This window comes from Coffea eugenioides, unplaced genomic scaffold, assembly GCF_003713205.1.
Source record: "Coffea eugenioides isolate CCC68of unplaced genomic scaffold, Ceug_1.0 ScVebR1_78;HRSCAF=398, whole genome shotgun sequence".
Lineage (NCBI taxonomy): Eukaryota > Viridiplantae > Streptophyta > Magnoliopsida > Gentianales > Rubiaceae > Coffea > Coffea eugenioides.
Genome location: NW_020864659.1, coordinates 27536 through 150720, shown reverse-complemented (window position 1 = coordinate 150720; position 123185 = coordinate 27536). Strand labels below are relative to the sequence as shown.

The window sequence follows — 123185 nt, the reverse complement described above, 5'->3', positions numbered from 1 at the left end:
CAGATGCAGCTCACCAAAGAGTTGAAGGCCAAAATGCAAATCCATCCATCATACTACATGAATAACTTGCTACAGAATCATGGTGCTTATTCCTCAATCCAAAAATATGTAGCATTCTAGATGCATTTTTCCAAACCAGATAGAGAAAAATAAAATATGCATTAGATTTTCCTTGGTTTATTATACATGGAAATAACATTGAAAATCTAAGGGCAAATTCGACGTTACCCTCCTGTGGTTTAGTATTTTTTACATAACTCCCGTATAATTTCAAAATCTATACATAATTCCTTTATAATTTGGATTAAAGTGTCAAAGTGACGAAAATGATCATTCGTAACGGCGTCACCTAAAATATAAAAAATATCCTTATGTAAAGTTAAAAATTATTTATTAATCAAGGGGGTTATGTGTATATTAAATTATATTTTGAAAATTATAAGGAAGTTATATGGGAAAGTATTAAATTATAAGGGGATTATATGTTAAAATATAAAAATCATACATGATTAGTGTGTCATGTATTTATAAGCGTAATTGCGACATTTTTAGAAGTTCCGTTATGAATGACTATTTTGGTTACTTTAACACTTTAATCGAAACTATGATAAAGTTATATATAACTTTTGAAACCATAGGGTCGTATAAAAAACTAAACCACAGAGAATAAAATATAATTTGCCCAAAATCTAAATACTCTATATGATGATCCAATAGTTAAGTATCCTTCTATTTCTGTCCTAAAATATTTTAGTAACAAAAAATTAAATGGCGTTCTCGTCATTTTGCCCTCAACGAAAGCTATCCTCTTTCTTGATTTTTTCTTCAAATAAAACTGGATTGCCTAGAACCCCTGCACCCTTCTCTCACTGGAAGTTCTAACTAGTTCATTTTGTGAGCAACATTACTGATTCATCACCAATTGGTATTTTTTCATGGTTCAAGGGAACCAAAAACGATACCAACTCCAAACCCGCGACCCAAAAATCCGAACCGGTTAAAACCCAATCCGCTTCTGAAGTTCCCGGCATGAACGGAGCAGTGGAGGTCCGACGGCCCGGCCCACTACCAGCTGATATCACTGTTTTCGAATTCGGTTCCGTTGCCGCTTCTTCCGATAAGGTCACCCTCGCCGGCTTCTGATCTTTTTCCAACGAGCTCGAACCTTGCCGCTGGGAGATTCTGCCGGCTCAAGGCTCCGACGCCCCTCAATTTCGCGTAGTCTTTTGACGGAAAAATAATTGGCAAAAAAGAAAAGGAGAATTTTCAGCTTAGCTTTTGAGGAAATGGTGAGGAGGAGTAAAATCCCAATCCTGAGTAGAGTTTCTTCAGTTCATAGGGGTTTTTATCTATATTAAAAAAAAAAAAAGCTTGTATCTTTTTTTCTCTTTCATTTTTGAAGTTTCTTTGTAATTTAGCTCTGTTTGACACTTTGATTAGAATATGATAAAGACCTTTACTGCACTTGTTTTTCCCTTTTTTTTGGTTGGATCCAAATTTGGGTACTATTGGCTTGAAAACATGAGGAGGAAGAGGAAGAAGTAAATTTGTTGTGATAGATTGGTTATTGCGTTGTTGGATGATAGATGCACATTGTCTTCTGTTTCCTGCAATTTGCTGTAGAATTATTATGGAAAAGGGCACCCTTGAAGCCCTAATCAATAAAGGGTTCAGGTTTTTAGGCCAAATGTGAAGGGCATTTGGACTGACGTTTGTACAAAATGTACCAGTATGTGTACACGAAAATACATTTCACGCATGGAGGTCTTCTATAGATAGCCGAACATTGTGCTTTCTTTGTCAAATAAGGTTCCAAGCATGCCCTGTTCTTGAAATTTTCCCTGTTATTAACTGGACTTGACAGAGTGGAGAAGCTGTAGATTTGTTGGAGTCCTTTTATCTTGTTTTACAATGTAAGAACTGGGCTTTTCTTTGCTTAAGAGTGTTTCAAGGAAGGATGAGATGGCGTGAGGGCTTTTATAGACTCTTTGTCTATTAGTTTAGATCTGCTCTGTGGTTGTGAGGGGGATGGAGGATGGGGAGTGTATGTGTTCGTGTATTGTATATGTAAGTGTATAACTATGTCTATGTGACAGGCGTCAAACCTGTGCAATAATAAATACCTGCTTAAATAAAATACAAATTCTGTATATAGCGGTAAGCAGGGTCGAATCCACAGGGACTGGGGATAATTTAATTTCTTCTCAAGTTCCAGATATGGGGGGTTTGAAAATGATAGTAACTAAATTACTTGGAATAAATTAATTAAAATAAAATAACTACAACTCAAATAACTAATTATCACAATAAAAATAATAATGGACGAACTCTAGCCAAGAGACAACTTCGGAGATGGTTCACTTAATTCGATCACAGATGCAAGGATTATTCCAGTTACTATCTGATAAATTAGTTATAGTTGTCATACACGCGATAAACAACCAACTCTTCCTCAATTTGTCGATAGCCAAGGTACGACCGTTGACTATTTCTCTAATCAGGAAATAACCCTAGGTACGACCATAGAAGTTCAATTCCCTAATTGCATGAATAATTAGAAAAGCCTAATTCTAACCAATCAACACGCTACGAGGGTCTCTTTAAGTTAGCCTGTCTATCTCCCTGACACAAATCCAATCATGCCAGTTGCCACCAGTTTAGAATAATTAAACAATTACGGATTTAACTACCCTAATTGGCTTCAGGTTATTGAATTAATCTAGAATCCGGGCCCTGGATAATCGAATAATAAAACAACCATATGAACATAAAGCAGAAGATAGACAAATACCAGTGAATAATGGGAATAAATAAAAACTACTTCGATCTCACAAATTTAGTAGAACCAAATCCTCCGTTGTTCTTGACTAGACAAATTTAGCCACGCCTCATGAGAAAATCTTCAAGTAATTTAATTGAGGTCCAGGCCATCAAAGGAAAGAATAAAACTAAACTATGCTAAAAACTAAGCTAAAACTATTGATTGATCCGAGTTCTCTGCACGTTTGTCCCCCTTTTTAAAGCCAAAAGGAAGTCTAATGCTATCTCTAGTGGTCCCCACACCAAATTCAAAGTCTTGTACGTTTCTTTTCCTAGAGTCCAGATGACTCATGCTTCTTATCCGTGGTCCCCGCACATGTGGACAAAGCCTCCCAAGTACTTGTTGTTCCAAGTCTCTCTACGTTGCTTTCTTTGAAAAACCCAAATGACTAAATGCCTTGCACTAGCTTGTGGTCCCCACCAACTCAAGGACCTAAAGGTTGAAGCCCTTAGAAGTCTGCATTTTTCCATACAAGTCCCTCCTTTTTGGTAATTTTCTGCTTCACTCCTGAAATTGATTCCAAATACCAAATATGAGTAAATATCAGCAATTAACACAATATTTGTCAGGGATAGAAGGGGAAATCAATAATAAATTTACTAACAAATTATACCCTATCAATTCCCCCCACACCTAAATCATGCTTGCCCTCAAGCATAAGAACAGCAATTGAACACCAAAATTTGACAATGGCTATTGCTCTAACTATCATATTGCCAAGATACCCAGAAAAACTTATATCAAGCATCACAGTTAAGATCCAAGAAAAATCACTCCGGTTAGCTTCCCAACCACCAATTTTTCCAATTTAAAGCAAACTAATCTAAGAAAAAGGAATGGTTGCTCACATTTATCAGCAAATGGTCCAACTATTAACCAAAATCTCGACATTAAAATCACAAACTGGCAAGCTGACTTATTCACATACTAACCCAATCTTTATTTTATTTTTTCCTTTTTTTTTTTGAATAACAAAAGACTTAGTCTATAGCCCTTAGAGCCTTTTGACGCGAACTCCAACATTTGATAGATGGAGGAGCCCGGTTACTCAGCTCTAATTGCTACGGGACCACGCACTCATAGTAACTACTACCTTTTGACGCGAGAATCGACACTTTAGGTGAAGATCCCCGGTTACTCAGTAGTAACAACTAGTGGAGTACAGTCACCTCTTATTTACGATAACATACCACAATAACTAGAAAATATCACAAAGATAACAGCAGCCAGCCTCAAATTTCCAAACATGGAGAACTAAAATTAATAATTGGACCAATTCACATGAAAAATGCCCACAATCATTCCCTATGCCTAGAGAAGTTAACCAAAAATTGGAAAAGTTAAGCAATCATTGACATACACCAAAGAGATGTTCCTGAACTCAACCACATCAACTTGATACCCTTTTATTAATAACACTTGGCAATAGCAGAATTAGAGACAACAATCCAGTATCAAACTTGGTATTCATATGAAGACTGACCACTAGAAAAAGAAAAGAAAAGAAAACAAACGAAAAAGGAGATAAATATCAAACTAAAACAAAGGAAAAACCTCTAGAAACTAAAAACAAAAAATACTAGCACCCCAACTGATCCCCCCACACCTAATTCACACATTGCCCTCAATGTGATAAATAAACAATAATAGTAAGCAAAAGAGCAACGGTACTTCCCTGAAATCACGGGGACCATGGCGGGGCCACAGCAGTGAGTGAGGCGGGGAATGGTTGAGTTGGGTTGGAGTAGGCTAAGGTCAAGAGATTCTGGACCTAGAAGAGAACATTGATCTCACTATTGCCGCTAACAAGTAACCCAATCAATAGAAACAAAATTGCCAACATATAGAGGAACAAGTAAATGCAGATCAGTAGAAATCCATATCCTCTAATGAAGTCAACAATCAACCCAATAAGCACAGGTATCTCCCAATTCAAAAGGGTAGTGCATAATAAATGGCTCACCAAATTAGCAATTTAAATCCCTGAGCAATTTAAACCCAACAAGTCAATCAGTACCAGAAAACCACTCCAAACAATGTAACAGTTAAACTCCACAGGCAAAGGACGTCCAACCAATTTCACTCAAGCAAACTAGGAGCAATGCGACTGATTAAACAAAGCAACGAATTTCAGCAAATGGACTCATAGCCACCCAAAATCCCAACAAATGCCCTAAAGATTTAGCAATTGAAATCAATAGGTAAAATACTCCAGCAAGTCAATTAGACGCCACCAACAGCAATAAGCAATGGAAGTGGCACAGTAGCCTTCCAATTCAACAAACAAATGAAGAAAATACCCAACCAAAGGCATTTCAAGGGACGCAAGACAGAAATCAGCAAAGTAGAACTCAAGTGATACCAAAAATAACCTCGACAAAGCAGTGAATTCAACCAATTTGAATACGTAGAATACGGTCAGAAATGCCTCCCAAAGATCAACAGAGAGCGACAAAAATTGCCCACCCAAAATCTGTCCAAATGGTTCCAATTGGATAAGAAATTACACAACTCAACCAACCGAAATTAGCAAATGAGCCAAGAAACCGTCAAAACCAGCAATAGTAGTTCAAATTTTGGACTACAACTAAATCAAAATGTTTGGCAGTTTTCGATCAAGTAGCCCACCAACTAGAACCAAGTGGCAACAAATGTAGTTATAATACCCCAACCAGTACCACTGGTGCATCCCACAGATAATGAAGCAACATAAACGGCCACCCCAATCAAGAAAATGGAAACTTCAGGCACCTAAGGACTAGGCGAAAGTCTCAACAAAGCAGCTATTACAAACAATAAGCAGTGGTGGTCCGAATATTAGTCAATGCAGAAATCATGCAACTCAAAATCTCGGCAAGTGCTCCAATGAGCTTAGCAATTGAAATCACAAAACCGAATACTCCCCAAACAAGGTACTTAGAGTCAACCAATGGCAATACTAATTCAACAAACCAACCCAGAAAATTACTCAACTAAGGGTGCAATAGGGGTCTCCGAACACAGCTCCAAACACCAACAATTGAACAAATAGAAACTAAACAGCCCAAAAATCAATTAAGTAGATAAACACATAAAAACTTCACTCAAAAACTAATTAAACATGGAAACAATGAAATTTTCCCCAAATTACTTCAGATTCCACCCCAAAATTGGACAAATAGTGTCAACCAACCACAGATGATATCACAGCACTCAAATCAACCATAAAAATGTCTGGCCTCAGCTAACAATTCAAAAATCTGTCCTCAGCTAATTAGAACTAATAATCTGGCCTCAGCTAATTAGTGACAGTAAATGAGAGAGAGATATCACCGGAGAAAAATTTTTCAGCTCATTTGACAGGTTGAGGAGGGACGCGCGTGGCCTGCGATGGTGGTCTTTGAGATCGCGCGCAATGACTGCTGGAGCTCGCGCGCTTGGCTGCTGGAGATGCGCGCGCCTGGCGTCGTGCTGCTGCTGTGCGGTGGGGAGTGGCGCGCGAGCTGGTGGACTGTGCGGGGGATGCGCGGCTGGAGCTCTGGCTGAGCTCGCACGGGCGCTGGGCTGCGTCGCGCGCAGGGGCGAGGTCGTTCGAGGCTGGGCGAGGTCGCGCGAGACTGGTGGCGTGCGGCGCTGCAAGTGGCGGCGCGCAGCTGGGCAGCAGGCGTGGTGGGCGGCGCTGCAAGTGGCGGCGCGGAGGGCGGCGCTCCGGGCTGAAACTTGGTGGACGGCGGCGGGCAAGGAGAAAAGAAGAAAGAAGAAGAAGAAGAAAAAGAAAGAAAAGGAAGAAGAAAGAAGAAAGAAAAAAAAGAAAGGAAGAAAAGAAGAAGTAGGTCTACGGAAGTTTTTTTTTTTTTTTTTTTTAATAATAAGGGCAATTTCGTCTTTTCGCCGCCCTTTTTTTTTTTTTTTTTTTTTTTTTGCTTGAACGTGACCACCTGGCGTGGGCACGCTCAACTGCTATGAAACCCGCAGAACCTGAACGAAAATTTCTTTCCCTCAGGCGTGACCATCTGGCGTGGGCACGTCTAACTACTATGGAGGTCGCAGAACCTGAGCGAAAAGTTCTTTCCTTCAGGCGTGACCGCCTGGCGTGGGCACGCCTAACTGCTAATTCCCCTGCCACCAAACATCAAACCATTACTTGACACTAACACTTAACTAAAACTTCAAAAATGCATGAAAACTGAAACAAATAGTTTTAGGTTGCCTCCCAAGTAGCGCATTTCTTTAATGTTTTTGGCTAGACATGCTATGCTTTGCTCATGGAGGATAAAATCTTGTGGCTCGTTTCAGTATTTCATCTTCTATGTGATCCTGATAGCCCTCGTAAATAGAGTAATTCTTGAGCACACGAGCTACGGTCTTCCATGAACCAGTAGATTGCGCCGAACAACCAAGTAATGACCTTAAATCTTCATTCACTCCTCCATCACAAGCACCTACTGGTTTGAGATATTTTGCCATCGTGACTCTTAACTTGTTCCTGTCATGAAACTCAAAATTTTCTGGTATAATAAAATCAATCTCACTAACAGAAATTAAAGAATAAGAGTCAGGAAAATATTGATCAAGAAATGGAGGAGATGTCACCGCATTTGGAGATTGTTCACTGGATTCATTCACTTGAACCATTTGATGTTGGGGTCTTAATTCTTGCGCTTCAACTTTCTTTTCAACTGCATCTTTAGATTCTTCTTCTTGAGACCCTTGCAATACCATGTCCTTTGTCAGAATAATTGCACTCTCATCTTCCTCATGGTCGATAATAGTCGGTGAGGACAATTCTTCATAAACTGGAGAAATCAATTTGCTCGTTTCAAATGCCCATTCAAGCCTTGCTTTTTTCATCTCTTCACTCATCTTTTGTGTCTCCTGTTGAATTTGATGTACCTCCTGTTGAATTTTATATGTGTTAGTAGCTATTAATTCAACCATTTCTTCAAGAGACATACCTGACATGGATGACGGTTCTTGAGACTCTAGCTGTTGAAAATCTAGTGGCCCTGTTGTATAATTATAACTGGAGTTATCCCACCATCCTTGATCATACCCGTTTGGATTAGATGGCGTGAGGGCTTTTATAGACTCTCTGTCTATTAGTTTAGATCTGCTCTGTGGTTGTGAGGGGGATGGAGGATGGGGAGTGTATGTGTTCGTGTATTGTATATGTAAGTGTATAACTATGTCTATGTGACAGGCGTCAAACCTGTGCAATAATAAATACCTGCTTAAATAAAATACAAATTCTGTATATAGCGGTAAGCAGGGTCGAATCCACAGGGACTGGGGATAATTTAATTTCTTCTCAAGTTCCAGATATGGGGGGTTTGAAAATGATAGTAACTAAATTACTTGGAATAAATTAATTAAAATAAAATAACTACAACTCAAATAACTAATTATCACAATAAAAATAATAATGGACGAACTCTAGCCAAGAGACAACTTCGGAGATGGTTCACTTAATTCGATCACAGATGCAAGGATTATTCCAGTTACTATCTGATAAATTAGTTATAGTTGTCATACACGCGATAAACAACCAACTCTTCCTCAATTTGTCGATAGCCAAGGTACGACCGTTGACTATTTCTCTAATCAGGAAATAACCCTAGGTACGACCATAGAAGTTCAATTCCCTAATTGCATGAATAATTAGAAAAGCCTAATTCTAACCAATCAACACGCTACGAGGGTCTCTTTAAGTTAGCCTGTCTATCTCCCTGACACAAATCCAATCATGCCAGTTGCCACCAGTTTAGAATAATTAAACAATTACGGATTTAACTACCCTAATTGGCTTCAGGTTATTGAATTAATCTAGAATCCGGGCCCTGGATAATCGAATAATAAAACAACCATATGAACATAAAGCAGAAGATAGACAAATACCAGTGAATAATGGGAATAAATAAAAACTACTTCGATCTCACAAATTTAGTAGAACCAAATCCTCCGTTGTTCTTGACTAGACAAATTTAGCCACGCCTCATGAGAAAATCTTCAAGTAATTTAATTGAGGTCCAGGCCATCAAAGGAAAGAATAAAACTAAACTATGCTAAAAACTAAGCTAAAACTATTGATTGATCCGAGTTCTCTGCACGTTTGTCCCCCTTTTTAAAGCCAAAAGGAAGTCTAATGCTATCTCTAGTGGTCCCCACACCAAATTCAAAGTCTTGTACGTTTCTTTTCCTAGAGTCCAGATGACTCATGCTTCTTATCCGTGGTCCCCGCACATGTGGACAAAGCCTCCCAAGTACTTGTTGTTCCAAGTCTCTCTACGTTGCTTTCTTTGAAAAACCCAAATGACTAAATGCCTTGCACTAGCTTGTGGTCCCCACCAACTCAAGGACCTAAAGGTTGAAGCCCTTAGAAGTCTGCATTTTTCCATACAAGTCCCTCCTTTTTGGTAATTTTCTGCTTCACTCCTGAAATTGATTCCAAATACCAAATATGAGTAAATATCAGCAATTAACACAATATTTGTCAGGGATAGAAGGGGAAATCAATAATAAATTTACTAACAAATTATACCCTATCAATTCCCCCCACACCTAAATCATGCTTGCCCTCAAGCATAAGAACAGCAATTGAACACCAAAATTTGACAATGGCTATTGCTCTAACTATCATATTGCCAAGATACCCAGAAAAACTTATATCAAGCATCACAGTTAAGATCCAAGAAAAATCACTCCGGTTAGCTTCCCAACCACCAATTTTTCCAATTTAAAGCAAACTAATCTAAGAAAAAGGAATGGTTGCTCACATTTATCAGCAAATGGTCCAACTATTAACCAAAATCTCGACATTAAAATCACAAACTGGCAAGCTGACTTATTCACATACTAACCCAATCTTTATTTTATTTTTTCCTTTTTTTTTTTGAATAACAAAAGACTTAGTCTATAGCCCTTAGAGCCTTTTGACGCGAACTCCAACATTTGATAGATGGAGGAGCCCGGTTACTCAGCTCTAATTGCTACGGGACCACGCACTCATAGTAACTACTACCTTTTGACGCGAGAATCGACACTTTAGGTGAAGATCCCCGGTTACTCAGTAGTAACAACTAGTGGAGTACAGTCACCTCTTATTTACGATAACATACCACAATAACTAGAAAATATCACAAAGATAACAGCAGCCAGCCTCAAATTTCCAAACATGGAGAACTAAAATTAATAATTGGACCAATTCACATGAAAAATGCCCACAATCATTCCCTATGCCTAGAGAAGTTAACCAAAAATTGGAAAAGTTAAGCAATCATTGACATACACCAAAGAGATGTTCCTGAACTCAACCACATCAACTTGATACCCTTTTATTAATAACACTTGGCAATAGCAGAATTAGAGACAACAATCCAGTATCAAACTTGGTATTCATATGAAGACTGACCACTAGAAAAAGAAAAGAAAAGAAAACAAACGAAAAAGGAGATAAATATCAAACTAAAACAAAGGAAAAACCTCTAGAAACTAAAAACAAAAAATACTAGCACCCCAACTGATCCCCCCACACCTAATTCACACATTGCCCTCAATGTGATAAATAAACAATAATAGTAAGCAAAAGAGCAACGGTACTTCCCTGAAATCACGGGGACCATGGCGGGGCCACAGCAGTGAGTGAGGCGGGGAATGGTTGAGTTGGGTTGGAGTAGGCTAAGGTCAAGAGATTCTGGACCTAGAAGAGAACATTGATCTCACTATTGCCGCTAACAAGTAACCCAATCAATAGAAACAAAATTGCCAACATATAGAGGAACAAGTAAATGCAGATCAGTAGAAATCCATATCCTCTAATGAAGTCAACAATCAACCCAATAAGCACAGGTATCTCCCAATTCAAAAGGGTAGTGCATAATAAATGGCTCACCAAATTAGCAATTTAAATCCCTGAGCAATTTAAACCCAACAAGTCAATCAGTACCAGAAAACCACTCCAAACAATGTAACAGTTAAACTCCACAGGCAAAGGACGTCCAACCAATTTCACTCAAGCAAACTAGGAGCAATGCGACTGATTAAACAAAGCAACGAATTTCAGCAAATGGACTCATAGCCACCCAAAATCCCAACAAATGCCCTAAAGATTTAGCAATTGAAATCAATAGGTAAAATACTCCAGCAAGTCAATTAGACGCCACCAACAGCAATAAGCAATGGAAGTGGCACAGTAGCCTTCCAATTCAACAAACAAATGAAGAAAATACCCAACCAAAGGCATTTCAAGGGACGCAAGACAGAAATCAGCAAAGTAGAACTCAAGTGATACCAAAAATAACCTCGACAAAGCAGTGAATTCAACCAATTTGAATACGTAGAATACGGTCAGAAATGCCTCCCAAAGATCAACAGAGAGCGACAAAAATTGCCCACCCAAAATCTGTCCAAATGGTTCCAATTGGATAAGAAATTACACAACTCAACCAACCGAAATTAGCAAATGAGCCAAGAAACCGTCAAAACCAGCAATAGTAGTTCAAATTTTGGACTACAACTAAATCAAAATGTTTGGCAGTTTTCGATCAAGTAGCCCACCAACTAGAACCAAGTGGCAACAAATGTAGTTATAATACCCCAACCAGTACCACTGGTGCATCCCACAGATAATGAAGCAACATAAACGGCCACCCCAATCAAGAAAATGGAAACTTCAGGCACCTAAGGACTAGGCGAAAGTCTCAACAAAGCAGCTATTACAAACAATAAGCAGTGGTGGTCCGAATATTAGTCAATGCAGAAATCATGCAACTCAAAATCTCGGCAAGTGCTCCAATGAGCTTAGCAATTGAAATCACAAAACCGAATACTCCCCAAACAAGGTACTTAGAGTCAACCAATGGCAATACTAATTCAACAAACCAACCCAGAAAATTACTCAACTAAGGGTGCAATAGGGGTCTCCGAACACAGCTCCAAACACCAACAATTGAACAAATAGAAACTAAACAGCCCAAAAATCAATTAAGTAGATAAACACATAAAAACTTCACTCAAAAACTAATTAAACATGGAAACAATGAAATTTTCCCCAAATTACTTCAGATTCCACCCCAAAATTGGACAAATAGTGTCAACCAACCACAGATGATATCACAGCACTCAAATCAACCATAAAAATGTCTGGCCTCAGCTAACAATTCAAAAATCTGTCCTCAGCTAATTAGAACTAATAATCTGGCCTCAGCTAATTAGTGACAGTAAATGAGAGAGAGATATCACCGGAGAAAAATTTTTCAGCTCATTTGACAGGTTGAGGAGGGACGCGCGTGGCCTGCGATGGTGGTCTTTGAGATCGCGCGCAATGACTGCTGGAGCTCGCGCGCTTGGCTGCTGGAGATGCGCGCGCCTGGCGTCGTGCTGCTGCTGTGCGGTGGGGAGTGGCGCGCGAGCTGGTGGACTGTGCGGGGGATGCGCGGCTGGAGCTCTGGCTGAGCTCGCACGGGCGCTGGGCTGCGTCGCGCGCAGGGGCGAGGTCGTTCGAGGCTGGGCGAGGTCGCGCGAGACTGGTGGCGTGCGGCGCTGCAAGTGGCGGCGCGCAGCTGGGCAGCAGGCGTGGTGGGCGGCGCTGCAAGTGGCGGCGCGGAGGGCGGCGCTCCGGGCTGAAACTTGGTGGACAGCGGCGGGCAAGGAGAAAAGAAGAAAGAAGAAGAAGAAGAAAAAGAAAGAAAAGGAAGAAGAAAGAAGAAAGAAAGAAAAAAAAGAAAGGAAGAAAAGAAGAAGTAGGTCTACGGAAGTTTTTTTTTTTTTTTTTTTTAATAATAAGGGCAATTTCGTCTTTTCGCCGCCCTTTTTTTTTTTTTTTTTTTTTTTTTTTTTTTTTTTTTGCTTGAACGTGACCACCTGGCGTGGGCACGCTCAACTGCTATGAAACCCGCAGAACCTGAACGAAAATTTCTTTCCCTCAGGCGTGACCATCTGGCGTGGGCACGTCTAACTACTATGGAGGTCGCAGAACCTGAGCGAAAAGTTCTTTCCTTCAGGCGTGACCGCCTGGCGTGGGCACGCCTAACTGCTAATTCCCCTGCCACCAAACATCAAACCATTACTTGACACTAACACTTAACTAAAACTTCAAAAATGCATGAAAACTGAAACAAATAGTTTTAGGTTGCCTCCCAAGTAGCGCATTTCTTTAATGTTTTTGGCTAGACATGCTATGCTTTGCTCATGGAGGATAAAATCTTGTGGCTCGTTTCAGTATTTCATCTTCTATGTGATCCTGATAGCCCTCGTAAATAGAGTAATTCTTGAGCACACGAGCTACGGTCTTCCATGAACCAGTAGATTGCGCCGAACAACCAAGTAATGACCTTAAATCTTCATTCACTCCTCCATCACAAGCACCTACTGGTTTGAGATATTTTGCCATCGTGACTCTTAACTTGTTCCTGTCATGAAACTCAAAATTTTCTGGTATAATAAAATCAATCTCACTAACAGAAATTAAAGAATAAGAGTCAGGAAAATATTGATCAAGAAATGGAGGAGATGTCACCGCATTTGGAGATTGTTCACTGGATTCATTCACTTGAACCATTTGATGTTGGGGTCTCAATTCTTGCGCTTCAACTTTCTTTTCAACTGCATCTTTAGATTCTTCTTCTTGAGACCCTTGCAATACCATGTCCTTTGTCAGAATAATTGCACTCTCATCTTCCTCATGGTCGATAATAGTCGGTGAGGACAATTCTTCATAAACTGGAGAAATCAATTCGCTCGTTTTAAATGCCCATTCAAGCCTTGCTTCTTTCATCTCTTCACTCATTTTTTGTACCTCCTGTTGAATTTGATATATGTTAGTAGCTATTAATTCAACCATTTCTTCAAGAGACATACCTGACATGGATGACGGTTCTTGAGACTCTAGCTGTTGAAAATCTAGTGGCCCTGTTGTATAATTATAACTGGAGTTATCCCACCATCCTTGATCATACCCGTTTGGATTAGGGTTATACCACGTTTGAGACCATGGTGAAAAATCTCCATAATTATTGAGTGGGACACTCAGATTATCTTGATATTCGGGGCACATACTGGTTGAATGATCCCTGGCATAACAAATTTTACAGGTTGCAGCAGCCATTCTTTCTCTAATAGAGTTTACTGCCTCTTTATATGCAAACTTAGCAAAAAAACTAGTCTCATCGCCTTCCCCGGAAACAAAATCCAGTCTATCACCAAAATACGAAGTGTTAGAAGCCATAAACTATAATAAAAAAAATAAGAGAAAAATAAATAAAAAAATAAAAAATAAAAACAAGATGAACTCAAAAAGAAACAAATTAATCTGGCACCAGTCCCCGGCAACGGCGCCAAAAATTGACAGGCGTCAAACCTGTGCAATAATAAATACCTGCTTAAATAAAATACAAATTCTGTATATAGCGGTAAGCAGGATCGAATCCACAGAGATTGGGGATAATTTAATTTCTTCTCAAGTTCCAGATATGGGGGGTTTGAAAATGATAGTAACTAAATTACTTGGAATAAATTAATTAAAATAAAATAACTACAACTCAAATAACTAATTATCACAATAAAAATAATAATGGACGAACTCTAGCCAAGAGACAACTTCGGAGATGGTTCACTTAATTCGATCACAGATGCAAGGATTATTCCAGTTACTATCTGATAAATTAGTTATAGTTGTCATACACGCGATAAACAACCAACTCTTCCTCAATTTGTCGATAGCCAAGGTACGACCGTTGACTATTTCTCTAATCAGGAAATAACCCTAAGTACGACCATAGAAGTTCAATTCCCTAATTGCATGAATAATTAGAAAAGCCTAATTCTAACCAATCAACACGCTACGAGGGTCTCTTTAAGTTAGCCTGTCTATCTCCCTGACACAAATCCAATCATGCCAGTTGCCACCAGTTTAGAATAATTAAACAATTACGGATTTAACTACCCTAATTGGCTTCAGGTTATTGAATTAATCTAGAATCCGGGCCCTGGATAATCGAATAATAAAACAACCATATGAACATAAAGCAGAAGATAGACAAATACCAGTGAATAATGGGAATAAATAAAAACTACTTCGATCTCACAAATTTAGTAGAACCAAATCCTCCGTTGTTCTTGACTAGACAAATTTAGCCACGCCTCATGAGAAAATCTTCAAGTAATTTAATTGAGGTCCAGGCCATCAAAGGAAAGAATAAAACTAAACTATGCTAAAAACTAAGCTAAAACTATTGATTGATCCGAGTTCTCTGCACGTTTGTCCCCCTTTTTAAAGCCAAAAGGAAGTCTAATGCTATCTCTAGTGGTCCCCACACCAAATTCAAAGTCTTGTACGTTTCTTTTCCTAGAGTCCAGATGACTCATGCTTCTTATCCGTGGTCCCCGCACATGTGGACAAAGCCTCCCAAGTACTTGTTGTTCCAAGTCTCTCTACGTTGCTTTCTTTGAAAAGCCCAAATGACTAAATGCCTTGCACTAGCTTGTGGTCCCCACCAACTCAAGGACCTAAAGGTTGAAGCCCTTAGAAGTCTGCATTTTTCCATACAAGTCCCTCCTTTTTGGTAATTTTCTGCTTCACTCCTGAAATTGATTCCAAATACCAAATATGAGTAAATATCAGCAATTAACACAATATTTGTCAGGGATAGAAGGGGAAATCAATAATAAATTTACTAACAAATTATACCCTATCACTATGTCAATAAGGATGAGCTTATATGAATTGGTGTCCCGTGTAGAGCATATATCAAGTCATGTTTATGTAGTGTTTTCATCCATTCTACTTTTCAAATCAGTCCTTGAAAACTTCTACTTGGTACCTAATATTAACCAAAAGCTTCTAAAGAGGGTGTGTAGATGGTGTGTAGTTGCCTGTTTCTTTGGAAAATTCAGCTATGGAACAACGCATAGAGGGCGTGATAATTACAACGTTAAGTTTTCAGATTTTATTTGGTTTGTCAATCATGTCCCCCCCCCCTTAATCATAGCATTTGCTTCTAGAAGTTCATAGTTCAAATTTGCTGCAACTGATTGTAGATACTTTTAAAATGTTATCATGCTAATAAGTGTAGTATAAGCTATCAGTTATCATCATTCCTCTAGTACATGTTCCAAATGTCGTGTCTAGACTTGCACTTAAGTAGTGGTAGCTGGGGCTATCTTCGTGGTGTCATTGTAGTTACACGAAGGTTCATGAAGATATGTATTCTCAATATTCAGCTAAACTTGGTTGAAACAGAAAAAAGAATTAAGCATAAAGAGGACACAGTTCAATCCTTATTTGTTAAAGGTAGATGGATCTTTTTGCTTGTAATGATGTTGGTGGAACCAAAACATTGAAAGTTTTCCATGCTTTGTCTTGGCTACCAATGAACACTGATGTGTTTGTAATACAGCATTCTGGTCAACTTCTGTTCCCTGGTTACAAATTGCCTGCCTTCAGGAGTAGCTCTGATATTATCGCAACCTTGTACATTTGACACTGACAGCAAGTGTGGTGTCTGATGCGGTATATGACCTTAATGGCGAGATTGTTTAATGTGCAACTCAGGTATTCATTCACTGAAAAAATATCCACTCTTGTATTTACAAAGCACAAAATGAGAGGCAATGCTCAGCAATCAAGAAAAAGGCAACTTCTACGTTTTCCGCACAATGGAAAAGTTGAAATTTTTAAAGAGAGTCGCGTTCAAAGGATGCTATAACCATCATCTTCGCTCATTCCAATGAAACACACGATTGCTAGAACAAATGTGAAAAAGGATGAGAGCTCCATTGCCATTGCCCCCCAGCCAATTACTCCAGCATGCTTTAAGATGATTGGTATTGCTATGCTACCAACAGCTGAAGCTCCAGTTAAGAATTTGGTCACGTCTGCCCAGCTGTTGCCACATTGTTCATGAAAACCAAATAAGGCCAAAAAAATCCATATAAATGAACTTGAATAAAAGCATCTCATCAGAGAAACAGTGCGGAAGGAAAAACAAAAAAACCTTACCCACTTTGAGATTCAGAGAAGAGAGATGAAGTATCCGAGCCAGCCAAAAAAATTAAGGGCATAGGTAGAACCACATACATTATTACTGCAAGCAGACAATGCAATCGTATAATCGTCAGACACTAACGAAAGTTGTTGTACCATTTTGAGAAGGCATTGATGTAACAAAATTAACTAATTCTGAACTAGAAAGGGCTTCTTGGATTAGTTTGCAGATCAGTGCAGACACTCATCTTTTGAGACAACATGCTTAACTGTTAATCTGGTTGCCACATTAAATATGCCCCAAAGAGCAAGTTGCACGAAGCTAGATTCCTATTTAATCAAAATGGCAGGAGAATTCCAAGATATCACAAAGTGTTTGGATACCACAATTATTCCAAATAATATTTCGCTTACATCACAAACACATTTCCCAACCTACCTTTTTATATTCTCAATCACCTTTTTATCTCACATACATCATATCACAAAAAGTACTACATTAATTATTTCAAATAATATTTCAAATAATACACTATCCAAACAAATCATTACACGTAATTGTTGTACAAAGCACATGCCTGCAGCAAAAGTCAAAGCGATAATAAGAAGCAATGACCATGAAATAAAGGCCACAAGGCATCTTGCAGCTTCCTTATCATAGAACACGTAATAGATATAATTATATAACTAACGCTGCAATCAACACTAAACTTACCAATATCTGCAATACAATCCCCCCTGACTTTATGATATTAATTGGTATTTGATTGAGTTAAAAAAGAAACTTAAATTTTCCCTATGCAGTTAAAAAAGATGGCTGCAAAGATGATATAAATGAGACATTAAATTAATTGACAAAGTGAAGGGCAATAGAAATAAGCCACGTCATGATTGAGTGGTACAGCTATTCCAACAAATTTGTAATCCTTAATTGTAAAGAAAATGATTATTTTTAATTTACTCCTTACCTTTTTCTGCAATTCCTTTTTTTTTTGTTGCTAAATTTGCATGCTGTTCATAGACCTCTAAATCAATACAGTTCACATTTCTTTGATATTACAAATACTAATTGGTCAGCAGAAATTAGTTCCATAGAGTAAGGTTTTTATTTCTTCGTCAATGAAATCAATAATGTCCTTGAACCAACAGTCTTCTTTTTTTTCTTTTTGTCACATGTCATCATCTACGTCTACATCTACTCCTAATCCTAATCTATCCTACACTAGAGGAGGTGACCCAACATGGTCACGAAAAATCGATGGGGACTAAACCACCATCGAATCATATGAATGCAAAACACTCACATGGATCTTAAGCACAACCACGTTAGATAGCCACTTTTGATGAAAAGCAAGAGTTGAACCCTTGAACTTCCACCTTACACTAAAAGTGATGGCCAACTCAACCAAAGGGAGTTGGTTAAAAAAGCCCACAATCGAACGATGCTCCTTTTTGTCTTTATCCGACCAAGGGACCTACGGTTGAAAGAAGGTCCTGAAGACATGTGCAAGAGTCTTCTTAATAGCTTCCATGACTTTGTATTGTGGAAGATAAGGCAGCTTCCCCTGCCCCCCCTCCTCTCCTCCTCCCGTCCCCGTCCAGCTTCCCTGACAGGCTAATAAAAATGTATTATATAATTTTATTATTATTAAATTTTAATAAATAATTAAGTATTAAAATATTAATACATCACTAAATTATTATTTATTATAATTTTACAATTGAAACTTATAAAAATAATCAAACAAAAATTATTTGAATACAATCTAATATGATGAAATAAATATAATTAAAGTAGTTAAATTTTTACTTTTGACAGAAATACAATCACTAATTCATTATGGTACTTCTGTTTTTTTTTTGAGAAAAAAATATTATTATATTAAATATAATTAGAGATTTAGTATAAATATATTAGTAAATTTAATATAATTAATTAATAATTTCTATTAGTATATACATATAACTAATATAATACTTATCATAAGTTTATAACTAATTAAATTAAATATTTTATAAGTAATTATATATTTATTTATTTATTTTTTTAACTAGCTGGTGGGGCGGCGGTAGCCTCCTGCGGGCCACCCTGTTGCCAGCCTTAGTCTTGACTCTTGAGTTGCTTTTTCTGTTCCACTTCGAAGAAATTCACTTTCCTATGCAACATGTTCCTGGAAAACTCATAGCTGGCTTCCATTTGATTCGGAACTGTCAATTTTCTTTTGGGGTGGGGTTTTCTTTATTTAAAGTGGATTCTCATTCTCATGTGCTCTTTGAAAACAATAATATATATAGATTAATAAGAGAAGGAGTTCCTTTAACAAGAGCTACTAGAAGCTAAGGAGCAAGAGTCTCTGTAGTGGCTACGGCCAGGGGTGCTAGTCCCATAACTAGGACTGTAAATTTCGTCAACAACGCGTTGGACTGGCTTGTTTCTTGATATTCCATCCGTTTTTATTACAAATACTAGTTGGTCCAAAGGGTCCAAAGAAAAAAAAAGCAGAAATTAGTTCCATAGAAGGAGGAGCTTATATATGTCATAATGTCAGCAGAAGGGGCAAAGCAGTAGTTTTATTTCTTCGTCAAAGAAATCAATAATAATATGTCCAGTCTTCTTAATAGCTTCCATGATTTTGTATTGTGGCACGTAAGGCAGCTTCGTCTTTCACAATCATTTTTCCTGCTTAAGTTTCTTCTAATTGGTTAATTTTTTCTTTTTCTGTTTGACGCGGATTTTCTTCGTGATAAATACTGCACCGAAGAACATCAGCTTATGAATCCAATAACTTCCTCTTCCTTCTTCCTTTCAAGATATTACAACTGGACTGTCCTATCCTATAAACCAGAAGCCGCCATCCCCGACATTCTTAGGTTAAAAAGAAAGACTGGAAATGGCAGCAACTGTTCTCTCTTTTGTTTCAAATCATCTCGCAACCGTACTCCGAGAGGAGGGAAGCCTATTGGGAGGGCTTCGACAAGAGGTCCAACTCATCAAGGATGAGTTGGGGCATATGAAAGCTTTCCTCAAAGTGGCTGAAGCAAAAGAAGATGATGATCCCAGGCTCCAAGAATGGATCAAGCAAGTGCGCGAAGCTGCTTATGACATTGAAGATGTTCTCGATGAATTTGTACTTCGCTTTGCTGGCTACCGACATCATGGATTCGGTGGCTCTGTTCAGAGAATTCTCAAAGCCATTAAGAGCTTGCGAGCTCGTCATCAGGTTGCCAGTGAAATTCAAAGCATAAAGTCCAGGATCAAAAATATTTCAGGAGGACGTCAGAGATACCAAGTTGAATTTGGCATCGATGACCGTGTCACTGGATCTTCAACCATGAACGACTCATGGCGCTATAGCAGAGATGACGCACTTCTAGTGGAGGAAGCAAAATTGGTTGGCATTGACCAGCCCAAACAACATCTGATTTCTAAGCTTCTCGAGGGGCACGATCACCAACTCAAAGTTGTTTCAGTGGTTGGAATGGGAGGACTCGGGAAAACTACCCTAGTCAAAAAGGTCCATGAAGATCCAGATGTTAGAAAGAATTTCCCAGTTCGTGCCTGGGTAACCGTCTCTCAAACATGCGACTTTCCAAAGCTCCTGAGAGACTTGATTTGGCAGTTACACAAGGACTTGGACAAATCAGTCCCACAATTCATCGAGTCTATATCTACCGCTGAGCTGAAAGAATTTGTCAAAGATTTTCTTCAACAAGCTGGAAGGTATGCAATTGTGTTCGATGACGTATGGGACGTGGAATTTTGGAATGAAATCAAATTTGCACTGCCTGAGGGTAACTACGGCAATCGTGTCATGCTAACAACACGAAATGCCGATGTAGCCTCTGCCTCTTGCACAGAATCTCAGGATTATGTCTACAAAAAGGAGCCACTATCAATTGAGGATTCGTGGACCCTATTTTGTAACAAGATCTTTAAAGGAAATCGTTGCCCCGCCCACCTGATGGATGTTGCAAAAGCTGTATTGGACAAATGTGACGGTTTGCCTTTGGCGATTGTTGCGATCGGTGGGCTCTTGGCTTCGAAGGACGTGAGCAGAATAGATGAATGGGAGATGCTTCAACAGAGTTTTGGGGGTGAATTAGATGGCACCGGTGAGCTAGAGAGAGTTAAAAGGATACTTTCTCTGAGTTACAATTATCTGCCTTCGCATCTCAAACCCTGTTTGTTGTATTTAAGCATTTATCCGGAGGATTATCTAATAAAATGCAAAAGACTGATGCTCTTATGGATTGCTGAAAGATTTGTAAAATGGAGAGAAGGAATGAGTATTGAAGATGTAGCCTGGGCTTATCTCAGAGAACTCATCAGCAGAAGCCTAATTCAAGTAACTGAAATGTTTTATCAAGGATCACCCTGCATATGTCAAATCCATGACCTAATGAGAGAAGTTATTCTCATCAAGGCAAGGGAACAAAACATGGTTACAATTACTACTGGACAACCAATGACGTGGCCATCTGAGAAGGTACGCCGTCTAGTGGTCCATAGTAGTAGTAACAGCAGCATCATCCCACACCACCAACAAAGACAATTTTATTCCTTTGAACACCTTCGATCATTCATCACAGTTAGTTCCACCAACCCATTACTATCCAAAACTTTCCTATCTGAAGTTTTAAGGAGTAGTAAGTTGCTAAAGGTTTTGGAATTGGGAGGGGAAAAGATCGAGGAAACACCAACTGAGATTTTCAACTTGTTGCACCTCACATATCTGTGCCTATTTGATACAAAAGTGAAAAGAGTCCCGAAAGCCATTGGAAAGCTTCAACATTTGGAATATCTGAATTTGGGGAACACTGGAGTTAGGGAATTACCCGTGGAAATCCTAAAGCTGCTAAAGCTTCGGAAGCTCATTGTATTCCAACAAGTTGATCTCTCCGATATGGATTATGGATTTCATGGGTTTAAAGGTCCATCAAAATTGGGAGGGCTTCTCGCCCTACAAGTGTTAGACACCATCGATGCAAGTAGTGGGTCTGTAATAGTTAAAGAGATAGGAAAATTGACCCAATTAAGAGAGTTATATATTACACAGTTGAGAAGAGAAGATGGAAAGGAGCTCTGCTCCTCCCTTGTCAACCTCACCAGTCTTCAGGATTTAGGTGTTGATTCAGTTGGAAAAGGTGATGATTATGAGATAATCGATCTAAATCATCATCAACATTCTCTTTCTTCTTCTTCTTCTTGTTCGTTTCTTCAATCTCTTCGTGTGCTAATTATGCGTGGCTGCTTAGAAATGATGCCAGTATGGATAACTCATCTTCAAAACTTGGTAAGAATAGATTTGTACACGAGTGGGTTAAGGCCTGAGGAGGATCCGCTTGAATTCCTCCACCATTTGCCCAATTTGGGTGAAATTACTTTCTGTGGATCTTACCAGGGAGAAAGGTTGTGTTTCAAGGCTGGAGGGTTCCTAAAGATGAAAGGGTTGTGGCTAAGGAGAATGGAAGGATTGAGAAAGATGACAATCGAGGAGGGTGCATGCCCTCATCTCCAAAGACTAATTCTGAAACAGCTTCCATTACTAGAGGACTTACCTTCCGGAATTCAGCACCTGACCCATCTTCAAGAGCTGTGTTTGTATGAGATGAGTTCTCGAATGATGGAAAAGGTGGGGAATCAAAAGGAAGACAGTGAAGATTACAGAAGAATAGCACACATTCCTGAAATTGTCATTGGTTTCTATGCCGATGATGGGGAATGGAGAATCCGCCGGCTATGGGGGAAGGAGAAGAAAACAATTCTTGCCTAGCACTAGTAGCATCCCGTGGCTTTCCTTTCTCTTTGTTTGCTTTCCCTCCCTGTTGTTGACGACACTGCTTTCCATGTTCTTCTGTTTTTCTGAGAAGTTTCTGATGTTTTCTATCTTCTCCACTACGTGTAGTATGTTGCATTGCATCATCATCTTGTCCATATGCTGCATTTTGTTAATGTATTTTTTTAACTGTTTTTCTTTAATTTTAACTTCAGCAAATGCAGCATTCTTACCTACCTCCCCAAATAAGCGCTTGTGAGATCATGAGCTCAATGATGACTAAGTACAGGAATCAATCTGCCCACAAGTCTACATAAAGATTGCAATGCATAACAAAAGGGTCTGATCCCAATTTTGATTTGCCAATTTTTTAGGAGCATAAAAATGGGATTTAAGAAGCTCCTAAACAAATAAAGGGTGATTTACAGCTGATGCAGCTCACCAAAGAGTTGAAGGCCAAAATGCAAAATCCATCCATCATACTACATGAATAACTTGCCACAAAATCATGGTGTTTATTCCTCAATCCAAAAATATACAGGGAAATAACATTGAAAATCTAAATACTCTATATGATGATCTAATAGCTAAATATCCTTCTATTTCTGTCCTAAAATATGATAGCAACAAAAATTAAATGGCATTCTCGTCATTTTGCCCTCAACGAAAGCTATCCTCTTTCGGAAGTTCTAATAACTAGTTCTTTTTGTGAGCAACATAACTGATTCACCACCAATGGGTATTTTTTCATGGTTTAAGGGAACCAAAAACGATACCAACTCCAAACCCGTGACCCAAAAACCTGAACCCGTTAAAACCCAATCCGCTTCTGAAGTTCCCGCCATGAACGGAGCAGTGGAGGTCCGGCGGCCCGGCCCACCACCAGCTGATATCACCGTTTTCGAATTCGGTGCCGCTGCCGCTTCTGCTGATAAGGTCACCCTCGCGGCTTCTGCCCTGTTTCCGACGAGCTCGAACCTTGCCGCTGGGAGATTCTGCCGGCTCAAGGCTCCGACGCCCCTCAATTTCGCGTAGTCTTTTGACAGAAAAATAATTGGCAAAAAAAAAAGGAGAATTTTCAGCTTAGCTTTTGAGGAAATGGTGAGGAGGGGTAAAATCCCAATCCTAAGTAGAGTTTCTTCAGTTCATATGGGTTTTATCTATACTAGAAAAACAAAAGAGCTTGTATCTTTTTTTCTCTTTCATTTTTGAAGTTTGTATGTAATTTACCTCTGTTTGACACTTTGATTCGGATATGACAAGACTTTTACTGCACTTATTTTTTCCTCTTTGTTTTTGGTTGGGTCTAGATATGGGTTGGGTCCCATCCAATATTCAAATTTATTTTTTGTATTCTTTTTTAATTCTTTTTTATTTTTTATATAAATTTAATATTTTTGATTTATTAAATTTCTTTTAGCCTTGTTGTGAATTTATATTTTCGTGAATTCTTTTTTCCCTCAAATTTTCTTTTATTTATTTTCTATGTATATATATTTTTTAATCTTTGATTTCCTATGTTGCTAAATTTTAGTTGAGAAAAAAATAAGTCCTATAAAAACTTAAAGGACTTGTCATTATGAGTATAAAGAAATGGTGTTTAGAACTATAAGCCATTATAAAACTATCAAAACTAGACAAAATATTTGCTAATAAGAGTATAAATTAATGACTTTCATATTACTCCCAATATTCATTTTGATCAGTATTTTACTAGAAAAAGAGTTCAAAACCAATGAGTTCCCGTTCTTTCGATATTTTTCAAAAAGTACTCTAGATTGAGACTGAAGACGGAATTTTTATGAAAAAAGAAAAAATTAAAAAAATTGATTTCTAAGGGACAAAAGAGCTCACGAAACTAGATGGGGGGTTTTTAAGCGTAATTACAAGGAAAAAAATGAAGGACCTAGTCGGAAGAATAAAAGTAATTTACTAGTGTCACTAAAAGACATACAACAATTGATTGAGTAAATTTTTGGTGAAATACTTGGGCCCAATGGATATCCAAGAATTTCCTAAAAATTTCCATCAATTAATGGGAATAAATGGGATTAAGTCCTATTTCAAACTCAACATTAAAATTATTGTCACCTTTAGATAGATTGGTTATTGCGTTGTTGGATCATAGATGCAGATTTTCTTCTGTTTCCTACGACTTGCTGTAGAATTATTATGGAAAATTAAATTAGTGAAAAGGGTGCCCTTGAAGCCCTAATCAATAAAGGGTTCAGTACAAAATGTACCAGTATGTGTACATGAAAATACATTTCACACATGAAGGCCTTCAATATATAGCCGAACATTGTGCTTTCTTTATCAAATAAGGTTCCAAGCATGCCCTTTTCTTGAAATTTTCCCTGTTATTAACTGGACTTGACAGAGTGGAGAAGGTGTAGATTTGTTGGAATTCTTTTATCTTGTTTTACAATTTTCAAGGAAGGATGAGATGGGCTTTTATAGACTCTGTTGTCTAGTGATGTGCTTTGTGTTTGTGTCTGTTATACGCATATAACGTTGTCTGCAGCGACTGGCTAAGGTTTTGGCGCTTGGATTGGGAGGTCAGATTTGAAATTGAAATGTTTTTACCATTGGAGGGTTGGGCTAGAGGTATCTTTCTGTAACCCTTTCGAAATAGCTATGGGCTTAGCCGGAAGCTTTCTCGATGGCCCAGATTCCGGTGGAGCGGTTGGGGCAGGAACAGTGTGAAGTATTTTGGGGCAATGAACAAGGTGATGATGACCCAACCTTCCATAGCGTAGGCAGAAGGAGAAGTTCTCCACCTCGATGGGTTGCAAGTAGCCGTCTAGCAGGATGGAATGGGGCAAAGTTGAGTGTAAATCAAGTTCTATGCAGAGGCGGGCAAAACGACCCCTTTCTGTGTTGGTTGTCTTGGCATTAATCTTTAACAGATTCCTGATCCAGATTGGTGTGATTGTTGGTTTGGCCTCCAGAACGTTGAAGGATGGACTTCCTCTCTCATTGTCTCTTCGTTGATGACATTGTCCTCTATTCCAAAACTGATCTAACTTCTCTTAAAACCATCAAATTTGTGTTGGATTCATTCTGTAATGTCTCTGGTTTGAAGATTAATCTTTCTAAGTAAAAAAATTCTCTTCTCCAACAACACTGATCCTTCTGTTAGAGCCAATTTTTCCAACCCTTTAGGTATCAGTCCCACCTCAGATTTGGGCAAGTATCCCCCTCAACATCCAAAAAGCCCCAACCAAAACCTTCCGATTTTTGTTGGAAAAAGTCCTACATAAACTTGAAGGATGGAAGGCTAATCTTCTATCATTGGCTGGCAGACATTCCATCATCCAACAGAGTATTGCTTCCATTCCCAACTATTTTTTCCAAGCTGCACATGTCCCTAAAAAGATTTGTGATGCCATTGATAGGGAACGAACAGCTTTTCAAACCCCTCTAAAAGAAAAATCCACCTGATCAATTGGGGCGTTGTCACCCTCAATAAGAACCAAGGTGGCCTTGGCATCAAACAAATTGCTTTAGTCAACAAGGCAGGCTTAGCAAAACTGGGATGACACATCCTGAAAGACTCCCCCAAGCCTTGGGTAAAAGTTCTCTCAAACTTATATGTAAATAGACCTCAATCTTTATTGGCCAATAAATTGGTTTTTAACATCTCGTATGGCTCTATAAATCTGAAGGTGATTTCACTTGGCAATGACATTCTACAACAGGGCATGGCTGGGATTTAAGAAGCTCATCAACTTCTTGCTGTCTGTCTAAGAAGAAAATTAAACAAATAAATCCGTCATACATGAATAACAAGCCACAGAATCACAGCGTTTATCCCTCAATCGAAAAATATGTAGCTTCCTAAAATTGGATAAGATTTTCCTTGGTTTCTTATATAGTGAAATAATATTGAAAATCTAAATATTGTGATCATCTTAGGGTTAAATATCATTTTATTTCTGTCCCAAAGTATAATACGTAGTCACAAAATTAAATGGCATTCTCGTCATTTTGTCTCGTCAAAAGCTATCCTCTTTCTTGATTCTTTCCTCAAAACCCGAAAGAGTCTGCTGTTGGAGAAAGCTTTGGATACAAACAGATATTGGTTTGGATCATGCAGTCACTAGTTAAAAAACTTCTTATCTGTTCTTTTATCAGGCAAGTTAGGTAAGTTGAATAGTGTTATGATTTTGGTGGTGTGAATTTATAGAAATTCCAAATAGATTTTCAACTTGCTCTCTCTAGAAAAGACTATAAAATTACTGGTTTGGATTGTTGAGTTTTCCTTATATACACAAAAGATTTTATCAAGATCTGCAAGTTAGTACAAATCTTTAAGTGGAACGGAAGAAACGATAGCTGAAATAGGGCATGCTCTTAGTGAAAACACTATATACAAACATATATATGTACTAGTAATAGTTCATATACTTTGTACGTGATTATATTAATCCAAATATAGTATCTCTTATATATAAATTTTTTTGTGAAATTTGATTGTGTACTTGATAATATGATATTTTATAATTTTAATTTCTTTAACCAATTATTGTTACAAAAAGTATCTAAATAGGAACTCCTTGATCTATTGATTTTTGAATTTATTTTGAAATTTTTTAAATTTATTTTGAGCTTTTTGTATATTATGGATTTAGCTTTGATAAACAATTCTGAATACGGTTGTGTTTCACCAAAGTTGTTGTATACTCATAATATTTTTACCATTAAATCATAATATTATTTTTTCAATGTCATACAAAAGATTAGGAATGGCAATGATTCCCTCCCCTCCCCTCCCCAATCCCCCCGGTTGCCAAAGCATACCCTACTCCTGCCCTGCCCCCTATCCCCTGCTTCCTCCGCTCCACCCCTGCCTCGTCCCGCTTTCCCTGCAGGTGCCTGCGAGGGAAAAAGTTTATATATAATTAGTAAAAAAAAATGTAACTAGTATTTGGCATAAATGTATAATTAGTAATTTAGTAAAATGTATTAGTACAACTAATCAATAATTTATATTAGTATAAATATATAATTATTAGTATAACTAAGAATATTAATTATATTACATATGCATAATTTGATATTTACAACTAATAATATTATATATATATATATGTATATATGTTTTAAGGCAGGGAACGGGTCAGGGGATGGGGGATGAAAATTACCCCTCGTCCCATGAGTTTCCTAGTACCCGCCCCAATTACCATCCCTACAAAAGATGTTGTTAAACGGAAAATAGATGTATACATGCCAAGTGTGAGTTTAGAAAATATAATTCATAATTATTAGGGTAAATACCTTATTACTCCCTGTGATTTTACAAAATGCTAGATGATCCCCCTAAGATTTTAAAATAGCCACACAACCCCTATGTAATTTTATGTAAATTGGAAAATGGACGGAATACATAATCATTTACAGCATTTGTACCAAAATTGCTTTAAAACGCGTGTGATAAAATTTTAATATTTATATAACCCCCTTATGATTTGTATAAATATCCATTTTACTCCCTGTGATTTTTACATTTATTCATATAATCTCCCTATATTTTTGAACAAAGTGATTATGCCGTCAATTAATTTAGCATTTAAATAAGGGCACTATTAGTATTTCAACTATTGACATTACATAGTATTTTCTATCAAATTTTCACTTTACATAAAACCAGAGGGGGATGAAGTGGATTTTTTGAAACGTTGGGGGGGCCATTTGGTAATAGATGAAACCACAAGGGTTGCAAGTAATTTACCCAAATTATTAGCAAAGCAAAGACTTAAACCATAAAATCAATTTCTAAAAGGGTATTAAAGTAAATAAATTGCCTTGTTAGATTTTGTCATTCTAATTATTTTTACCACACTCACCCCTTCTTTTACCCTCTTGGAAAGCTCGCTCACTAACCAATCAGTCTAGACTTGCCTTTTTTTACTTAAAAATAAAATCCATGGTTAAGTTTCTAATGAAATCAATAAATTTTAACAAATGAAAAATTTGTATAAACATTTTGAATGTTATTTGCCATAACATTTTGAATGTTATTTTTTCCTTGTTAAGACAAATGAAATGCAATTGTACAATTAGAATGAATAATAATTTAAGATTAAAAAATATGAACCGTGCTAATTGACAGGCGTCAAACCTGTGCAATAATAAATACCTGCTTAAATAAAATACAAATTCTGTATATAGCGGTAAGCAGGGTCGAATCCACAGGGATTGGGGATAATTTAATTTCTTCACAAGTTCCAGATATGGGGGGTTTTGAAAATGATAGTAACTAAATTACTTGGAATAAATTAATTAAAATAAAATAACTACAACTCAAATAACTAATTATCACAGTAAAAATAATAATGGACGAACTCTAGCCAAGAGACAACTTCGGAGATGGTTCACTTAATTCGATCACAGATGCAAGGATTATTCCAGTTACTATCTGATAAATTAGTTATAGTTGTCATACACGCGATAAACAACCAACTCTTCCTCAATTTGTCGATAGCCAAGGTACGACCGTTGACTATTTCTCTAATCAGGAAATAACCCTAGGTACGACCATAGAAGTTCAATTCCCTAATTGCATGAATAATTAGAAGAGCCTAATTCTAACCAATCAACACGCTACGAGGGTCTCTTTAAGTTAGCCTGCCTATCTCCCTGACACAAACCCAATCATGCCAGTTGCCACCAGTTTAGAATAATTAAACAATTACGGATTTAACTACCCTAATTGGCTTCAGGTTATTGAATTAATCTAGAATCCGGGCCCTGGATAATCGAATAATAAAACAACCATATGAACATAAAGCAGAAGATAGACAAATACCAGTGAATAATGGGAATAAATAAAAACTAATTCGATCTCACAAATTTAGTAGAACCAAATCCTCCGTTGTTCTTGACTAGACAAACTTAGCCACGCCTCATGAGAAAATCTTCAAGTAATTCCACTGAGGTCCAGGCCATCAAAAAAACCAAGAAAGAAAAGAAAACTAAACTATGCTAAAAAGCTCTAAACTAAAACTATTGATTGATAAAAGTTCTCTGCACGTTTGTCTCCCTTTTTAAAGCCAAAAGGAAGTCTAATGCTATCTCTAGTGGTCCCCACACCAAATTCAAAGTCTTGTACGTTTCTTTTCCTAGAGTCCAGATGACTCATGCTTCTTATCCGTGGTCCCCGCACATGTGGACAAAGCCTCCCAAGTACTTGTTGTTCCAAGTCTCTCTACGTTGCTTTCTTTGAAAAGCCCAAATGACTAAATGCCTTGCACTAGCTTGTGGTCCCCACCAACTCAAGGACCTAAAGGTTGAAGCCCTTAGAAGTCTGCATTTTTCCATACAAGTCCCTCCTTTTTGGTAATTTTCTGCTTCACTCCTGAAATTGATTCCAAATACCAAATATGAGTAAATATCAGCAATTAAAACAATATTTGTCAGGGATAGAAGGGGAAATCAATAATAAATTTACTAACAAATTATACCCTATCAATTCCCCCCACACCTAAATCATGCTTGCCCTCAAGCATAAGAACAGCAATTGAACACCAAAATTTGATAATGGCTATTGCTCTAACTATCATATTGCCAAGATACCCAGAAAAACATATATCAAGCATCACAGTTAAGATCCAAGAAAAATCACTCCGGTTAGCTTCCCAACCACCAATTTTTCCAATTTAAAGCAAACTAATCTAAGAAAAAGGAATGGTTGCTCACATTTATCAGCAAATGGTCCAACTATTAACCAAAATCTCGACATTAAAATCACAAACTGGCAAGCTGACTTATTCACATACTAACCCAATCTTTATTTTATTTTTTCCTTTTTTTTTTTGAATAACAAAAGACTTAGTCTATAGCCCTTAGAGCCTTTTGACGCGAACTCCAACATTTGATAGATGGAGGAGCCCGGTTACTCAGCTCTAATTGCTACGGGACCACGCACTCATAGTAACTACTACCTTTTGACGCGAGAATCGACACTTTAGGTGAAGATCCCCGGTTACTCAGTAGTAACAACTAGTGGAGTACAGTCACCTCTTATTTACGATAACATACCACAATAACTAGAAAATATCACAAAGATAACAGCAGCCAGCCTCAAATTTCCAAACATGGAGAACTAAAATTAATAATTGGACCAATTCACATGAAAAATGCCCACAATCATTCCCTATGCCTAGAGAAGTTAACCAAAAATTGGAAAAGTTAAGCAATCATTGACATACACCAAAGAGATGTTCCTGAACTCAACCACATCAACTTGATACCCTTTTATTAATAACACTTGGCAATAGCAGAATTAGAGACAACAATCCAGTATCAAACTTGGTATTCATATGAAGACTGACCACTAGAAAAAGAAAAGAAAAGAAAACAAACGAAAAAGGAGATAAATATCAAACTAAAACAAAGGAAAAACCTCTAGAAACTAAAAACAAAAATACTAGCACCCCAACTGATCCCCCCACACCTAATTCATACATTGCCCTCAATGTGATAAATAAACAATAATAGTAAGCAAAAGAGCAACGGTACTTCCCTGAAATCACGGGGACCATGGCGGGGCCACAGCAGTGAGTGAGGCGGGGAACCTTGATCTCACTATTGCCGCTAACAAGTAACCCAATCAATAGAAACAAAATTGCCAACATATAGAGGAACAAGTAAATGCAGATCAGTAGAAATCCATATCCTCTAATGAAGTCAACAATCAACCCAATAAGCACAGGTATCTCCCAATTCAAAAGGGTAGTGCATAATAAATGGCTCACCAAATTAGCAATTTAAAGCCCTGAGCAATTTAAACCCAACAAGTCAATCAGTACCAGAAAACCACTCCAAACAATGTAACAGTTAAACTCCACAGGCAAAGGACGTCCAACCAATTTCACTCAAGCAAACTAGGAGCAATGCGACTGATTAAACAAAGCAACGAATTTCAGCAAATGGACTCATAGCCACCCAAAATCCCAACAAATGCCCTAAAGATTTAGCATTTGAAATCAATAGGTAAAATACTCCAACAAGTCAATTAGACGCCACCAACAGCAATACGCAATGGAAGTGGCACAGTAGCCTTCCAATTCAACAAACAAATGAAGAAAATACCCAACCAAAGGCACTTCAAGGGACGCAAGACAGAAATCAGCAAAGTAGAACTCAAGTGATACCAAAAATAACCTCGACAAAGCAGTGAATTCAACCAATTTGAATACGTAGAATACGGTCAGAAATGCCTCCCAAAGATCAACAGAGAGCGACAAAAATTGCCCACCCAAAATCTGTCCAAATGGTTCCAATTGGATAAGAAATTACACAACTCAACCAACCGAAATTAGCAAATGAGCCAAGAAACCGTCAAAACCAGCAATAGTAGTTCAAATTTTGGACTACAACTAAATCAAAATGTTTGGCAGTTTTCGATCAAGTAGCCCACCAACTAGAACCAAGTGGCAACAAATGTAGTTATAATACCCCAACCAGTACCACTGGTGCATCCCACAGATAATGAAGCAACATAAACGGCCACCCCAATCAAGAAAATGGAAACTTCAGGCACCTAAGGACTAGGCGAAAGTCTCAACAAAGCAGCTATTACAAACAATAAGCAGTGGTGGTCCGAATATTAGTCAATGCAGAAATCATGCAACTCAAAATCTCGGCAAGTGCTCCAATGAGCTTAGCAATTGAAATCACAAAACCGAATACTCCCCAAACAAGGTACTTAGAGTCAACCAATGGCAATACTAATTCAACAAACCAACCCAGAAAATTACTCAACTAAGGGTGCAATAGGGGTCTCCGAACACAGCTCCAAACACCAACAATTGAACAAATAGAAACTAAACAGCCCAAAAATCAATTAAGTAGATAAACACATAAAAACTTCACTCAAAAACTAATTAAACATGGAAACAATGAAATTTTCCCCAAATTACTTCAGATTCCACCCCAAAATTGGACAAATAGTGTCAACCAACCACAGATGATATCACAGCACTCAAATCAACCACAAAAATGTCTGGCCTCAGCTAACAATTCAAAAATCTGTCCTCAGCTAATTAGAACTAATAATCTGGCCTCAGCTAATTAGTGACAGTAAATGAGAGAGAGATATCACCGGAGGTGTTTCGGCCACAACAACAGGTACAGTGGAGGGGCAGAGGCGACGTGCGTGGACCTCACGCGAGTGGCTGAAACGCAAAAGGGCGCCCGGCTGCTGCTGCGGCTGGCGGCCCGCGCGCACGGCGGCGCGCAGCCTGGCTGCTGGTGCTGGAGCTTCCGCGCGCTGGCTGCGCAGAGAGAGAGGGAAGTCGCGCGCTGGCAGCGGAGGGGACTTGCGGCGTCTGAGTGCTGGAGGCTGCGCGAGCTTAGGAGCTGCGCGCGAGGGAGATGGCAGTCAGGGAGCTGGTGAGAGGGGCGAAGTGGATGGTGGTGGTCGTCGGCGCTGGCGGCGGCTGCTCCTCGTGGATGCGGGCTGCGGCGGACAGGGGAGATGTGGGCTCAGCCGTGGGCGGTGACAAAAGGGATTCGGACAACAGAGAGAGAGCAGGGGAGAAGGAAGAAAGAAGAAAGAAAGAAAGAAAGAAAGAAAGAAAGAAAAAGAAAGAAAAAGAAAAAAAGAGAAATTGTTTTTTTTTTTATATATACTTTGAAAATCTAAGCTACGGTGAAACAAAAAAAAATTTTTTTTTTTAAACTTTTTTAATTTTTTTTTTAAATTTAAATTTTTTTTTTTTTTTTGTAAACGAAGAACTCCTGTCCTAGGCGTGGGCACGTCTAACTGCTATGGAGTTCGCAGATCCTGAACGAAAATTTTTTTTCCTCAGGCGTGACCACCTGGCGTGGGCACGTCTAACTGCTATGGAGTTCGCAGAACCTGAGCGAAAATTTCTTTTCCTCAGGCGTGACCACCAGGCGTGGGCACGCCTAACCACTGATCTCCTGCCACCAAACATCAAACCATCAATTGACACAATACTTAACTAAAACTTCAAAAATGCATGAAAACTGAAAAAAATAGTCTTGGGTTGCCTCCCAAGTAGCGCCTTTCTTTAATGTCTTTGGCTAGACATGCTATGCTTGTTCACGGAGGATAAAATCTTGTGGCTCGCTTCAATGCTTCATCTTCAATGTAATCCTGATAGCCCTCGTAAATAGAGTAATTCTTGGGCACACGAGCTACGGGCTTCCATGGACTAGTAAATGGCACCAAACAAACAAGTGATGATCTTAAATCTTCACTCACTCCTCCATCAAGAGCACTTATTGGTTCGAGATATTTTGCCATCATGACTCTTAATTTATTCCTGGCATGAAATTCAAAATCGTCTGGTATAATAAAATCAATCTCACTAACAGGAATTAAAGAATAAGAGTCAGGAAAATATTGATCAAGGAATGGAGGAGATGTCACCGCATTTGGAGATAGTTCACTGGATTCATTCACTTGAACCATTTGATGTTGGGGTCTCAATTCTTGCTCTTCAACTTTCTTTTCAACTACATCTTTAGATTCTTCTTCTCGAGACTCTTGCAGTACCATGTCATTTGTCAGAATAATTGCACTCTCATCTTCCTCATGGTCGATAATAGTCGGTGAGGACAATTCTTCATAAACTGGAGAAATCAATTTGCTCGTTTCAAATGCCCATTCAAGCCTTGCTTTTTTCATCTCTTCACTCATCTTTTGTGTCTCCTGTTGAATTTGATGTACCTCCTGTTGAATTTTATATGTGTTAGTAGCTATTAATTCAACCATTTCTTCAAGAGACATACCTGACATGGATGACGGTTCTTGAGACTCTAGCTGTTGAAAATCTAGTGGCCCTGTTGTATAATTATAACTGGAGTTATCCCACCATCCTTGATCATACCCGTTTGGATTAGGGTTATACCACGTTTGAGACCAGGGTGAAAAATCTCCATAATTATTGAATGGGACACTCAGATCATCTTGATATTCGGGGCACATACCGGTTGAATGATCCCTGGCATAACAAATTTCACAGGTTGCAGCAGCCATTCTTTTTTTAATAGAGTTTATTGCCTCTAAATATGCAAACTTAGAAAAACAATTAGTCTCATTGCCTTCCCCGAAAACAAAATCCAGTATATCACCAAAATACGGAGTGTTAGAAGCCATAAACTATATAATAATAAAAAAAAAATAAGAGAAAAAAAAATAAAAATAAAAACAAGATGAACTCAAAAAGAAACAAATTAATCTGGCACCAGTCCCCGGCAACGGCGTCAAAAATTGGCAGGCGTCAAACCTGTGCAATAATAAATACCTGCTTAAATAAAATACAAATTCTGTATATAGCGGTAAGCAGGGTCGAATCCACAGGGACTGGGGATAATTTAATTTCTTCACAAGTTCCAGATATGGGGGGTTTTGAAAATGATAGTAACTAAATTACTTGGAATAAATTAATTAAAAAAAATAACTACAACTCAAATAACTAATTATCACATAAAAATAATAATGGACGAACTCTAGCCAAGAGACAACTTCGGAATGGTTCACTTAATTCGATCACAGATGCAAGGATTATTCCAGTTACTATCTGATAAATTAGTTATAGTTGTCATACACGCGATAAACAACCATGGTAAAATTGACAGGCGTCAAACCTGTGCAATAATAAATACCTGCTTAAATAAAATACAAATTCTGTATATAGCGGTAAGCAGGGTCGAATCCACAGGGACTGGGGATAATTTAATTTCTTCACAAGTTCCAGATATGGGGGGTTTTGAAAATGATAGTAACTAAATTACTTGGAATAAATTAATTAAAATAAAATAACTACAACTCAAATAACTAATTATCACAGTAAAAATAATAATGGACGAACTCTAGCCAAGAGACAACTTCGGAGATGGTTCACTTAATTCGATCACAGATGCAAGGATTATTCCAGTTACTATCTGATAAATTAGTTATAGTTGTCATACACGCGATAAACAACCAACTCTTCCTCAATTTGTCGATAGCCAAGGTACGACCGTTGACTATTTCTCTAATCAGGAAATAACCCTAGGTACGACCATAGAAGTTCAATTCCCTAATTGCATGAATAATTAGAAGAGCCTAATTCTAACCAATCAACACGCTACGAGGGTCTCTTTAAGTTAGCCTGCCTATCTCCCTGACACAAACCCAATCATGCCAGTTGCCACCAGTTTAGAATAATTAAACAATTACGGATTTAACTACCCTAATTGGCTTCAGGTTATTGAATTAATCTAGAATCCGGGCCCTGGATAATCGAATAATAAAACAACCATATGAACATAAAGCAGAAGATAGACAAATACCAGTGAATAATGGGAATAAATAAAAACTAATTCGATCTCACAAATTTAGTAGAACCAAATCCTCCATTGTTCTTGACTAGACAAACTTAGCCACGCCTCATGAGAAAATCTTCAAGTAATTCCACTGAGGTCCAGGTCATCAAAAAAACCAAGAAAGAAAAGAAAACTAAACTATGCTAAAAAGCTCTAAACTAAAACTATTGATTGATAAGATTTCTCTGCACGTTTGTCTCCCTTTTTAAAGCCAAAAGGAAGTCTAATGCTATCTCTAGTGGTCCCCACACCAAATTCAAAGTCTTGTACGTTTCTTTTCCTAGAGTCCAGATGACTCATGCTTCTTATCCGTGGTCCCCGCACATGTGGACAAAGCCTCCCAAGTACTTGTTGTTCCAAGTCTCTCTACGTTGCTTTCTTTGAAAAGCCCAAATGACTAAATGCCTTGCACTAGCTTGTGGTCCCCACCAACTCAAGGACCTAAAGGTTGAAGCCCTTAGAAGTCTGCATTTTTCCATACAAGTCCCTCCTTTTTGGTAATTTTCTGCTTCACTCCTGAAATTGATTCCAAATACCAAATATGAGTAAATATCAGCAATTAACACAATATTTGTCAGGGATAGAAGGGGAAATCAATAATAAATTTACTAACAAATTATACCCTATCACTAATATCTAATTTCGCATGAACATTTACTTATTTTACGTTATATGTTTCTAGTTGAACTTTTATTTCTTTTTGTGAATTTGAATTCAATAATGTGAGGTGTATTATTGAATTTGGAATATTTACATTTTTTAAAGTGTTATTTAGGTTAATAAAGAATGTAAATGATCCATACTGCTTAATTATCTTAGATTGCCTACTTAGTTGTCTATTGACATTCAATTGATAGAAATAGTTGGATTCTTGTATTTGTTCTTTTCTCTTAGTATTTCTTAATACCGATAAAAAGCACATAATTATATATCTGTCACATGATATTAATATCAAGATTCTTCAAATGAATATGGACTATTTTCTTCTTATATATTTCTCTTTTTTTCCAAGAGCATCTATTTTTTTTATACTAATATTTTTTACAATATCAAAATTGTGGCTAATGCAATTGGTCACATAATTTCAAGTAAGAAATTGCTTTGGATAAGAAACTTTGACACATATAGGAATTGAAGATGGAGTACAAGGTTCGCTAAATAGTTTTAATAGGGAGCTTTTTCATTTTAATTACCATTATTATTGAGGTTTAATCATTTGAAATGTTTCGTATTTTTTATTACTACCAAAATTAAAATGTAATAACTCTAACTGAAAGATGAGGGTGATATGGGTACAACAAAAACTAAGATAAAAAAGTGCTTATAACATATGATGCCAAAACTCATCGAACTTTTAATAAAGTAACAGATAATAGATTGGTCCATGGAGTCACTATCCAAAATCTGCTCTTTTATCAGGTAAGTTGATTGAGGCTTTGGATTTTTGGAGCTGCGCATTTTGAAGAAATCCCAAATGAAGAAGAACAAAAGTTAAAAACAATCCCAAATGCATTGGAGAGCTTCAGAATTTAGAATATCTAGATATGGGTGATACTATTGCCAGTTGGTTACCAATGGAAATCCCTTTATAACTAGATTATTTAAATCCTGATAATGGATGTTACTTATTAAAGTTCCATCTAAATTAAGAGGGCTTCTTTCCTCGCTTAAGTTACAAACCGTAATTGTTTCGACAGCCCATAATTATTTTCTCCTTTATGTTGGGGCAACACAGAAATTGAACTGGATTTTTGGAAGCACGGATTAGTTTTTTTTTTTTTTTTTGAATTAAGTTGCTTCAAATTCCTGTTAGTTCTCACTTACAATAATTGTTTCAACGACCCATAATTATTTTCTCCATTATCTTGGAGCAACATAGAAACTGAACTGGATTTTTTTTGAAGTATGGATTAGTTTATTTTTTTGAATTAAGTTGCTTCAAATTCCTATTGGTTCTCACTTACAATAATGTTCTTTCTGGTGAGAATGAAAAATTATGCACATGAAATATCATAAGCAACAACACTTGGCACCCGGTATAAGCAATGTCACGCAAAATAATAGAGAATAATCAAGAAAGTATATTCTTTTCTTGGAACTCAATCAAAGAGGATAACAGAAAAGGCGAAGTAAGAATATTGAGAAGACGAAGAATGAAGCCATCTTTATCTATATTATTATTTCCCATGAGGTAATTAGTACTCATTTGCAGTATTGAAGAAAGTGGTGCTTCAACCTTAAATGATACTCTTTTGCTGTACGGAAGAAAGAATATAACATTTCAGGTTGATTCTATCTACCCTACGGAATAAGTTATTGCAGGAATAATTCTTGGCTAACATGAACTGGAGGGTTCTTAATAATAGCCAGTTAAGCCTGATTTACTGTAAGAAGAAAAAATCTTGCTTTCTATAAAGTGGATTCTCTCCCCTTAATTCCAAAATATATGTATATTTTTTTGGTTAGCCTGATTCATTACAAACTTGTCTTGCAGCAAATGTTGTGAGACGAAATAACAATACTCAAATCTGTTTCCTTACACTTTGGTAGTACAATATAGAAAGGCAGACTTGGCTCCAACATGCATCTCAATTTTGTTGCTCGATGCACAACCTACAGTCAAAAAAAAAAAAAAAAGATTGCTCGGATCAGTTCAATTAGTGGCACATCAAATTAAACAGGTAGTTGTGCTATATATTCTCCTCCAGATTGCAACAGCCCTCCATTTGTTCTCTCTTTTTTTCTAGTGAAAAAGAACATACATACACGAATGAAGAAAGGCAGAATTGAACTCCATAAAGGAACAGCATTCATCGATTGGATGTTCCAGAACAGACAAGGTCGAAGTCCTCTGGAATTCCTCTGAGCATGAAAATGTTAGATCGAATTCCTCTGAGCATGGACAAACTTACAAAACTCTTTAGGAGGGACCAAACAATTAAATTAGTGTTGAGTCGCAATTCTTCAGCCGCAATCCTTGACTGTGGCAGAATTTCCTCATCCCACATCGCCTGAAGCAGAAGGAAAGCCTCCCAAATACAACTATAAATAGGGGGCTCATATGAAGGTTTCAATTGCACCACTTAAGAGAGTTATATGGGCTATTAGCTTCTTAAGTCATTTAGCCCATTCAGTCAAATATTTTAGGCTCTCTTATTTTGAGTTTAGGAATATTTTCTAAACTCTTTTGTAAGTGCCTATTGGCCTAGGAACCACTTTCCTACGGTCTTTTGTATTTCTTCTTCATAGTAGAAATATTGCTCCTCCCTCGCCCGTGGACGTAGGTCAATTTGACCGAACCACGTAAATCTTCTGTGTCTCTTATTTGCTTTGTTATCCGCTTTTATATGGTCGATTTTACCGCCTAATTATTATATGGCTGGTATCTACCGCCTATCTATTATATGGTCGGTTATACCGCCTAATTTGTGCTAACTTGAGTTTGTCTATTTCCTGGCCCGGTCCTAACAAACTGGTATCAGAGTTGGTTGTTATATTTTGCAAGACAGGTTCATCTGGTGGGGTCCGTCCATCCTGTGGGGCCCACTCATCCTGTGGGGCCCGTTTATCTGTGGGGCCCACTCACCTTGTGGGGTCCGTTTATCCGTGGAGCCCGCTCACCTTGTGGGGTCCGTTCATCTCCGTGGGGCCCGCTTATCTCGTGGGGTCCACTCATCCTGTGGGGCCCGCTCACGAGACTTGCATATTTGTTTGGCCAGTTTTTGAGACAAACTTCACGTTACAGATTTTGTGGCAACAATGACGATAACAAAGACGGTTGTCGAGAAATTCGACAGGAATGTCAATTTCGGAATGTGGCAGCTCAAGATGGAGGCCATTCTTGTTCAAGACGGAGTTGATCTAGCGATTCACGGAATCGAGAACAAACCAGAAGATGTAAAGGATACGGATTTCGCTGATATGGATAAGAAGGCCAGATCCAGTATAATCTTAAATCTCTCCGATGAGATATTGCGTGAGGTAGCAACGGAGACTTCAGCCAAGGCTATGTGGGATAAATTGAAAGCCTTGTATATGCAGAAGACAGTCGAGAATCGGCTATATTTGAAACAGAGTTTGTACATGCTTCGGATGTCTGAAGGTACATCTATACTCTCCCATCTTGATAAATTTGATTCCATTATTATGGATTTGGGGAATATAGATTCGAAAATTGATAATGAAGATCAAGCCCTATTACTTTTGTGTTCCCTTCCCCAGTCTTTTAAGCATTTCCGCGATACTATGATTTATGGAAAGGAAATAATTTCGTATCGGAAAATTAAATCTGCATTAAAATCTAAAGAGCAGATAGATAGGGACATTACTGGGGAAACTAGTGGGAGTCAAGCCGATGGCTTGTTTGTTCGGGGTAGATCTGAAAAGAGAAACACAGAAAATAGAAGTAGATCCAAATCCAGACATAAAAATGTGGTGTGCAATTATTGTAAAAAGAAGGGCCATGTTATCTCTGATTGCTTTAAATTGAAAAATAAAGAAAAGCAAAAAGGGAAATTTGTTGAGAAAAATACTGAATCCGCTGAAGCTAGTATAGCAGCTGATGAGAATGATGGAACTATTTTCTGTGCAACGGAAAATAATTTTAGGTCTAACAATGAGTGGATTTTAGATTCGGGTTGTTCGTATCATATGTGTCCTAATAGGGACTGGTTTTCAACATATGAATCAACTGAAGGTGGAGTTGTCTTAATGGGCAACAACGCTGTTTGTAAAGTTGTTGGCAAAGACACAATCCGGATTAAAATGTACGATGATATTGTGAGGACGCTCACAGATGTTAGACATGTTCCAGATTTGAAGAAAAATCTCATCTCTTTAGGCACTCTTGAGTCTATTGGGTGCAGGTATTCAGGTGGAGATGGAGTTCTCAAAATCAGTCGAGGAGCCCTTGTTGTTATGAAGGCACACAGATCTGGTACTTTATATATTTTGCAGGGATCTACTGTTACAGGTGTTGCTGCTGTTTCTACATCAACTTTGTCTGATTCTGATTTTACCAAACTATGGCACATGAGATTGGGGCACATGAGCGAGAAGGGCTTATCTATTTTATGCAAACGAGGTCTTCTTGGTAGTCAAAGTATTGGAAAGATGGGACTCTGTGAACATTGCATTTTTGGAAAGCAGAAGAGAGTTAGCTTCCAGTTGCCGGCAGTTCACAGGACAAAAGGAACTTTGGACTACATTCATTCAGACCTCTGGGGGCCTTCTCGTGCTTCTTCTAAAGGAGGTGCCAGGTACATGTTGACTTTCATTGATGATTATTCAAGGAAAGTTTGGGTCTATTTTCTTAAGCATAAAAATGATGTTTTCCTAACTTTCAAGCAATGGAAAGTTTTGATTGAGAAACAAACAGGAAAGCATATTAAGCGGTTGAGAACAGATAATGGCATGGAATTTTGTGGAGGTGAATTTAATGAATTTTGCAAGAATGAAGGAATTGTTCGGCATCACACCGTCAGGATGACGCCTCAACAAAATGGTGTGGCCGAACGTATGAACAAAACGCTTTTGGAGAGAGCAAGATGTATGATCTCCAATGCAGGGTTGACAAACGACTTTTGGGCAGAGGCGATCAATATAGCCTGTTATATTGTCAACCGTTCTCCTTCTGCATCTCTTGATTTCAAAACTCCTGAGGAAGTTTGGTCAGGTACTCCTGCTGATTACTCCAATTTAAAAGTTTTTGGGTGTCCAGCATACATGTACGTGAATGATGGAAAATTGGAGCTTAGGGCTAAAAGGTGCATTTTTCTTGGGTATGCTTCTGGGGTGAAAGGATACAGATTATGGTGTCTTGATCCCAAATCCCCAAAATTTGTAATCAGTAGAGATGTTACTTTTGATGAATTGTCTATGTTATCTTCTAAGAAGGAGTCTTCTAGTCCTTGTACTACTGATAGTACACAGAAGCAGGTGGAGCTTGATATTGGCAGTTCTGGTCCTTCTCAGTCCAAATCTTCTATTCAATAAGTGCCAGTAGATGCACCTGAATCTACTGTTGAAGATAGTTCAGAAGAAGAGGAATATTCCATAGCTAGAGATAGACAAAGGAGAGACATTCGACCACCACAAAGATATGCAAACTTAGTTGCATATGCTTTGTATATTGCAGAAGAAACTGATGCAGTTGGTGAGCCTTCCACCTATTCAGAAGCAGTTTCTTGTGATGATTCTGCAAAGTGGTTGATTGCGATGAATGAAGAAATTGAATCTCTTCATCGTAATGAAACTTGGGTTCTTGTAAAGCCGCCGTCAGCTAAGAAAATTGTTGGTTGCAAGTGGGTCTTCAAGAAAAAGGAAAGTATTCCAGGGGTTGAAGATGCAAGGTATAAAGCACGATTAGTTGCAAAGGGCTATAGTCAGGTACAAGGTGTTGATTTTAATGATGTGTTTTCACTTGTTGTTAAACATAGCTCGATTCGTGTTTTGCTTGCTTTAGTTGCCATGTATGATTTGGAGTTAGAGCAGCTTGATGTGAAGACAGCTTTCTTACATGGCGAACTTGAAGAACAAATTTATATGAAACAACCCCAGGGTTTTGAAATTGAAGGTAAGGAAGACCATGTTTGCTTATTGAAGAAATCCTTATACGGATTGAAGCAGTCTCCAAGACAATGGTATAAGAGGTTTGATTCCTTTATGTTGGGTCATGGTTATTCAAGGAGCATGTATGATAGTTGTGTTTACTTCCGGAAGTTAAATGATGGTTCTTTCATTTATTTGCTGCTTTATGTTGATGACATGCTCATTGCTGCCAAGAATTCGTCAGAAATTCACACTTTGAAACTGCAGTTAAATAGTGAATTTGAAATGAAAGATTTGGGAGCAGCTAAGAAAATTCTTGGCATGGATATCAAAAGAGATCGAGGAGTAGGGAAGTTATTTTTGACCCAGAAAAATTACCTTGAGAAAGTTTTGGAGCGTTTTGGCATGAAAGATGCTAAACCAGTATCTACTCCTCTTGCTAGCCATTTTCGGCTATCTGCTGCTCAATCACCAAAATCAGATGAAGAGGAAGATTATATGGCACGGGTTCCTTATTCCAGTGCAGTCGGCAGTGTTATGTATGCAATGGTTTGTACTCGTCCAGATATTGCACAAGCAGTCAGTGTTGTTAGCAGATATATGTCTTGCCCTGGTAAAGCACATTGGCAAGCTGTGAAGTGGATTCTCAGATACTTGCGAGGTACTTCAAATGCATGTTTGGAGTTTGGAAGAAATAATAACACTTTGGTTGGTTTTGTAGACTCAGACTACGCTAGGGATCTTGACAGGAGAAGATCACTTTCAGGCTATGTATTTTGCATTGGCGGTTGTGCTGTTAGTTGGAAAGCTACTCTACAACCTGTCGTAGCTTTGTCTACTACTGAAGCAGAATATATGGCTGTGACCGAGGCAATCAAAGAAGCCTTGTGACTGAAGAGTTTATTTAGCGAGCTAAGTCTATATCAAGGTGTTACTGATATTCACTGTGATAGTCAAAGTGCCATACACTTGACTAAAGATCAGATGTATCATGAGAGGACGAAACATATTGATGTGAAGTATCATTTCATTCGGGATATCATTGCTGAAGGAAAGGTCCTTATTCAGAAAATCAATACCAAGGACAATCCAGCTGATATGTTTACGAAACCTCTTCCAAATTACAAGTTCAAGCAGTGCTTGGATTTGGTTGGTGTTCATTGTTTGTGATTTAGACCCATTGGGTCTTATGTGGAGAAGGTGGAGCGATTTTACTATTGACGATGGTGGGACTCAAAATTATGTCAAGGTGGAGATTTGTTGAGTCGCAATTCTTCAGCCGCAATCCTTGACTGTGGCAGAATTTCCTCATCCCACATCGCCTGAAGCAGAAGGAAAGCCTCCCAAATACAACTATAAATAGGGGGCTCATATGAAGGTTTCAATTGCACCACTTAAGAGAGTTATATGGGCTATTAGCTTCTTAAGTCATTTAGCCCATTCAGTCAAATATTTTAGGATCTCTTATTTTGAGTTTAGGAATATTTTCTAAACTCTTTTGTAAGTGCCTATTGGCCTAGGAACCACTTTCCTACGGTCTTTTGTATTTCTTCTTCATAATAGAAATATTGCTCCTCCCTCGCCCGTGGACGTAGGTCAATTTGACCGAACCACGTAAATCTTCTGTGTCTCTTATTTGCTTTGTTATCCGTTTTTATATGGTCGGTTTTACCGCCTAATTATTATATGGCTGGTATCTACCGCCTATCTATTATATGGTCGGTTATACCGCCTAATTTATGCTAACTTGAGTTTGTCTATTTCCTGGCCCGGTCCTAACAATTAGCTTTGCGCCATCATCAATCGTCTTTAGTCTGACTGGACTATGAAAAAGTTTCAAAAGGTTTTCGGAGACTATAACTAGTTTCTCCTTTATTGTGGGGCAACACAGAAAATCGAACCGGATTACTTTTATTTCTGAATTGAGTTGCTTGCAGTTTCTGGTCAAATGAAGATATAGCATATCAAAGATCATAAGCAACATTACTAACAAAAAAAAAAAAAGCATTACTCTGGCTTCAATGTTTGAGTTGTTAAGAGGTCTTGCTATAAAATGTAAATGCATCATGCAATAAGTTCAGGGCATTATTGTGCAGATTGAAGGATGAAATGAACGAAACACTGGGGCAGGGGAGGGCACCTATAATACTTCCCACTGCCAGGTTTAGGGTTCAAATTTTGGTCATGACAATTAGAGGTGGGAAGGGTGAAGGGATGGGTAAAAACAAAACAAAAAAAAAAAAAAAGAAGAATAAGTTGAACTATGCGATGGTTTGTATGAGTGCTGATCTTACTCAATTTTAAGTGTGCTAAAACTACTTAATTGAGTCCGTTGCAGAATGCATAAATTGTCGTGAATATACTTAATCTGTGTGGAAACTGTTTATATACTTTTTTTTAATTTCTGTTTTTTTTTTCTGTGGATATAATGCCTTGAAGGTACAAGCTAAGTGATAGTATGGATGCACATAATGTGAATGAATGTAACTGGAAGCTAGAAGCACCAATAAATGAAGCAATGACACAAGATGCTGTTAGATATTAGATACTAAGATACAGGTCAACATACTCCCTTAAACAGTTACATGCAATAGCATAGAAAGTATTTAGATGAGGCTTTAAAATGCTGTTAGATAGTATTTTGAATGGGGTTTTTTTGAAGAATGATTTTGATATGAAACTACATTGAACTGTAACTGGACTCTCTCTCAGATATACGGAGACCTTGTAAGCTTAGTCTTAGTTGTGAGTAGAGGTGTCAAAATGGGTGATTTGGACGGGTTTGGGTTGGGTAAAATGGGTAATAGGTATAAGTGAATCAACCCATTTATACCTATTTAATTATATGGGTATAAATGGATAAGTCAAAAAATGAATTGGGTAACCCAATTATCCATTTATAACCTATTTATTTTAACTTTTTATAAATTCATTCAAATTCATTTTTGCAAATTAAGTTATCAATTTATACAATCCTTTGCACCCATCATTAGTTTTAAATATTTAGTTATAATACTCAATAAATCTAATTATCAATTTTTTTCCCATATGTACTCTATGTCGCAAAATTACATACTATTTAATAATTAAACAATAAGAATATAAAATTTTGAACTAAGTACTATAAAAGTTAACATAAAAACTTAATTAAAAAATTTTGAACCTCTAGCATTTTTTCGTATGTAAATTTAAATTTTTATTTTGGAAAAATAAGAAAAGAGGCTAAAACTTGTCATAAATTAGTAATGGTGAAAAATGAGCAAGTTAATGGGTGGGGGAAGAGAGAAGATTTGGGGAAAGACAATTCTAAATGGGTTAATTGGATTTGATGGGTTAGCCAATAATATTCATTTATTAAATAGGTATTATTGGCTAACCCATTTATACCCATATGCAAAAATTTAACATACCTATACCCATCTATTCATTGGCGGGTATGGGTAAACTTAGTTAAATGGGTTTTATTTGACAGCTATAGTTGTGAGTGTCAGTTGTAGTGCAAGGAGCCAATAACTAATGCGTCAGATGGAGTTAGTGGATGTCTGTATTAAGGAATGATTTTCATATGGAAAATACGTCTTATAGAGTAAGATGATATGCATAACATTTAGTGACTCTTGTTGAGTTAATTGCCAGTAAGAGCCATTTGTTAATGAGTCAGACGGAGTGCCAATAAGCATCTTTCACTCACCAAGTAAATTGGAGAAATTACAAGGTATCTCCAGTAAATACCTTGAGATCACTGGTTTGGATTGTTGAGTTCTTATATACCAAGAAATAGTTTTCAAGATCAGCAAGTTGGTATGAATCTTTAAGTGGCAGTTAAAAAACTTTTACTGAAATAGAGCATGCTGCTGGAGAAAACTTTAGACACAAACGCATAAAGGTTTGGATCATAGAGTCACTAGGTAAAAAGCCTCCTTATCTGTTCTCTTGATTAGTGTTATGATTTTGGAGGTGTGACTTTATAGAAATTCCAAATGGATTTTCAACTTGATCTCTCTAGAACAGTTCATAAAATTACTGGTTTGGATCGTTAAGTTTTCCTTATATACCGAGAAAATTTTATCAAGATCAGCAAGCTGGTACAAAACTTTAAGCGGCCCTGAAGAAACTATAACTGAAATAGGGCGTGCTCTTAGTGAAAACACACTGTATACAAACATGTTTGGGTATTGGTCCATGGAGTCACCATCCAAAATCTGTTCTCTTATGAGGTAAGTTAATCAAGGTTTTGCATTTTGGCGGTGCGAATTTAACGAAATCCCAAATGAAGGAGAACAAAAAGTTAAAAACAATCCCAAATGCATTTGAGAGCTTCAGAATTTAGAATATCTAGATATGGGTGATACTATTGCCAGGGGGTTACCAATGCAAATCCTTACATCTGGAAAAAAATTCGTCATGTTTTGTTGTTTTAACTAGATTATTTAAATCCTGATAATGGCTTCTTTCCTTGCTAAAGTTACAAACCATAATTGTTTCAACAGTCCATGATTTTCTTCTTCTTTATGTTGGGGCAACACAGAAATTGAACTGGATTTTTTGAAGCACGGATTAGTTTTATTTTTTGAATTAAGTTGCTTCAAATCCCTTTAGTTCTCACTTACAATATTCTATCATGTGAAAATGAAAATTTATGCATGTGAAATATCATAAGCAACCATCCTTGGCACCAGGTATAAGCAATGTCACGCTGACACAGAATAACAGAGATTAATTGAGAAAGTGTTTTCTTTCCTTCGAAAGCTGTCAAAGAGGATAACAGAAGAGTTGAAGTAAGAATATTCAGGATACGAAGAATGAAGCCATCTTTAGTTATCTTATTATTGACACCAAAAGTGGTGCTTCATCCTCAAATGATACTAATTTGCAGAATTGAAGAAAGAATATAACATTTCAAGTTGATTCTATCTACCCTACGGAATAGATTATTGCAGGAAGAAGGTAAATCATGAATAATTTTTGGCCAACATTTACTGGAGGGGTTCTTAATAATAGCCCAATTAAGCCTGATTTACTGTAAGAAGAAAAATTCTTGCTTTGTATGAAGTAGATTCTCTCCCTTTAATTCCAATATATATTTTTTTGGTTAGCCCGATTCATTGCAAACTTGTCTTGCGGCAAATGTTGTAAGGCGAAATAACAATGCTGAAAAGACACAAAAGACAAATAACCTGATTCATTGCAAACTTGTCTTGCTTTCCTCATACTTTTGTAATAGTACAACATAGAAAGGCAGACTTGGCTCCAACATTCATCTCAATTTTGTTGATGCACATTCTACACTAAAAAAAAATGTGCTTCTTTTCTTTGAGAGCCTTTGAAGGTGATATAGCTAAGACTTGACGTAAGAATAAAAAGGACAAGAAGAATAAAGCCATGTTTGTTCATCTCTTTCTTACTCGTAAGGGCTGATTTATTCCAAAAGCGGTGCTTCTGCTCTCACCATGATACTAATTTCCGGAAGTGAAGAAAGAATAAATCATTTCAACTTTCTTTCTACAAATTCCAAACCATGGGGAACAAGGAAGGTAGAAAAAGAGCATTACTTCCGATGGAATCAACCTGATCCCCACCAAGGTCTTCCTTCCTATATAATAAATCCTTCTCAGGCACCCAAAAAATGTATGAAGTTAAAACCATTCTTCTACTCATAACCATATAAAAAGAAGCAAAAACCCTGCCTCCTCCTTCTACTTAAAAAATATATATGTAACAAAAAACAATACAAATGGCAGAAACTGCTGTCTCTTTTGTTTCAAATCGTCTCGCAACCTTACTCCAAGAGGAGGGAAGCCTGTTGGGAGGGCTTCGACAAGAGGTCCAACTCATCAAGGATGAGTTGGGGCATATGAAAGCTTTCCTCAAAGTGGCTGAAGCAAAAGAAGATGATGATCCCAGGTATGGGTGGCAAACCAATCCACCTAACTAAATTTACTCGTACCCGGCTATGAATAGATGGGTATGAGTATCTTAAATTTTTTTATATGGGCATAAATGGATTACCCAATAATACCCATTTATTAAATGGTATTATTGGGCAACCCATTAAACCCAATTAACTCATTTAGAATTCTCTTCTCTTCCTCCACCCATTTTTTTTTCAGATTTTTCATTTTGTTATAATGTTAACTACTTTTGTTTCATTGTTATTATTATTTGTTGGTTTATCTTATTATTTTATTTTCTCTTAGTTTGTTAACTTACTCATTTTTTAGCATTACCAATTTATGATAAGTTTTAACCTCTTTTCTTATCTTTCTAAAATGAAATTTTAAATTTATATATGTTAGGGGTTCAAAATTTTTGGATTGCATTTTTATAACACTTAGTATAAATTTTTATATTCTTATTATTCAATTATTAAATAATATGTAATTTTGCGACGTAGAGTATCAATGGAAAAAAAAATTGGTAATTAGACTTATTAAGCATTATAAGTAAATATTTAAAACTAATGATGGGTACAAGAGCGGTAAAAATTGATAACTTTTTGCAAAAAAGAATTTAAATGAGTTTACAAAAAGTTAAAATAAATGGGTTATAAATGGGTAATTGGATTATCCAATTTATTTTTTGACTTACCCATTTATACCCATCTAATTAAATGGGTATAAATGGATTAACTCACTTATACCCATTACCCATTTTATCCAGTCTAAACGCGTCCAAGTCACCCATTTTGACACCTCTAATCTCAGGCTCCAAGAATGGATCAAGCAAGTGCGCGAAGCTGCTTATGACATTGAAGATGTTCTCGATGAATTTGTACTTCGCTTTGCTGGCTAACGACATCATGGATTCTGTAGCTCTCTTCAGAGAATTCTCAAAGCCATTAAGAGCTTGCGAGCTCGTCATCAGGTTGCCAGTGAAATTCAAAGCATAAAGTCCAGGATCAAAAATATTTCAGAAGGACGTCAGAGATACCAAGCCGAATTTGGCATCGACGACCGTGTCACTGGATCTTCAACCATGAACGACTCGTGGCGCTATAGCAGGGATGATGCACTTCTAGTGGAGGAAGCAAAATTGGTTGGCATTGACCAGCCCAAACAACATCTGATTTCTAAGCTTCTCGAGGGGCATGATCACCAACTCAAAGTCATTTCAGTGGTCGGTATGGCTGGACTAGGGAAAACTACCCTAGTCAAAAAGGTCCATGAAGATCCAGATGTTAGAAAGAATTTCCCAGTTTGTGCCTGGGTAACCGTCTCTCAAACATGTGACTTTCCAAAGCTCCTAACAGACTTGATTCGGCAGTTGCACAAGGAATTGAACAAATCAGTCCCACAATTCATCGAGTCTATATCTACCATTGAGTTGAAAGAATTTGTCAAAGATTTTCTTCAACAAGCTGGAAGGTATGCAATTGTGTTCGATGACGTGTGGGACGTGGAATTTTGGAATGAAATCAAATTTGCACTGCCTAAGGGTAACTACGGCAATCGTGTCATGCTGACAACACGAAAAGCCGATGTAGCCTCTGCATCTTGCACAGAATCTCAGGATTATGTCTACAAAAAGGAGCCACTATCAAATGAAGATTCGTGGACCCTATTTCGTAACAAGATCTTTAAAGGAAAACCTTGCCCCGACCACCTGATGGATGTTGCAAAAGCTGTATTGGACAAATGTGAGGGTTTGCCTTTGGCGATTGTTGCGATCGGTGGGCTTTTGGCTTCGAAGGACGTGAGCAGAATAGATGAATGGGAGATGATTCAACACAGTCTTGGGGGTGAATTAGAAGGCACCGGTAAGCTAGAGAGAGTTAAAAGAATACTTTCTCTGAGTTACAACGATCTACCTTCGCGTCTCAAACCCTGTCTGTTGTATTTAAGCATTTATCCGGAGGATTATCTAATAGACTGTAATATGCTGATTCTATTATGGATTGCTGAAAGATTTGTAGAATGGAGAGAAGGAATGAGTATTGAAGATGTAGCCTGGCATTATCTCAGTGAACTCATCAATAGAAGCCTAATTCAAGTGACTGAAGAGTTGTACGAAGGATCACCCTACACATGTCGAATCCATGACCTAATGAGAGAACTTATTCTCATCAAGTCAAGGGAACAAAACATGGTCACAGTTACTACTGGACAACCAATGACGTGGCCATCTGAGAAGGTACGCCGTCTAGCAATCCATAGTAGTAGTAACAGTAGCAACATCCAATACCACCAACAAAGACAATTTTTTTCCTTTGAACACCTTCGATCATTCATCACAGTTAGTTCCACCAACCCATTACTGTCCAAAACTTTCCTATCTGAAGTTTTAAGGTGTAGTAAGTTGCTAAAGGTTTTGGAATTGGTAGGTCAAGAGATAGAGGAAACACCAAATGAGGTTTTCAACTTGTTGCATCTCACATACCTGAGCCTATATGGTACAAAAGTGGAAAGAGTCCCGAAAGCTATTGGAAAGCTTCAACATTTGGATATCTGAATTTGGGGGACACAGGAGTTAGGGAATTACCCGCGGAAATCCTAAAGCTGCTAAAGCTTCGGTATCTCACAGTATTCCAACCAGTTGATCCCTCAGATGATTATTATGGATTTCATGGGTTTAAAGGTCCGTCAAAATTGGGAGGGCTTCTCGCTTTACAAAGGTTAAACACCATAGATGCAAGCAGCGGGTCTGTAATAGTTAAAGAGACAGGAAAATTGACCCAATTAAGAGAGTTATATAGTACACAGTTGAGAAGAGAAGATGGAAAGGAGCTCTGCTCCTCCCTTGTCAACCTCACCAGTCTTCGGGAACTAGGTGTTGGTTCAGTTGGAAAAGGTGATGATTCTGAGATAATCGATCTAAATCATCATCAACATTCTCTTTCTTCTTCTTCTTCTTCTTGTTCATTTCTTCAGTCTCTTCGTGTGCTAATTATGCGTGGCCGCTTAGAAACGATGCCAGTATGGATAACTCATCTTCCAAACTTGGTAAGAATAGATTTGTGCTGGAGCGCGTTAAGGGCTGAGGAGGATCCACTTGAATCCCTCCAACATTTGCCCAATTTGGATGAAATTAGTTTCTGTGGATCTTACCAGGGAGAAAGGTTGTGTTTCAAGGCTGGAGGGTTCCTAAAGCTGAAACGGCTGTGGTTAAGGAGAATGGAAGGGTTGAGATGGATGACAGTGGAGGAGGGTGTGTGCCCAAATCTCCGAAGACTAGTTCTGGAGCAACTTCCATTACTAGAGGACTTACCCTCGGGAATTCAGCACTTGACCCATCTTCAAGAGCTGGGTTTGTATAAGATGAGTTCTCGACTGATGGAAAAGGTCGAGAATCAGGAGGAAGACAGTGAAGATTACAGAAGAATGGCACACATTCCTGAAATTTTCATTGGTTTTTATACAGATGATGGTGGATGGAGTATCCGCCGGCTATGGGGGAAGCAGAAGAAAACAATTCTTGCCTAGCACTAGCAGCATCCCGTGGCTTTCCTTTCTCTTCTTCTTCTATTTTTCTGAGAAGTTTCTGAAGTTTTCTATCTTCTCCATTGCGTGTAGTATGGTGCATTGCATCATCATCTTGTTCATATGCTGCATTTTGTTAATGTATTTTTTTTAACTGTTTTTCTTTAATGAGCTCAACGATAACTGAGTACAGGAATCAATTTGCCCATAAAGATTGCAATGGCTATAGATAACAAAAGGGTCTGATCCCAATTTTGATTTATTTCTAAAAGTTTCTCAATTTTGATTTGCCAATTTTTTAGGAGCACAAAAATGGGATTTGAGAAGCTCCTCAACTTCTAGCTGCGTTTATGAGAAAAAAACACTAAACAAATAAAGGGTGAAGGTCCAAAATGCAAATTAATCCATCCATCATGCTACATGAATAACTTTCCTCAATCCAAAAATATGAATTCTAGCTTTCATCATATTTTCCTTAGTTTATTATACAGAGAAATAATATTGAAAATGTTACAATTATTGAGAAAAATAATAAGAGAAACAAAGGACAAGAGTTTATTTCTTTGTAAAAATTGACTAAACTTATAATATGAAATTACTATATTTATAGAGTTCAAAACAATTTCACTAACAAATCCAAAAATATGTAGAGCTTTCTAGATGCATTTTTCCAAACCAGATAGAGAAAAATAAAAAATGCAGCAGATTTTCCTAATAGTTAAATACTCCATATGATGATCTAATAGTTAAATATCTTCTATTTCTGCCCTAAAATGTGATACTAGTAACAAAAAATTAAATGGCATTCTCGTCATTTTGTCCTAAACGAAACCTATCCTCTTTCATGATTTCTTCCACAAATAAAACTGGAATGCCTAGAATCCCTGCACCCTTTCTCTCTCTTTTCTAACCAGTTCATTTTGTAAGCAACATAACTGATTCACCACCAATGGGTATTTTTTCATGGTTCAAGGGAACCAAAAACGATACCAACTCCAAACCAGCAACCCAAAAATCCGAACCGGTTAAAACCCAATCCGCTTCTGAAGTTCCCGGCATGAACGGGGCAGTGGAGGTCCGACGGCCCGGCCCACCACCAGCTGATATCACCGTTTTCGAATTCGGTTCTGTTGAGCCGCAATCTTTGAAGCCGCAATTCTTGATTCTTGACTGTGGCAGAATTTTCTCGTCCCACATCGCCTGAAGCAAAAGGAAAGCCTCCCAAATACTCCTATAAATATAGGAGGTTTCTGAAGGAATAACTTGCACCACTCAAGAGAGTTATATGGGCTATTAGCTTCTTGAGTCATTTAGCCCATTCAGTTAAATATTTTAGGCTCTCTTGTTTTGAGTTTAGGAATATTTTCTAAACTCTTTTATAAGTGCCTATTGGCTTAGGAACTACTTTCCTACGGTCTTTTGTATTTCTTCTTCATAGTAGAAATATTGCTCCTCCCTCGCCCGTGGACGTAGGTCAATTTGACCGAACCACGTAAATCTTCTATGTCTTTTATTTGCTTTGTTATCCGTCTTTATATGGTCGGTTTTACCGCCTAATTATTATATGGCTGGTATCTACCGCCTATTTATTATATGGTCGGTTATACCGCCTACTTTGTCCTAACTTGGATTTGTCTATTTCCTGGCCCGATCCTAACAAACTGGTATCAGAGCTGGTTGTTATATTTTGCAAGACAGGTTCATCTGGTGGGGCCCGTTCATCTGGTGGGGTCCGTCCATCCTGTGGGGCCCACTCATCCTGTGGGGTCCGTTTATCCGTGGGGCCCGCTCACCTCATCCCGTGGGGTCCGCTCACCCTGTGGGGCCCGCTCACGAGACTTGCATATTTGTTTGGCCAGTTTTTTGAGACAAACTTCACGTTACAGATTTTGTGGCAACAATGACGATAACAAAGACGGTTGTCGAGAAATTCGACAGGAATGTCAACTTCGGAATGTGGCAGCTCAAGATGGAGGCCATTCTTGTTCAAGACGGAGTTGATCTAGCGATTCACGGAATCGAGAACAAACCAGAAGATGTAAAGGATGCGGATTTCGCCGATATGGATAAGAAGGCCAGATCCAGCATAATCTTAAATCTCTTCGATGAGGTATTGCGTGAGATAGCAACGGAGACTTCGGCCAAGGCTATGTGGGATAAATTGAAAGCCTTGTATATGAAGAAGACAGTCGAGAATCGGCTATATTTGAAGTAGAGTTTGTACATGTTTCGGATGTCTGAAGGTACATCTATACTCTCCCATCTTGATAAATTTGATTCCATTATTATGGATTTGGGGAATATAGATTCGAAAATTGATGATGAAGATCAAGCCCTATTGCTTTTGTGTTCCCTTCCCCAATCTTTTAAGCATTTCCGTGATACTATGATTTATGGAAAGGAAACAATTTCGTATCGGAAAATTAAATCTGCATTAAAATCTAAAGAGCAGATAGATAGGGACATTACTGGGGAAACTAGTGGGAGTCAAGCCGATGGCTTGTTTGTTCGGGGTAGATCTGAAAAGAGAAACACAGAAAATAGAAGTAGATCCAAATCCAGACATAAAAATGTGGTGTGCAATTATTGTAAAAAGAAGGGCCATGTTATCTCTGATTGCTTTAAATTGAAAAATAAAGAAAAGCAAAAAGGGAAATTTGTTGAGAAAAATACTGAATCCGCTGAAGTTAGTATAGCAGCTGATGAGAATGATGGAACCATTTTCTGTGCAACGGAAAATATTTTTAGGTCTAACAATGAGTGGATTTTAGATTCGGGTTGTTCATATCATATGTGTCCCAATAGGGACTGGTTTTCAACATATGAATCAACTGAAGGTGGAGTTGTCTTAATGGGCAACAACGCTGTTTGTAAAGTTGTTGGCAAAGGCACAATCCGGATTAAAATGTACGATGGTATTGTGAGGACGCTCACAGATGTTAGACATGTTCCAGATTTGAAGAAAAATCTCATCTCTTTAGGCACTCTTGAGTCTATTGGGTGCAGGTATTCAGGTGGAGATGGAGTTCTCAAAATCAGTCGAGGAGCTCTTGTTGTTATGAAGGCACACAGATCTGGTACTCTATATATTTTGCAGGGATCTACTGTTACAGGTGCTGCTGCTGTTTCAACATCATCTTTGTCAGATATAGACATCACCAAATTATGGCATATGCGTTTGGGGCACATGAGCGAAAAAGGCTTGGGCATACTAAGCAAAAGAGGACTTCTTTGTGGACAAAGTACCGGGCCATTGGAATTCTGTGAACATTGTATTTTTGGGAAGCAGAAAAGAGTCAGCTTCAGTTCACCAGCAATTCACAAGACAAAAGGTACTCTTGATTACATTCATTCAGATCTATGGGGTCCTTCTCGTGCTCCTTCTAAAGGTGGTGCCAGGTACATGTTGACTTTCATTGATGATTATTCAAGGAAAGTTTGGGTCTATTTTCTTAAGCATAAAAATGATGTTTTCCTAACTTTCAAGCAATGGAAAGTTTTGATTGAGAAACAAACAGGAAAGCATATTAAGCGGTTGAGAACAGATAATGGCATGGAATTTTGTGGAGGTGAATTTAATGAATTCTGCAAGAATGAAGGAATTGTTCGGCATCACACCGTCAGGATGACGCCTCAACAAAATGGTGTGGCTGAACGTATGAACAGAACTCTTTTGGAGAGAGCAAGATGTATGATCTCCAATGCAGGGTTGACAAACGACTTTTGGGCAGAGGCGATCAATATGGCCTGTTATATTGTCAACCGTTCTCCTTCTGCATCTCTTGATTTCAAAACTCCTGAGGAAGTTTGGTCAGGTACTCCTGCTGATTACTCCAATTTAAAAGTTTTTGGGTGTCCAGCATACATGCACGTGAATGATGGAAAATTGGAGCCTAGGGCTAAAAAGTGCATTTTTCTTGGGTATGCTTCTGGGGTGAAAGGATACAGATTATGGTGTCCTGATCCCAAATCTCCAAAATTTGTGATCAGTAGAGATGTTACTTTTGATGAATTGTCTATGTTATCTTCCAAGAAGGAGTCTTCCAGTCCTTGTACTACTGATAGTACACAGAAGCAGGTGGAGCTTGATATTGGCAGTTCTGGTCCTTCTCAGACCAAATCTTCTATTCAACAAATGCCAGTAGATACACTTGAATCTACTGTTGAAGATAGTTCAGAAGAAGAAGAGTATTCCATAGCCAGAGATAGAGCAAGGAGAGACATTCGACCACCACAAAGATATGCAAATTTAGTTGCATATGCTTTGTCTGTTGCAGAAGAAACTGATGCAGTTGGTGAGCCTTTCACCTATTCAGAAGCAGTTTCTTGTGATGATTCTGCAAAGTGGTTGATTGCGATGAATGAAGAAATTGAATCTCTTCATCGTAATGAAACTTGGGTTCTTGTAAAGCCGCCGTCAGCTAAGAAAATTGTCGGTTGCAAGTGGGTCTTCAAGAAAAATGAAGGTATTCCAGGGGTTGAAAATGCAAGGTATAAAGTACGATTAGTTGCAAAGGGCTATAGTCAGGTACAAGGTGTTGATTTTAATGATGTGTTTTCACCTGTTGTTAAACATAGCTCTATTCGTGTTTTGCTTGCTTTAGTTGCCATGTATGATTTGGAGTTAGAGCAGCTTGATGTTAAAACAGCTTTCTTACATGGCGAACTTGAAGAACAAATTTATATGAAACAACCCCAGGGTTTTGAGATTGAAGGTAAGGAAGACCATGTTTGCTTATTGAAGAAATCCTTATATGGATTGAAGCAGTCTCCAAGACAATGGTATAAAAGGTTTGATTCCTTTATGTTGGGTCATGGTTATTTGAGGAGCATGTATGATAGTTGTGTTTACTTCCGGAAGTTAAATGATGGTTCTTTTATTTATTTGCTGCTTTATGTTGATGACATGCTCATTGCTGCCAAGAATTTGTCAGAAATTCATACTTTGAAACTGCAGTTAAATAGTGAATTTGAAATGAAAGATTTGGGAGCAGCTAAGAAAATTCTTGGCATGGATATCAAGAGAGATCGAGGAGTAGGGAAGTTGTTCTTGACCCAGAAAAATTACCTTGAGAAAGTTTTGGAGCGTTTTGGCATGAAAGATGCTAAACCAGTATCTACTCCTCTTGCTAGCCATTTTCGGCTATCTGCTGCTCAATCACCAAAATCAGATGAAGAAGAAGATTATATGGCACGGGTTCCTTATTCCAGTGCAATCGGCAGTGTTATGTATGCAATGGTTTGTACTCGTCCAGATATTGCACAAGCAGTCAGTGTTGTTAGCAGATATATGTCTTGCCCTGGTAAAGCACATTGGCAAGCTGTGAAGTGGATTCTCAGATACTTGCGAGGTACTTCAAATGCATGTTTGAAGTTTGGAAGAAATAATAACACTTTGGTTGGTTTTGTAGACTCAGACTACGCTGGGGATCTTGACAGGAGAAGATCACTTTCAGGCTATGTATTTTGCATTGGCGGTTGTGCTGTTAGTTGGAAAGCTACTCTACAACCTGTCGTAGCTTTGTCTACTACTGAAGCAGAATATATGGCTGTGACCGAGGCAATCAAAGAAGCCTTGTGGTTGAAGAGTTTATTTAGCGAGCTAAGTCTATATCAAGGTGTTACTGATATTCACTGTGATAGTCAAAGTGCCATACACTTGACTAAAGATCAGATGTATCATGAGAGGACGAAACATATTGATGTGAAGTATCATTTCATTCGGGATATCATTGCTGAAGGAAAGGTCCTTATTCAAAAAATCAATACCAAGGACAATCCAGCTGACATGTTTACGAAACCTCTTCCAGTTTACAAATTCAAGCAGTGCTTGGATTTGATTGGTGTTCATTGTTGGTGATTTACGCCCATTGGGGCTTATGTGGAGAAGGTGGAGTAATTTTACTATTGTCGATGGTGGAACTAAAATTATGCCAAGGTGGAGATTTGTTGAGCCGCAATCTTTGAAGCCGCAATTCTTGATTGTTGACTGTGGCAGAATTTTCTCGTCCCACATCGCCTGAAGCAAAAGGAAAGCCTCCCAAATACTCCTATAAATATAGGAGGTTTCTGAAGGAATAACTTGCACCACTCAAGAGAGTTATATGGGCTATTAGCTTCTTGAGTCATCTAGCCCATTCAGTCAAATATTTTAGGCTCTCTTGTTTTGAGTTTAGGAATATTTTCTAAACTCTTTTGTAAGTGCCTATTGGCCTAGGAACCACTTTCCTACGGTCTTTTGTATTTCTTCTTCATAGTAGAAATATTGCTCCTCCCTCGCCCGTGGACGTAGGTCAATTTGACCGAACCACGTAAATCTTCTGTGTCTTTTATTTGCTTTGTTATCCGTCTTTATATGGTCGGTTTTACCGCCTAATTATTATATGGCTGGTATCTACCGCCTATCTATTATATGGTCGGTTATACCGCCTACTTTGTCCTAACTTGGATTTGTCTATTTCCTGGCCCGGTCCTAACAGGTTCCGTTGCCGCTTCTGCCGATAAGGTCACCCTCGCCGGCTTCTGCCCTGTTTCCGACGAGCTCGAACCTTGCCGTTGGGAGATTCTGCCGGCTCAAGGTTCCAACGCCCCTCAATTTCGCGTAGTCTTTTGACGGAAAAATAGTTGGCAAAAAAGAAAGGGAGAATTTTCAGCTTAGCTTTTGAGGAAATGGTGAGGAGGAGTAAAATCCCAATCCTGAGTAGAGTTTCTTCAGTTCATATGGGTTTTTATCTATACTAGAAAAACAAAAGAGTTTGTATCCTTTTTTCTCTTTCATTTTTGAAGTTTCTCTGTAATTTAGCTCTGTTTGACACTTTGATTTGAATATGATAAAGACCCTTACTGCACTTGTTTTTCCCTTTTTCTTTTGGTTGGGTCCAAATTTGGGTACTATTGGCTTGAAAACTATTTGTTGTGATAGATTGGTTATTGCGTTGTTGGATGATAGATGAACATTTTCTTCTGTTGCCTGCAATTTGCTGTACAATTATTATGGAAAAAGGCGCCCTTGAAGCCCTAATCAATAAAGGGTTCAGGTTTTTAGGCCAAATGTGAAGGGCATTTGGACTGACGTTTGTACAAAATGTACTAGTATGTGTACACGAAAATACATTTCACGCATGAAGGCCTTCTATAGATAGCCGAACATTGTGCTTTCTTTGTCAAATAAGGTTCCAAGCATGCCCTGTTCTTGAAATTTTCCCTGTTATTAACTGGACTTGACAGAGTGGAGAAGCTGTAGATTTGTTGGAGTCCTTTTATCTTGTTTTACAATGTAAGAACTTGGCTTTTCTTTGCTTAAGAGTGTTTCAAGGAAGGATGAGATGGTGTGAGGGCTTTTATAGACTCTTTGTCTAGTAGTTTAGATCTGCTCTGTGTTTGTGTCTGTGATTGCGCTGGCAGGGTTGCAAGGGGGATGGAGTATGGGGAGTGTATGTGTTCGTGTATTGTGTATGTAAGTATATAACTATGTCTGTCAATAAGGATGAGCTTATATGAATTGGTGTACCATGTAGAACATATATCAAGTCATGTTGAAATATATGTGGGCAGAGAAAGCTTTGAGCCTAAACTCTTCATGCTTTTTAAGTTGCTTTTACATTTGCTTGATTTGTTTGTCAAATAAAATTGAAGCAATTGCATTCATTTTTTACATTTGATTCTATGATTTGGATTCTATATTTTGACGGAAGGGAGACTTTAGAAGCTTTTGGTTGATGTGAAGTATCAAGTAGAAGTTTTCAAGGACTGATTTGAAAAGTAGAATGGATGAAAACACTACATGTTTGCCAGCTATTAAGAAAAAAAAAAAAAGGCATATAGGATGTGTAGTTGCCTGTTTCTTTGGAAAATTCAGCTATGGAACAACACATAGAGGGCGTGGTAATTACAACATTAAGTTTTCAGATTTTATTTGGTTTGTCAATGATGTTTTGCCCCCTTCTTCTTCTTCTTCTTCTTTCTTTGGCAAAGTTATTATTGCAAGTGTTTATTGGATTGCTTAATGACGAATGAACCATTGTTATCACAGAAAAGGAATATAAGGTCAATATTGCTAGGTTTCACCATACGGTGGAATCTGATGAAAAGTATGTACTTTCCGCCATAATGAGGAAAAAGTAGTCCTTTTTTTTTTTTTTTTAATGATAGCGGGAATGCAGCAGTTTTACTTTTTGTGGTTAAAGTGGATTAAATGGCATTTGCGCCTAGAAATTCATAGTTCAAATTTGCTGCAACTGATTGTAGATACTTTAAAACGTTATCGTGACAAAAAGTGTAGGCTCATGAAGATATGCAGTGTTTGCTATCTTCTTGGTGTCATTATAGTTACATGATGGTTCATGAAGATATGTATTCTCAATATTCAGCTAAACTTGGTTGAAACAGAAAAAAGAATTAAGTATAAAGAGGACACAGTTCAATCCTTATTTGTTAAAGTTAGATGGATCTTTTTGCTTGTAATGTTGTTGGTGGGACCAAAACATTGAAAGTTTTCCATGCTTTGTCTTGGCTCCTAATGAACACTGATGTGTTTGTAATACAACATTCTGGTCAACTTCTGTTCCATGGTTACAAATTGCCTGCCTTCAGGAGTATCTTTGATATTATGGCTATGTTCCTTCAGAAATTCTGCAACCTTGTACATTTGACACGGACAGCAAGTGTGGTGTCTGATGCGGTATATGACCTTAATGGCAAGATTGTTTAATGTGCAACTCAGGTATTCATTCACTGAAGAAAAATAACCACTCTTGTATTTACAAAGCACAAAATGAGAGGCAATGCTCAGCAATCAAGAAAAAGGCAACTTCTACGTTTTCCGCACAATGGAAAAGTTGAAATTTTTAAAGAGAGTAGCGTTCAAATGAAACACACGATTGCTAGTACAAATGTGAAAAAGGATGAGAGCTCCATTGCCATTGCCCCCCAGCCAATTACTCCAGCATGCTTTAAGATGATTGGTATTGCTATGCTACCAACAGCTGAAGCCCCAGTTAAGAATTTGGTCACGTCTGCCCAGCTGTTGCCACATTGCTCATGAAAACCAAATAAGGCCAAAAAAATCCATATAAATGAACTTGAATAAAAGCATCTCATCAGAGAAACAGTGCGGAAGGAAAAACAAAAAAACCTTACCCACTTTGAGATTCAGAGAAGAGAGATGAAGTATCCGAGCCAGCCAAAAAAATTAAGGGCATAGGTAGAACCACATACATTATTACTGCAAGCAGACAATGCAATCGTATAATCATCAGACACTAACGAAAGTTGTACCATTTTGAGAAGGCATTGATGCAACAAAATTAACTAATTCTGAACTACAAGGGCCTCTTGGATAGTTTTCAGAGCAGTGCAGATACTCATCTTTTGAGACAACATGCTTAACTGTTAATCTGGTTGCCACATTAAATATGCGCAAAAGAGCAAGTTGCATTAAACTAGATTCCTATTTTATCAAAATGGCAGGAGAATTCCAAGATATCACAGTCATATGCAGAAGCCAATTATCAAGAATAGGTAATCGACATCGTGCCAAATATCCCACATTCTAGTACCTGTTAGCATTGGCCACCAATTGTTGTACAAAGCAACAAAAGTCAAAGCGATAATAAGAAGCAATGACCATGAAATAAAGGCCACAAGGCATCTTGCAGCTTCCTTATCATAGAAGATATAATTATATAACTAACGCTGCAATCAACAGTAAACTTACCAATATCTGCAGTACAATCCCCCCTGACTTTATGATATTAATTGGTATTTTGATTGAGTTAAAAAAGAAACTTAAATTTTCCCTATGCAGTTAAAAAAGATAGCTGCAAAGATGATATAAATAAGACATTAAATTAATTGACAAAGTGACGGGCATAGAAATAAGCCACGTCATGATTGAGTGGTACAGCTATTGCAACAAATTTGTAATCCTTAATTGTAAAGAAAATTGATTATTGTTAATTTACTCCTCACCATTTTTCTGCAATTCCTTTTTTTTTTTTTGGCTAAATTTGCATGCTGTTCATAGACCTCTTAAATCAATACAGTTCACATTTCTTTGATATTACAAATACTAATTGGTCAGCAGAAATTAGTTCCATAGAGTTCGTTTTTTATTTCTTAGTCAATGAAATCAATAATGTCCTTGAACCAACAGTCTTTTTTTTTTTTTTCTTTTTGTCACTTGTCATCATCTACGTCTACACCTACTCCTAATTCTTCTAATCCTAATCTAACCTACACTATGGAAACTAAAACCCCATCTAATTGTTGTAATCCTAATCTAACCTACACTATGGAAACTAAACCCCCATCGAATCATACGGATGCAAAACACTCACATGAATCTTAAACACAATCATATTAGGTGGCCACTTTTGATGGGAGGCAAGGGTTGAACCTGATCTTGCATCTCACACCAAAAGTGGTGGCCACCTCCACTAAAGGGAATTGGTTTAGAGAACCCACAGTCGAACGATGCTCCTTTTATCTTTATCCGACCAAGGGACCCACAGTTGAAAGAACGTCCTGAAGACATGTGCAAACAGAGTCTTCTTAATAGCCTCCATGATTTTGTATTGTGGGAGCTAAGGCAGCTTCGTGTCCCCCCCCTCCCCGTCCGGGACTCGGGGCACCTGCAACCGTCCCGGACGGTTTTGGCCATTTTCAAGTGCGCGTAATTTTCTTTGTACATCGTGTAACTTTTATTACACATCGCGTAACTTTAGAGTAAATTTTTGTGGGACCCACACATGGCGTGGAAATCGAGTTACAACTTGTAATCTCAGTCGCACAAATTTTTGAGGCCAAATCGTGGCCATTAACCGTTCAGGGACGGTCATACTGATGACCGTCCCTGCCCCATTTCCCCCGTCCGCGTCGTGCTTCCCTGACAGGCTAATAAAAATTTATTATATAATTGTATTATAATTAAATTTTAACAAATAATTAAATATTAAAATATTAATATATCATAAAATTATTATTTATTATAATTTTATAATTGAAACTTATAAAAATAATCAAATAAAAATTATTTGAATACAATTCGATATGGTGAAATAAATTAAAGTAGATTCTCATTCTCTTGTGCTCTTTGAAAACAATAGATAAATAAGAGAAGGAGTTCCTTTAACAAGAGCTACTAGAACAGCCCCCTGCTGAAGTAAGAATTTGGAAGCTAAGGAGCAAGAGTCTCTGTAGTGGCTACGGCCAGGGGTGCTAGTCCCATAACTAGGACTGTAAATTTCGTCAACACCGCGTTGGACTGGCTTGTTTCTTGATATTCCATCCGTTTTTATTACAAATAATACTAGTTGGTCCAAAGGGTCAAAAGAAAAAAAAAAGCAGAAATTAGTTCCATAGAAGGAGGAGCTTATATGTGTCATAATGTCAGCAGAAGGGGCAAAGCAGTAGTTTTATTTCTTCGTCAAAGAAATCAATAAGGTCCAGTCCAACCTTCTTTCGGAAACGAAATCTGAACAATTAAACCTATTCCCAGAAGACATCCCAAAAGCCGGCAACTCTTGGAAAGCTCCCAGGGACTTAACTACCCAAATCCCAACCCCCCGAAAGCCGATGTGGGACAGAAACCCCACAGGGGCCAAGCCCATTGGACCCGCTGCTACTAAGCGGTGACGAAGGTCCAGTCCAACCGCGTTTTAACTTTATTCCTTCTGCTCGTAAAGAACCCACAGTCGAAAGATGCTCCTTTAGTCCTTTATATTTATCCGACCAAAGGACCCACAGTTGAAAGAAGGTCCTGAAGACATGTGCAAACAGAGTCTTCTTAATAGCTTCCATGATTTTGTATTGTGGCAGGTAAGGCACCTTCGTCTTTCACAATCAGATGTTTCTTGCTTAAGTTTCTTCTAATTGGTTAATTCTTTCTTTTTCTGTTTGACACGGTTTTTCTTCTTGATAAATACTGCACCGAAGAACATCAGCTTATGAATCTAATAACTTCCTCTTCCTTCTTCCTTTCAAGATATTACAACTGGACTGTCCTATCCTATAAACCAGAAGCCGCCTTCCCCGACATTCATAGGTTAAAAAGAAAGACTGAAAATGGCAGCAACTGTTGTCTCTTTTGTTTCAAATCATCTCGCAACCTTACTCCGAGAGGAGGGAAGCCTATTGGGAGGGCTTCGACAAGAGGTCCAACTCATCAAGGATGAGTTGGGGCATATGAAAGCTTTCCTCAAAGTGGCTGAAGCAAAAGAAGATGATGATCCCAGGCTCCAAGAATGGATCAAGCAAGTGCGCGAAGCTGCTTATGACATTGAAGATGTTCTCGATGAATTTGTACTTCGCTTTGCTGGCTACCGACATCATGGATTCGGTGGCTCTCTGCAGAGAATTCTCAAAGCCATTAAGAGCTTGCGAGCTCGTCATCAGGTTGCCCGTGAAATTCAAAGCATAAAGTCCAAGATCAAAAATATTTCAGAAGGACGTCAGAGATACCAAGCCGAATTTGCATCGATGACCGTGTCACTGGATCTTCAACCATGAACGACTCATGGCTCTATAGCAGGGATGATGCACTTCTAGTGGAGGAAGGAAAATTGGTTGGCATTGACCAGCCCAAACAACATCTGATATCTAAGCTTCTCGAGAGGCACGATCACCAACTCAAAGTTGTTTCAGTGGTTGGAATGGGAGGACTCGGCAAAACTACCCTAGTCAAAAAGGTCCATGAAGATCCAGATGTTAGAAAGAATTTCTCAGTTCGTGCCTGGGTAACCGTCTCTCAAACATGCGACTTTCCAAAGCTCCTGAGAGACTTGATTTGGCAGTTATACGAGGAAGGGAAGAAACCAGTCCCACAATCGATCGAGCCCATGACTACCGCTGAGCTGAAAAAAATTGTCAAAGATTTTCTTCAACAAGCTGGAAGGTATGCAATTGTGTTCGATGACATGTGGGACGTGGAATTTTGGAATGAAATCAAATTTGCACTGCCTGAGGGTAACTACGGCAATCGTGTCATGCTGACAACACGAAAAGCCGATGTAGCCTCTGCCTCTTGCACAGAATCCCAGGGTTATGTCTACAGAATGGGGCCACTATCTACTGAGGATTCGTGGACCCTATTTTGTAACAAGATCTTTAAAGGTAATCGTTGCCCAACCTACCTGATGGATGTTGCAAAAGCTGTATTGGACAAATGTGATGGTTTGCCTTTGGCGATTCTTGCGATCGGTGGGCTCTTGGCTTCGAAGGACGTGAGCAGAGTAGATGAATGGGAGATCATTCAACACAGTCTTGGTGGTGAATTAGAAGGTACCGGTAAGTTAGAGAGAGTTAAAAGGATACTTTCTCTGAGTTACAACGATCTGCCTTCGCATCTCAAACCCTGTCTGTTGTATTTAAGCATTTATCCGGAGGATTGTCGAATACATTGTAGAGCACTGATTCAATTATGGATTGCTGAAAGATTTATAGAATGGAGAGGAGGAATGTGTATTGAAGATGTAGCGTGGGGTTATCTCAGTGAACTCGTCAATAGAAGCCTAATTCAAGTAACTGAAGTGTTTTACGAAGGATCGCCCCTCACGTGTCGAATCCATGACTTAATGAGAGAAGTTATTCTCATCAAGTCAAGGGAACAAAACATGGTCACAGTTACTATTGGACAACCAATGACGTGGCCATCTGAGAAGGTACGCCGTCTAGCAATCCATAGTAGTAGTAACAGTAGCAACATCCAATACCACCAACAAAGACAATATTTTTCCTTTGAACACCTTCGATCATTCATCACAGTTAGTTCCACCAACCCATTACTATCCAAAACTTTCTTATGCGAAGTTCTAAGGAGTAGCAAGTTGCTAAAGGTTTTGGAATTGGGAGGTCAAGAGATAGAGGAAACACCAAATGAGGTTTTCAACTTGTTGCATCTCACATACCTGAGCCTATGTGATACAAAAGTGGAAAGAGTCCCGAAAGCTATTGGAAAGCTTCAACACTTGGAATATCTGAATTTGGGGAACACTGGAGTTAGGGAATTACCCGTGGAAATCCTAAAGCTGCAAAAGCTTCGGCATCTCATAGTATTCCAACGAGTTGATCCCTCAAGTGCTGATTATGGATTTCATGGGTTTAAAGTTCCATCAAAATTGGGAGGGCTTCTCTCACTACAAACATTAAGCACCATAGATGCAAGCAGCGGATCTGTAATAGTTAAAGAGATAGGAAAATTGACCCAATTAAGAGAGTTATGTATTACACAGTTGAGAAGAGAGGATGGAAAGGAGCTCTGCTCCTCCCTTGTCAACCTCACCAGCCTTCGGCAATTAAGCATTGCTTCAATTGGAAAAGGTGATGATTATGAGATAATAGATCTAAATCATCATCAACATTCTCTTTCTTCTTCTTCTTCTTGTTCGTTTCTTCAATCTCTTCGTGTGCTAATTATGCGTGGCCGCTTAGAAAAGATGCCAATATGGATAACTCATCTTCAAAACTTGGTAAAATTAGATTTGATCTGGAGCGGGTTAAGGGCTGAGGAGGATCCGCTTGAATCCCTCCAACATTTGCCCAATTTGGGTGAAATTACTTTCTGTGGATCTTACCAGGAAGAAAGGTTATCCTTCAAGGCTGGAGGGTTCCTAAAGCTGAAACGGTTGTGGTTAAGGAGAATGGAAGGGTTGAGATGGATGACAGTGGAGGAGGGTACGTGCTCAAATCTCCAAAAACTAGTTCTGGAGCAACTTCCATTACTAGAGGACTTGCCTTCGGGAATTCAGCACTTGAGCCATCTTCAAGAGCTGCATTTGTATGAATTGAGTTCTCGACTGATGGAAAAGGTCAAGAATCAGGAGGAAGACAGTGAAGATTACAGAAGAATGACACACATTCCTGAAATTGTCATTGGTTCCGATACAGATGATGGTGGATGGAGAATCTGCCGGCTATGGGGGAAGCAGAAGAAAACATTCCTTGCCTAGCACTAGCAGCATCATGTGGCTTTCCTTTCTCTTTTTGTTTGCTTTCCCTTGGTATCTTTGACAAACCGCTTTCTCTTCTTCTTCTTCTTCTGTTTTTCTGAGAAGTTTCTGATGTTTTCTATCTTCTCCACCACGTGTATCTTGTTCATATGCTGCATTTTGTTAATGTATTTTTTTAAAACTATTTTTCTTTAATTTTAATTTCAGCAATGAAGCATGAGCTCAAAGATAACTGAGCAATCAATTTGCCCGCAAGTCTACATAAAGATTGCAATGCATATAGCATTGTGCGAAATTTGAGGCTGACAATCTTCTTTTCACTCTTCAATTTTAGATAACAAAAGCGTCTGATCCCAATTTTGATTTATTTCTAAAAGTTTCTCTAGATTTGCTAATTTTTTAGGAGCACAAAAATGGGATTTAAGAAGCTCCTCAACTTCTAGCTGCCTATATAAGAAAAAAATACCAAACAAATAAAGGGTGATTTACAGCTGATGCAGCTCACCAAAGAGTTGAAGGCCAAAATTGCAAAATCCATCCATCATACTACATGAATAACTTGCCACAAAATCGTGGTGTTTATTTCTCAATCCAAAAATATGTAGAGCTTTCTAGATTCATTTTCCAAACCAGATAGAGAAAAATAGGAAATGCATCAGATTTTCCTTGGTTTTTATACAGGGAAATAACATTGAAAATCTAAATACTCTATATGACGATCTAATAGCTAAATATCCTATTTCTGTCCTAAAATATGATAGTAACAAAAAATTAAATGGCATTCTCGTCATTTTGCCCTCAACGAAAGCTATCCTCTTTCTTGATTTCTTCCTCAACGAACCCCTGCCCCTTTTCTCTCTCTGGAAGTTCTAACTAGTTCTTTTTGTGAGCAACATAACTGATTCACCACCAATGGGTATTTTTTTCATGGTTTAAGGGAACCAAAAACGATACCAACTCCAAACCCGTTAAAACCCAATCCGCTTTTCAAGTTCCCGCCATGAACGGAGCAGTGGCGGCCCGGCCCACCACCAGCTGATATCACCGTTTTCGAATTCGGTTGCGCTGCTGCTTCTGCTGCTAAGGTCACCCTCGCGGCTTCTGCCCTGTTTCCGACGAGCTCGAACCTTGCCGTTGGGAGATTCTGCAGGCTCAAGGCTCCGACGCCCCTCAATTTCGCGTAGTCTTTTGACGGAAAAATAATTGGCAAGAAAAAAGGAGAATTTTCAGTTTAGCTTTTGAGGAAATGGTGAGGAGGGGTAAAATCCCAATCCTAAGTAGAGTTTCTTCAGTTCATATGGGTTTTTATCTATACTAGAAAAACAAAAGAGCTTGTATCTTTTTCTCTTTCATTTTTTAAGTTTCTATGTAATTTACCTCGGCTTGACACTTTGAGTTGGATATGAAAAAGACTTTTACTGCACTTATTTTTTCCTCTTTGTTTTTGGTTGGGTCTAGATATGGGTGGTATTGGATTGAAAACATGGGAAGGAAGCGGAAAGAGGTAATTTTGTTGTGGCAAAATGGGCGGGATGAATAGGATTTGTTTGGGTCTGAGATGGGACTAAGTAATATGGGTTTGAATTTAATCTTATTCATATATGTTTTGGAATTAATTTGGGCGGGATATCTTTGGAATAGGTATGGATTGATCCCGTCCAATACCCAAAATTTATTTTTTGTATTCTTTTTTATTTTTTATATAAATATAATATTTTTGATTTATTAAATTTCTTTTAGCCTTATTGTGAATTTATATTTTCGTGAATTCTTTTTTCCCTCAAATTTTCTTTTATTTATTTTCTATGTATATATATTTTTTAATCTTTGATTTCCTATGTTGCTAAATTTTAGTTGAGAAAAAAATAAGTCCTATAAAAACTTAAAGGACTTGTCTTTATGAGTATAAAGAAATGGCGTTTAGAACTATAAGCCATCATAAAACTATCAAAACTAGACAAAGTATTTGCTAATAAGAGTATAAATTAATGACTTTCATATTACTCCCAATATTCATTTTGATCAGTATTTTACTAGAAAAAGAGTTCAAAACCATTAAGTTCCCATTCTTTCGATATTTTTCAAAAAGTACTCTAAATTGAGATTGGCGACAGAATTTTTATGAAAAAAGAAAAAAATTAAAAAATTGATTTCTAAGGGACAAAAGAGCTCAGGAAACTAGATGGGGGGTTTTTAAGCATAATTACAAGGAAAAATGAAGGACCTAGTTGGAAGAATAAAAGTAATTTATTAGTGTCACTGACAGGTGCCGAACATGTGCAATAATAAATACCTGCTTAAATAAAATATAATTTCTGTAGATAATGATAAGCAGGGTCGAATCCACAGGGACTGGGGATAATTTATTTCTTTTAGAGTCCAGATATGGGGGGTTTTTGAAAATGATAGTAACTAAATTACTTGGAATAAATTAAAATAAAATAAAATAACTGCAACTCAACTAACTAATTATCACAATAAAAATAATAATGGACGAACTCTAGCCAAGAGACAACTTCGGAGATGGTTCACTTAATTCGATCACAGATGCAAGGATTATTCCAGTTACTATCTGATAAATTAGTTATAGTTGTCATACACGCGATAAACAACCAACTCTTCCTCAATTTGTCGATAGCCAAGGTACGACCGTTGACTATTTCTCTAATCAGGAAACAACCCTAGGTACGACCATAGAAGTTTAATTCCCTAATTGCATGAATAATTAAAAGAGCCTAATTCTAACCAATCAACACGCTACAAGGGTCTCTTTAAGTTAGCCTGTCTATCTCCCTGACACAAATCCAATCATGCCAGTTGCCACCAGTTTAGAATAATTAAACAATTACGGATTTAACTACCCTAATTGGCTTCAGGTTATTGAATTAATCTAGAATCCGGGCCCTGGATAATCGAATAATAAAACAACCATATGAACATAAAGCAGAAGATAGACAAATACCAGTGAATAATGGAAATAAATAAAAACTAATTCGATCTCACAAATTTAGTAGAACCAAATCCTTCGTTGTTCTTGACTAGACAAACTTAGCCACGCCTCATGAGAAAATCTTCAAGTAATTTCACTAAGGTCCAGGTAGAGCTGTTAAACGAACCGAGCTGTTCGGTAGCTCGGTTCGTTTCGGCTCGTTCGTGTTCGTGAAAGGCTCGTTCGAAATTTTAAACGAACCGAGTTCGAACGAATTTTTTTGTTCGATTAATAATCGAGCGAATACGAGCATGTTCGCGAGTTTTAACGAACGTTCGCGAACATGCTAAACGAACGTTCGCGAACACGAACATGTTCGCGAGTTTTAACGAACGTTCGCGAACATAGACATAATTATCATTTAACAAATTTAGGGTTAATTTTATGGCTGGACTTTTATATTTGGAGGGCAAATTTCTTTGTTTTATTTGTTGTTTTTATGTTAATGTTAGTTATATAGTTAATGAATAATAGAATTTAGTTACTTAGTGCTTTAATTATTTTTTAGAATTATTAATAATTTGCATGGCATATTTAAGGCATAAAATAATTTGGATTCGAGCATTTCGAACATGTTCGCGAACGGCTCGTTTATGTTAAACGAGTCGAACTCGAACTCGAACTCGAACACGAATTTTACTTAATGAACCGAACACGAACACAGGTTTGGAGTTCGAAAATTAACGAACGAACACGAACGTTGTTCGAACTGCTTAACGAACAGAGCTCAAACATGAGATACTCGGTTCGATTTGGTTCGTTTACAGCTCTAGGTCCAGGCCATCAAAAGAGCCAAGAAAGAAAAAAACTAAACTACCCTCAAAGCTAAGCTAAAACTATCGATTGATAAGAGTTCTTGTACGTTTGTCTCCTTTTTAAAGCCAACAATGACTAAAGCTTCTTATCCCTGTGGTCCCCTGCTGAAATTGAGAATCAAACCAAAAGTGGGGCTCTACCGAATTCCTTGCTTTTAGTTTCCTATTGCCCGTAGGACTCCAATCTCCTAATCAGCAAAGGAAATGCAATCTCTTTGTAGCACCATGTGGGCCCGGTTGTTTGAAATCCCAATTATTTCCAAAATGTCCCTCATTTTTGTAGTTTTCTGTTTCACTTCCTGAAATTGAGTCCAATACCAAATATAAGTAAATATTAATAATTAAAACAATATTTGGCAAGGATAAAGGAAAAAATGAAGGACCTAGTTGGAAGAATAAAAGTAATTTACTAGTGTCACTAAAAGACATACAACAATTGATTGAGTAAATTTCTGGTAAAATACTTGGGCCCCAATGGATACCCAAGAATTTCTTAAAAATTTCCATCAATTAATGGGAATAAATGGAATTAAGTCCCATTTCAAACTCAACGTTAAAATTATTGTCACCTTTAGATAGATTGGTTATTGCGTTGTTGGATCATAGATGCAGATTTTCTTCTGTTTCCTACGACTTGCTGTAGAATTATTATGGAAAATTAAATTAGTGAAAAGGGTGCCCTTGAAGCCCTAATCAATAAAGGGTTCAGTACAAAATGTACCAGTATGTGTACATGAAAATACATTTCACACATGAAGGCCTTCAATATATAGCCGAACATTGTGCTTTCTTTATCAAATAAGGTTCCAAGCATGCCCATTTCTTGAAAATTTCCCTGTTATTAACTGGACTTGACAGAGTGGAGAAGGTGTAGATTTGTTGGAATTCTTTTATCTTGTTTTACAATTTTCAAGGAAGGATGAGATGGGCTTTTATAGACTGTCTGTTGTCTAGTGATGTGCTTTGTGTTTGTGTCTGTTATACGCATATAACGTTGTCTGCAGCGACTGGCTAAGGTTTTGGCGCTTGGATTGGGAGGTCAGATTTGAAATTGAAATGTTTTTACCATTGGAGGGTTGGGCTAGAGGTTTCTTTCTGTAACCCTTTCGAAATAGCTTTGGGCTTAGCCGGAAGCTTTCTCCATGGCCCAGATTCCGGTGGAGCGGTTGGGGCAGGAATAGTGTGAAGTAGTCTGGGGCAATGAACAAGGTCATGATGTCCCAACCTTCCATAGTGTAGGCAGAAAGAGAAGTTCTCCACCTGGATGGGTTGCAAGTAGCCGTCTAGCAGGATGGAATGGGGCAAAGTTGAGTGTAAATCAACTTCTATGCAGAGGCGGGCAAAACGACCCCTTTCTGTGTTGGTTGTCTTGGCATTAATCTTTAACAGATTCCGGATCCAGATTGGTGTGATTGTTGGTTCGGCCTCCAGAACGTTGAAGTATGGACTCCCTCTCTCATTGTCTCTTCGTTGATGACATTATCGTCTATTCCAAAACTGATCTAACTTCTCTTAAAACCATCAAATTTGTGTTGGATTCATTCTGTAATGGTCTCTGGTTTGAAGATTAATCTTTCTAAGTGAAAAATTCTCTTCTCCAACAACACTGATCCTTCTGTTAGAGCAAATTTTTCCAACCCTTTAGGTATCATGTCCCACCTCAGATTTGGGCAAGTATCCCCCTCAACATCCAAAAAGCCCCAACCAAAACCTTCCAATTTTTGTTGGAAAAAGTCCTACATAAACTTGAAGGATGGAAGGCTAATCTTCTATCATTGGCTGGCACACATTCCATCATCCAACAGAGTATTGCTTCCATTCCCAACTACTTTTTCCAAGCTGCACATGTCCCTAAAAAGATTTGTGATGCCATTGATAGGGAACGAAGAGCTTTTCAAACCCCTCTAAAAGAAAAATCCACCTGATCAATTGGGACGTTGTCACCCTCAATAAGAACCAAGGTGGCCTTGGCATCAAACAAATTGCTTTACTCAACAAGGCAGGCTTAGCAAAACTGGGATGACACATCCTAAAAGACTCCCCCAAGCCTTGGGTAAAACTTCTCTCAAACTTATATGTAAATAGACCTCAATCTTTATTGGCCAATAAATTGGTTTTTACCATCTCGTATGGCTCTATAAATCTGAAGGTGACTTCACTTGGCAATGACATTCTACAACAAGGCATGGCTGGAATGTAGGGGATGGAAAATCCCTGAGGGTGTGGACTACTAAGTGGTTTTCTTTAGAAACCCTTAGGAGTCAAATTCAGGGTCCTCTACTTCCACATGAAGACCAATTACTAGTGGCTGATCTCTTCTCCGATCATGGAAGAGATGGAGTTTTAATAAGCTCTCCTTCTCTTTTCCCAAAGAGATCACCAATAGTATTCTTTCCACTCCTAGAGCCCATCGTGCTACGCTACATGATTGCCTAGAGTGGATCCCCTCTTCAAATGGCAAATTTCAGTAAAATTCTGCCTATTAGTTGGCCACCAAGAACATTATTCCACTCACCCAAATCCTGACCTTTCCTTCAGTTGGATTTGGAAACAAAAATTTCCAAATAAAGTCAAACGCTTCACCTGGCTAGCTGCCCACGGCAAACTAGCAACCAAACATGTCCTCCATCATAGACACATTATTCAAGACGACTCTTGCCCTCTCTGTTCCCTCCAATCTGAAGAATTGGACCATTTCTTCCGGACTTGCCCTCTAGCCCAAACTTTTTGGATAAAGCTGAAACCACCCTGGAATCTTCAACACCAGGATCTAGAATTCAAAGTATGGCACAAAAGTTGCTGCACATCCTCCATACCCTCACCTTATCACTGCATTTCTCGGGGAATCATTCTTTCTTTTGCCTGCTGGACCATTTGGACATTTCGAAATAAAACAATCTTCGAACCCCATAAGGAAGTGTATGTGTTCGTGTTCCTGTTTTGTGTATGTAACTATGTCTATGTCAATAAGGATGAGCTTATATGAATTGTTGTACCATGTAGAGCATATATCAAGTCATGTTGAGATCATGAGCTCAACACTTTCAGCTAATAAGTAGAGGAATCAATTTGCCTGCCTATATATTAATTGCAATGCACATAGCATAGTGCCAAATTTGAGAATGACAATCCTCATTTCACTCTTCAATTTTAGATAACAAAAGGTATGATCCCAATTTTGATTTATTTCTAAAAGTTTCTGTAGATTTGCCAATTTTCTAGGAGCACAAAATGGGATTAAGAAGCTCATCAAGTTCTTGCTGTGTGTCTAAGATAAAAACTAAACAAATAAATCCGTCATACATGAATAACTAGCCACAGAATCACAGCGTTTATCCCTCAATCGAAAAATATGTAGCTTCCTAAAATTGCATCAGATTTTCCTTGGTTTCTTATATCATTTTATTGAAAATCTAAATATTGTGATGATCTTAGAGTTAAATATCATTTTATTTCTGTCCCAAAGTATAATACGTAGTCACAAAATTAAATGGCATTCTCGTCATTTTGTCCTCGTCAAAAGCTATCCTCTTTCTTGATTACTTCCTCAAAACCCGAAAGAGTTTGCTGTTGGAGAAAGCTTTAGATACAAACATATATTGGTTTGGATTATGCAGACCCTAGTTAAAAACTTCTTATCTGTTCTTTTATCAGGCAAGTTAGGTAAGCTGAATATTGTTATGATTTTGGTGGTGTGAATTTATAGAAATTCCAAATAGATTTTCAGCTTGCTCTCTCTAGAAAAGACTATAAAATTCCAAATAGATTGTTGAGTTTTCCTTATATACACAAAAGATTTTATCAAGATCTGCAAGTTAGTACAAATCTTTAAGTGGCACGGAAGAAACTATAGCTGAAATTGGGCATGCTCTTAGTGAAAACACTGTGTACAAACATATATACGTACTAGTAATCTATATCTATATCTATATGTATTGCAGAAGGGGTTTTCAGCAGAGACCCTCTCAATGGTTTCCAAATTTCTCATTCTTTTTTCTAGATTTTTGTATTTATTTTAATACATAAAAAGTAGTGGGTTATAACCAATCCTATCACCAATCAAATTTAAAATTTAAAACATTCCCACTATCTACTTCATAAACCGTTTATAGTTTATTATTTATACTTTAAATCCTTTTTACTCCTTAATTAAAGGCAAATGCTCATTCGTATGCTATTTTAATACAATGTTACATTTTTATAATTAAGAAATATTTGTCACCACACTAACCCTATAACCACCCCTACAAATGAGCTTTGCAAATTACAATCATGTTTCAAAAAAATCACAAATGTGCAACTAAATGTAGAGTTGAGGGGGTAAAGTGCAGCTAAATGTAAAGTTAAGGGGTTTACTATATTTAACCCTAAAAAAAATCCCAAGAACAAAACAAGTAGTGGGTTATAGATTTTGTCTAGATTTTTGTATTTATTTTAATACATAAAAAGTAGTGGGTTATAACCAACCTTATCACCAGTCAAATTTAAAATTTAAAACTTTCCCATAATCTACTTCATAAACCGTTTATAGTTTGTTATTTATACTTTAAATCTTTTTTACTCCTTAATTAAAGACAAATGCTCATTCACATGCTATTTTAGTACAATTTTAATTCGGAAGCATACAACATGATCAAGAAACAGCAGAACCAATTAGCACTAGATTTTGACCCAAAAAAAATTAGGCCTAGATGCCACTGGCACGTTGCCGTAACTTGTGATGCCAATTAGGACTATTTAGCGTGCTACGCACGGTGCTGACATTATTGAAAAAATAAAAATAAAAGGGTGAATTAAAAAAGGTTAAAAAATTGTACCAACACAATTAAAATATAATATCTGTCTAACAATAGTTTGAAATATGATAGAATGTGTATATTATTCAAAATTTAAATTTTTTCGAATGGTACTTCTAAAACAGGTTATGTTATGCAAAGGGGTTGTTGATTTAAATCTGGTGTAGCTAGCTCTCTCAAGGTTCTCTCGTCCGCCATGATTTCAATCTCCTCTTCAATTTCACTAGAAGGTTCAACCAAGTTAGACGACCTTGCTCGTTGCTTAGTTTGCTTTGTCAATAGACGTGCTGTCTTCTCTATCTCAGGATCGTATTGCAATTCACCTGTATGCGAAGATCGAGGCATAAACTAGCAACAGAATAAATAAAAATAAAAATAAAAATCAAATAAATCAATAAGGCACCAGTCCCCAACAACGGCGCCAAAATTTGTTGGCTTGTCAAACCAGCAAAAATAAAAGTTCCTACTCTAAAAATAAGAATTCGAGTGTAGCGGTGAGTAGGGTCGTATCCACAGGGATTGGGTGATTTATTTCTTTGTGAAAAATGGGGGATTAGGAGAAATTAACCAAATAGCTCACTTGAATAAAAATAAAGACAGTATGACAAAATTAAATAAAACTAAACCAAGGATAGGTAACACTCTAGTCGAAGGTCTAATTTCCACTTTGGTTCATTTAACTGATCATCGATGCAAAGGTGAAATCACTTATTCATGAATAAACTGGTTATGGTTGTCAACACGCTCTGACAACCTGCCTCTCCTTACTGTTTCGATAACCACAACACGCTCTGTGGCTATTTCTCTTGCCAATTAAGCAACCCTAAACAAGTTCTTAGGATTTAACCTATCGACTGCATTAACAATTAGAGAAGCTACCAATTCTAACTAACAAACACACGGGCTCGGTTCATTTAAGTTAGATTATATATTCCCGTAATATAAATTCGAAAGTCTCTTTTACAATCAAATTATATCATGCGCCACAGATACTAAAACCATCAAACAATTACGGATTTGATATTTTAGATGGCAATAGACTATTTCAACAATTAAATATTGATCAGGTATTTAATGGTAGAAAATAGTCATAATCGTGAATGACATAGAATATATAAATACTCAGAAATAGATGAAGCAAATAAATCAAATTAGATCTCACAGAATTGTCGAACCAAAATTTCAATTATCCTTCAACTAGAAAAGAAATTAGCCGCTCCTCATGGTGAATTCACGGCCACAAAATACTAGGATCTATAGTCTTTCAAGTGGAAAAGAGGAAAAAAATTAGCCACTCCCTGGCCGAAGGCTTTTGTCCTTCTTATACTCCCCACCTTCTTTCTCTCACCAAAAGAGTCCCCTTTTTATTCTAATTCTAATAAGTATAGTGCTAATAAAAAGGAAACCAAATGTTTTATCCCTAAAATAACTAACTAATAGAGTTTATCTCAATCAAGAAACAAAGATTTCGTTTCAATTGGTCAATAGAAATAAAGAGTCGGCCTCGGCCTCGCTTCAATTCTTGCGACATTGGGACTTCTCAACTGATTAAGACGTGGTCATGTCTTTTAAACTATTGTCTTCTGAAAATCCAGTCATTAATGACCCTTTTACTCCATTCTCATCAACAATTCCTAAAACAACACCAAGATTCGAATATGAGTGAAACTTATCGATTAACACCATATTTTAGCAAAGTAAAGGGGAAAATATTCACCAATTATATGCACAATTAGCCTCTTAACAAATTTCCCCACACCTAAACAATGCTTGCCCTCAAGCATTCACTTCTCAAGAATCACAGTCAAGATGGCAAATATTTCGTAGCACAGTGCATACTAACACAAGTATCATGTCTTCTCAACAATGTTATCAAAATCAGGATGCACAAGATTCAACAGCCCTCACACGGATAATAATGTATACACTCTGCACTCAAGTGTTTAAGGGACATTTAGCACTCAAATCAACTCCATGAAATGACATTACCATAAGCTTGCTAATATATCACATTTCCACCATTTAAAATGAATTCAATGCAAAAATCAAAGGGTCTTTATAAGCATTGTAACGAGACTTGGGTTAAGGGTTGGATAAAAGGGAATTATTTAGGTGTAAATATATCAAAGGAAACATCAATAACATTCTGCATGAAATCAAACTCCTTTATCATTCATATGTATAGATGGCTTCCAGGTGTGTCAATAACTTCACTAAACTTGGCAAGTGCAAACGCAATTTAGGCATTAGCCCAACTATCACAAAACAACACAAGTGCACTTTACAACAAATTTTTTTTTTCTTTTTCTTCTTTTTTTTCTTTCGATTTTTCTCCTTTTTTTCATTTTCTTTTCATTTTTGCATTTTTTTCTTTCTTTTTTTTTTCTTTTGAACCGACATAACTATCACACTTGCCAACCATAAACGTACTTTTGGAACACATTTGAAATTGTTATGCAAGAATATTATGGTATTCCTTTGACCCAAGGTTCGAATGAGAAAGTTTAAACAAAAGGTTTAAGGTAACAAATTTGGCTATTAAACAAAGAAAAAGATTGAGGCTCAAACAGGGTTAACTATGGGTGAACATAATTAGGGAAGGCATTTAGCAAGTCAAAAATGGTTAAGCCTAATTGCCCTTATCATTTTAATGCATCAATTTCAAGCATGGTCTTAACATGTATAACAAAGCAAGTTCTAGAATGTCAAATCATGTGTGATATCACTCAACAAAAGAAGATAGAGCAAAATATATTAAATTGCTCATAAAGCCCAAAAGCTCACAAAGTGGTTAAAATTATGTCAAATCTAGCACATCCATCATTCAAATCAATTGCGAGAAAATAACAAACTCAAGCTAGTAGCATTGCCCTACTCATATTTGCATTTCAACTGCATTTTCATCCTACCTAAACTGTATTTTAGTTGTCTCAAAATTCCAAATATAGGAATGACCACAAATTTTCATACCACAAAAAATACCCCTCCCCCACACCTAAACATGACATTGTCCGCAATGTAAGATATTAAGAGCAATAGAAAGGCAGAGGGACATCCCTGAACATGAAGATCAAGAATGCGGGGCAAAGGGCGGTGAGAAACCCACAGAAACGAAGTAAGCCGCCAAGTTTTCCGCCATCCGCGAACTTTGAAGCTCGATATTGGCAATTCGATTGTCTAGATGTTGTATCTGCGCGTGCAAACTCTGGAACTGAGCATCCCATTTAGATGGTGGACATGACGTGGATGTCGAAGGACCTGCATTGTCCGTTTCTTGTTGGAACTTGGTGGAACTTCAGGCGAGCAGTCCCACGGAGGTGCGTTCGCCGATGATAGAGCAGCAGAGACCAAAGGTAGAAGATGGCACTTGGAGGCTCGGTCAAGGCTGTGGGAAAAGGAAAGGAAAAGGAACAAGTTAGGGTAATTGAGACAAATGGAAGAGGAGAGACAGCAGCCCTTGCTCATAAGAGAGTCGGGCCCAAACCGAATTGGGGATGATGTTTTTTTTTTTTGAATCACTTAAATCAAACTCAAGACGATGCTACAAGGCATGGTCACGCTTTATAACAAAAACTTTTCTGCCCATCCAACTTGAAAGTCCATAGTGCACTCCGAACATAAGCCGTGGGCACGTCTTATAACAGAATGTCTTGAAAATCTACGATCTGCATTTAGCATAAAGCGTGGGCATGTCTTATAATCGAAAGTCGTCTGCCTATAAGTTTACCTACAATAAAAAGTTTCGGTCAATAGGAACCAAAATAAACTCACCTTTAACACAAAAATACGAAATAAAAAAAACATAAAATGACTCAAAATTGAAACTCTTGGATTGCCTTTCAAGTAGCGCCTTTCTTTAACGTCTTTGGCTAGACAATACCAGTGCTCAATCAAGGTGTAACTCAAATTTCTTTGCAACTCTTGACATTTCTTGCGAATCCAAATTGAGATTGATTACAACCTTCAAAGCATCTCTACCATTTAATTCAAATTTTTGCTGCAATGAAAGGGTCAATTACATCTATAACAAAAAAGAATATGTCTCACTGGAACATTTAATGGCATCACAAATATTGAATTTTATTATTTCACCATCAAATTTCATTGTCAAGGTTCCTGAATAAACATCAATTTTTGTTTTAGATGTCATTAAAAATGGTCTGCCTAACAAAATTGAAGGTGAAACAGAAAAGTCATCGTCCATATCTAACACATAGAAATCTGCAGGAAAAACCAATTTATCAACTTGAAGTAGAATATCCTCCAATACCCTATCAGGATATGCATTAGACCTATCAGCAAGTTGCATAATGGCACTCGTTTCTTTTAAGGGTCCAAGATTCAGAGAATTATAAATGGAACGAGGCATGATATTTATTGCAGCTTCTAAATCTATCAATGCTTTTTCGACCTTAACATTCCCTATTTTACAAGGAACAGTAAACATACCTGGATCCTTATGTTTAGAAGGCAATTTCTGTTGTAGGACCGCTGAAACACTTTCTCCCATATAAATCTTTTCACAGCCCTTTAACTTTTTCTTAGTGGTGAACAATTCTCTAAGAAATTTTGCATATTGAGAAATTTGCTTAATGGCATCAAGAAGAGGAATATTTACCTCAACTTTGCGAAAAATGTCAAAAACTTCTTGCTCTTGCTCCTCCTTAGATTTTGCAAATCGATTGGAAAATGGAGGAGGAGGTGTCACCACTACTGACGATTCATCCCCAAATTTTTGCTGCGGCACATCTTTAGGTTTGGGTGTCACTTCTTCTTTCTCAATAGCCTCCTCAATGGCCTGCTCAAAAATTCTCTGACTGGGTTGTGGCAACTCTTTGCCATTCCTCAATGTAATTGCACTCACATTTTGCTTGGGGTTGATAATAGTCTATGAAGGCAACTTTCCTGAACCTTGAGACTCCCATCGATTAAATGCAGACGCTAGTTGGCTCACTTGATTCTCCAAATTTTGAATACTAGCTCTCGTCTCCTGTTGAAATTGCTGTGCATTAGTGGCTAACGATTTAACAATTTCTTCAAGTGATGTACCTGATTTTGAAACCAATTGCTGTTGGTGAAATCCCGGTGGCCTTGAAGCATAACTGAAATTTGGATGATCTTTCCACCCTGAATTGTAGGTGTTTGAATAAGGATCATATCGCCTTTGAGGTGGGCTAGGAAATCCGCCAACTGCATTCACATATTCATTTGGATCATCTTGTAGTGTGGGACACGTATCAGTCTGATGGCTAGAAGCATAGCAAATTCCACATGTTTTGGCTTGCTGAACCTGTCTTACAACCAATTTTTCCACCAAAGAGGTTAGAGAGTCCAATTGTTGTTCAATAGAGGAAATACTCACCTCATTGACTTTTCTAGGAGCATAATCTTGTCTCTCACCGAATTGTTGACCATTGGCTGCCATACTTGAAATTGACCTTCTCGCTTCCATTGGCGTTTTATTCACCAACGCTCCTCCACTGGCTGCATCAATGATTTTCCTATTTGTTGCTGATAATCCCTCGTAAAAATATTGAATGAGAAGTTGATCAGGGATTTGATGGTGAGGACAACTTGCACATAGCTGTTTGAATCTTTCCTAATACTCGTGCAAGGTTTCTCCATTAAATTGTCTAATCCCACAGATATCTTTCCTAATGCTTGCAGCACGGGAAGCAGGAAAAAATTTCTCAAGAAATTGCTGCTTCATATCAGTCCATGTGGTAATTGATCCAGAGGGCAAATAGTAGAGCTAGTCCTTTGCTTTATCAGCTAAAGAAAAAGGAAAGGCCCTTAATTTTATTTGCTCCTCCGTAACTCCTTGGGGCTTCATGGTTGAGCATACCACATGAAATTCCTTGAGATGCTTGTGAGGATCTTCACCTGCGAGTCCACGAAAAGAATGAAGTAAGTGAATTAATCCAGATTTCAATTCGAATGGTACTTCTAAAACAGGATATGTTATGCAAAGGGGTTGTTGATTTAAATCTGGTGTAGCTAGCTCTCTCAAGGTTCTCTCGTCCGTCATGATTTCAATCTCCTCTTCAATTTCACTAGAAGGTTCAACCAAGTTAGACGACCTTGCTCGTTGCTTAGTTTGCTTTGTCAATAGACGTGTTGTCTTCTCTATCTCAGGATCGTATTGCAATTCACCTGTATGCGAAGATCGAGGCATAAACTAGCAACAGAATAAATAAAATAAAAATGAAAATCAAATAAATCAATAAGGCACCAGTCCCCGGCAACGGCGCCAAAATTTGTTGGCTTGTCAAACCAGCAAAAATAAAAGTTCCTACTCTAAAAATATGAATTCGAGTGTAGCGGTGAGTAAGGTCGTATTCACAGGGACTGGGTGATTTATTTCTTTGTGAAAAATGGGGGATTAGGAGAAATTAACCAAATAGCTCACTTGAATAAAAATAAAGACAGTATGAAAAAATTAAATAAAACTAAACCAAGGATAGGTAACACTCTAGTCGAAGGTCTAATTTCCACTTTGGTTCATTTAACTGATCATCGATGCAAAGGTGAAATCACTACAAGAATTTTGGTCATCAGTGATAACTACTTTTCGTCACAAATAATCAAAAAGTCGTCACTGATGACCATTATTGACAACATTTCAGTTGTCGCAAGGTCGTCACTGAATCTCCGTCGGTAAAAGTATACAGTGACGACTTTAAAGTCGTCAGTAAATAGAACCTTTTTTATGACAATCTATGTCGTCAGTAAAAGATGAAATTATACAGTGACGACCTTAGAGTCGTCACTGAATGAAACTTTTAATGACAACATATGTCATCAGTAAAAGCTATAAATCTAGTGACAACACCTTCTCTTGTCAGTGATGCAAGTGATGCATGAAGGGACGATAGTGAGGGCATAGGGGAATTAGTGACGACTTTGTTGTCAATAAACCCCTGATCAACTGTGACAACATTCCCTTATCAATAGACAGTTTTGATTGAGTGATAATAACAATTGTCAATAAAGACATCCTGCCTAGAAAAATACTACTCATTTACAACACCTTACACATGACTTTCCTACTACAATAATATCTAAAAAATGAAAATATCAGCAATGTTTAATAAATAACAAATGTAGCCACCCGTTACAATAGAATATGCCAAAATAATATATTAAATATTCAAATGTCATAAATAAGTGCAACATCATAGTACAAATAGTTTCATAAGTTTGAGTAGAACAAATACTACTCATATAAGTCAAGGCTGCACTAAAAAACATATTCCAAGTCCCAAAACATTTCCTGCGCTTCTGAAACATTTTCTAAACTTAAGACAGCACTATAACCACAGTTTTTGAGCCGACATGTAAGCCGTACTGCTAATCTTCTTCGAAACCTCCAAAATGAGCAATATATCTGCAATAAAGTAGTAAAGTTATTAGTAAAGTTATCAGGTGACAAAAGCAAAACAGTCTCTAATTGCTAAATAAACAACAAAAGTAACAAGCATTCACTAATCTGATACCACCGTAATGAATGCAGCAATTGCAGCAGAAATAGAGTGATAAGGGGGAGAGAAACTAGACTTGAGGAAGAAGAAAGAGAGATATTATTCAAAATGATATTTCCATGTTGCCCAATCCAGATTTCTGCATTCTTATACAGCTCAAGAATAACAAAATAACTACTTGATTGTTGACTCAGCACAACAGTCTAACTAACAAGGAAGATTCCCTTTAACTACTTGAAGGAAATACATTTCGCATGTACTAAACTGGTATTCTTCAAGTGAAATACTATACTAGAAATACATTAATTCTTCAAGTTGAAACTGACAATCCACTGCAGAGAGACCAAACAGTACTATACTGGTATTAAAGGCTAGACGGACACAAATTAATGGAAGGGGAGAAGATGGAGAAGGGGAGAGTATGTGTAACAGGTGAGCAAGGAGGACTAGGTAGGTAGGTGGCAGTTCTTCTCATGGCTGGTAAGACATAACAAAACTGTTTACCCCAATGAAGAAAAAGCAATCTTTAGAACTGAAGTCTGTAGAGCTGAATCGGATTCCACCCTGCATGCCATCCGGAGGATTGTAAATGGATTGATGGTCTGTGGAAAAAAAAATTAGTGCACAGGAGTGTGTGTAGGAGGAAAGAGTTGGTGGATTGGATTGATGATCCGAATTTGATTGCTGAAGACATCGGTGGGGTAGAAAAATCTTGTTTCTGCAAATTTTGCCTGGATGTCAAGAAATGATATGTTTTTGCTGCAATGGATGGAAACAGGGAAAAACTGGGAACTGTGATAATTGCAGGCCTTATCTACTACACAAGATGCCTTGGTTGACTACCAAAGAATGAGGAGTGTTAACGGTTGTAAAGAGGAGGTTTGTCACAAATGAAGACCAATTTTGGCATCAGCAATGTTTCTTTAATCTGTCAAAATACTGTCAAAGATGAATAAATCTTCTGTTTTGTTCGTCCATCACTACTATACTACCACTCTGCTATACAAGAGGAATATTCCTTTTAGAATAGTCACGTAATCAAATCAGTAATCTTACAATACAAGTCAGCGATTGATAAAATGTTCACGTAATCAAATGCAGTATTCTCCCAACCCAACACAAGTCGGAGATTGATTAAATTGTTCACTTAACACTTGGGACTGTATATCTTGTTCCGTCAAAAGTTTTTAGCTAACTCATTGGCCATGAAAAGTTTTTAGCTAACTCATTGGCCAAATGACAATAATAATCTTTTCTATTCTTTAGCCCTTCTGTGCTCCTCAAATTAATATCATGAAACAGAAACACTATTGAAGCTTTTTTTTTTGTGTAATGTTATTGTTTCATGATAACAAAGCTATGATAAAGCCACAAATGTACTCCCAGGATCAAAACACCATCTGATTAGAACCTTGTGTTGACAGAAGTAATTCTTAAATGTCCCTCCTCAGTCTTGATATTACAAGTTAATATTGTCACCTACCAAAAAAAAACAACTTCCAGCATGCTAAAAAGTGAATTCCCTATGATTTCATCCGCAAGCTTCATTCATAAACCTTCAGCAAGCGAAACTTTGAACTAACTTTAATTAAAACAAGACTAAACAACACCTGACAAGGCAATTATGCAAATTAACTGAGAAACAAACCTCTGCAACTACTTTCTATACTTCAGAAATTTTTTTCTTTTCTTCCCCAACCATTCTCATGCAATTTCTTTATTCAACTTAGATGCATTCATGCGAACAAACCAAGAAAAACTTGATTGATTTGTTAACTAAACAGAAAACACCGGAGCTTGGAATCAAAAAGAAAGAAGAAAGGAAAAAAAAGGACTGTCGAACACAGCCTACATCCAAGCAATCACAGCTTTGAATCACAGGCCCTTAAAACAAACTTAAATCATGGACAAGAGCGAAAACCACCCAAAGTTAGCAGCTCACATTACTTCAGTTTCACGGGAGAAACTGATACACCATATACATAAGCTCCCCATCAAAAGATACAAAGCACAGCTTTAAGAAAGAACAAAGGAGCATCCAAAACTTCAGGTTCCTAAAATTTCCTAAAGGTTTCTGGGCTCCGGCAGACCGAAGCTTTCTTTGCTCCCACAAAGCAAGCTCTTTCTGCTGCAACAATTGTAGCTCAAACCCAAACAGATTCAGCAGCCAAACCGACATTAACTTTCGTAAACTCATAATCAAAATGCCATGTTGTACATACAAGAGGATAAGAGCTAACAAAGTGAAAGTTTGCAAATTCTAATTCATTCAAAAGGTCTCCACCAGTTCTGAATTTACCTATGGGAGTTCACTTAACAAGTTAACACTCACACTTGGTCGGCATTATGAAAAGGAAAACAGCAGTGAAAGTCTTGTTTCATGGTAAAGCAAGTCAAAATCTCTCAAACGGGCTCTTAAGCAAAACTCCACAGAAACGTAAGAAAACAGTTACTTAAACAAGTGAACGAACAGGAGCACAACAGAAGGTAGCAGGCTTACTGATTGCTGTTTTAAATCGTAGCATACTCATATATGAGATTATTATCAAACAACAAACCAACCAAAAAGGAAATTCAAACCATTCCAGAAACTTCAACAATTCAAAAGATCAAAATTTTTATTGCTGCAATAGAGAATAGGGCTCTAATCTGTCTACATTGCTGCAGCAGGACAAGGAGCACCGTCCTTGTTGCAGCAACTCTCAGCTACTGGAATTGCTCGCATAACAGCGAGGGAATGGGAAAAGAGGACAGTGTGCCTTTAGTTCAAGGCTAATGACTTTCTAAACACAGCCCTGATAGCTGATATGTTCATAGTATCCCACTCCAGTTGCAAACGAAAACAAGATTATCAAATGAAACCACAACTTTAGCAATCCCAGAAAGAAAAGACTGCTGCAACAAGCCGATAACTTCGAGCTTGTCGCAGTGCATCCTTCGATTGGACTCCAAAGGCCCTAACAGACCCAGGTTATGCAAATAAGGACCAAAGATGTAGTCTTTGGCTTACCAAATTGGAGAAAGTTAAAACCTTTGGATCAAACAACAAACACAGCATCACATCAAACGCTATCTCAGCGACCGAAAGGCAAAAAAAGATTAAAAAAAAAAGTACCGGAAACAGTTGCAACAAGCAAAAGGTTTCATCTTGTTGCAGGGGTTCTAACAAAACCATTAATCACTACCACAAGTAAAGGAATGGAACGTTGAAACAGGAAATTTATGTGATTTTTCTGATTTTGGCCTGTCAAAACATAAGAGGGCAACCATAAACATCCAACGAAAGACCTCATGGGTTCATCATAGACTGTACCAAGAACCTTAAAATCATAAGTATGGCAAGGCTACCTCGTCATCGTCAAACAGATAGATAAGAAGTAACATACCTGGACAGCAAAAAGGAAGCGGATTGGAAAGATCTTTAGCGGACAGAGTTGCCCTTCAACGATGATGGAAACCGATGATGGAAAGCGATGGTTTTCTCCTTCACTCGCTGCTTTCCCTTTCCTTTTGCTTAGAATTTCTCAGCCTTACTCTCGGCTCTCTCGGTTTCTCTTCTCAGTTTTTCCTTCTTGTTTCAGTCTTTTTCCTCTCAGCTCCAACACCTTGCTCCCCTGTGCTTCCTCGACATAAATAGAGGGGGCAAAAGATTGGAAAAAAAAAGGAGAAAAGCAAATGTAGTAGGGATTTGGAAAAATTGGGGAAAATGTAGTAGAATATTAGGGATTTGGAAAAATTGGGGAAAATGTATAGGAAGCTCTGTTTCAGCTCAGTGCAGAAGCTTGTTTGTGTTTCAGACCAAGTGTTCCGTTGCTTTTGTTTTCAGAATGTGTTCCGCTGCTTTGGTCTTTGCTTTGCTTTGGATATTGTTTTTGTTGCGCGGCACTTTCCTATGATTTGATCAAAATTTTGACTTCACTCATTTTCCCCCCATTTGATACCAAAAATCATGTTTTTTTCTGGATTTGTAATATGGTTTGAACCATAGATTTTAATGCTATAGTATTATTCTTTATTTTTTAGCAAAAAATAAAAATTTTCATCAACATAGGTGGCAAAATTTGTTAATTTCATATAATTGAAAATGTACTTTTATAATTTGCTAATATTTTATACTAATTTCTTATAATTGCAGCACTAAAGAACATCATGTAATTCAAAATAATTAAACTCAAATTATATCGTTATAACATAGTTTCAATAAAAATAATCATTTTCCCAACATTTGAGACCAATCATCATGCTTTTTTTTATTTTTAATTTGGTTTGAAGCATAGATTTTATTGCTATAGTATTATTCTTTATTTTTTAGTACAAAAACACAAATTTTCATCAATATAGGTGGCAAAATTTGTTAATTACATATAAGTGAAAATATACTTTTGTTCTTTTTCAAACATTTATTTTAATGTTTAATTTTGTTTAAAACTATTGTACTAGTATAGATTTGCAAGACAAAACTTAAGTTCTCAATAGTTAAAAAATTCATTACAGAGAAAACACAAAGTAGTAGTTGCAAAATGTGTATAAATTACAGATATTTTAATGTGTATAAATTACAGTTTATTTTAATGTTTAATTTTGTTTGAAACTATTTTACTAGTATAGATTTGCAAGACATAGATTTATGGGTAATTTCTTTTTTTTTTGCTTTCACATATTTAATTTATGTTAAATACAAAACCTACCAATTTCCCTCTCATAAAAATATTAGTGCAACACTTTTTGAATTTTACTTACAAACATTTATGTATTTAACATAAATTAAATGATTCAGAGTGAAATGCCCATAAAGAGCAGAATATTTGTTCATGTAATGGAGGAAACCCACAAAGAGTTGGTACTTTATGGGCCATTTCTTTTTTTAAAAAAATTTAATTTATGTTGAAAAGATAACCTGCCAGTTTTCGTTTTGTAAGAAATCAGTGTAACACTTTTTGAATTTTACTTACAAACATTTATAAATTTATCATAAATTATATGTTTGAGAGTAAAATGCCCATAAAAAGTTGGTACTTTGAATAGATAATGCTCATTTGCCCATAAACTACACTCCCTGAAGGCTATTTTGTTAATTACTTTGTAGTACTTTGTTATTCCTTTGCTAATACTACTTGGCATGTAGTACAAAGGATAAATCTGGCATAAATTTCTTATTCCATTGATAAAAAGACCTGCCTGCCTTATAACTATTGTAATGAAAGATATATCTTTAGAGTTTATAACAAATTATTACTTAAGTTTGAGAAAATTATAAAATATTTATGCATAGTTTATCAAGATACCATTCGCAATTTCCTAATAAAAAAATAGGGGCTAAATTGTAAAAGCTAGGGTGCCATAATAGAAATAATAAAATTGGTGTATTACATATGGGTGTTAAATTGCAAAAGTTAGAGTGCCATAGTAGAATTAATGAAATTAGTGAATTACATATGGGGCTAAATTACAAAAGTTAGGGAGTAATAATAGAATTAAAAAAATCGGTGTACTACATATGGGGCTAAATTGTAAAAGTTAAGGTATCATAATGGAATTTTTTACAACATTTGGGGCTAAATCGCAAAAGTTAGGGTGGCACAGTAGAATTAATGAAAGTGACTTAGAAATAAGTACTTTAAACAGTGACGATTAATTCTTGTCACTAAATCTGAATCGGTAGAGTGACAGTGACGATATTAGAAGTTGTCACTATATAGATCATTTTAGTGACAACTTTTTCAAGGTCATCACTGAAGACTTAGTTGCTTTGAGCAATTATGACAACTTTTCTTGTCGTCACTAAACAACTACTTTTTGTGACGACTTTTGTCGTCACTAAAAATGTTGTCACTAATGAACATATTTCTTGCGGTGTAGTTTGTGACGAAAATAACGGGTCGTCACTAAACATTTAGTTGCTTGATGCAATTGTGACAACTTTAGGTGTCGCGACTAAAGAAGTACCTTTTGTGACGACTTATTGTCATCACTAAAAATTGTTGTCACTAATAAATTTTTTTTATAGTGATCAGTGACGACAACTAAAAGTCGTCTGTAAATAGTCCAAGCAATAGTGATGATGTTCTTAATGTCGTCACTATTGTGTGTTCTAAACACTCCCGCACTCTTGCTAAATCTTGCCGGGAATTTACTAGTGACGACTTTTCTAAGTCGTCACAAATGAGTTGGCTCCCATTAGAGGTTTGTGACGAGTTAGAAAGTCGTCAATAAAGGATCCACTTTTGTGACAACTTTTTTTCGTCACAGAGAAAAGTTGTCACTGATGACCAATTTTCTTGTAGTGAATCACTTATTCATGAATAAACTGGTTATGGTTGTCAACACGCTCTGACAACCTGCCTCTCCTTACTGTTTCGATAACCACAACACGCTCTGTGGCTATTTCTCTTGCCAATTAAGCAACCCTAAACAAGTTCTTAGGATTTAACCTACCGACAACATTAACAATTAGAGAAGCTACCAATTCTAACTAACAAACACACGGACTCGGTTCATTTAAGTTAGATTATATATTCCCGTGATATAAATTCGAAAGTCTCTTTTATAATCAAATTATATCACGCGCCACAGATACTAAAACCATCAAACAATTACGGATTTAATATTTTAGATGGCAATAGACTATTTCAATAATTAAATATTGATCAGATATTTAATGGTAGAAAATAGTCATAATCGTGAATGACAGAGAATATATAAATACTCAGAAATAGATGAAGCAATTAAATCAAATTAGATCTCACAGAATTGTCGAACCAAAACTTCAATTATCCTTCAACTAGAAAAGAAATTAGCCGCTTCTCATGGTGAATTCACGGCCACAAAATACTAGGGTCTATAGTCTTTCAAGTGGAAAAGAGGAAAAAAATTAGCCACTCCTTAGCCGAAGGCTTTTGTCCTTCTTATACTTCCCACCTTCTTCCTCTCACCAAAAGAGTCCCCTTTTTATTCTAATTCTAATAAGTATAGTGCTAATAAAAAGGAAACCAAATGTTTTATCCCTAAAATAACTAACTAACAGAGTTTATCTCAATCAAGAAACAAAGATTTCGTTTCAATTGGTCAATAGAAATAAAGAGTCGGCCTCGACCTCCCTTCAATGCTTGCGACATTGGGATTTCTCAACTGATTAAGATGTGTTCATGTCTTCTAAACTGTTGTCTTCTGAAAATCCAGTCTTTAATGCACCTTTTACTCCATTCTCATCAACAATTCCTAAAACAACACCAAGATTCGAATATGAGTGAAACTTATCGATTAACACCATATTTTAGCAAAGTAAAGGGGAAAATATTCACCAATTATATGCACAATTAGCCTCTTAACATGCATGTTACGACTGGAATCTTTGATTTGTATGTTAATATTGTACCTGTTTAACAAATAAAATGTTATATACAATACAGAAAAATTTGTTGAAATTAAAGGTACATGAAATTAATTACCTAACAACAGTGTCGACGACGTCATTATAATGCATACACACTATTTTTGAAAAATAACCTTCACACAGTTGTCCACAATTTTTGCACAGCTCAGAGAACATGTTTTCTATGTTAATGCTTTGAATGTAAGCAAGTATTCAAAAATATTTAACCTAGTAAGAATGAAAGAAGGTATATATTATGATTATAAATTTAAAAAATTTGTGCAGTAATTAAATTAAATAGAGTAAGTTTACCGCATGCATGATTGTATATTCGGATATCCATATTCTCTTTGAATTTGCTATCAACAATACTTGTGATGTTGTAAAATTGCTTGACCTCAACTACGTAACTAACTTTCGAGCACATGTATCATTTTCAAACCTACAATTTTTTGAAATACATGTTGATAAGAGTATGAAACAACATTACAAGTTTGATGTAGTGCTACTAATGGAACTCACCAACTGCACAGGTATCGAGCAAAATTTAAATTGTGATTGATATACAATTTGCTAGTTCCAATTGTACAAAGTGATGGTCCTGCATAGTATGGTTATATTCGCTAAAAAACTATTCAAATTATATAGAGTATAAATAAAAGCATTTAATTTACATCTGAAATTTTGTACGCAAATACCACATGCTAGTAAAATATTATTTTTTGTAGCAGACTAATATTATAGGATTTGTAATATATTCAATAACTTGATACTCAAATCATCGATGAGGCGAAATTTGCCTAAATAAGCTTTACAGTGTCTTAGCACCTTGCAAAAAAAAAAGGCGCTAAATAGTCCTAATTGGCATCGCAAGTTATGGCAACGTGCCAGTGGCATCTAGGCCTAATTTTTTTTGGGGTCAAAATCTAGTCCTAATTGGTTCTACTGTTTCTTGATCATGTTGTATGCTTCCGAATTAAAATTGTATTAAAATAGCATATGAATGAGCATTTGTCTTTAATTAAGGAGTAAAAAAGATTTAAAGTATAAATAACAAGCTATAAACGGTTTATGAAGTAGATTATGGGAAAGTTTTAAATTTTAAATTTGACTGGTGGTAAGGTTAGTTATAACCCACTACTTTTTATGTATTAAAATAAATACAAAAATCTAGACAAAATCTATAACCCACTACTTGTTTTGTTCTTGGGATTTTTTTTAGGGTTAAATATAGTAAACCCCTTAACTTTACATTTAGCTGCACTTTACCCCCTCAACTCTACATTTAGTTGCACATTTGTGATTTTTTTGAAACATGATTGTAATTTACAAAGCTCATTTGTAGGGGTGGTTATAGGGTTAGTGTGGTGACAAATATTTCTTAATTATAAAAATATAACATTGTATTAAAATAGTATACGAATGAGCATTTGCCTTTAATTAAGGAGTAAAAAGGATTTAAAGAATAAATAATAAACTATAAACGGTTTATGAAGTAAATAGTGGGAATGTTTTAAATTTTAAATTTTGGTTATGACCCACTACTTTTTATGTATTAAAATAAATACAAAAACCTAGAAAAAAGAATGAGAAATTTGGAAGCCATTGAGAGGGTCTCTGCTAAAAATCCCTTCTGCAATACATATAGATATAGATAATTTGATATTTACAACTAATAATATTATATATATATATGTATATATGTTTTAAGGCAGGGAACGGGTCAGGGGATGGGGGATGAAAATTACCCCTTGTCCCATGAGTTTCCTAGTACCCGCCCCAGTTGTCATCTCTACAAAAGATGTTGTTAAATAGAAAATAGATGTATACATGTCAAGTGTGAGTTTAGAAAATAGAATTCATAATTATTAGGGTAAATACCTTATTACTCCCTATGATTTTACAAAATGCCAGATGATCCCCCTAAGATTTTAAAATAGCCACACAACCCCTATGTAATTATATGTAAATTGAAAAATGAATGGAATGCATAATCATTTACAGCATTTGTACCAAAATTGCTTTAAAACGCGTGTGATAAAATTTTAATATTTATATAACCCCCTTATGATTTGTATAACTATCCATTTTACTCCCTGTGATTTTTATATTTATTCATATAATCGCCCTATATTTTTGAACAAAGTGATTATGCCGTCAATTAATTTAGCATTTAAATAAAGGCACTATTAGTATTTCAACTAACGACATTACATAGGTATTTTCTGTCAAATTTCCACTTTACATAAAACTAGAGGGGGATGAGGTTTTGGATTTTTGGAGCTGCGCATTTTAAAGAAATCCCAAATGAAGAAGAACAAAAGTTAAAAACAATCCCAAATGCATTGGAGAGCTTCAGAGTTTAGAATATCTAGATATGGGCGATCCTATTGCCAGTTGGTTACCAATGGAAATCCCTTTTTAACAAGATTATTTAAATCCTGATAATGGATGTTACTTATTAAAGTTCCATCTGAATCAAGAGGGCTTCTTTCCTCGCTTAAGTTACAAACCATAATTGTTTCGACAGCCCATAATTATTTTCTCCTTTATGTTGGGGCAGCACAGAAATTGAACTGGATTTTTTTGAAGTATGGATTAGTTTATTTTTTTGAATTAAGTTGCTTCAAATTCCTATTGGTTCTCACTTACAATAATGTTCTTTCTGGTGAGAATGAAAAATTATGCACATGAAATATCATAAGCAACAACACTTGGCACCCGGTATAAGCAATGTCACGCAAAATAATAGAGACTAATCGAGAACGTATATTCTTTTCTTGGAACTCAATCAAAGAGGATAACAGAAGAGGGGAAGTAAGAATATTGAGAAGACGAAGAATGAAGCCATCTTTATCTATATTATTATTTCCCATGAGGTAATTAGCACTCATTTGTAGTATTGAAGAAAGTGGCGCTTCAACCTTAAATGATACTAATTTGCAATATTGAAGAAAGAATATAACATTTCAAGTTGATTCAATCTACCCTACGGAATAAATTATTGCAGGAAGAAGGTAAATCATGAATAATTCTTGGCTAACATTTACTGGAGGGGTTATTAATAACACACAGTTGGCCTGATTTTCTGTAAGAAGAAAAATTCTTGCTTTCTATGAAGTAGATTCTCTCCCTTTAATTCCAATATATATTTTTTTGGTTAGCCTGATTCATTGCAAACTTGTCTTGCGGCAAATGTTGTAAGACGAAAAACACAAATAACCTGCTACTGAATTTGTTTCCTCACAAATAATCAGCCCTTACAACATAGAAAGGCTCCAACATTCATCTCAATTTTGTTGCTCGATGCACATTCTACAGTAAAAAAAAAAAAAAGATTGCTCAGATCAGTTCTAGTGAAAAACAACATACATACACGAATGAAGAAAGGCAGAAATGAACTTCACAGAGGAACAATATTCATCTGTTGGAGCGTACCAAAACAGATGAAGGAGAAGTGTTAGATCGAATGAATTCCTCTGAGCATGGACAAACTTGCAAAACTCTTTAGCAGGGACCAAACAAATAAATTAACTTTGCCCCACTATTAAAAAAGTTTCAAAAGGTGTTCACAGCCCATAATTAGTTTCTCCTTTATTGTGGGGCGACACAGAAGATTGAACTGGATTAGTTTTGTTTCTGAATTAAATTGCTTCAAGTTTCTGGTCAAAGTGAAGATTAAGCATATCAAAGATCATAAGCAACATTACTGAAAAAAAAAGGCAACATTACTCTGGCACTAGTTACCAGCAATGTCATTGATGAGAATAATAGACTCACTGAGAATGTGCTTCTTTTATTTGAGAGCCTTTGAAGATGATACAGCTAAGACTTGACGTAAGAATAGAAAGGACAAGAAGAATAAAGCCATGTTTGTGTATCTCTTTTCTTAATCGTAAGGGCTGATTTATTCCTGAAGTGGTGCTTCAGCTCTCACTATGATACTAATTTCCGGAAGTGAAGAAAGAATAAATCATTTCAACTTTCTTTCTACAAATTCCAAACCATGGGGAACAAGGAAGGTAGAAAAAGAGCATTACTTCCGATGGAATCAGCCTGATCCCCACCAAGGTCTTCCTTCCTATATAATAAATACTTCTCAGGCACCCAAAAATATATGAAGTTAAAACCATTCTTCTACTCATAACCATATAAAAAGAAGCTAAAACCCTGCCTCCTTCTTCTTCTTCTTGAAAAAAAAAAAACAAAAAACTATAAAATGGCAGAAACTGTTGTCTCTTTTGTTTCAGATCGTCTCGCAACCTTACTCCGAGAGGAGGGAAGCCTATTAGGAGGGCTTCAACAAGAGGTCGAACTCATCAAGGATGAGTTGGGGCATATGAGAGCTTTCCTCAAAGTAGCTGAACCAAAAGAAGATGATGATCCCAGGTATGGGTGGCAAACCAATCCATTTAACTAAATTTACTCATACCCGCTCATGAATAGATGAGTATGGATATCTTAAATTTTTTTATATGGGTATAAATGGGTTATCCAATAATATCCATTTATTATAGGATATTATAGGATAACCAATCAAACCCAATTAATCCATTTAGAATTCTCTTCCCTTACCTATTTTTTTTTCAGATTTTTCATTTTGTCATGATGTTAACTGCTTTTGTTTCATTATTATTATTATTATTATTTGTTAGTTTATCTTATTATTTCATTTTCTTTTAGTTTGTTAACTTACTCATTTTTCAGCATTACCAATTTATGATAAGTTTTAGCCTCTTTTCTTATCTTTCTAAAATGAAATTTTAAATTTATATATGAAAAAAATGTTAGGAGTTCAAAATTTTTGGATTAAATTTTTATAGTTCTTAGTTCAAAATTTTATATTCTTATTATTCAATTATTAAATAATATGTAATTTTACGACATAGAGTATCAATGGAAAAAAAAATTGGTAATTAGACTTATTGAGCATTATAAGTAAATATTTAAAACTAATGATGGGTACAAAGAGCGGTATAAATTAATAACTTAGTTTGCAAAAAAGAATTTAAATGAGTTTACAAAAAGTTAAAATAAATGGGTTATAAATGGGTAATTGGGTTATTCAATTCATTTTTTGACTTACCCATTTAATTAAATGGGTATAAATGGATTGAGTCAGTTATACCCATTACCGATTTTATCCAACCAAAACCAGCCCAAGTCACCCATTTTGACACATCTAATCCTAGGCTCCAAGAATGGATCAAGCAAGTGCGCGAAGCTGCTTATGACATTGAAGATGTTCTCGATGAATTTGTACTTCGCTTTGCTGGCTACCGACATCATGGATTCTGTGGCTCTCTTCAGAGAATTCTCAAAGCCATTAAGAGCTTGCGAGCTCGTCATCAGGTTGCCAGTGAAATTCAAAGCATAAAGTCCAGAATCAAAAATATTTCAGAAGGACGTCAGAGATACCAAGCCGAATTTGGCATCGACGACCGTGTCACTGGAGCTTCAACCATGAACGACTCATGGCGCTATAGCAGGGATGATGCACTTCTGGTGGAGGAAGCAAAATTGGTTGGCATTGACCAGCCCAAACAACATCTGATTTCTAAGCTCCTCGAGGCGGACGATCACCAACTCAAAGTTATTTCAGTGGTCGGCATGGCTGGACTAGGGAAAACTACCCTAGTCAAAAAGGTCCATGAAGATCCAGATGTTAGAAAGAATTTCCCAGTTCGTGCATGGGTAACCGTCTCTCAAACATGCGACTTTCCAAAGCTCCTGAGAGACTTGATTCGGCAGTTACACGAGGAAGGGAAGCAACCAGTCCCACAATCGATCGAGTCCATGACTACTGCTGAGCTGAAAAAAATTGTCAAAGATTTTCTTCAACAAGCTGGAAGGTATGCAATGGTGTTTGATGACGTGTGGGAAGTGGAATTTTGGAATGTAATAAAATTTGCACTGCCTGAGGGTAACTACGGCAATCGTGTCATGCTAACAACACGAAAAGCCGATGTAGCCTCTGCCTCTTGCACAGAATCTCAGGATTATGTCTACAAAATGGAGCCACTATCAATTGAAGATTCATGGACCCTATTTTGTAACAAGATCTTTAAAGGAAATCGTTGCCCCGCCCACCTGATGGATGTTGCAAAAGCTGTATTGGACAAATGTGACGGTTTGCCTTTGGCGATTCTTGCGATCGGTGGGCTCTTGGCTTCGAAGGACGTGAGCAGAATAGATGAATGGGAGATGATTCAACACAGTCTTGGGGGTGAATTAGAAGGCACCGGTAAGCTAGAGAGAGTTAAAAGAATACTTTCTCTGAGTTACAACGATCTACCTTCGTACCTCAAACCCTGTCTGTTGTATTTAACCATTTATCCGGAGGATTATCCAATAAACTGCCAGAGGCTGATTCTATTATGGATTGCTGAAAGATTTGTAGAATGGAGAGACGGAATGAGTATTGAAGATGTAGCCTGGGCTTATCTCAGTGAACTCATCAGCAGAAGCCTAATTCAAGCAACTAAAGTGTTTTATGAAGGAACGCCCCACACGTGTCGAATCCATGACCTATTGAGAGAAGTTATTCTCATCAAGTCAAGGGAACAAAACATGGTGACAGTTACTACTGGACAACCAATGACGTGGCCATCTGAGAAGGTACGCCGTCTAGTACTCCATAGTAGTAGTAACAGTAGCAACATCCAAAACCACCAACAAAGACAATTTTATTCCTTTGAACACCTTCGATCATTCATCACAGTTAGTTCCACCAACCCATTACTATCCAAAACTTTCTTATCTGAAGTTCTAAAGAGCAGCAAGTTGCTAAAGGTTTTGGAATTGGGAGGTGAAGAGATAGAAGGAACACCAAATGAGATTTTCAACTTGTTGCATCTCACGTATCTGGACCTATATGGTACAAAACTGGCAAGAGTCCCGAGAGCTATTGGAAAGCTTCAACATTTGGAATATCTGAATTTGGGGGACACTGGAGTTAGGGAATTACCCGTGGAAATCCTAAAGCTGCAAAAGCTTCGGCATCTCATAGTATTCAAACGAGTTGATCCCTCAGATAGTGATTATGGATATCATGGGTTTAAAGGTCCGTCAAAATTGGGAGGGCTTCTCGCTCTACAAAGGTTAGACACCATAGATGCAAGTAGTGGGTCTGTAATAGTTAAAGAGATAGGAAAATTGACCCAATTAAAACAGTTATATATTACACAATTGAGAAGAGAAGATGGAAAGGAGCTCTGCTCCTCCCTTGTCAACCTCACCAGCCTTCGGCAATTAAGCGTTGCTTCAGTTGGAAAAGGTGATGATCATGAGATAATCGATCTAAATCATCATCATTCTTCTCTTTCTTCTTCTACTTCTTGGTCGTTTCTTCAATCTCTTCATGTGCTAATGATGTTTGGCCGCTTAGAAACGATGCCAGGATGGATAACTCATCTTCAAAACTTGGTAAGATTAGATTTGCCCTGGAGTGGGTTAAGGGCTGAGCAGGATCCGCTTGAATCCCTCCAACATTTGCCCAATTTGGATGAAATTAATTTCAGTGGATCTTACCAGGGAGAAAGGTTGTGTTTCAAGGCTGGAGGGTTCCTAAAGCTGAAACGGTTGTGGTTAAGGAGAATGGAAGGGTTGAGATGGATGACAGTGGAGGAGGGTGCGTGCCCAAATCTCCGAAGACTAGTTCTGTATCAACTTCCATCACTAGAGGACTTACCTTCGGGAATTCAGCACTTGAGCCATCTTCAGGAGCTGCATTTGTATGCGGTGAGTTCTCGAATGATGGAAAAGGTCGAGAATCAGGAGGAAGAAAGTGAAAATTACAGAAGAATGACACACATTCCTGAAATTGTCATTGGTTTCTGTGCCGATGATGGGAAATGGAGAATCCGCCGGCTGTGGGGGAAGAAGAAGAAAACAATCCTTGCCTAGCACTAGCAGCATCCTATGGCTTTCCTTTCTCTTTGTTTGCTTTCCCTCCCTGTTGTTGACGACACTGCTTTCCATGTTCTTCTGTTTTTCTGAGAAGTTCCTGATGTTTTCTATCTTCTCCACTACGTGTAGTATGTTGCATTGCATCATCATCTTGTCCATATGCTGCATTTTGTTAATGTATTTTTTTAAACTGTTTTTCTTTAATTTTTAACTTCATGAAGCATTCTTACCTACCTCCCCAAACAAGCGCTTGTGAGATCATGAGCTCAACGATGACTACAGGGAATCAATGCCCACAAGTCTACATAAAGCAATGGCTATAGCATTGTGCGAAATTTGAGAATGACAATCTTCTTTTCACTCTTCAATTTTAAATAACAAAAGGGTCTGATCCCAATTTTGATTTATTTCTAAAAGTTTCTCTGGATTTGCCAATTTTTTAGGAGCATAAAAATAGGATTTAAGAAGCTCATCAACTTCTAGCTGCGTATATAAGAAAAAATACTAAACAAATAAAGGGTGACTTACAACTGATGCAGCTCACCAAAGAGTTGAAGGCCAAAATGCAAATCCATCCATCATACTACATGAATAACTTGCCACAAAATCATGGTGTTTATTTCTCAATCCAAAAATATGTAGCTTTCTAGATCCATTTTTCCAAACCAGATAGAGAAAAATAAAAAAGGCATCAGATTTTCCTTGGTTTATTATACAGGGAAATAACATTGAAAAGCTAAATACTCTATATTTATGATGATCTAATTGGGATCAGGGGAGGTAGCTTTGGGTTTAGCCGGAAGCTTTCTCCATGGCCCAGATTCCGGCGGAGCGGTTGGAGCAGGAACAGTGTGAAGTAGTTTGGGGCAATGAACGAGGTCATGATGACCCAACCTTCCACAATTTAGGCAGAAGGAGAAGTTCTCCACCTCGATGGGTTGCAGGATGGAATGGGGCAAAGTTGAGTGTAAATCAAGTTCTATGCAGAGAAGGGCAGAACGAACCCTTTCTGTGTTGGTTGTCTTGGCATCAATCTTTAACAGATTCCTGATCGAGATTGCTGTGATTGTTGGTTTGGCCTCCAGAACAGAGTGTTGCTTCCATTCCCAACTACTTTTTCCAAGCTGCACATGTCCGTAAAAAGATTTGTGATGCCACTGATAGGGAACAAAGAGCTTTTCTGTGGGGCTCAAACCCCTCTAAAAGAAAAATCCACCTGATCAATTGGGACGTTGTCACCCTCATTGAGAACCAAGGTGGCCTTGGCATCAAACAAATTGCTTTTACTCAACAAGGCAGGCTTAGCAAAACACTTCATCTGGCTAGCTACCCACGGCAAACTAGCAACCAAACATCTCCTCCATTGTAGATACATATTCAAGATGACTCTTGCCGCCCTCTCTATTCTCTCCAATCTGAAGATTTAGACCATATCTTTTGGACTTGCCCTCTACATCAGGAATTGTTTTTAGTGAATCCATGGTTAGGAGGCAAATTAGAAAGATCTTTTGTGATTTTTGAATCATGTCCTCGTGAACTTTCTTTTGCTCTTGATGAGGACATTAGAGGGGTTTGCTATCCCGTAGCATTAGAATGACTTGTAACAGCTAGGTGACATCTGTTGTGTCTTCTTTTTATTATTTATGCAATTCGTCGTCTTAACCCAAAAAACAAAAGGGGTTGCAATTCCCCGTGCCACGTAGAGCATATATCAAGTCATGTTGAGATCATGAGCTCAATACTTTCAGCTAATAAGTACAAGGAATCAATTTTCCTACCGTCTATATAATGATTGCAATGCATGTAGCATAGTGCCAAATTTGAGAATGACAATCTTCATTTCACTCTTCAATTTTAGATAACAAAAGGTATGATCCCAATTTTGATTTATTTCTAAAAGTTTCTCTAGATTTGCCAATTTTCGAGGAGCACAAAATGGGATTTAAGAAGCTCATCAACTTCTTGCTCTGTGTCTAAGAAAAAAACTAAACATATAAATCCACCATACATGAATAACTAGCCACAGAATCGCAGCATTTATCCCTTAATCGAAAAATATGTAGCTTCCTAAAATTGCATCAGCTTTTCCTGGGTTTCTTATATAGTGAAATAATATTGAAAATCTAAATATTGTGATCATCTTAGAGTTAAATATCATTTTATTTCTGTCCCAAAGTATAATACGTAGTCACAAAATTAAATGGCATTCTCGTCATTTTGTCCTCGTCAAAAGCTATCCTCTTTCTTGATTACTTCCTCAAAACCCGAAAGAGCTTGCTGTTGGAGAAAGCTTTAGATACAAACATATATATTGGTTTGGATCATGCAGTCACTAGTTAAAAAACTTCTTATCTGTTCTTTTATCAGGCAAGTTATGTAAGCTGAATAGTGTTATGATTTTGGTGGTGTGAATTTATAGAAATTCCAAATAGATTTTCAACTTGCTCTCTCTAGAAAAGACTATAAAATTACTGGTTTGGATTGTCGAGTTTTCCTTATATATACAAAAGATTTTATCAAGATCTGCAACGGAAGAAACTATAGCTGAAATTGGGCATGCTCTTAGTGAAAACACTATATACAAACATATATACGTACTAGTAATAGTTCACTTACTTTGCTCGTGATTATATTAACCCAAATATAGCATCTCTTATATATAAATTTTTTTGTGAAATTTGATTGTGTACTTGATAATATGATATTTTATAATTTTAATTTCTTTAACCAGTTACTGTTACAAAAAAGTATCTAAATGGGAACTCCTTGATCTATTGATTTTTGAATTTATTTTCAAATTTTTAAAATTTATTTTGAGCTTTTTATATATTATGGATTTAGCTTTGATAAACAATTCTGAATACGGTTGTGTTTCACCAAAGTTGTTGTATACTCATAATATTTTTACCATTAAATCATAATATTATTTTTTCAATGTCATACAAAAGATTAGGAATGGCAATGATTCCCTCCCCTCCCCTCCCCAATTCCCCCCGGTTGCCTAAGCATACCCTACTGCTGCCTTGCCCCCTATCCCCTGCTTCCTCCGCTCTACCCCTGCCTCGTCCCGCTTTCCCTGCAGGCAGGGACGGAGCCAGAAATTTATTTTTGGGGGGGCTGAAGTGTATTAAAAATTTTTTTTTGTGACGAAATAAATATATTTAATAAGTAAAATTTAGAATCAATAATTATAAAAATAATAAAAACATATAATTATACATACCCAAAAATTTGTTATTGATTAACACTTGAAGTATTGGTAGTTGTTGCACTCGAATAACGAAGAGGAGGCAATTGCATTCTGCGAGTCTTCATCCGTTGAAAACGTTGCAATATTTGCTCATTTTCAATTGTTGCAAAAATATCCTTCTCGATGTATACAACCAGACAGTCATTCATCCACTCGTCTCCCATTTTGTTGCGCAAATCAGTCTTGACAATATTCATTGCAGAAAATACTCTTTCAACAGAAGCAGTCGCAACTGGTAGAACTAATGCCAACTGGATCAGACGATAAACAATGGAAAAACTGTATTTTTACCAGTTTTAACCATTTGTTGAGCAAGACTTCCCAAATCTCCAACTTCTGAAAATTGAGGATCGCGTTGCACATTATAAATATAATTTCGAAGTTGAGACTCAAGATATAAATAATCGTTACTTGAGAAGTCTTCAGGATATAAATCAGCAAGACGGAGTAGTTTCTGCACATTGAATTGAGAGAAAGAACTTTTTGGATCAAGACATGCTATGCAACTAAGCAATTCCGTGCTAACTTCCGAGAAACGATTATTCATCTCTTGTATAATTAAATCAACAACCTGACATCACAACAATAATAAAATTAATAACTAAGAAAATCTGCTTCTTGGAGTTCTTGGAGCCTGGCGTGAGTGGCGTCTTCTTCTTGGAGTTGGAGACTTGGAGTCTTGTTTCAGTTGTTTGCCCTTTGGCCTTTGGCATTGGCGGCGACGCGGCGTGCTTTTGCATCAGATGAAGCCTTAGGGCTTCATCTGATGTATTTTTTTTTTCCCTCATTATACAAAACGACGTCGTTCCACTAAAAGTGAAACGACGTCGTTTTGTATTTAGAGGGCAAAAAAAAAATTCAACATAAATTGGGTCATCTTCTTCCTCGGACCTCAGCAGTCAGCAGACTCAGCAGTGCTGGCAGCGGCTTTCCAGGCCCAGCTATTCTTGAGGTCCTCTGCAGCATTCATGGAGGCATCAGGCATGGAGCCATGGACATGGACAGGCACGGATTTAAGGGGGGGCTGGTACCAGCCCCCCCTTAAATCCGTGCCTGCCTGCAGGTGCCTGCGACGGAAATAAGTTTATATATAATTAGTGAAAAAAAAATGTAACTGGTATTTGGCATAAATGTATAATTAGTAATTTAGTAAAATGTATTAGTACAACTAATCAATAATTTATATTAGTAAAAATATATAATTATTAGTATAACTAAGAATATTAATTATATTACACCTGCATAATTTGATATTTACAACAAATAATATTATATATATATATATATATATATATATATACATGTATATATGTTTTAAGGTAGGGAAGATCTCAGCGAGACCCCAAACAGCTCAGCAGAGGTCGAAGATCTGATTCAAGGCATTTCAACAAAACTCTTTAGCAGGGACCAACAATTAAATTAGCTTTGCGCCATCATCAATCTTCTTTAGTGTGACTGGACTATGAAAAAGCTTCAAAAGGTTTTCGGAGACTATAACTAGTTTCTCCTTTATGGTGGGGCGACACAGAAAATCGAACCGGATTAGTTTTATTTCTGAATTGAGTTGCTTCCAGTTTCTGGTCAATTGAAGATTTAGCATATCAAAGATCATAAGCAACATTACTAAAAAAAAAAAAGCATTACTCTGGCTTCAATGTTTGAGTTGTTAAGAGGTCTTTGTCGACTGTTCATATGGTCTGTCCAATGATGGGTTCAATGTTCGATGCTGAAGTTGTGATATTCCTCTAGGAAATGATGCTGTGGCCATTTCGTGGGAGCTTTTCAAACTGGCATGCCACATACTAATTCTGGGGATATGACCGAGTGTCTTGCTATAAAATGTAAATGCATCATGCAATAAGTTCAGGGCATTATTGTGCAGATTGAAGGATGAAATGAACGAAACACTGGGGCAGGGGAGGGCACCTATAATACTTCCCACTGCCAGGTTTAGGGTTCAAATTTTGGTCATGACAATTAGAGGTGGGAAGGGTGAAGGGATGGGTAAAAACCAAAAAAAAAAAAAAAAAAAGAAGAAGAAGAAGGTGAACTATGGGATGGTTTGTATGAGTGATGATCTTACTCAATTTTAAGTGTGCTAAAACTACTCAATTGAGTCCGTTGCAGGATGCATAAATTGTTGCGAATATACTTAATCTGTGTGGAAACTGTTTATATACTTTTTTTAATTTCTTTTTTTTTCTGTGGATATAATTCCTTGAAGGTACAAGCTAAGTGATAGTATGGATGCACATAATGTGAATGAATTTAGATGAAGCAATGACACAAGATGCTGTTAGATATTAGATACCAAGATACAGGTCAACGTACTCCCTTAAACAGCTACATGCAATATCATAGAAAGTATTTAGATGAAGCTTTAAAATGCTGTTAGATAGTATTTTGAATGGGGTTTTTTTTATTACATTGAACTGTAACTGGACTCTCTCAGATATACAGAGACCTTGTAAGCTTAGTCTTAGTTGTGAGTGTCAGTTGTAGTGCAAGGAGCCAATAACTAATGCGTCAGATGGAGTTAGTGGATGTCTGTATTAAGGAATGATTTTCATATGGAAAATACATTTTTCATATGCATAACTTTTAGTGACTCTTGTTGAGTTAATTGCCAGTGTTGTGTTGGTGTAAGAGCCATTTGTTATTGAGTCAGACAGAGTGCCAATAAGCATCTTTCACTCACCAAGTAAATTGGAGAAATTACAAGGTATCTCCAGTAAATACCTTGAGATCACTGGTTTGGATTGTTAAGTTCTTATATAGCAAGAAATAGTTTTCAAGATCAGCAAGTTGGTATGAATCTTTAAGTGGCAGTTAAAAAACTTTTACTGAAATAGAGCATGCTGCTGGAGAAATAGGGCGTGCTCATAGTGAAAACACACTATATACAAACATGTATGGGGTATTGGTCCATGGAGTCACTCTCCAAAATCTGTTCTCTTATCAGGAAAGTTAATCAAGGTTTTGGATTTTGGAGGTGCGAATTTAAAGAAATCCCAAATGAAGGAGAATGAAAGTTAAAAACAATCCCAGATGCATTTGAGAGCTTCAGAATTTAGAATATCTAGATATGGGTGATACTATTGCCAGGGGATCCTTAAATCTGGAAAAAAAAATTCGTCTTGTCTGGTTGTTTTAACTAAGATTATTTAAATCCTGATAATGGGTGTTACTTTTTAAAGTTCCATCAGAATTAAGTTACAAACCATAATTGCTTCAACAGTCCATGATTATTTTCTTCTTTATGTTGGGGCAACACAGAAATTGAACTGGATTTTTTGAAGGACGGACTAGTTTTATTTTTGAATTAAGTTGCTTCAAATTCCTGTTAGTTCTCACTTACAATAATGTTCTTTCTGGTGAAAATGAAATATCATAAGCAACAATACTTGGCACGGGTATAAGCAATGTCACTGGTAAATGTTGTAAGACGAAATGAAAATGCTGAAAAGACACAAAAGACAAATGACCAGCTACTGAATTTGTTTCCTCATACTTTTGTAGCACAAAATAGAAAGGCAGACTTGGCTCCGCCATTCATCTCAATTTTGTTGATGCACATTCTACAGCAAAAAAAAGATTGCTCAGATCAGTTCAAGTAATTGCGCATCAAATTATGGTAGTTGTACTATATATACTCCTCCAGATTGTAACAACCCTCCATTTGTTTTATCTTTTTCTAGTGAAAAACAACATAAATACACGAATGAAGAAAGGCAGAAATGAACTTCACAGAGGAACAATATTCATCTGTTGGAGCGTGCCAAAACAGATGAAGGAGAAGTGTTAGATCGAATGAATTCCTCTGAGCAGGGACCAAACAATTAAATTAAATTTACCCCACTATCAATCTTCTTGAGTCTGACTGGGCTATGAAAAAGCTTCAAAAGGTGTTCCCAGCCCATAATTAGTTTCTCCTTTATTGTGGGGCGACGCAGAAAATTGAACTGGATTAGTTTCATTTCTGAATTGAGTTGCTTTCAGTTTCTGGTCAAAGTGAAGATTTAGCATGTCAAATATCATAAGCAATATTATTCTTAACAATCCAAAAAAAAAAAGGCAAGATTACTCTGGCACTAGTTACCAGCAATGTCGTTGATGAGAATAATAGAGACTCAATGAGAGTGTGCTTCTTTTGTTTGAGAGTCTTTGAAGATGATACAGCTAAGACTTAACGTAAGAATAAAAAGGACAAGAAGAATAAAGCCATGTTTATTTATCTCTTTTCTTACTCGTAAGGTCTGATTTATTCCTAAAGTGGTGCTTCAGCTCTAACTATGATACTAATTTTCGAACGTGAAGAAAGAATAAATCATTTCAACTTTCTTTCTACAAATTCCAAACCATGGGGAACAAGGAAGGTAGAGAAAGAGCATTACTTCCGATGGAATCTACCTGATCCCCATCAAGGTCTTCCTTCCTATATAATAAATCCTTCTCAGGCACCAAAAAATATATGAAGTTAAAACCATTCTTCTACTTATAACCATATAAAAAGAAGCTAAAACCCTGCCTCCTTCTTCTTCTTGAAAACAAAAACAAAAAACTATAAAATGGCAGAAACTGTTGTCTCTTTTGTTTCAGATCATCTCGCAACCTTACTCCGAGAGGAGGGAAGCCTATTAGGAGGGCTTCGACAAGAGGTCGAACTCATCAAGGATGAGTTGGGGCATATGAGAGCTTTCCTCAAAGTGGCTGAAGCAAACCAACCATTTAACTAAATTTACTCATATTCGCATATGAATAGATGGGTATGGTATCTTAAATTTTTTTATATGAGTATAAATGGATTACCTTATAATATCCATTTATTAAATGAATATTATTGGGTAACAAATCAAACCCAATTAATCCATTTAAAATTCTCTTCGCCCAAGTCTCTTCTCTTCCCCCAAGTCTTTTCTCTTCCCCCACCCATTTTTTTTTTCAAATTTTTTATTTTGTCATGATATTAACTACTTTTGTTTCATTATTATTATTATTTGTTGGTTTATCTTATTATTTTATTTTCTCTTAGTTTAGTTTGTTAACTTACTCATTTTTCGGCATTACCAATTATTATTATTTTTCATGTTGTTTCATTATTATTATTATTTGTTGGTTTATCTTATTATTTTATTTTCTCTTAGTTTGTTAACTTACTCATTTTTAGCATTACCAATTTATGATAAGTTTTAACCTCTTTTCTTATCTTTCTAAAATGAAATTTTAAATTTATATATATGTTAGGGGTTCAAAATTTTTGGATTAATTGCATTTTTATACACTTAGTTCAAATTTTTATATTCTTATTATTCAATTATTAAATAATATGTAATTTTGCGACATAGAGTATCAATGGAAAAAAATTGGTAATTAGACTTATTAAGCATTATAAGTAAATATTTAAAACTAATGATGGGTACAAAGAGCAGTAAAAATTGATAACTTAGTTTGCAAAAAAGAATTTAAATGAGTTTACAAAAAGTTAAAATAAATGGGTTATAAATGGGTAATTGGATTATCCAATTCATTTTTTGACTTACCCATTATACTCATCTAATTAAATGGGTATAAATGGATTGACTCACTTATACCCATTACCCATTTTATCCAATCCAAATCCGTTCAAATCACCCATTTTGACACCTCTAATCTCAGGCTCCAAGAATGGATCAAGCAAGTGCGCGAAGCTGCTTATGACATTGAAGATGTTCTCGATGAATTTGTACTTCGCTTTGCTGGCTACCGACATCATGGATTCTGTGGCTCTCTTCAGAGAATTCTCAAAGCCATTAAGAGCTTGCCAGCTCGTCATCAGGTTGCCAGTGAAATTCAAAGCATCAAGTCCAGGATCAAAAATATTTCAGAATTACGTCGGAGATACCAAGATGAATTTGGCATCGACCACCGTGTCACTGGATCTTCAACCATGAACGACTCACGGCGCTATAGCAGGGATGATGCACTTCTAGTGGAGGAAGCAAAATTGGTTGGCATTGACCAGCCCAAACAACATCTGATTTCTAAGCTTCTCGAGGGGCACGATCACCAACTCAAAGTTATTTCAGTGGTTGGTATGGCTGGACTAGGGAAAACTACCCTAGTCAAAAAAGTCCATGAAGATCCAGAAGTAAGAAAGAATTTCCCAGTTCGTGCCTGGGTAACCGTCTCTCAAACATGCGACTTTCCAAAGCTCCTGAGAGACTTGATTCGGCAGTTGAACAAGGACTTGGACAAATCAGTCCCACAATCGATCGAGTCCATGACTACCGCTGAGCTGAAAGAATTTGTCAAAGATTTTCTTCGACGAGCTGGAAGGTATGCAATTGTGTTTGATGACGTGTGGGACGTTGGAATTTTTGGAATAGAATCAAATTTGCACTTGCCTGAGGGTAACTACGGCAATCGTGTCATGCTGACAACACGAAATGCCGATGTAGCCTCTGCCTCTTGCACAGAATCTCACGATTATGTCTACAAAATGGAGCCACTATCAATTGAAGATTCATGGACTCTATTTTGCAGCAAGATCTTTAAAGGGAAATCGTTGCCCAGCCCACCTGATGGATGTTGCAAAAGCTGTATTGGACAAATGTGACGGTTTGCCTTTGGCGATTGTTGCGATCGGTGGGCTCTTGGCTTCGAAGGACGCGAGCAGAATAGATGAATGGGAGATGATTCAACACAGTCTTGGGGGTGAATTAGAAGGCGCCGGTAAGCTAGAGAGAGTTAAAAGAATACTTTCTCTGAGTTACAATGATCTGCCTTCGCATCTCAAACCCTGTCTGTTGTATTTAAGCATTTATCCAGGGGATTATCTAATACACTGCAGAATGCTGGTTCGATTATGGACTGCTGAAAGATTTGTAGAATGGAGAGAAGGAATGAGTATTGAAGATGTGGCCTGGGCTTATCTCAGTGAACTCATCAGTAGAAGCCTAATTCAAGTGACTCATGTGTGTTATGAAGGATTACCCAACACGTGTCGGATCCATGACTTAATGAGGGAAGTTATTCTCATCAAGTCAAGGGAACAAAACATGGTCACAGTTACTACTGGACAACCAATGACATGGCCATCTGAGAAGGTACGCCGTCTAGCATTCCATAGTAGTAGTAACAGCAGCATCATCCCACACCTCCAACAAAGACAATTTTATTCCTTTGAACACCTTCGATCATTCATCACAGTTAGTTCCACCAACCCATTACCATCCAAAACTTTCTTATCTGAAGTTCTAAGAAGTAGTAAGTTGCTAAAGGTTTTGGATTTGACTGGTGAAGAGATAGAGGAAACACCAACTGAGATTTTCAACTTGTTGCATCTCACGTATCTGAATCTATATGGTACAAAAGTGGCAAGAGTCTCGAGAGCTATTGGAAAGCTTCAACATTTGGAATATCTGAATTTGGGGGACACTGGAGTTAGGGAATTACCCGTGGAAATCCTAAAGCTGCTAAGGCTTCGGTATCTCATAGTGTTCCAACCAGTTGATCCCTCAGATGATGATTATGGATGTCATGGGTTTAAAGTTCCGTCAAAATTGGGAGGGCTTCTTGCTCTACAAGCATTAAACACCATAGATGCAAGTAGTGGGTCTGTAATAGTTAAAGAGATAGGAAAATTGACCCAATTAAGAGAGTTACGTATTACACAGTTGAGAAGAGAAGATGGAAAGGAGCTCTGCTCCTCCCTCGTCAACCTCACCAGCCTTCGGGAATTAAGTGTTGGTTCAGTTGGAAAAGGTGATGATTATGGGATAATTGATCTAAATCATCATCAACATTCTTTTTCTTCTTCTTCTTCTTGTTCGTTTCTTCAATCTCTTCGTGTGCTACTTATGTGTGGCTGCTTAGAAACGATGCCACAATGGGTAGCTCATCTTCACAGCTTGGTAAGAATAGATTTGGATTGGAGCGGGTTAAGGGCTGAGGAGGATCCACTTGAATTCCTCCAACATTTGCCCAATTTGGATATAATTAATTTCTGTGGATGTTACCAAGGAGAAGGGTTATGTTTCAAGGCTGGAGGGTTCCTAAAGCTGAGTTGGTTGTCGTTAAAGCGAATGGAAGGGTTGAGATGGATGGCAGTGGAGGAGGGTGCATGCCCTCATCTCCGAACACTAGTTCTTGATCGACTTCCATCACTAGAGGACTTACCTTCGGGAATTCAGCACTTGAGCCATCTTCAAGAGCTGTATTTGGATGAGATGAGTTCTCAACTGATGGAAAAGGTGGGGAATCAAAAGGAAGACGGTGAAGATTACAGAAGAATAGCACACATTCCTGAAATTGTCATTGGTTTCTATGCCGATGATGGGGAATGGATAATCCGCCGGCTATGGGGGAAGAAGAAGAAAACAATCCTTGCCTAGCACTAGCAGCATCCCGTGGCTTTCCTTTCTCTTCTTCTTTTATTTTTCTGAGAAGTTTCTGATGTTTTCTATGTTCTCCACTGCGTGTAGTATGGTGCATTGTTCCGACGAGCTCGAACCTTGCCGCTGGGAGATTCTGCCGGCTCAAGGCTCCGACGCCCCTCAATTTCGCGTAGTCTTTTGACGGAAAAATAATTGGCAAAAAAGAAAAGGAGAATTTTCAGCTTAGCTTTTGAGGAAATGGTGAGGAGGAGTAAAATCCCAATCCTGAGTAGAGTTTCTTCAGTTCATAGGGGTTTTTATCTATATTATAAAAAAAAAAAAGCTTGTATCTTTTTTTCTCTTTCATTTTTGAAGTTTCTTTGTAATTTAGCTCTGTTTGACACTTTGATTAGAATATGATAAAGACCTTTACTGCACTTGTTTTTCCCATTTTTTTGGTTGGATCCAAATTTGGGTACTATTGGCTTGAAACATGAGGAGGAAGAGGAAAGAAGTAAATTTGTTGTGATAGATTGGTTATTGCGTTGTTGGATGATAGATGCACATTTTCTTCTGTTTCCTGCAATTTGCTTCAGAATTATTATGCAAAAGGGCGCCCTTGAAGCCCTAATCAATAAAGGGTTCAGGTTTTTAGGCCAAATGTGAAGGCCATTTGGACTGACGTTTGTACAAAATGTACCAGCATGTGCACGAAAATACATTCCAAGCATGAAGGCCTTCTATAGATTGCCGAACATTGTGCTTTCTTTATCAAATAAGGTTCCAAGCATGCCCTGTTCTAGAAATTTTCCCTGTTATTGACTGGACTTGACAGAGTGGAGAAGCTGTAGGTTTGTTGGAGTTCTTTTATCTTGTTTTTACAATTTAAGAACTTGGCTTTTCTCTGCTTAAGAGTGTTTCAAGGAAGGATGGAATGGGATGAGTGCTTTTATAGACCCTCTGTCTAGTAGATTAGATCTGCTTTGTGTGTGTGTCTGCGATTGTGTTGGCAGGGTTGCGAGGAGGATGGAGGATGGGGACTGTATGTGTTCATGTTTTGTGTATGTAACTATGTCTATGTCAATAAGGATGAGCTTATATGAATTGGTGTACCATGTAGAGCATATATCAAGTCATGTTGAAATATATGTGGGCAGAGAAAGCTTTGAGCCTAAACTCTTCATGCTTTTTAAGTTGCTTTTACATTTGCTTGGTTTGTTTGTCAAATAAAATTGAAGCAGTTGCATGCATTTTTTACGTTTGACTCTATGATTTGGATTCTATATTGTGAGGGAAGGGAGACTTTAGAAGCTTTTGGTTAATGTTAAGTACCAAGTAGAAGTTTTCAAGGACTGATTTGAAAAGTAGAATGGATGAAAACAATACATGTTTGCCAGATATTAAGAAAAAAAAAAAGGCATAGAGGGTGTGTAGTTGCCTGTTTCTTTGGAAAATTCAGCTATGGAACAACGCATAGAGGGCGTGATAATTACAACGTTAAGTTTTCAGATTTTATTTGGTTTGTCAATCATGTTTTCCCCCCTTCTTCTTCTTCTTTCTTTGGCAAAGTTATGATTGCAAGTATTTCTTGGATTGCTTAATGATGAATGAACCATTGTTATCATAGAAAAGAAATACAAAGTCAATATTGCTAGGTTTCACTATATGGTCGAATGTGATGAAAAGTATGTACTTTCCGCCATAATGAGGAAAAAGTAGTCCAATTTTTTGTTTTTTTTTAATGATAGTGGGAATGCAGCAGTTTTGCTTCTTGTGGTTAAAGTGGATTAAATAGCATTTGCTCCTAGAAGTTCATAGTTCAAATTTGCTGCAACTGATTGTAGATACTTTAAAATGTTATCATGCTAATAAGTGTAGTATAAGCTATCAGTTATCATCATTCCTCTAGTACATATTCCAAATGTAGTTTCTAGACTTGCACTTAAGTAGTGGTAGCAGGTGCTATCTTCTTGGTGTCATTGTAGTTACATGATGGTTCATGAAGATATGTATTCTCAATATTTGGCTAAACTTGGTTGAAACAGAAAAAAGAATTAAGGATAAAGAGGACACAGTTCAATTCTTATTTGTTAAAGTTAGATGGATCTTTTTGCTTGTAATGTTGTTGGTGGAACCAAAACATTGAAAGTTTTCCATGCTTTGTCTTTGCTCCCAATGAACACTGATGTGTTTGTAATACAGCATTCTGGTCAACTTCTGTTCCATGGTTACAAATTGCCTGCCTTGAGGAGTATCTTTGATATTATGGCTATAGTTCCTTCAGAAATTCTGCAACCTTGTACATTTGACACTGACAGCAAGTGTGGCATCTGATGCGGTATATGACCTTAATTGCGAGATTGTTTAATGTGCAACTCAGGTATTCATTCACTGAAAAAAAATAACCACTCTTGTATTTACAAAGCACAAAATGAGAGGCAATGCTCAGCAATCAAGAAAAAGGCAACTTCTACGTTTTCCGCACAATGGAAAAGTTGAAATTTTTAAAGAGAGTCGCGTTCAAAGGATGCTATAACCATCATCTTCGCTCGTTCCAATGAAACAAAAGAGGCATTTTTTTTTTAGGCAAAAGGCAAAAAACTAGCTATGGTTAAGAGGAAGTAATAAATTTTCTTGTTTTTTTTTTGTTTTTTTTATTATTTTTTCTTTATTATTTTATTATTTTTTATTTTTTTATTTAATTTTTTTTTTTGAATCCTTACCTTTCCCGCGAACGTAACGCGGGCACGCCATGAGAGCAAGAGAGCTCTCTGACGATTCTGAACGTGAGCTCTCTATACGTCATGACGCGGGCGCGTCATGCGGGCAGAAATCCCTTCTGACGATTCTGATCGTGAGCGCTTCACACGTCATCACGCGGGCGCGTCATGACAGAAGAACACCTACAAATAAGCAAAAACGAAAATTGAAACCCAAAATCAGTCAAATTCAAGGAAAACATATTTAAATTATCACACGAAATCAAACAAACAATTAAAAGAAACAATTGGATTGCCTCCCAATGAGCGCCTTTTCTTTAATATCTTTGACTAGACATGGTAAAGTGTCACTAATTAGGACACAATGGTGCGTCTAGGCTTATTGTCTCCACTTCTCCACTTGGAAAACCTTCGTAATAATGTTTGAAACGGTGTCCATTCACCACAAATTTGCTGTCTGTTTTAGCACTCTGGATTTCAACTGCACCATAGGGAAAAATGTGAGTCACAACAAAAGGTCCAATCTAACGAGAACGTAGCTTACCTGGGAATAACTTGAGCCTGGATTGGTACAGGAGGACCTTCTGACCAACTTCAAAGATTTTTCTAGAGATTTGTTGGTCATGAAATGCCCGACTTCGCTCCTTATAAATTAAAGCGTTTTCGTACGCTTCGTTCTGGATCTCCTCCAACTCTTGCAAATTCAACTTTCGTTGGGCACCGGCCTCTTCTAGGTTTATGTTACATTGCTTTATCGCCCAAAAAGCCTTGTGCTCGAACTTCACTGGCAGGTGACACGGTTTCCCAAATACCAATCTGTACGGTGACATCCCTATAAGGGTTTTGTACGCCGTCCGATAGGCCCAGAATGCGTCCTCCAACCGTTGACTCCAATCTTTCCTATCGGGGCGCACCATTTTCTCCAAAATGGACTTAATCTCCCGATTCGATACATCCGCTTGACCATTGGTTTGGGAGTGGTATGACGTGGAGACCCTGTGGAGTACACCATACTTGCGAAACAACGCAGCTATGATTTTGTTGCAGAAATGCGTTCCCCTATCACTGACAATAGCTTTTGGCATTCCAAATTGCACAAAAATGTTAGACCGGATAAAATCTGCAACTACTTTCGAGTCATTAGTTCGAGTGGCCTTGGCCTCCACTCATTTAGACACATAATCAACTGCCAGCAAAATATATATAAAACCAAATGAAGTAGGAAAAGACCCCATGAAATCTATATCCCAGACATCAAAAATTTCGATAGAAATCAACGGGACCTGGGGCATATGATCTCTACGGGCTATATTACCTACCCTTTGACAGCGATCACATGACTTACAAAACACATAAGCATCCTTAAACAATGAAGGCCAATAAAATCCACTTTCTAATACCTTATGAGCAGTTCTCTTGGGTCCAAAATAACCTCCACAGGCAAAAGTATGACAAAAAACTAAAATCGATTGAAATTCCATTTCACTTACACATCTCCTCATCACTTGATCTGCACACCTCTTCCATAAGTACGGGTCATCCCAGATAAAATATTTGGCGTCGCTCTTCAATTTATCCCTCTTCGATTTTGGCCAACCTGCAGGAAAATTACCAGTTATCAAATAATTGACTAGATCGGCATACCAAGGCAATTGAGAATTTAAAGAAAATAAATGCTCTTCAGGGAATGCATCCTTCAATGGTTCATTATCCTTCCCAACTAGTATGCGACTGAAATGATCTGCTACTAGATTCTCTGAGCCTTTTTTATTCCTTATCTCCAAGTCAAATTCCTGTATTAGCAATATCCACCTGATGAGTCTCGGTTTGGCATCATTTTTGGTCATTAGGTACCTTAATGCTGCAAGATCAGAAAATATAACTACTTTAGCACCTAACAAATATGACCTGAATTTTTCTAAAGCAAAAATAACTACAAGAAACTCCTTCTCAGTGATAGAGTAATTCAACTGGGCCCCATTCAAAGCTCAAGATGCGTAATAGATGATGTGAGCTGCCTTTCCTACTCTTTGCCCCAATACAGCCCCTACAGCATGATCAATGGCATCGCACATGATCTCAAATGGCAAACTCCAATCGGGGGGCTGAATGATCAGGGGTGAGGTCAGTAGCTCTTTCAACTTGTTGAAAGTTTTCTCACACTTGTCATCGAACTCAAAGGTCACATCTTTTTGTAAGAGTTGGAACAACGGAGCCCCAATTTTTGAAAAATCCTTGATGAACCTTCGATAAAAACCTGCATGTCCAAGAAAAGAACGCACCTCCCGCACATTTGCGGGGTAAGGTAATGCAGATATAATGCTTATTTTAGCCTTGTCAACCTCGATGCCCTTAGACGATACAATATGATCCAGAACTATCCCGTGCTCAACCATAAAATGACATTTTTCCCAATTAAGCACAAGATTAGTCTCTATATACCTTATCAGGATCAATTTCAGGTTATCTAGACACGTATCAAAACTATCACCATACACACTGAAATCGTGCATAAAAACTTCAATAATTTTCTCCACATATTCAGAAAAAAATACTTACCATACACCTCTGGAATGTTGCAGGTGCATTGCATAACCCAAATGGCATTCGCCTATAGGCAAAGGTCCCAAACGGGCACGTGAAGGTTGTCTTCTCTTGATCCTCTAGTGCAATTGCTATTTGAAAGTATCCTAAAAATTCATCCAAAAATCAATAGTAAGCTCTATAAGCCAAACGTTCAACTATTTGGTCAATGAAAGGGAGAGGGAAATGGTCCTTTTTGGTGACGGCGTTTAACCTACGATAGTCTATACACTGCTTCCATCCAGTGGGTTTGCGCACTGGCACGAGCTCACTCGTTTGGTTGGTTTCTACCGTCACTCCTGCCTTCTTTGGGACTACTTGGACCGGCCTCACCCAAGGGCTATCTGATATTGCAAAGATGATCCCCACATCTAGCAATTTTAAAATCTCTTTCTTTACAACTTCCATCATGAGGGGGTTAAGCCTCCTTTGAGCCTGCCGAACAGGTTTAGCATCCTCTTCCAGTCTAATCCGGTGCATACAGATAGCCGGGCTGATCCCCTTAATGCCTGCAATTGTCCAACCTATCGCCTCTATATGCTCTCTAAGGATTCGGATCAGTTTCTCCTCTTGGATTTTTGACAGTGCTGACGAAATAATCACCTAGAGTGTCTCGTTGTCACCCAGATACGCATACTTCAGGTGCTCTGGTAGGGATTTCAACTCCAAAACAGGTGCCTGTACCACAGATGGCAATACCTTCTGGTGAGGTTCGGGAATAAGAATAGGCAAGACTTCATACCTTTTTGTGGTGGTCGGCAATGAGTGTAATGCATCTATTGTACATTTTAGATCCTCGCTCCACTCCACTTCAGGAGTTGTTTCCAACTCTAAGTGCTTGGTAAGCCACCTCCAACTCATCCCTGCCAACAGTTTCAAACACTTCCTGCACTGCAGGGTCAATAGCACTCACGGAGAAAATCAAGCTAAAGTTGGAGTTTGAGGGATATTTCATAGTATCAAAGATATTAAAATGCACAATTTCCCCATCAAATTTCATGGATAATGTACCCTTATTAACATCAATTTTTATTTGTGTTGTGCTCATAAAGGGTCTACCTAACAACAAAGGTGAGGGATCGGGGGAGTGATCATCATCCATATCAAGTACATAAAAATCTGTTAGAAACACCAAATCATTAACTTTCACCAACACATCTTCAACCAACCCATCAGGATATGCATTAGTTCAGTCAACTAATTGAATGATTATTCCAGTGTCTTTTAATGGACCTAATTTCAGAGAAGCATAGATAGATTTAAGCATGACATTAATTGATACTCCCAGATCCAACATGGCCCTTCTAATCACAGTATTACCTATCCTACAGGGGATAGTAAACATACCTGGGTCCCCGCACTTTGGTGGAAGTTTTCTCTGCAGGACTGCAGACACATTTTCTCCAACAATAATCCTTTCATCTCCCCTCAACCGCCTTCGGTTGACACACAAGTCCCTTAAGAACTTGGCATATTTTGGTACTTGTTTAATTGCGTCTAAGAGGGGGATATTTATCTCTACCTTGCGAAACACCTCCAATCTCCTTCTCCTTATCCTGTTTCTTCGATTTTTTCAACTTGCTAGGAAAAGGAGGCGGGTTAGTTTTAACTGTAATTTCTGGGTCTGGAAGTACCTTTGGATCTGCACCATTAGTGTCCTCCCTCTCAAGCTCATTCTCGATCTTCTCCTTATCCTTGTTCTTAGGGGTCACAGGCTCAGGCCCTCGAACCTCCTTGCCACTCCTCAAGGTCATAGCGCTCACATTCTTCGGGTTCAACTCATGTTGAGATGGCAGCTTCCTTTGAATTTGGGATTCCAAACGGTTGATCGTGATGGCCATTTGATTTACTTGATTTTGCAATGATGGCACTTGTCCTAGTTGATTCCTCATGATTTGCAGGTCTGAATCCGTCTTTTGCTGGTTCGCAAGTAACTGCTTCATCATCTCTTCCATGGACGGACTCGAGTTCGGAGGGGGTGGTGGTTGGCGAGGCTGGTACTGCTGCTGGTACCCTTCCTGCCTATTTGGTACGAAGTTGGACTGCCTATTCCCTCCATAGCTGAGGTTGGGATGATCTCTCCAACCGGGATTGTAGGTGCTTGAGTAAGGGTCGTACTGCTTTCTTGGCGCGGGCGCGTGGCCAGCCACGTTCACCTGTTCTACAGTTTCTTCCTGACTCATTGGGCACATGTCTGCAGAGTGACCCATACCAGTGCAAACCCCACATACTTTGGCTTGTGATGTATTTCCCACGGCCAGTTGCCTAATGAAGGATATCAACTCATTTAGCTGCTGCTGGATAGAGGATGTCTCTACCTCATTTACCTTACGTATTGGAACATCCTCTCTCGTACCGAATTGTTGTGAATTCTCTGTCATTCCCTCAATTAACTCCCTAGCTTCCCGAGGGGTTTTGTTCACCAGTACCCCTCCACTTGCAGCATTTATTATGTTCCTGTCTCTGAAAAGGAGCCCCTCATAAAAATACTGTATGAGCAACTGCTCACTTATTTGGTGCTAGGGCCACTTGCTGCACAACTTCTTGAATCGCTCCCAGTACTCATAAAGCGACTCCCCTGGATGCTGCTTGATACCGCAAATTTCTTTCTTTAGACTCGCAGCTCTAGACGCAGGAAAATATTTATCTAAAAATTTTTTCTTCAACTGGTCCCACGTGGTGATGCTACCTGGTGGTAGGTAGTACAACCAGTCTTTTGCAGAGTCCTTCAAGGAGAAAGGAAAAGCCCTCATTTTTATCTGCTCCTCGGTGATGCCTGGGGGCTTCATACTGTTGCACACAACATCAAATTCTTGCAAATGCTTATAAGGCTCCTCACCTGGTAAACTATGAAAAGATGGTAGAAGATGAATTAGCCCAGATTTTAGTTCAAATAAAGTGTTATCATTTAAGGTGGGGAAAGTAATGCATAGAGGCTGCTGATTTAAATCAGGGGCAGCCAACTCCCTTAATGTTCGTGCATTAGCCATGGTTCCTTCCTCCTGGTCAGAGTCACTTGAAGTGTCACCAGACGAATCTGTTGGTTCAACTCCTGGCTCAGGTCTCTGAGATGCAATACTGGACTGCTCCTCTTTGAGCTGTCAGGTTTCCTTCTTCGTTCTACGGTCGGTCTTCTCTACTTCAGGGTCAAAAATCAAATCACCTGTACGAGAAGACCGAGGCATACACTAGAAAAAATACCAGAAAATTAGAACAAAAAAATGAATTTAAAAAGGAACAAATAATAACGCCAGTCCCCGGCAGCGGCGCCAAAAATTGACAGGGTGTCGAAACCTACACAATAATAAAATTTAAGCCTAATTGCCAGTTAAAATGACCAAAATCCAATTCCAAGTACTGGAGCAGGGACTCTAGGTGTGCAATGGATTACTTGATTCACCCTATTCCCGAAGAGTTTGCTTGATCCGATATACCCGAAAGGGGATGGTTATTTTCTCACAAATAATTATAAATTTGTAGACAGGGCAAGTAGGGTCGTATCCACAGGGACTGGATATATTCGCTTCTTAAGAAATCCAAAGTAACGCAGGGGGTGATTTTGTAGGAACGACGACAATCAAACAAATTCGAATAAGAAAGTAAAAATAAATAACTAACTAGAAATTTAATAACAATTCACTGAACTCAGAGTAACAATCATTGAAGGCCTAAATCAATTAAAACAGGAAGACAACTAAAAATAAAATAAAGTAGGCAACTAAAAGTCAAATGGCAATTCACTAAAATCAAGGTAGTATTAATGAAGGATCTAATCAAGAAGTAACTTCAACAATGGTTCACCTAATCGAACATTGATGCAAAGCCAATTCCAATTATTTACTAATAAATAGGTTATAACTACCAAACAAGCGATGACAGTCAACCCCTCCTTACTATGTCGCTGATTAAGGTACGCCCGTTAATCACTGCTCTAATTGAGAAATAATCTTAGGTACGCCCATAAGATTTAATTCCCCAACTGTCTTACGTATTAGAGGAGCCCTATTCTAATCAAATAACGCACTATCAGGGTTATTTTAGATTAGCCCGTGTATTCCCCTGACACAAACCCAATCATGCCAGTTATCACTATTCTCAAGACAATTAAACAATTATGGATTTAATGTCCTAATTGACAATAGGTTACTAAATCAATTAATCATCTGGATCCACAACAATCAAATAATTAAATAACCATAAGCGTAGCAATCAAGGAATACGCGAATACCGATAAATAAAAGAAAAAGATTAAATTAAATCGATCTCACAAGTTTAGGCGAATCAAAGCCTCTGTTGCTCCTTGACTAGAAAAAGGAAATTAGTTCATAATTGATGAACAAAATCCACACAAAAGTGAAGCACCAATCGCGGCCATCAAGTGGGCAAATTCAATTCGTTCCAATTACCAAGGAAGAACAAGCTACAGAGAGTAAATTCTGGTCTCCGCCTTGCTTACACATACAGAGGAAGAAAAGCAACCAAAAAGCTAAAGAAAAGAGACAAGTCCAGGCTGATGCTTCATTCCTTTTGACTTGCGTAGAAGAATTCCACTATCACCAACTAAGAAAGAAAAGTCAAAGCTAAAGGAAAAAGATAAAGCAGTCATGCTAGTCCTCTGCCATGCGTATGCGTAAGAGAAAGGAGCAAAAAACACTCCAAGGGAAAAGTCAACAATTGAACCCCCCTAAGCTAATGCTCACCCCTTTCTTTTAATTGCGGTGGCACATCAGCCGAATGAAGCCCTCCAGCCGTCCTTCCCTCGCGGAATTTACCAAAATGGGCATAATATCTTCTTTTTCAAGAATACCCCTGGGACAAGCTTTATTATCTGGACTCTTTTTCTGTCAAATTGGCACATGTTATTATATTTTCGTTCTACTCTCTGAAATAAATGCAAATTACGAGAAGTGAGTAGAACCTACTAATTAATCCACATCAGGTCAGGTAATGGGGGAAATTAATCATAAAATATATGAGAAAATTACACCCTATCAACGAAGGAAAGGTTAAGATTTGATATAAATCTTTTAATGAGTTATATAACCCTTTATGGATGGAATGCCTTAGTCATAGGGGTATTCTTGATAGACTCACCTACATGAGTGTGGAAGTAGAGGTCGCTTCTTATGAGAATTTGGCTAATTCTCTAAAGCACTCATGAGTCTGGGATAAAGCATAAGGCTGTAATGTGCTGGCTTAAGAAGCTTGTTAATTAATATCTTGAATATCATGTGTGTGACATAATCTTACATATCTTAAAGTAGTCTTAGTTTCAAGGCTATAGTCCACTTTGACTCTAATATGGAGATTATGGAAACACTAAACGAAGGTTTCAAGGCAATGCCACTTTCATTATGCATGATGTTCTCACTTTGTCCAAATCTTTATTCTTTTCAAATTTTATTAAAATAAGTGGGGGAATGTTGGTGTATTTTAATAAAATCTTAATTTTTTCCTTGACCAAATCTTTACAAGGAGTTATAATAATTTATTTGGGAGTTATGTGAATTATAATTGTGGGAGTTTCATTACAAGGAGTTATAATAATTTATTTGAGAGTTATGAGAATTATAATTGTGGGAGTTACAATGCATTTTGAATGGAGTTATTATACAATTATTTGAATTAGAGTTACAAATGAATTATTTGTTCAAATGAGGAATTAATTGAGTCTTTATAACCCATTCAAATGTGGATTAATTTTTTAGGTTGCAAATTCTACCAATTGACTACAATTTAATATGGAAAAACCGTTACACATTTTCAACCCCTATTTCTTAAGGTTTTGTAGCCTATAAATAGTGAAATTCTTTGGACAATTTGTGATACACACAATTCTCTCAACAAAAGATCTTTCTAAATATTATTTTTCTCACACTCATTTCTTTCTCCCTCATTCTATTTTCTTTGGGCAAAGTAAAATATTGGGAAGTTTCTGCTTCTCTTGGTTGTGCAGATCAAAGGGAAGTAACAACTATAGAGTTGGGCTGTTGTATCTTGGAGGCGGCGCGCTAGACCTTCTGCATCGGATTAAAAAATACCGTAGGAGCGCTTATCGTCATAAAGAGAGCGTCCTACGCGCCTCAGCCCTACCGAACTTTTTAGTAGCTGTCAATTCAAGGTGGTCGGATTGAAGATCAGAAGCTGTTCATCCAATAATTTTAAGATCTAGTTCGCGCATCAATCCATGCCAAAATAACTTTTGATGGTACCAATTATTTGCATTTATTAATGCAATATTGAGGTATGAGATTTTGTTAATTTCTTTGTTAAATTTTACCAAAGAAATTACTATTACTTATATGATTAATTTGGTCTAGAACCAACAGATGCAGCTCACCAAAGAGTTGAAGGCCAAAATGCAAATCCATCCATCATACAACATGAATAACTTGCCACAGAATCATGATGTTTATTCCTCAATCCAAAAATGTGTAGCTTTCTAGATGTATTTTTCCAAACCAGATAGAGAAAAATAAAATATGCATCAGATTTTCCTTGGTTTATTATACGTGGAAATAACATTGAAAATCTAAGAGCAAATTCCACGTTACCCTCCTGTGATTTAGTATTTTTTACATAACTTCCATATAATTTCAAAACCTATATATAACTCCTTTATGATCTGAATTAAAGTGTCAAAGTAACGGAAATAATCATTCGTAACGGAGTCACCTAAAATGTAAAAAGTACCCTTATGTAAAGTTAAAAATTATTTATTAATTAAGGGGGGTTAAGTGTATATTCTGAAAACTATAAGGGAGTTATATGGTAAAGTATTAAACCATAAAGGGATTATATGTTAAAATATAAAAATCATACAGGGTTAGTATGTCATGTATTTATAAGCGTAATTTTGACATTTTCAGAAGTTCCGTTACGGATGACTATTTCCGTCACTTTGATACTTTAATCTAAGCCATGAGAAATGTATGTATAACTTTTAAAACCATACGGGTTATATAAAAATCTAAACCACAGGGTAAAATGTAATTTGCCCAAAATCTAAATACTGTCTATATGATGATCCAATAGTTAAATATCCTTCTATTTCTGTCCTAAAATATTTTAGTAACAAAAAATTAAATGGCGTTCTCGTCATTTTGCCCTCAACGGAAGCTATCCTCTTTCTTGGTTTCTTCCTCAAATAAAACTGGATTGCCTAGAACCCCTCCACCCTTTCTCTCACTGGAAGTTCTAACTAGTTCATTTTGTGAGCAACATTACTGATTCACCACCAATGGGTATTTTTTCATGGTTCAAGGGAACCAAAAACGATACCAACTCCAAACCCGCGACCCAAAAATCCGAACCGGTGAAAACCCAATCCGCTTCTGAAGTTCCAGGCATGAACGGAGCAGTGGAGGTCCGACGGCCAGGCCCACCACCAGCTGATATCACCGTTTTCGAATTCGGTTCCGTTGCCGCTTCTGCCGATAAGGTCACCCTCGCCGGCTTCTGCCCTGTTTCCGACGAGCTCGAACCTTGCTGCTGGGAGATTCTGCCGGCTCAAGGCTCCGACGCCCCTCAATTTCGCGTAGTCTTTTGACGGAAAAATAATTGGCGAAAAAAAGAACGGGAGAATTTTCAGCTTAGCTTTTGAGGAAATGGTGAGGAGGATTAAATCCCAATCCTGAGTAGAGTTTCTTCAGTTCATATGGGTTTTTATCTATATTAAAGAAACAAAAAAGCTTGTATCATTTTTTTTCTTTCATTTTTGAAGTTTCTCTGTAATTTAGCTCTGTTTGACACTTTGATTAGAATATGATAAAGACCTTTACTGCACTTGTTTTTCCCATTTTTTCGGTTGGGTCCAAATTTGGCTTGAAAACAAGAGAAGGAAGAGGAAAGAAGGAAATTTGTTGTGATAGATTGGTTATTGCGTTGTTGGATGATAGATGCACATTTTCTTCTGTTTCCTGCACTTTGCTGTAGAATTATCGTGGAAAAGGGAGCCCTTGAAGCCCTAATCGGTAAAGGGTTCAGGTTTTTAGGCCAAATGTGACGGGCATTTGCACTGACGTTTGTACAAAATGTACCAGTATGTGTACACGAAAATACATTTCAGGCATGAAGGCCTTCTATAGATAGCCGAACATTGTGCTTTC

The 123185-nt window shown here is 37.4% G+C and overlaps 8 protein-coding genes and 2 pseudogenes across 8 annotated transcripts; 8 read left to right on the top strand and 2 right to left on the bottom strand.

Annotated features, from left to right (window-relative positions):
* Window positions 1-19644: 19644 nt before the first annotated feature.
* LOC113758922 (disease resistance protein RPM1-like) lies at window positions 19645-22552 on the top strand. Its single transcript, XM_027301597.1, has one exon. The coding sequence runs from the start codon at window positions 19670-19672 to the stop codon at window positions 22550-22552; it is 2883 nt and encodes a 960-aa protein (XP_027157398.1). The 5' UTR covers window positions 19645-19669.
* Window positions 22553-23147: 595 nt separating this feature from the next.
* Window positions 23148-23726, top strand: LOC113758936 (annotated as a pseudogene).
* A 25697-nt stretch (window positions 23727-49423) lies between these two features.
* Window positions 49424-51867, top strand: LOC113758921 (disease resistance protein RPM1-like). The gene is made up of 2 exons (XM_027301596.1): window positions 49424-50612; window positions 50912-51867. The coding sequence occupies exons 1-2, from the start codon at window positions 49424-49426 to the stop codon at window positions 51865-51867; spliced, it is 2145 nt and encodes a 714-aa protein (XP_027157397.1).
* A 907-nt stretch (window positions 51868-52774) lies between these two features.
* LOC113758933 lies at window positions 52775-58712 on the top strand. The gene is made up of 2 exons (XM_027301604.1): window positions 52775-52988; window positions 58344-58712. Exons 1-2 carry the CDS (start codon window positions 52814-52816, stop codon window positions 58475-58477), a joined length of 309 nt encoding a protein of 102 aa, XP_027157405.1. The 5' UTR covers window positions 52775-52813; the 3' UTR covers window positions 58478-58712.
* A 5655-nt stretch (window positions 58713-64367) lies between these two features.
* Window positions 64368-66809, top strand: LOC113758920 (disease resistance protein RPM1-like). The gene has a single exon (XM_027301595.1). The coding sequence runs from the start codon at window positions 64368-64370 to the stop codon at window positions 66807-66809; it is 2442 nt and encodes an 813-aa protein (XP_027157396.1).
* Window positions 66810-73252: 6443 nt separating this feature from the next.
* LOC113758919 lies at window positions 73253-80861 on the bottom strand. Its single transcript, XM_027301594.1, has 3 exons — window positions 80364-80861; window positions 79502-80297; window positions 73253-73383 (listed from the first exon to the last, which is right to left on the bottom strand). The coding sequence occupies exons 1-3, from the start codon at window positions 80859-80861 to the stop codon at window positions 73253-73255; spliced, it is 1425 nt and encodes a 474-aa protein (XP_027157395.1).
* Window positions 80862-94481: 13620 nt separating this feature from the next.
* LOC113758918 (disease resistance protein RPM1-like) lies at window positions 94482-98167 on the top strand. Its single transcript, XM_027301593.1, has 2 exons — window positions 94482-94651; window positions 95455-98167. The coding sequence occupies exons 1-2, from the start codon at window positions 94482-94484 to the stop codon at window positions 98165-98167; spliced, it is 2883 nt and encodes a 960-aa protein (XP_027157394.1).
* A 3237-nt stretch (window positions 98168-101404) lies between these two features.
* LOC113758917 lies at window positions 101405-103112 on the bottom strand. Its single transcript, XM_027301592.1, has 4 exons — window positions 103065-103112; window positions 102312-102377; window positions 101722-101991; window positions 101405-101671 (listed from the first exon to the last, which is right to left on the bottom strand). Exons 1-4 carry the CDS (start codon window positions 103110-103112, stop codon window positions 101405-101407), a joined length of 651 nt encoding a protein of 216 aa, XP_027157393.1.
* Window positions 103113-104842: 1730 nt separating this feature from the next.
* On the top strand, window positions 104843-109792 carry LOC113758916 (annotated as a pseudogene).
* A 12443-nt stretch (window positions 109793-122235) lies between these two features.
* Window positions 122236-122862, top strand: LOC113758931. Its single transcript, XM_027301602.1, has one exon. The coding sequence runs from the start codon at window positions 122318-122320 to the stop codon at window positions 122624-122626; it is 309 nt and encodes a 102-aa protein (XP_027157403.1). The 5' UTR covers window positions 122236-122317; the 3' UTR covers window positions 122627-122862.
* Window positions 122863-123185: the final 323 nt, after the last annotated feature.

Bases quoted from the DNA above. Each gene is read 5' to 3' on its own strand.
- LOC113758931 (XM_027301602.1), top strand. From the start codon at position 122,318: ATGGGTATTTTTTCATGGTTCAAGGGAACCAAAAACGATACCAACTCC.
- LOC113758933 (XM_027301604.1), top strand. From the start codon at position 52,814: ATGGGTATTTTTTCATGGTTCAAGGGAACCAAAAACGATACCAACTCC. The intron at 52,989-58,343 runs GTTCTGTTGAGC...CGGTCCTAACAG, and splicing joins TATCACCGTTTTCGAATTCG to GTTCCGTTGCCGCTTCTGCC.
- LOC113758920 (XM_027301595.1), top strand. From the start codon at position 64,368: ATGAACGACTCATGGCTCTATAGCAGGGATGATGCACTTCTAGTGGAG.
- LOC113758922 (XM_027301597.1), top strand. From the start codon at position 19,670: ATGGCAGCAACTGTTCTCTCTTTTGTTTCAAATCATCTCGCAACCGTA.
- LOC113758919 (XM_027301594.1), bottom strand. From the start codon at position 80,861: ATGGAAGCGAGAAGGTCAATTTCAAGTATGGCAGCCAATGGTCAACAA. The intron at 80,298-80,363 runs GTGAGCCAACTA...TTGCCTTCATAG, and splicing joins TTCAAAATTTGGAGAATCAA to ACTATTATCAACCCCAAGCA. The intron at 73,384-79,501 runs GTGAAATAATAA...TTTGAATTCTAG, and splicing joins CTTGACAATGAAATTTGATG to ATCCTGGTGTTGAAGATTCC.
- LOC113758917 (XM_027301592.1), bottom strand. From the start codon at position 103,112: ATGAACAGTCGACAAAGACCTCTTAACAACTCAAACATTGAAGCCAGA. The intron at 101,992-102,311 runs GTCCGAGGAAGA...TTGTGATGTCAG, and splicing joins TGAGTCTGCTGACTGCTGAG to GTTGTTGATTTAATTATACA. The intron at 101,672-101,721 runs GTTAAAACTGGT...CGTCTGATCCAG, and splicing joins GAAGTCTTGCTCAACAAATG to TTGGCATTAGTTCTACCAGT.
- LOC113758918 (XM_027301593.1), top strand. From the start codon at position 94,482: ATGGCAGAAACTGTTGTCTCTTTTGTTTCAGATCGTCTCGCAACCTTA. The intron at 94,652-95,454 runs GTATGGGTGGCA...ATCTAATCCTAG, and splicing joins AAAGAAGATGATGATCCCAG to GCTCCAAGAATGGATCAAGC.
- LOC113758921 (XM_027301596.1), top strand. From the start codon at position 49,424: ATGAACGACTCGTGGCGCTATAGCAGGGATGATGCACTTCTAGTGGAG. The intron at 50,613-50,911 runs GTAGCAACATCC...TGGGGGACACAG, and splicing joins AATCCATAGTAGTAGTAACA to GAGTTAGGGAATTACCCGCG.